Genomic DNA, 144,179 nt, shown 5'->3' on the forward strand with positions numbered 1-144,179 from the left:
AATGCATTTTAATGCTGATGGCAATGACTCAGCATCAACACTTGTTAGCATGCCAATTAGCATGCTACAAAGTTTGTTCAATTGAGCTGAAATTTGGAGGGTGGCCTCATGGGGGTGCTGCGATCACGGCGCACTAGCTAGTTAGCCGCCGCGCTAAGCTAATTGGCCTACCATCTCAGAATGTGACGTAACTCCAGATTCCAGGTCAGCCACACCTGGGAGGTAACTTCTGCGCTTTTCAGGCAAATCGCAGGTGTTAGCATCTCATGCTAACAAGTTTGTTCAAATGAGCTCAAATTTGGAGGGTGGACTCGTGCTGGTGCTGCGATCGAGAATCACTAGCTAATGACATGGTTTCCACTTACTTACATCGCTGGTGTTAGCATCGCATGCTAACAAGTTTGTTCAAATGAGCTGAAATTTGGAGGGTGGCCTCGTGGTGGCGCTGCGATCGAGAATTACTAGCTGACCACATGGTTTCCACGCACTTAAATCGCTGTTAGCTGTTAGCATCTCATGGTAATAAGTTTGTTCAAATGAGCTGAAATTTGGAGGGTGGCCTCGTCCTGGCGCTGCGATCGAGAATCACTAGCTAATGACATGGTTTCCACGTACTTATATCGCAGGTGTTAGCATCGCATGCTAACAAGTTTGTTCAAATGAGCTGAAATTTGGAGGGTGGCCTCGTGGTGGCGCTGCGATCGACAATTACTAGCTGACCACATGGTTTCCACGCACTTCAATCGGTGTTAGCTGTTAGCATCGCATGCTAAAAAGTTTGTTCAAATGAGCTGAAATTTAGAGTGTAGGCTCGTGCTGGCGCTGCGATCGAGAATCACTAGCTAATGACATGATTTCCACGTATTTTTCACACTACCTCGCTCGGCAGCAGGGGGCAGCAGGTGGCAGGCACAATAAAATTTCCGCGGGAATTTTCTAGTTATTATTATTATTGCCAGTGCCGAGAAGATCAAAGCGATTTCACAGCTTTGACAGCAAAGCGCGTTCAGCTACTGTTTCGCAGGCGTTGATTCTCGGCACGTTCTCGGTTGGTTTGAATGTCGGTCAGAGGTCAACAGAGTGAAACTCGGCCCACAACTGTTCTCTAGCTACTCTTATCAGTGTCACTCATCAGAGGATTACAGCCGTCGTATCCAGAGTACACCAGGTTGAACCTCGCCGCTCCCATCGGGGGCGTCGCTTCGGTTTTATTGTTCCGAGCACAGACGGCGCCGGTTCGTCTTCAGCGTCACCAAAAACGTTGCAGTCGCTGCGATAACAACCCAACTTGGTGAGACGTACGGCTACTCCCTGTATATATAGCAATGCCAATATTTTAGTTTTTCATACTTTCAGGATTACATTTCATGATGCTGTTCAGGAACTGAAGATTCGCTGGCGTTTTGTTTATAAAAAAAAAACAAAAAACAAACAAACATGTTTTATCATCTGGTAATCACTGATAATACCCATGCATTACATAAAACACTTCTGTTTAGTGAAATAGTGGTAATAACAATCCCTTTTATGATTTCCCAAGGCTAAACACAACTAGCAGTAAAAGGCTAGAAATAGCACAAGCGCCCAACGCCGGCTAGCTTTAGCGCGTTCCGTTCATCTGGGAGTTTAGTTTTGCTGCACAATGCTTGAAGGTACAGAAAGAGAAGATCGTTATGTTTTCAGTGATATAATCCAAAACACCAGTTTGAGTGTCAAATGTTGAAAATCAGAAGTGAAAAGCTGACGGTCGACGATTAATTAATTAGATTAATCTCACTAGCTTCAACTGAAAATACAAGATAGTTTCTATTCTCCTGGGACTTGGTAGTTTTATAGTATAACAATCCAACTTGGTTTGGACGTCCGGGTTCTCCCATTGTTAATGTTCATCGCATATTGTTCTCTGTGTCTTGGTTCCATGACGGAAGCAATCAACTGCATCAACTAGTGGCCTGGCAGGCGAACTGCGGCGCTTTCAACATGTTCAGAACTGCAGACGTCGAGGTTAAACCGGGACTCGATGTCCTCTGGGTGTGACGGTTCGCCTCGAAGGCCCCACAAGCCTGAGCTGGATGAACGAGTGGCGGATCGTTTGTGGACTCTTCTTTGTGTGTTTGGCTCGTCACACGGGTTCAGACGAGACAGGTGTCTCAGTATGTCACTGCAGTGTAATCCTATTCGTAATCCTCAGCCAAGCTCAGTGCTCAGTTTCTTAATCCCAACTCTAATAAACAAGTTAAAGCTGAATTTAATGTGTCCAGTAGGGGGGGGAAAGAAGAAAAAAAAGTGCAGCGTGTGTCCATCTGCCGCCGTCGTGTTTTTTTGTGCGATCGCTGGAAATCCAGCCAGACGTCCAGATCCGTCAGCACTGGAAGGTCCAGTCCGACATTCACGGGATTTCTTTTTTTTTTTTGTGTCAGCGAGTTAAAGATTATGTCTGCCAGTGAGGCTTGTTCTCTCTCTCTCTCTCTCTCTCTCTCTCTCTCTCTCTCTTGCTCTCTCGCTCCAGTAGCTGGCATGGGGTTTCAGTTAAGAAAAGGTTTGCGTGACACTCGAGCATTGTGGTTTTTGGGGAGATTTCCAAATCCCTCTGTAAAGTCTCGCACGGAGGGAAGAAATCATTGGAACTTGGCATCGGCCGCGCGTCGGGCACGGCCTTGTAATCTGACAAGTTATGTACTTCAGTGGCGCGCGGGTTTTTGTTTTTTTCTCTCTCTCTCGAAAACCTCGTACAAGACGTCGAGCATTTCACCGTGTGGGTCTGTGCTTCTGCAGCCCCGCCGCTGAAAGTCCTTTTGTTCGCTCATCCGTTGACAGAGCTTGGAAATAGAGCGCCATTGTTGGCGCACATTGTGAACGCGGTCCCGTTTCCGTTGTGATTCTATTTTAATTATTTCGTAGGGTTTCTCTCGTGAATGGTTTCCTTTATTGTGTTGGAGGCATTAGACTGACGTGTCACTTGTAATTCTGACAGCTGAAATGAAATAATTGCCCTTCCTCTGCTTGGTAACAGAAAGTGAGTGAGAAGGGGAGGAAAACGCAGCTCATCCAGTCAAGGGTGTACTTAAATAGAACATGTAAGATAGGGCTGTAATCCATCACTTCATTAATGGTAATTATTAACCTCAGTTGTGTTGAATTGCACTGGGATTCTGTCACAATCGCCGGTTTTAGTGGAACTAAATTGAGAATATAAAGACGAAAAAGCCTTCTGACGCTGAGGCTGCTTTTCAGGAACACAAAGGATTTAATTCACCTCTGCTCCAATACTAAAACATACAATGTGGATGTAATAATAATAAAAAATCAAACTTGTATTGTGCTATTTTGTTGATTTATTTTAGATGCACATTTAGGAAGAAATATTGCATTTTCTGCCAGTTTGATTGAATTTCTTTATAGAATAGTTTATTAATGCTGCTTTTGTGCATTAAAAAGACAGTGCTGCTAATGCTACAGGACTGGACAGGCTCTTCTGCTAACTTGTTTATCCACACTTGACAACACATAATCATCAGCATAATGTCATAGCTTTCACTCTTATCAGTTTGTGTTGAGCACTTTCGGTGGACTAAAACCAAACGACCTGACAATTTGGATTTAATTACGACTGGAGCACCTGTTCCATGGAGTGAAGGACGTAAACTCTCGGGTAATTATTAGCTCAGCTAACGGCGGAAAATCCAAATGGTCCATTTCTAAAACGTCAGCCGGTGCGTTGAGTGGGCGGAGCCGGCGTTGGACGAGGCCCGGCAGGAGCCTGTTTGCACCTGTCACTCCGCGGTGACGCCGTGTGTTGACAGGCCGGCTGATTACCTGTCCCGTCTCGCTCAGTCAGCCGGCCACGCCGCACGTCACAAAAGTGACACGCGGCGATTACGATGTCGTTAGCCCCCCGACTCTCCGCCGCGCTCGGCACACATTAATTCGCTCCTCCGCGAGGAGCGGCGGGGGGGAAACGGGGCTATCCACGCTCATTTCACTCCTCCGCAAAATATGAAGCTTCTGCGATGACAAGTGTGGAGCTAATATCAAATTTAATCAAGGGCCGATGTGTGGTTTTCAAAGCGCCGCGCTCATCTACCCGCTGATTGATGTGTCTCCGTCCGAGTGATTCAGGCTCTGTGTTTTTCAAGTGTAGCTCAAGCTGAAAAGAAACAGAAATGCTAATCTGTCTTCATGTTTATGCAACAGTTTGTGTATGTGGTGGCGGTTATGATGGGTCCAGAATGAATTCATTTAAAAAAAAGCTTGAAAAAATATTCTTAATCTGGCTGACATGAGGCATCCTGGTGGTTTTTATGTGGGTTACATTTGCCACGTGTAATGAAAGCAAACAGGTCTGTATATATAGCAATGCCAATATTTTTGTTTTTCATACTTGCAGGATTACATTTCATGATGCTGTTCAGGAACTGAAGATTCGCTGGTGTTTTTGTTTATAAAAAAACAAAAAAACAGAAGCATGTTTTATCATCTGGTAATCACTGATATTACCCATGCATTACATAAAACACTTCTGTTTAGTGAAATAGTGGTAATAACAATCCCTTTTATGATTTCCCAAGGCTAAACACAACTAGCAGTAAAAGGCTAGAAATAGCACAAGCGCCCAACGCCGGCTAGCTTTAGCGCGTTCCGTTCATCTGGGAGTTTAGTTTTGCTGATGCTGCACAATGCTTGAAGGTACAGAAAGAGAAGACCGTTATGTTTTCAGTGATATAATCCAAAACACCAGTTTAAGTGTCAAATGTTGAAAATCAGAAGTAAAAAGCTGACGGTAGACGATTAATTAATTAGATTAATCTCATTAGCTTCAACTGAAAATGCAGTGTTTTTGCATCTTCGTGTCAGAAAAGTTTCTGGAAGGAAGCGACCAGTCAGATCTGAAAGTAAACATCCAGATACTACCGCTGAATGTCGGGGCGGTTCCACTCCAGCCCTACGGCTTAACTCAAGCTCACGTCTCTGGAAGGAAACGGGATTGACGGGGAGAAATCGTTCAGGTAGAACATGCAAACTCCACGTGGAACGGATCCACAAATCCATATCCGTACAGAACGACGTTGGGGTACCGTGGAGTTTTCTCACATCGCGATGAGTCAATTGCAGTGGGCTGGTAATCCGGTGTGTCAATTGTTGTTTGGTCTTCTCAGTCTAATTGGACCCGGCGTTGGCAGCAGCTTCCTCCAGCACCGGGTGCTTTAGGCCCAATTAATAAATGTGCGGCGTTGGCCGCGGCGCCGCATTCCTCCTGCAGCTTCGGCGCTAATGATTTAGAGCGCTTTAATGTCGGCCGCCTTGAATAAAGAGCACTAAGCCTGGTGTCAACGTGGCCCTTAAATCACCGTCTGTCCCCGTCTCTTTCCCACCTCCACATCTCTCTCTTACCTTCATCCTCTCTCTCTCGTACTCTTCCCCATCACCCGCTCTCATCATCCGCCGCCTTCGCTGTCCTTTTCATTTTGTTTTTTTTTCCTGCTGGACCCGCCGCCTCTTCTTCGCCGCGACGGCGTGTCAGAACAGGTGGAATCAATTACTGACCCTCAGCAGCCACGCTCCCGCTGCACAACCAGCTCTTTAATTGAGGGAATTAATGAGTGATCAGTCTGCGAGATGATTTGATGTCATGGATCTTGCTCCGCAAGGTGCAAGGGAGGGAAGCTAACGTGGGAGATTGGCCGACGCCGCATAACTAATTCTGTCTTTTCTCGGAGGAAGTCGCAGTTTGCCTCTCTGGCCAGATAATAACCTCGTTACCACCGTTGCCACGAGAAATGTGCTAAAGTTTGTAGATTAACATTTCCACACAGAAGTACTTTGCATACGCCTTGTGGAGGTTTCGAGAACCTCGTATGAATTTCAAACTTGACACTTTGGTCAATGTCACCATGTACAGTCTCTGCAAGATATTTCTGGTACGTTAGAAATTACCTTGTTAAGTAAATACCTGCTAGATACCGTGAGAGACAATAACGGCTAAATACCACGTGAGACAATACCGGCGAGAGACAATACCTGCTAGATACCGCTAGAGACGATACCGCTAGAGACAATACCTGCTAGATACCGCTAGAGACAATACCGGCTAAATACCGCTAGAGACAATACTTGCTAGATACGGCTAGAGACGATACCGCTAGAGACAATACCCGCTAGATACTGCGAGAGACTATACCGGCTAAATACTGCGAGAGACAATACCTGCTAGATACCGCTAGAGACGATACCGCTAGAGACAATACCTGCTAGATACTGCGAGAGACTATACCGCTAGAGACAATACCTGTTACATACCGCTAGAGACGATACCGCTAGAGACAATACCGGCTAGATACCGCGAGAGACAATACCGGCTAGATACCGCGAGAGACAATACCGGCTAGATACCGCGAGAGACAATACCGGCTAGATACCGCGAGAGACAATACCGGCTAGATACCGCGAGAGACAATACCGGCTAGATACCGCGAGAGACAATACCGGCTAGATACCGCTAGAGACAATACCGGCTAGATACCGCTAGAGACAATACCGGCTAGATACCGCTAGAGACAATACCGGCTAGATATCGCGAGAGACAATACCGGCTAGATACCGCTAGAGACAATACCGGCTAGATACCGCTAGAGACAATACCGGCTAGATACCGCTAGAGACAATACCGGCTAGATATCGCTAGAGACAATACCGGCTAGATACCGCTAGAGACAATACCGGCTAGATACCGTGAGAGACAATACCAGCTAGATACTGCGAGAGACTATACCACTAGAGACAATACCCGCTAGAAACCGCGAGAGACAAAAACCATGTGGTAATCAGCATGGGACAACGTAACAATGGGATTTTCTGTGTTTGAAGAATGTTGCACCAAGTCCAGGTAAAACTTGACGCTTGTTGTGTTTGTGGCCCGAATGTTGACAGAACCTGTCGTCTGAACTCTTGGATCAGATCTTGTCTGGAGTTCACTCGCCTGTCACAAGATACTTTAACATTCACAAGATGAAATTACACATATTTGGCGTCGCTTCTGTAAACAGACGCAAATGTCAATTAAAAATAAGCGCCTGTAAATATGAAAAAACCATGCCTATAAATATAGAAATATCTCCGGTTACCACCTTCAACATAAAAACGCTAAAGTTCACTACTTGGAGTGAAATGATGTGATCTTATGATTGATGATTTAGCTTTTACTCTTTAACACGTTAGTTTATGTGGAATCTAAGGTGTGTTTATTTGATTTGTCTGCTTGTGAATTCGCTTTAATTACTGCGAGTGAGAGGATCCTTATTGCTAATAACAATAATAATAATAATGAGATACTTTATTGATCCCTCTGGGGAAATGAGCCCTCAGCTTTTAACCCTTCCTCTTTATCGTTAACCCAACTACATGTTAGGGCAGTGGACCGCTGCAGTGAAGGTCTCAGGGGACTGCTGGGGGTCAGGAGCTTCACTCAGGGATCCTCGGTGTTTAACCCTGCATCTCTTTAGGCTAAGATTAAAAAAAAAAAAAAAAAAGTGGGGAAATGAGGCGTGCTTTTCACCTGGGAGCTCAGTGGGTTCGTTGTGTGAGTCTAACGGATGTTTTAGAAACTCTGTGAAGCCAAACTTCACTTTTGGTTCGTGGAGATGTTGCCACACATTTATCTGCGACTGTTATGCAACACGTTCCAGAATCGTCGACCGATTAAATATGAAATCTCAGCAGCTGAGGCTGTTGGAGTTGTTGAAAACCAGACTACAGACAATAGATGTTCAAATATTGGGACGGACTGTGTCGGTTTATAAGAGTGTTGCAGTGCCGACGCGGGTGCGACTGGAGATTTGGTGAATTCCTTACTGATGATCACTTGGTTGCACGACGCCGAGTCCGGGGCTGGAGGCTGAGCGTCCACACGGCGTCTCTGAGGTCTCTGCCGTCCTCAAATACCAGCCTGTCCTCCATGCGTGCAACACTTTGCTCGCTTCCTCTGGTCCGCCTGAATCTCAACATCTGCTCTGTGTCTGTTTATACAGCCCATCTCAAGTGTTTCATCCACCTCTTCTTCTTCTTCTTCTCCCCCCATAGATGGAGTCTCCCGTCTCCACGCCGGCGCCGCCGCCCCTCCACCTCCTGGCCGCGGTGGGCAACAGCGAGATCGCCTCGCCGTGCGAGCAGATCATGGTCCGCACGCGCTCGGTGGCGGTCAACACGTCCGACGTGGCCCTGGCCACCGAGCCCGAGTGCCTGGGGCCCTGCGAGCCCGGGACCAGCGTCAACCTGGAGGGAATCGTGTGGCAGGAGACCGAAGACGGTGAGTCCAGCAGTTTGAAATGCAAACTGGGCGGAACACATGTCCTGACATTTAACACGAAAGTGAAGTCAATCTGGATTGTGCTGCTTTATCAAGCATGGACCTTATTGTCTGTGTTGATCCTTGAACGTTGTAGTGATCTCAGTTCACGTTGGAAGAAAAGTTCTTTGAAGTCTTTGAAGTGAAAAGAAAATAGAAGGCCTTTTTAAATGAAAGGAAAGGCATCGGGGAAGAGAAAGCGTCCTCTTGACCCTCCTCACACTGCGTTCACACGGCAATGATTTCAAGTGAAAATGGAAAAATTCAGTTTGGTTTTTTTTTTTGGGGGGGGGGGGTTGTTTCCATGACAACGGTGCTCAAAGCCAATGAAAATTGCCCCTCGGGGCGGCCAAAGGCTCCGGCAGTGTTGGGCTATTGATGCCAGGTTAGTGTGAATTGACACCGTTTTCAAAATAACGCTGTGTGAATGTGAAAACTGTTGTGAAACACGAAAAATGGTCCTGAGAAATGTGTGAACGGAGCCTGAATCTCTCCGTCGCCCCTCGATGGGCCACACTTTGTACGCCTCAGCCAAACTTTCTCCGGTTTACGACGCTCTTGAGCGACTCTCCTCCCCGTGAAACAAACGACTCCTGGAATTGTGGCACGAAAGCAAATAAGCAGGAAACACATGGCGGCGGCGGCTGGATCCCTTCATACTGTTGACTGGTTGTGCGGTTACATGAAGACATCAAAGAGCCTACTGGCTTCCCGAGGCCTTGCTGTCATTACCGTACATATTATTCTGGAGGAAACGTAACTGGATCTGCCGGAGGAAACGGTGGAGGGACTAATAGGAGCTTCAGCGGCTCGCGCGCCGGCGTGACTTCGCCAAGAAGAGCGGCGTTTGGAATGCAGCTCTTTGGTGGCCTCGATTTGTTGCGTTTCCTCTTGCAGACGAGAGTTTGTTGTACAGCGATATCTACTCCACAACAACACGCCTCAGAACACAAAGCACTTCTTTTTTCCGTTTGTTTTTTGGTGTTTTTTTTTCTTCTCTCTGCCAACATGGCAGTCGGGAACCAGACTGGCTCGTCTCCTGCAGAGCAGTCCGAGTCAAATCCAAGACACTGTGGGTTTTCTTATTTTTTATTTTTTTGGTTTCTTTTCTCTCCCTCTGCCCTTGATGGAAACTCACGTCGGGGTTATTTAATTTTGAGACGTATCAAGAAGCGCTATCGAGTTCTGCTGGGTCTGGAGACATTTTTTAAAAAATCCCCCCCCCACTACCCTTCATTCTGTTGTGCATGAGAAATAATGCAAACACCTAATCTTCAAAGCAGCTCGCGCTCAGGCGCTCCGCGGGCCTGCTGAGTACAAATCGCCCACACATCCACTGTGCTGCTCGCTGGTTCACTTGAAGGAGGAAGAAGGGAAGGGAAGGGGAGGAAAATAAAAAAAAAAGATCCCTGCCTCATCAACATTCCCAAACAGAGTCCTTTCTATTCAGTGCCCCCCCCCCCGCCTTTCTCCTGTGTCCCTCTCGCTCCGTCTCTTGATTCCTGCCCGGCCCTGGGCTCCGTCTGATTCACCCTGCCTCCCCGCTCCGTTGCAGCTCTTTTCTTGTTGCCGAGCATGCAGCCAGTCACCCCTTGACTCTGTTTCCAAGCAAACCGGGAGAGAGCGAGAGGGTTTGTAGGGGAAGGGGGGGGTTGGAGGGTGGGGGTGCAGCAGCAGCGGCAGCAGCAGCAAGCAGCAAGCACACAAGGCTACTTCTGTTGGTGACACAAACATGGCTCGGAGCCAACACCAGTACTATGTTTGTGCTCCCTCGCTCTCCGCCTCCCACAGAGTGATTGAGCCTCCACCGCACCCCCCCCCCCCACCCCCACCCTTTCTCCCTCCGACCAAGTCGCTCCTCCGCCTGCACTCGCTGCCTCAGAGCTGCTATTTTGCCCGAATTGAGGTGGTGGTTTGGCCTGATGGAGCTGCGGGGGGGGGGGGGGGGGGGTGTCCTGAGTGGCATTAAGAGAAGAGTGGGTGAGTGCCAGGAGGAGGGGGGGGGGGGGGGGCTCTGCAGGTGTAGGACGCAGGTTGTTTTGGCCATCAGAGCTCTCAATCCTCCAATCCACTTCACTCTCTGTGAAGCTTCTGTTGTTATTTCAGATTGTGTAAAAAAAAAAAGCAGCTGCAGTCATATGTTAGCAGGTAAAGTCAACGTGGAGATTAAAGAACGGAGCTGCATGCTTGATGACCAGGAAGAGGCCCTTTAATGTCAACTGCTTCCCTCCACATTAAGAGTGACTTCCACCCGGAGCTCGTGGCGACGTCACCGTTCGCCTCGCAGGAATCAGTGACTGACGTTTCCATGAGTTTCAGCAGATCGAGTTTCACTTCATTAGTTCAACATTACATCATCCCTGGTAGCAAAAGGTCTGAAATCTAAAACAAAGGCAAGGAAATCTTGTGGGGGGGGGAAAGAAAGAAGAAAATAGAAGTGGTTCAAATTGGGTCACGGAAGAGAAAGAATACTTTCATCAATAGATTCATATAAGAAATCGGGTGTTTCTCTATTTCAAGCCATCAGAATACTGGAAGTTATTATCACACGTCAAACTGATGAGTCTAATCTATTTGTCGATCAATGGACATGTTTATTTATCTATCATTTATGGAAGACATTGATCTTTACAGATGCATCCATGTATGTATGTATATATAATTCCATTTCTCTATATGGACATATCTCCCTGAGGACATTACTACCTACCATATAGATATGTAGAAATATAAACAGTGATCTTTAGGTAAACATATTGATTTCTTGACAAGTGTATGTATGTAGCCTCCGTCAACAAAGTGTGTAAATATTTAAGAATGCAGAGCAGCAGACGCTGTTAAAAACTGTTTTTCAACAAGAGATAATTGTCATTGGCGGAAATACAAGTCAACTAAAGTCTCGTCCCTCGTTTCTCATGTGGCCTTTTGGGACAATTATATTTGTCGTCGAAAACTTCAAGTCAACAAACGGAGACGGTAAAAAAATAAGTTCAAATGAGTTCAAAATAACCACCGAAGCAAACGTGCAGCTGTCAGCAGGATGAATGACACAACCAGTCATCTATTATTGCGGCTTCAGGGTGTGTGTGTGTGTGTGTGTGTGTGTGTGTGTGTGTGTGTGTGTGTGTGTGTGTGTGTGTGTGTGTGTGTGTGTGTGTGTGTGTGTGTGTGTGTGTGTGTGTGTGTGTGTGTGTGTGTGTGTGTGTGTGTGTGTGTGTGTGTGTGTGTGTGTGTGTTGCTTCCTTATGGTGCAGTAAATGCAGTGAAGTGCAGTTTCAGGGCCGAGTCTGCAGCCTGAGTCAGAGGAACCTCAGCAGCACAAACTGTCCACCAGCAGGTTTTACTGCCTTCACACTGAAACCACTCACCAACATTTACAAAATCCCGTCCAGTAAACGGGCCGGGATCGTCTTCTGGAACTGTTACGGTTCTGTTGCGGTTCTGTTGCTCCACCAGCTGTGGCTCATTGCAAAACCTTGTTACCAAACAAGTGTAGTTCAGTGACAAACGTCACATCAGACTCATGATCTGTCGTCAGTTTAAAAGCCGGCATGAAAGAATCCTTTATTTTGTGGCGTTGGCATGTGAGAAGAGACGGGTTTTTATTGTTTCTCTTCCAATTTTGACCGTTTTAATGCCGAAACAGGTTCCCGCTGTTCTAGTACATTATGTTTTTATTCCCACGTTGGTATTGTTTTCTGACTTTTACTGCGAAGCCGTGAGTCAGTGCTGCAGAGGAACAGGAACACCAGACAATCAGATGGCAGCATAAATACAACCAACATGAGTAAAACTGCCGGAGTGGTAAAGTGCACGGAAATGTAACTAAAGTCTTTTTACTGCTCACTTCAGCGAAAGCGGTGTACAGTGTTTGCATATTTCCGGTTGTTAGCGCTCATTCCTGTGGTGCTTTGTAGCCCGTTGACTGCTGACAAAACCGTTTATAGTTTAATCTTTTTAGTGATGTCTGCTGCTCCAGAATCTTTATTAGCTCTTTAACTGTCGGGCTGAAGCACCGTATAAAGTGTATAAACTGTGAGCCCAGCCGCTGTGAGCAGATCCGGGTCTGGGGAGGGAGGGAGGGAGGGAGGGAGGGAGGGAGGGAGGGAGGGAGGAAGGAAGGACGGAAGGAAGGAAGGATCCGGGTCTGGTGAGGGAGGGAGGAAGGAAGGATCCGGGTTTGGTGAGGAAGGAAGGAAGGAAGGAAGGAAGGATCCGGGTTTGGTGAGGAAGGAAGGAAGGAAGGATCCGGGTTTGGTGAGGAAGGAAGGAAGGAAGGATCCGGGTTTGTTAAGGAAGGAAGGAAGGAAGGATCCGGGTTTGGTGAGGAAGGAAGGAAGGAAGGATCCGGGTTTGTTAAGGAAGGAAGGAAGGAAGGATCCGGGTTTGGTGAGGAAGGAAGGAAGGAAGGAAGGATCCGGGTTTGGTGAGGAAGGAAGGATCCGGGTTTGTTAAGGAAGGAAGGATCCGGGTTTGGTGAGGAAGGAAGGAAGGAAGGATCCGGGTTTGGTGAGGAAGGAAGGAAGGAAGGATCCGGGTTTGGTGAGGAAGGAAGGAAGAAAGGATCCGGGTTTGGTGAGGAAGGAAGGAAGGAAGGAAGGATCCGGGTTTGGTGAGGAAGGAAGGAAGGAAGGAAGGAAGGAAGGATCCGGGTTTGGTGAGGAAGGAAGGAAGGAAGGAAGGATCCGGGTTTGGTGAGGAAGGAAGGAAGGAAGGAAGGATCCGGGTTTGGTGAGTAAGGAAGGAAGGAAGGAAGGAAGGATCCGGGTTTGGTGAGGAAGGAAGGAAGGAAGGATCCGGGTTTGGTGAGGAAGGAAGGAAGGAAGGAAGGAAGGATCCGGGTTTGGTGAGGAAGGAAGGAAGGAAGGATCCGGGTTTGGGAAGGAAGGAAGGAAGGAAGGACTCTCCATGTCGTCTTCCAGTCACGCGACATGACACAACACACAGGTGTGTTTTCCTTCTGCATCACTTCACCGTTCGGTTCCACAACGAGCCGCCGGCCGGTTCTAAAACCCAAACGGCGCCTGATGCCGTTTCTCCCCGAGAGGAGCGTGAACGTGTGGCGACGACACAAACGAGGAAGTGGAGCGACTCTCAGACAGGAGAGGCGGAGCAGAGGCCTCCTCACGACGAGCAGAGCCTCACCCCCTCCACCTCCTCCCTGCATGGCGAGCCTCACGACGAGCAGAGCCTCACCCCCTCCACCCCCCCACCTCCTCCCTGCATGGCGCTGAGCTGCTGAGGCTCGCGCTTTTCCTTTGGCATGCCGACCAGCAGCTGCTCCGTCACCTCCGCCTCTCGGCCTTGTGGGAGTCAATGAACAACAGGCTCCGGGGTAATTGTCTGTGCAGGAGGAGGCGAAACACGGAACACGGCGATCAGAGGAAACAACGCCGACCCGGGCGGCGGCGCGCTTCCCTGCAGTGCAGCCGGAGGAGGAATAGTCGTATTAGAAAAGTAAAGAGTGACGTTTCTGTGTTTCTGCCACACCAATCTGTATTTCTACGCCCAAATGATGCGAAGCAACAAGCGGCGCCTCCCCTCAGATTGTACAAAGAGAAAGTAGGACCCTCACGCAGGGTTTTGGGTGTCCGTGTGCACGGAAACACAACCGGCCTGGAAAAAAATGCCCAACGCCGTCGCCATGGATCCATGGTGGGAAACGCAACATTGCTGAAATGCTGCTGCAGAGCGTTACGCAACACGGTCGTAATCATCAGCTGTTCTGCACATGCTCAGTAGATGAACCCCTCCAGTCCACATTCTCTTGGGACTTGGTAGTTTTATTTTGACAGTCATCGTAAAAACAATCCAACGTGGTCGTCCGTCCATACGAATGTCGGTGTTCTTACGTTGTTAATGTTTACAGTCTGTTGTTCTCGGTGTGTGTGTGTGTGGGTGTGTGGGTGTGTGTGTGTGTGTGTGTGTGGTTTCACTGCAAAAATGACCCACAGCGCCCACTAGTGGTCTGCCATACAGACATGGTTTTTCAAATTGCAGTGTCAGCGCGACATTTCCTGAAAACAGAAGATTATGCGTTTTCACTCTAAACTCTGTCGTGTAATAATAAGAGCTTTAATTACATTTATTTTATCTTCGCTTCTGAAAAATACATCTTCCAATAAGATGAACGTCACGGCTAAAATCCATTTCTTCTTCAAAAAGGCTAAATACAACTCTCAACACTCGGACAGATTCAAGACTTTGTTGTATTAATTGAGTGTCGACTCAAAGTATCCCTGGATGCTTAATAGATCTTTTCACTTTGTTGTTTGGTTTTTTTTTGAGCTTTTAAGAAAATTGTTTGCCAGTAAAACTGAACAAACGTTTTTAAATTTGTCATTAGTTGACACACAAAGTATGTGATGGAACTATAACACTGATCCTTTAATTCAAGCTCGTCTGAATACTTCTTGGGTCGCGTGTGAATTTTGTGGCTTCCTCCTCGTTTTCTCTGCTTTATTTTGCCAAACGCGATCCGACCTGAATTGAAGTCGAGTACGTACGAAACGCGACGTTTCGACGCGGCCACAGTTTTCAGACAGAATGTGGATAAAGTCGGGGAGATTAAACTAAAGCGTCGTGGATTTCTCAATGAGCAAAAATAACAGAGCGGCGTTTAAGACGGCGCTTAACCTTTGCTGTATTTAGTGGTGCGTGGGAGCCAGAGGAGTGGATAATATGAGAAGGAGTCGGTGTGTGTCATGCTGTCAGTCTGGCGGGGAGTGAAGCGTGGGCTGAGGAGAAAGAAAAGGAGGGTGGGGGGGGTGGTGGTGGTGGTGGGGGGGTATTTTAAGGCCCGGCACTGACACAAATCCCCTCAGCACAGACCGGGCAGTGGCAGCTCCCAGGGTCGGGTCGGCAGAGCGACGGGCCAACACACAACACCCCCCCCCCCCCCAATAACCCTCCCCCTGGGGGGGGGCTCGGCGTGCTGATACCTCCAAATGCCATCTCCAAAACGCTGGAGAAGTTTATTGCTCTTGAAACGCCGCCCAGAAAACGCCTTGGCTCCTGCTCCCGGGGGCCGGAGGGAGCACAGAGGAGGTGGGGGGGTGGGGGGGCTCGGTGCCGGTGCCAGTCCCCCCCCGAACGCCCAGCGACCCTCCAGCTCCCTGATAGATAAACACTACAGGCTGTTGGTGATCAACGTTTGTCTGCTGGATTATCGATGCAGCGACACGTCATGCTTGGCATCTGTGTCCAGAAGAGGTCGACGTGAAACGGATATTCCTGTATAAACATTCAGGAGATGTCCTTTTTTTCCTCCTCCTCCTCCAGCCCTGTCGGAGAGTTTTTTTTTGGGGGGGGGGCAGGGGGGGTTTATTGGATGAAAAGAGTACTTGGCTCTGCAGCTCACTTGCCAGCTCTGCTTCCTCGCTCCTTTGAAGACCACCTGTCAGCGGCCTCATTGAAACCTTTTTTTTTTTTTTTTTTTGGTACAAAGGCGAGCGACGGCCGCTGCGCTACAGAAACCGTCCTTGAAATCAAGAGCGCCGGCGTTTGTCCGGCGGGGTCCCGCAGCCGTCGGGAGTGAAAAAAAAATCAATGACGCGAAGCCAACGTCTCTTTAAAAAGAACAAAACGTTAATGCTTCTCCCTCCAGCCTGAGCCTCACGTTCTTCAGCCTCATCAGCTTTTCCTCTGCGCCACAGTGGAAATGGACAATTTTCCAACACCTCTTCAAGTTTTTGTTGGTTTTTTTTTTTTTTTTCTTCCCCTCCATCAAATACGAAACGTGGAAATGACACACGGCGTGCGTCAGATAATGGCGCTCTGTTTTCTCCGGGAGGATTGTTCCAAAGTTCATCACAGATTCCCTCCCTGGGAGGCGTTTCCACGGCGACGGAAAATACCGAATGAGGCCCGAGTGTGTGTGTCACGCTGTCGTTCGGCGAAAGGGGGAAATATCCAAACAACGGAGCCCGATGTGGTCGCGGATAAACACAACAGACGTTTCTGTTTTCACTTGTACGACTATATTTGTTTGTGTCGGTCTCCATGTTGGGAAGAGAAAAACCCTGATCCAGTGTCAAATGAACCTCAGATTTACGTTTTTTTGGACTCAAGAATGGGAAGAACATGCAAACTGCACATCCCGAATGCGGTATGGAGGATTCCCCCCCCCACACTTCCTCCGTCACGGCCCAGACTCGCCCTGAAACCCCCCCCACTTCCTCCGTCACGGCCCAGACTCGCCCTGAACCCCCCCCCCACTTCCTGTTACGATTAAGACGAGCTATCCCACACCTGGATGGACGCTTTCACCAGGACTGACCGTCTCCCGTCTGCCCCGACTCTCTGAGTATCGTCCTTTAGAGACTTCCTGTTTTACTGGCTGACAGCTGCATTTTTCAACCTCCCCCCCCCACCTCCCCCCCTCCTTGCACAGTAAATCCAGTGCCTGGAGGAATCGTGGGCTTCGCCCGGGGTTGTCAGAAGACATCGTGTTCGCCCCGACACACGTCAAGGAGAGTTTGAGTAACGCGCCGTTGGCAGACTGGACTCTTAATCTCATCTCCTTTAAGGGAAAAAAAACCCACCAGAGGAGCCGTTTCAGTGGAGAGGAGGATGTTTAATGGGAACGGACAAATTATTTACAGTCACGAGTTCATATAAAGTTGCCGGAGATGTCAAATGTTTATTGTTCTGCTGTTACAAACTCGCCCTGCTGCTATTTTGTGATCCAGTCGGGTTGTAAGAGTAAACATAGGCTGTTTTTTTATTTATTTATGTTGTTCCTCTTGTGAGGGCGTCTGTGCTGCATGCAGCTGATAATGTGGGCCGGTGTGGAGAGCATACTAATGCCTGCCTTGCTCTGCTTCTCGGCGGCAGCGAGAGAATTGACCTTCTCGCTGGCTGTTGTTCTCGTCAACCGAGAGCAACTTCACGCTTTTACCTCCCGTCAACTCCAGAGCGCCGCCTGAACTTTCCAGAAAGAGCGGATTAAAAGTCGCCGAGCCAGTTTTTAAAACACGGAGGGACGTTCAGAAAACGCGTGTTCAAATCGGTTATTCTTAAAAAGTGGGCGTGGCAAATACAGTTTAGTTCAGTGGCTGGAAACCTGGGCTGCTGGAATTTTAAAACGAAACGATGTCAATAACCGGTGGTAATAATGCGCCATAAACTGGAATTAAATCCCCGATAGCGTCACACTCATGCAGAGCTAGCCGATTAGCATTAGCTTCATTCACATCCGAGCTAAATGACAGAACTGTTACCAAACACACATCTACTAGCCTATAAACTGAATATGAACACTTGTAGGCTTGATGACTATTAAAGACTTACTTCTTCACGAACACATTCATTATGTAACGAGGGGTTCACTACCGTCTTATTATTATCAGTAAAAACTCCGTTCACCCAGACGTAACACGAGGACCCCGTCACCTGACTGGGCTGTCCAAAATAATGCCCGACGAATAAAACCCCTATTCTAACAGAACACACAGTACACTTCACAGGGAATTTGTAACAATAATAATAATAATAATTGATTGCTCTGTAGTGCCGACTAGTGGTGGCAAGCTGCATTACAGATAAACACCTTCTGACGTGAAGATTCACTGATTTAATGGTGCTGATTTGCAAATGGGGCTAAAGTTTAATCTTTGTGTCTATGTACCAGGAGAAATTTACCAGTGAAATGTGTGATTAACGGGCAAATCAAAACTATTATATAGACGTTCCTGAATGTTGAAGGCTCCGTTGATTTCGATGCTATAAACACTATTAAGCAATTCAAATAAAGTCAATTCTCTATTCAACCTCCAACAACTAAACAGTCAAATTGAATGTAAATCAAACGCTGATAATTTATCTGTTTGAGGAACCGACGTTCTAGTTTGAGCAAAGTATTGTGTCTGAATCGCATCTAGTCTAAAGGTCGCTGGTTTTAAAGCTGGTTTAACGTGCAGGGTTGGGGGGTTGGGGGGGTTAGGAACACGCTTCATTCCTCATAGTTACTGTTATTGCTCATGGCAGCACCCGGCTCTCTCTCATCTTCTCCCCGTAATGAATCCTGACACCATTTCTCTCATTGTTCTCACTCTCTCTCTCTCTCTCGTCTCGACGAGCCGAGCGTTCGCCGCGGAAACGTCGCAAACGGGAGGCGAGAAACATTTGTTTGCGCGGCGCAGAGCGACTCCGTCAATAATTACATTCGCGTCTGACTCGAGTACGAAAGGTGATAATTGCAAGTGCTCGCCAGTATTATTTATTTATCCCTCTATTTTTGTAAAGGTTGGCCTTGTTTTTAATCACGAAACTCGTTTGCACATTTTCCACATTTAAGGGATTTAATTTGATATTTTGGGAGCGCCGCCGTCGTACGGCGTCACAGGCGTGAGCTCCCGTTTTTTTTGTTGTTTTAAAAAAAAAAAAAAAAAAAGCGGGTCAGTGAGTGAAAATGTCATTAACCCCGGTGGATTCCTGCAGAGTGGGGCGGGGTCAGAGGTCAGCCGGCGAACCCGGAGCCCTCCTCGCCGCCGCCACCGGCTAAAGGACCTGATATTGTGGCCGAGCCGCAGCCTAATGAAACGTGTTAAGTAGGGAGGAGGGGAGTTTTTCCAGGCAGGACGTGGCAGGCACCCATGCAGCAAGACGAGCTCCCCCCTCCCCCCCCTTTTTTTCTCATTACCCTCTTGTTGGGGGTAATCTTATACGACTCTGCGCTGCAGTTTGGCGCCTAAGTAGAGCCGCCATTTGTTGTCGAGCAGCGCTGAAAAGAATGGAGTGGTAAAATTACACACCAATTCCTCTCATTAATGCCGGCTTCACTCAGCTGTCCTGGGTGACCCTATTAAGGTCGACAGCGACGGGGGTTGGGGGGGTTTGCACTACATGCCCCCCTCCCCCGCCCCCCCCCCCTCCTCCCCGCGAGCAAACAAATCCCAAGTGAGCGGCAGTTCCAGAGAGCAAGTTTTATTTAGTGATCTTTGAACTGGCGGTCGGTTTCTCTCCCCCCCCCCCCCCCCCCCCCCAGAAGACAAATCCGGCGAGCAAAGCGACGGATCACAGCCACACAAACACAAACACACGCAACCTCCAGCGGGTAAACAAACGATGGCGCTCGGGAAGTCGTCCCGGCTCCTTGTGTAATTTGTTTTCCTGCCACGGGACAATTTGTTTGGAGGACTTTCCACGTTTTGACGGGCTTGACGTTGACGCCTCTCGTACCGAAGACGACCCGGGAGACGGGGAAGCGGACAGAGCCGGCGTGACGCGCTGCCCCCCCAGTGGCCGGCCGTCGCATTCCGTCAGTCTTACTTCAACCACCACGGTTTCGTGTCAGACCGTAGACGGTGATCGTCGTCACTGCCGTTAAGTCGCATTGTTTTCTCCCGGAATCAAGGATCAGTTCATGATTCTTTCATGATCTAAACCAGGGGTGGCCACACTTTTTCAGCCTGCGAGCTCCTTATAAAACCACCAAGTCAAAGTGATCTACCCACTACAAAGATGCAAAACATATATTTATTTTCAAATATATTGAGGATTCTTTATATGTGCAATGTATAATGATGTACCTTGCAAAACCGTGCGAGCCAATATTGTGCAACACGACATAATTAACTATGAACATTGTCTGTAATTACCTGAGTTTACTCTGACGACCCTTCTTTGGTATTGCGACGCTCGACTGGCAGACGAGACAAACGCACTTCGGAAATGACCTCGTGAAAAAAAAGTCCACCTCCCATTCCTCGTGAAATTTATACGTTTTCGTCTTCTTACTTGGTCTCATGTTTGACGACCAAAGCTTTCTCTAGTTTAAAAGAGAAAAAGCGAAGGCTTCAAATTTGCGCTAACTCGCTTGATTAGCTTGTTAGCTTTGCCACACTTAGCGGCGTCGTTTTGCACGTGTGCGGTGACCTGAAGGTCAGAAAAACTCAGCCGTCATCTGACGCTGCGTTCGATCGTACTCGTAGTTCGGAAAGGTAAATTAGTTTCATTACACCAGCGTCTATTTTTTTTCTAATGTCATGCGATCTACTATTACTACCTTTGCGATCGACCGGTAGATCGCGATCGACGCGTTGAGCACCCCTGGTCTAAACAATCAAGTGTCTCGCCGTCCGTCAGGCTGATATGTTAGAACTGTGTTATCTGGCGTGGTGAAACGCAAAAACAGAAAACGTTGGTCCATTTACACGACGGCGGGGCTCGGAGCCAGTGAAAACACTCCGTCTCCATGGAAACAGTGGGAAATGTAGTTTTGTGAACCTCGTGCTTTGTTCGCTCTGCCCACGAGGAAGAATTACTTATTCATCACAATGAACGTGTGTTGCACTGAACGGCATGTAGTAATAGTATATTTAGTAAAGTGAGCATGAGCACATCTGGATCACGTATCGAGACACAGTTTATTTCTTACGTACAAATACTGAGCGGAAACGACAATGAAAGACGATTTAAAAGGACCTTCAGTATTTACAACGTGCCGTACAGCATGTACATTCTGTGTAAATGGACTTCATCACTTGTTTCCCTAGCATAGCATGCTATTTAGCGTGCTTGCTAGTATCTACGTCACGGTGCGATATAATGATGTGAGTATCGTCTTACCATTAAGCGCAACTTAAATTCTCGCCGCCCAAAAAAATGTATGTGAATTTATTTCCACCGTTAATTTGTTATTCAACAGCGCAGTCAAAGTATATCATTATATCATCACACTGATCAGAACGAGTCTGTAGAACACACTGGATGGGATTCTGTCCCGAAGTGATCAATAAAGTTCCCTGTAATCTAATCTGCACTAATCTACAAACGTTGGATGAGCGCTTTTTCTGTAAAGGAGCGTTTTTGTTTTTTTTTCCTCCTTGGAGCCTCTCGTCGTTTTCAAACTAATGGCTCTTCTTATAAATGGATGTTCCATCAGCGCGTCTCCTCGTGGTTCATTAAGCCGTAAATTCAGCTCCCCGTTGAAGAGAGAACGTCGTCTATACAAAGTAGATTATTACGGAGACGGCGAGTCGCACTCGTGTCGAGGACTCGCCGCGTTCTGACGGGCGTCACTTTCCCGCAATTACAGTTTACTTCTAATCTCACTGCAGGATTACTTTGCTCACATTGATTCATATCCTCTATTTTCTTAATAATATAGAAACATCTCACCAGCAAAAGGGATTCACTCTGTTTATTCGGTTTCTTCTCTGCTTATTGCAGAAAGTGTGATGGACACGAGGTGCACTGCTGTGAATAAATACTCGCGTTGGCTGAAAAGGAAGTGAAACATTAGTTCTGGAAAACGATCAGTGTAATCACAAGGAAAAACTGAAAAGCGTGGCATTAGTGTAAAAAAGATTTTTTTTTGTTTTTTTAAAAAACATATCTGTCATCGCTGCTTTGGCTGCGTTCATGTTGGATTTTTTGTTTTGTTTTTTCTTTCCCCAGTCAGACTGTGAGGCGTTGAAAATGTGAATTTCCAAGCTCTGATGCAACTTCTAGCGTCGGTACTGAAGACTCTTCTCACTTTAGCCCACGACGAGCAGCGTGATGTAATAACCTGGCCTGTCATTTTCTGTCATGCTCACACCATCCCTTTTTCTTCTTTTTTTTTAAAAATTTCCTTTGCTTTTTCTTTTTCACATTCAAACCACCAAAACGTAAAGGTTTCCAACAATCGGAATAGTTTCCTTTACACTCTCATTTAGGAGCAAAATTGTCTTCCAATGTCCTTGCGTTGTTTTTTTTTTGCATCTCGTTGTTTCAGAAAGCTTTTTTTGGTCGTTTTTTTGAAAACGAATTCCGTTCACACGGAAGCGGCAGAAATGCTGAAGAACGACGTCCTTGCCTGTGGGGCTTCGGTAACTCCGCCTGTCACACTTACTGTCGTACCGAAGTGAAGTAATCCGCTCGGTACCGTAGTAATACACCTATAAGAAATCAAAGGAGTTCGTTGGAGTCGAGCAAATGGTGAGACTTTGAAGTCTTTGAAGTGGGTCATCGATTCAGTCAATCATAGGATTCATGAGGCGTTTGGTGGACATTTGATCCTCACAAGTCAGAGGTGGGTTTTTTTTTCATCTTTATTCAGTCTAAATGCTCAGTAAGACTGAGAACCGCTCGTCTTCCCGGCTGCTTTGTTTTCATAGTTTAGTGTTTGAGAACTGTTCTTCACCTGCAGACGCCGGAGAGCGACACCGTTCACTGAGATTCTTCAGGAAGACTGTTGAAAACACCCGCAGCCTGTCGCCTCGCAGAAACACTGTCCATCTGATCCTTATCGCTCAACCCGATACATCCTGGCCTTTTTTCTTTCTTTCTTTTTTTCTTTAAACGAGATCGAGAGAATTCCTGATAAGTGAACCGAGTCGTGATGGAAAAATGCTTGTAGTGGCTTGAAGATGGTTTCTCAGATTCTCACCTTGATTGAGCTTGTAGAAATCTGTGGAAGGAACTAGAGGAAATAAAAACCCTTTGACTCTTCTGGTCAAGTCAGCAGCTTCTCTGTGTTTCTCAAGATATGAGGTTTGAATCAGAAGCCGCTGGAACACATTATGTCCCAAACGCTTCCAATGTTTTGTATTAATTCTGAATATTTTGAAGCCGTAGCAAATATTTCAATAACTACGTCACTGTTTCTTCAATTTTGGGGGGATTTTTTACCATTACTATGTAGTTTTTTAGTTGAAAGAACTTGTTGAATTGAATATAAAGTGGCGATCACACCGACTCACTGCTGCCACCTAATGCACACGACTTTAACTTACGACACGTTTCAGTTTCATATATTTTAATTTCCAGATTTCCATCGTTTGCTCTGAACAGATTATGCTACAGAACACTTTTATTTTCTCCAGGATACTAATACTGTCACAAGACATGAAGACGGTTCGAGTTTTTTGCAGACTTTTCGTGAAATATACGCATTTGGACCTTTAATTGTATTTTTTTTTTTTTTTTTTTAACTATACATCAGGGGTGTCCAGCGTAAGGTCCGTGGGCCAGAACTGTCCGCAAGAGGCTCCAATGCAGCCGCCAAACCACCAAACGAATTGTGAAAGTAAAAAAAAAATTAAAAAGCAGAGATTTTTGTTGAAAGCTAATCTTTTGCGTCGTGGACACTGAAGAGCTGCTGTGAAAGATCCGTCTCAATACGATCAAACTGGCCTCAGAGCCATGCTGTCAGCGGGCGTTTGTTAAAATATCTGTAATGCATCAGCTGGAGGAGGTTTGTTAGTTTGTTTTACATTTAACTGTATTTTGTACCAGAAGGTTTCATCACAATTGGCTTTATGATGCGATCCTCGTCATTTTCTGTAGTAATTGTTTGGATTTGTGAAAATATCGGACTTTTTCTTCATTTACGCCACAACAAAGACAAACCTCAGATTATATTTAAAGCTTATTATGGCACGACTTCATAGATTATTTTTTTTTCTTTATCACATATAGATAACATGTATTGGGGTTTTTGTAAAAGTGGCTCTTGAAAGTGACAAAGAAATATGTCTTGATATATTCATGCTCAGCACCTGAGCGTCTCCACGTCTTTGTGCCGTACAAAAGGTTCTAAAAAAATCCTGAAAGAGCGCGGAACCACCCCCAGTGTGATGTGTGCGGCCTCTCAGGAGGACCCGGGGGAAGGCTGTATCCTCCACGTCGTGAAAGGCCGCTCATTCATTTGCCCCCGCCGTGATTTACACGCCGCCACCACCAGCTGCCAGAGCCATTTTGTGTTGGAGTGTTTGGAGAGCGGTGGGGGAGGGGAGAGCGCCGGTGAAGCCATTTTTTTTTTTTTAGAAGAAGAAGAAGAAGAAGGAGGAAGAAAAAAAAAAAAGGTCTGGCTTCTTTTAATGTGACAGAAATCTGAACTCCGGGACCTCTCCGGCTCCCCCTGAACACACACACACACACACACGCACACACACACACACACACACACACACGCACACACACACACACACACACACACACACACACACACACACACACTTGCAGTTGGACCCAGCCTTGACCGAGCGCCGGTGTTTTCAGGACACAGACTGAAGAAAGACACTCGTGGCCAAGTGTCAGCAGGTTCCTGTAAACATGTAGAAATGCCTCTTACACTCAGAAATATGAGCTCCGAACCCGTGTGTGTGTGTGTGTGTGTGTGAGAGGGGAAAAAGATTGTAAGCCAGGGATGGTTATACAATTGAAAAGAGGAAATGAGGGTGAGGGTGAAGGAGAGAGGGGAAAACGGGGCGAGCGAGCGAAGGTTTCCTCGGCTAATAAAATGCTGGGAGGGATGCGAGCTGCCAGCCAGCATTCCTGTGCCATTAGATAAGTTTGCTCACTGCAGCCTCCAGTTTCTCTGCAGTGCTGAAGTGGCAAGCTGAGGTCACCACCGGGGAGGGTGTGGGGGTGTGGGGGGGGGGGGGGCAATAAATCCACAGCGCTTTTGTGCACAGTTGCTCCTGCACCTCACGACGCCGCTTTTCCTCCCCCACTTCATGATTTACCCTTTTTGAATTTATGGAGAAATATTGCAAATGATCCTTCCTTGGGTCTATTTAAAACACCATTCAGTGGTGCTCAGTCTGCGCCCAGGTTCTTTTTATGAACCTGAAATGGTGTTTTCTGCACAATACGGGCTTTTCACTGCCGGGTTTATTCGCGCTGCCGATACGTTTGTAGCACGAGTTTATTTTCTATCGCTTTCCCCGAAAGCACCCGGTGGCATTGAGGAACCGAAAGGTATTGAAAGTTCACGGTATTTTGGAAAGCAGTCCTGTTCTGAGGCCTCGTTTACACGACAACGTTTCAAGTCGAAACACATAGTTGGTGGGATTTTTTTTTTTTGTTTGTTTTTTTGTTTTTTCTTTTCTTTTCTTTTGCTCAAAAACTCAAATAGTTCCTTTATTCTTTTTAGTAGGAACTCGTATTCCTTGAGCTGTTTCTGGCCTGTATTCCAAACAGTATTCCAAAATTCGTATTCCAAAACGATCTTTTTTTCTCCCCGAGTTTCTCAAAAAACATTCCGTCCACACGTCACTATGAACTCGACTCAACACGAGGCTTCAGGACGTGTAGTACACATGCCAGGCCTTTAGGGGGCGCTGTGACTCACCAAACACACTAAATATGCAGAAGAAGACGGGGCACATACAAATTTAGAAGTAGAGTCCTGCTCATAAAGCTCTATATAATTCTAGTTCTATAGGTCTATGGTCCTCCTGCTGCTAGCGTCAGTAGTTTCTGCAGCTCCACCGGAGCTTGTCGTCCCTGGTTGTTGTGGTTATTTGATGACATCACGGACCACGGTGGGGGGAGGGGGGGGGGGGGCGATTACATCATCTTTTTTCCACAGATGAGATCGTCTTTGAGCACGAGCCGGGGTTTTAGAATCTCCCCACTCTGGGACCCGTGTTAAAAAAACAAAAAAACATGTTTTCACGCTTCTAGAACCGCCTCATGAGGACGACGGGCCAGAAACGGCTCATTTAGCTTAAACCAGCGGCTCCTCCACCCGAGGCGAAAGCCCCTCTTGTGACGAGGTGCTAGAAACCACAGATCTAAAGGAACGGTCCGCCACCATTCTCACGGGCTATTTCTGTGGGTGGGGGGGGGGGGGGGGGTGTCGATGAAAAGTTCAGCAGTAATAAGACGGGGCCGAAGCGATGGTTGTACATAGAAAGCATGTGTGATCCTCTGGAACTAATTTTAGCGGTTGGACGTGAGCTCAGGTATCAGGAGTCGGCGCCGGGCGGATGGCGTGGCTCACGCCGAGCCCCCGCCACATTCACACCAGCCGCACGGCGACACGGAGGCTTCTAATTGTGACAGATCGCAGCAATACCGGCGAAGTCGGGAAGCTTTTCTTGCTCTTCTGTTTACAGCCTGTCAAACTGGAGTTTGTTGCTTGTTGTTTTTTTATGAAGCTGTTGTAGTAAATCCACCCCCCCCCCCCCCCCCCCCCCCGAGGTAGTAAATTTCTGGGCTGCGAAATGCGATAGAAAAAAAAAATATTTGCCTCCCAGTTACTCTCCTGCAGGGAAATCTCTCGCGCGGTAGCGATAGCTTATTTAAATGGAGAGGGTGTTCAGCGAGTATTCCCCTGTTAACCTCTGTGTGATCGCTCTTACTGAGACCTTCTGCCAGTTTCTTACACAGGTTTTTACAATACTGAGCGCAGTTGAGTCTGTTCCAAGTCGTTTAGAGGATATCAGTCTGCCGTGCCCCTACGGCTTTGCTGTGTGGAGAAGATTAAAAAAAAAAAGAGAAGAAGGGATCTCTGACTTGTATAACCGCCTTCCGTATGACGACGCCCTTTAGCAAAGATTAACGCATTGATGCAGCAGCCCAAATGTACCCGTCACTCCTCCTTTCAGTTCCACGTGGCTCCGGCAGCACAATGAGCTTTGTCGTGTTCCGTAAAGGAAGTGTCACCTTTCGCTGGAGCGTCTATGCGTGCCTCCATTTTTTTTTTTGTAACAGGAAGTCCCGTTCAGATAAAGATCTCTTTCAAAGTAGAAGTGGCCAAAGGTTGAAAATAGAACATGTATACAAGTGCATTATTTTCATTTCATTTCATTTTATTATTCATTTCATTCATTTAAAACAATGCAACAGCAGCATTTCATATGAATGAAAAGGAGCAGAAAGAAGTCAAACTTATATCGCCTGCCCCTTATCAACACTAAATCGTTTACAGTTCCAGTTCATTCACATGCAGCGTCTTTTTCCAAAACATCAAACACAAAATAAATAAATAAGGTTGATCTGCTGCTCCGCAGTGTCGTATTTCTGTAACATCGATAATTTAACAAGTTTCTTAAACACATCAATGGATTTAGAAGTTTTAATTTTACAATCAAGATGTTCCACAGACCGACTCCTTCCATTGAGGTGCATTTTTCCATTACGGCCGATTGAAACCTGGGTTTTGTAAAAACCTCAGTTCCTTTCAGTTCATATCTACTTTTGCAATTTGTTCGGTAAAATTTCCAGATGAGCTTTAAACCTGGTTTTTAGAAGGTTATACTCCACTAAATCTTTAACTTTCAGTGTTTGTAGTCGTCTAAATAAAGGTATGGTCTCTGTAAGCACTTCCACTAGCGACTCTGATCATCAGTCAAACACAGTGAGACATGAAAGACGCGCTTGAATTTATTGATAGCGTTTTCGAAAAAAGTATACCTTGGAATCCGTTCTCAAAAATTATATTTTTCGTTAGTTTGTCGTGTAATCGGACTACAAAAAAAAAAGTTTCACCGTCCCATTGGAAAAACACCCAGTGACACTGAAGAACTCCCAGACGCTGAAAGTTAAAGAAACAACGTTCACCCATTGCATCTTTTCCAAAGAATTCTCGAGCCATAAAACGAAAGTAATTTAGTCCCGTGTTGTTAAAAGAGGATTAAAGCAGCCGGCAGCTCTGAGCGAGAGAGAGAGAGAGAGAGAGAGAGGAAACAATTACTCTGCACTTGAGGCTGCAGTCATTTGTTTCAAATGATGGTCCATGTTAATGCAAACTAAATCACTGCTAATTCCTTCTTTATCGTCAGGCATGCTGGTGGTCAACGTAACCTGGAGGAACAAGACCTACGTGGGCACGCTGCTGGACTGCACACGGCACGACTGGGCTCCTCCTCGGTAAGCAGCTCCACGCTCTTCACTGCACTTCAACCGGGGGGGGGGGGCTTTGCACGCTATTAGATTCACTGTCAGGCACTGGGGGGGGGGGGGGTTGTAAATGTCAAGGTAAGGAAGGAGTTCGCAGACGCCAGGAACCACTGATGCGTCGGCTCCGGCCCATCTCTCTGGACCCGGGCGTCTTATCCTTCATAATTCTGCGCGCGATACGAATCTGCCGTCGCCGCGCCGGCTCAAGGATGGACGGCGCTGATGCACCACATTGCCAGCGCGTCACCGGACCGGCTGAGTACATGTTGGTCTTTATGTGGAGCCTGGAGGAGCCGGATTCATTGGCAAGCGGCTGAAGTCCCTGGAGGCGGCCGGGGAAATAGAAAGCTACTCTAACAAGCCAGATTGCAGAATCCAATTATTGGACTAATAGCTTTTTCTCAACACTGTAGAACATTCTCTATCACAGGCTGCAGTTTCTCAGATCAGTTGTTATGTGGGCAGCAAAAAGGTGTTTCTTTATTTTTTTTTTTTTTTGTCATTCCACCTTTTATTGTGCAAACTGCAAGGACGTGTACAAATACAAGCAGTTGCTTTGATTCCAAACACCTGCCCTGCTGCTGTATCTAAACGTAAATATAAATCTATATTTGAAATGCATGGTTAAGTGCAATCAAAAAAAAAAAAAAAAATCCAGATTAAAGCCGTGCTAATGGAAAACAAGGAGATGCTGCATTGCACTAATGTTTCACTGTATATCACCATAATGCTCGGTACGTGAGGTTTGCCGGGCCGCATTTGCGCAGAGATACTCTCCCAGTTTGCAGCATGACTACATTAGGGACACAGCATGAATAATTCAGAGAGCTTTCAATGGACTGAGAATAAACTTGGGCTTGTAATGAGCCTAAATTCCTGGACCACTGTCAGACTACGGATGCATTCACATCCCCTGCTGGGGCCGGAATAGTTTGGAGAGACTTTGTAGAGGAAGCTGTGAGTCATCGCGGCCCGGCGTCTGACTGCTAACCTTCACCGTCGCGCACACACGCATAATTACATTACTGTTATGGGGAGATAAGGCCCAACTGCTATTTTAAGTATTTCAACGGCTGCGCGTTTTGATTACTAAGCAGCCCCGCAACGCTCCCGGCCGTCCTCTCCAGGTGACGTCTTCAACGTCTTTCATTTGGCGTCATGTCCAGAGAACTCCCTCCCCATTCAAGTGTCCAAGTATCAGATCAGTAGGACGGAACAATAGCGGCTCTATTTTGATATCGCTGTCGTTGTTTACTGCAGCGTCGAGACTCAAAAGAATTCGAACTCCCCACTTTCCTTCTTGTTATTACCGAATTTCCTGTGAGACAATGTGGGATTGTGGCTCGCTACTTGGCAAATCAACATAGTAACTAGCCGAGGATCTGAGATTCCCTAAAAAAAAAACAATCTGAACAAAGCTTTCAGATAAACTTCAGATGAGCTTCTGGCCAAACGCTGAAGCGACTGAATAAATAGGCTGACGTGAAAGCGAAACTGTTGAAATGTGTCGCTCCGGGGCCTCCGGAGATCAACGCAGTTGCCAAAATTGACCTTTTTTTACCTCGAATATCAAACGTTTGGCTTCCGTGTGTTTCGCTAATAGAAAATAATGAGCGCAACTGGGATTTACTTTCCAGGTACGAGTGCATTTTGTCTGAGATCGATTGTCACGTCTCGATTACACGCAGGTGATTTGTGTTACACAAAAACAATCTGTGTGCCTCTGGTGAGACTCATTTGTCGTTTTCCATCAGAGAGTCAAAAAAGTCAATTATATTCACAGTGATTTAATCAGATAAAGCAACAAAAGTGGAATACTCCCCTTGGGGTATTTACAGGCGCAGGTCACAGAAATGTTAATTTATACATTTGTATCCGAGGCCCCGTTTACACAATGTCGTCAAGTGAAAACTTCAAACTATAGCTGCGTTTCAGCTGCTGAATTAACTGAGGACGCAACTTTTTTTTGGAAACCCTGCGACTCCGTCTCCATGTCGTCGGAGAAAAACACAATTTATTCTGAAATACTGCTACCAGTCATGAGCACCACGGCCGTAGCATATAGTTCTCTTGCACATGCGTGAGAAGATGGACAATAACAACAATATTTGTCTCCCATGACTCCCAGTCCAGATTCTCCTGGGACTTGGTAGTTTTGTAGTTGACGATCACCGTCATAACAATCTAACTTAGTCGACTGTCCGTACGAATGTCCGTGATCTCCCATTGTTGATTTTAATAGTGTAGTGTTCTCTGCACGCTTGTGTGTGTGGTTTTATTACAAAAACAAAAAATGGTCCTAACTCGTGGCCTGGCATGCTTCCGACATCTTTTTCAGTGTTTCTGACATTTTCCTATACGACGACTAACCAGTGTTTGCACCAATCTAATTAAAAGCTGTTGTACTGGAAGGCTAACTGTAACTGTCCACCTCTCCAGGTTTTGTGAATCTCCAACGAGTGATCTGGAGATGAGGAACGGTCGAGGTCGAGGGAAACGAATGAGACCGAACAATAACACCCCGATCAACGAGAACAGCAACTCGTCAGACAACAAAGGCACCACCAACAACAAGACACGCGCCGCTTCTAACAGCAAGGGTCGGCGGGGGAGCCAGACGCCGTCGGAGCGCCGCACTCCGCCCAACAGCAACGCAGAGGACATCAAGGCCAGTCCCTCGTCGGCTGGGAAACGCAAGGCCAAGCCAGCCTCGGACATGGAGCCCAACTCCAGCTCGGAGGACACCAAGGGCAACAAACGCATGCGGACGAACTCCAACAGCGGCGGCGTGGGACCAACGGGTCTCAATATCCCCTCAATAAAGACTGAGCCTCTTGCGCCTCCCCTCGATCGCAGCTGCCCCTCCCCCGTCCTCATTGACTGCCCACACCCCAACTGCAACAAGAAGTACAAGCACATCAACGGTCTCAAGTACCATCAAGCCCGCGCCCATAATGACGACGACATCAAGTTGGAATTAGACGGAGACAGTGAATATGGAGAGGACTCAACGCTCCACCCGGAGCCTGGGAACTGTAACGGAGCGTCTATCTCGCAGAAGGGTTGCTTATCTCCAGCGCGCTCGGTTACTCCGAAGGGGAGGAGCTTTGACGCTCAGAGTCCTTCCCCTTCTCCAGGCAAGTTTGGGTCGAAGCAGAGTAAAAAGAAAATGGCTGAGACGGACCCGGAAACGGGAGGCACGCCCATGGACGGGTGTGAGGATGGACCGTGCCTCACCGATGAGGCCAGTAACGACGGTATAGATGATAAGAGAGGATCTGACAAGTCAAAAAAAGGTAGCGCCGGCACAAAAGCAGATAAAATGGCTCAGAAAAACTTGAAGTCGCCACGGCCTGTTGGCCCTGGCGCCGCGGGAGCTCAGCAGATGTACTCTTTTCCTCCAGGAAACCCAAATTCTTCTCCAGGGCTCACCCCGATGATACAAGGGGTTCCCAAGAGCCCCCAAATGAAGGGCGCACAGCCTAAAGCCCCGGCGATTGGAGATCCTGCCTCGAGTAGCTCCAAAGACAAAAAGAAGAAGGACAAAAAGAAAAAAGATGGGGGGAAGGAAGCTGACAGCCCGAAGCCTGCAGGGAAGGGAGGAAAACTGGAGGAGGGAAAGCTTCCATACCCTGAACCTTGTGATCAGGCGAATAAAGGGGAGGGTCTCCTCAACGGATCCTCGGATCCCCATCAGAGTCGCCTGGCCAGTATCAAGGCTGAGGCAGATAAGATTTACAGCTTCTCTGACAACGCCCCGAGCCCATCCATTGGCGTCGCCAGCCGGATCGACGGCAGCGGGATGCCGCAGCCTCTCACGCCACTTCACGTCGTGAACCAGAACGGTGCTGACAACTCGTCTGTCAAAACGAATAGCCCTGCTTATTCAGACATTTCGGATGCGGGCGAGGATGGTGAGGGGAAACTAGAAGGTGTCAAAGTCAGGACTGAGGAGCAAGCCATCAGGGAAGGTGTTAAAAAAGCACTCTTTCCAAACCAGACACCCAGCAAAGAGTCCCCTTACTATGCTGGATATGACACCTATTACTCGCCCAATTATGTGAACCCCAGTCCTGGCGGGCCGAATCCAGGCACGCCAGTGGCTGAAGGTCAGGCCAAGATCAAAAGGGACGATGAGCAGGATCAAGTTGAGGAAAAAGTCAAGGTTGAGGTTCACGAAGACCGCAAACCTGACAGCAGTGTTCCTGTCCAGCCGCCGCCGCCACAGCAGCAGCAGCAGCAGCAGCAGCAGCAGCAGCAGCAGCCGCAGCCGCAGCCGCAGCAGCAGCAGCCCTCGGTCATCCAGCAGCGATCTAACATGTACATGCAGCCTCTTTACTACAACCAGTATGCCTACGTTCCTCCATATGCGTACCATCCCGACCAGGCCTACCATAACCACTTGTTGAACACCAATCCGGCCTACCGGCAGCAGTACGAGGAGCGGCAGCGGCAGATGGCCGAGCAGCATCGTGCTGCCGAGAAGAAGTCTGACGTGGTGATGAAAGAGCGTGAAGCCTCCATGAAGGAGGAGTGGAAGCAAAAGAGCCCGATGCCGCCGAGCCTCTCCAAAGCGCCAGGTCAGTCGGACATCGGAAAGACGCCGCAGCCGCCAAGCAAATCCAGGGACTCGCCCTCCGAGCCCTCCTCCAAATCCATGGGAGGCATGAAGGGGGAGGAGCCAAAGTCCCAGCAGGCCGAGGGGCTGAAGATAAAGCTGACGGAAGGCGGGCACCACGGAAAGGAAGAATCGAAGCAAGCTTTGGAGTCCAGAGGTCAGGTGGGGATGGAACAGGCCATGTGGTACCGACAGGTAAATACCAGCTTCCTCTTTTCCGTCTCTTTTCTTTTTTTTTGCCACCTTGCTTAACCAGGACTTTCTTTCTCCCCTTCAGCAGTATCCCGAGAGCCAAAAGCCCCAAGGAGAAGAAGAGCACCAGCAACAGCCGCCCCGGTGGAAAGATGAAAGGGACAGGGAGCGGGAACGAGACCGGAAATTAAAGGACGAGAGGTCCCGGCCCAAGGACAGTCAAAGTGGGCCCAAGGAGGACGGAAAAGACGGTAGTGATCCGAGAATCACCTCGGAGGAGCACCGGGCTTTGAGCAAAGACTCCCGTTCGAACCCCCACATGCAGTTCTCATCACCACTAGCACAGCACCAAGGATACATGCCCTACATGCACGGTTACCCCTATGGACAAGCCTATGACCCCAACCACCCGGGATATAGGAGCATGCCTTCAGTCATGATGCAGAATTACCCAGGTATGATGATTGATCTCTCCCATCATGGTATTGGTACATGGAATGGAATTGGTGAGTTTAATTGATCTTCGGAGTGCTACATGTTTCCTGTGGGTTTTTTCTTTTTTTTTTCTTTCTTTCTTTCTTTCTCTCTTTATTGGTAATGTCAAATACTGAGAAAGTCGACAACTTTCTAGGGTGCGTACAATAGAAATACTTCTTCAATTCTTTTACATTTTTGCCATTAAGCAAAACGTATGTACCTCCCAACTCTTTGTCGGTGACCATATTTGGCAGGTTGTGGTCGTTTTGGTCACTTTCGAGAAATAATTGCATGCAATAGATTTTTTTTTTTTTCATATTTTCAAAAACAGGTTAGATATTAAAGTTTCACGGGAATTAAAGGTGCTGTTTGAGTGATATCAGTTTTGTGTTAGCATAATGTTTGTTCAATTCCAGCGCTTTATAGTTTCGGTCGGAGTTTTGGACGGTTTGTTGTTTGTTTGTTTGTTTTTTGTTTCTTTGAGTAATAATATAGTTCGGGTTCCAGCCTATTTTGTTTTTACTACTTTACAAGACCGGAGGCGGCTGCTAGCAGGTTAGCATGCTACATAGGCGTGTCTAACCACATCCAACGCATTGTTTACTGTGTAAAGAAATTGTTTTCAAAGCTTTTCTGAAACGACAAGCAAATATGATGCATTTTCACTTGGGCCGTTGTGTTTACCGATTAAAATGTTTAAAAAAAACTACAAAAAAAAGAAAAAAAAAACATGTATGTTGACAGCTGCGGAGAAAGTCTTTAACCAACATTTACCCTGGCGCAGAAACGATCTCTGATCTCTCTGCAGGCCTGGGAAAGTCAAAAAGTCCGGATTCATGTGGTTTGCTGTGTTTTCAGTGCAACAATCGTCAAATAGGAAATACATGCCACATTTTAGAGGATGTGGGTTTTCAGGAGGCATCGTTGAAATTGACATCAAGCTGATGAGATGTTCATGTTTTCCTGTTCCTCTGTGCCCTGAAACGCTGTTGGAGTTGTGGTTGTGTGTAAATTATGATGCACTCCAGATCAGTTTGGACGTTTCGTGGCCACTGATCCAACGCGCGTTTGACACTGGCGCTTTGAGAATTAAAAACTTCTGTCCCTTTAAAGAGAAGCACCGTCCAAGTGGGCACATTCAAGACGCACTTTGGTTGTAATCCAGTTTCCTCCGCGAGGAGGAGGAGGAGGAGGATGATGTAAACAACAGCAGCTTTATACGTCGGGCCCGGTGTGGTGAACCTCATGGGCGTGTTTACAGCATGTGTTGTTTGTTCACGAGAGCAGAGACGCTTTGGGGACTGGACTGACGGGAGTCCGGGTGGATTAATGCCAACTTCTCCTCATCAGGTTCTTACCTACCCGGAGGTTACCCCTTCTCTCCGTACGGGGGGAAAATATCCGGCGGCGAGGACGCCGGCGACAAGTCGCGCGCCAGCCCCACCGTCAGCAAGACGGCGACGGACGCCAAAGCCCTGGACATCCTGCACCAGCACGCCAGCCAGTACAAGAGCAAGTCCCCCACGGTGGGCGACAAGCCGCCCCACGAGCGGGAGCGGGACCACGACCGGGGGGCGTCCGGCGACCGGGAGAGGGAGCGGGAGCGGGACGTGGACCGGCCGCGGTCCTCGCCGTCCCAGCGCATCATGCCCTCCCACCACCACCTGGCGTACCCCCTGCTGTCTGGGCAGTACGACCTGTCCTACGCCACAGGTCAGTCTCCTCCCCCCCCACTCCCCTGCCGCCCCTCCCCCGCAGCGCACAGCATGAACCGCAATGCTCTCGCGTTGGAAGTTTTCCCCCACGTGACCAGCTTTTAACGGTTGCCGTGGTAACCAGGGAAGCTACGCTCACACAGAGTGGTTCCAGTGGAGAAAAAAAGTGAAGCAGCCATTTCAAAGTAGAACGTCTGGATCACGACGGGCGTGTAACTCCGCTTGTTTTGATTCGGGCAAAACGACGCAATTTCATCACGAACGTGAAAAATGCAGATTTCTGACAGAATTCGATGAAGAAGATTCGGACCGACAGAAATGTTGATATCAAAGTGTCAGTTTAATAGAAATTAAATTAATTTTAGCTAAATTAATGGTCGTATGAATTGAATTTAGAAAAAATGTGTTTACAATATATTAAATAAGTGAAGTTAAAAGAAAGTAAATCTTTTTTGTGGATGGCTTTATATAACAAAATGGCCAAATGTAGTGTTATTAAGTTAGTAACACAGTAATTAATACATGAAATGATTGTGGGATGAAAGGATTACATGTATTTGCGTCACTATTGAAGTATTAGTATTTCACGGACGTTGCTTCACTCGTATTAAATGACTCAGACGTGGTCTTGCAGGCTGCAGCGCGACGCCTCTGAACGTCCTGCAGAAACAGAAAAAAATAAGTGTTCTAGTGGTTTTCTGTTCCTCCGGATCGTCTGCTGCCGCTGCAGCTTTCAGCCCCTCAGCTCATCCATCCTGAGCAGGTCCTCTGAGGACAAGAGGATCTTGTTTTGATAATAGAGACACAGGAGGAGCTGCAGACGCACCGTCGGCCTGCGCTGACATCTAGTGGCAGAAATCTGCTGTTACACTGTGGAATCATGGCTGAAATCAGTCTGATCTGACAACTCATGCAATTCAACCACCAAAAACTGAACACTTTCAATATGAAATTAACGTTTTTTTAACCTAAAAGTGTATATTAGATTTATCGGTTTGACCCTAATAACGTCATAAGAGCGTAAATATTCTGGAAAAGGAACAAAATGAACTGGATTTTCAGTGAAATGTACTTAAGAGGTAAAGAATAACTGTTTTGTTCACTTCAGTAAATTCTGTGTAAACCTGGATTAGTCCCTCTAATAAACCGGCGGCTACTTTTCCAGCGATATCAGTCCAGAGGTTTGTGCGTCACTCAATTATTCTTACATGGAAATATTGGCGAGTCGCGACGTTATCCACTTTATTACATTCAAAAGCACCAGAATTCAGATAATGTTGATTGGATCCATTCATTTCTTTAATTCTTTTTGGCCTTTTCAAGAGTTATTTTCGTTTTCATTAAATCCTTGTGTCTTCTCTCTCTCTCTCTTTCTCTCTCTCTCTTCCTGTCCTCCAGGGAAACCCGACCGTCACACCTCAACCCTGCAGAGATTCATGTGACTGGCTCACATGTGAGGCCGCCGCCCGGCCTTACCTTTAGACATCAGTTAAATGGTGTTCCTATCCACGCTTTTCTTTTTCTTCTTCTTTTGTTTTTTTTTTTAGTTCTTTCTGCCCCAAAACGAGGCAGACTCTTTTTTTTTCTTCTTTTTTTTCCTTCCCTCTTTTAAACAAACAAAATAACAACAAAAAAGCCCCTCCCCCCTCCACCCCAAAAAAAAAACAAGGAAAAAAATATAAAATTCAAAAAACAAACAAACCTTGGACTGTAAGAGAACTGCTTGTATCCAGGTTGAAAGCCATGACTCTGCCCCGGCACGCAGAGGAAACTGCCCCCCCCCCCCCCCTCCCCTATCTGCCCCCCAACCCCCAACCCCCAACCCCCACCCCCCCACCACCACCTAGTCTTTGCACTGTCAACAAACACAATGCAAAGAAGAGACGATCGGACTGAACAGCTCCTTTTTTTTTTTTTTTGTCACGCAGAGAGAATTTGGCCGTTGGGGGGGGGGGGGGGGTTTCAGGGAGGGGGGGGTACGGGAGCCAGGAGTCAAATAACCGGTGTGTAGAACGACGGGACGAGGAGGGAACAGCTGCGTTTCTTCAGAGACTCCAGAGCCTGAGACTCGTCCTTCATCCTCCTCACTTCTCTTTTCAGGGACGACTTGCTTTTTATTTGTTTTTCTTTAGCGAAGAGACCGCCAACGCCTAAAATAGACCCCCCCCACCTCACCTCACCCCCCCCTCACCTCACCTCACTCACCCCCCCCGTCCTGTTCTGCCTCATATTGTGTCGTTGTCTCACGGTGAAGCCACGTCAGCCCGCGATGCCTTCAGGGCCTCATTTCTTTCTTCGTTTCAACTGGACGCCGATGGGTTATTGTTTGTTTGTTTGTTTTGTTTTAACTGTATGATTGTGTTTCTTGTTTTGTTTTTTATTTGTTCTTAGTTCTAACTTCATGACAGCTTTTTTTTTTTATTTTCGTTTTAGTTTCCTGTGAACAATGTGAACCTTCACTCCAGGTGTGTGTTCTCCTGCTGTAATATAGACCTTTATCTTTCTTTCCTCCTGCGTAAATGTTCATATTTATCTCGGCACGCAGCTTGTTAATAGAAAAAAACTTTAAAAAAAAAAAGAACCTGTTAAAAAACCTCTGTTAGCCTCCACAGCGTCGCTGGATGTTCCTGTGTTTCTTCTTAATCACAGGTTATTATTATTTTTTTTTTTTTGATAAGGAGTTTGTGAACCGGACGATGAATCGCCGGCTCTCGTGGCTTCACCGTGTCGCCGTGCAGGACGACACCTTCATACACAACGTGTTTATTTGCTTTTTAAAAATTTTCTTTTAAAATGTTCCAGTCACATCTGAACAGTCGCCGGTTGCTGCAAAGTCTGGATGGATAATTCCTCTGTGCTGCATTCAGGAAACCTGGGGGGGGCGCCTTTTCAGAATAAATCTACACGGAAATTAATATTAATTAAATGCACTGAAGTGAAGTGTAATTTTTTTCAAAACATTGGAAAAAACATTACTAGATCAGCTGCTCACCTCTACAGAAAATTATATTAATAATTTTGAATGCAACACTTTGGCTTGAATTTATTTTAAGTTATGAAGGGGATGAAGTAAAAATCATATTTTAGATCATTTAGAACTTCTAACAACAAGAGTTCAGCTTTTTTATTGAATGAATCCCGACTATAGATCCTTAGTGTGAACAGTTGTCATAAAAATTCATGATGAATCACAAGCTCAAATTATTCTTATAATAAAAACACAATTAGACCTGAATTTTTAATAATTATAAAGTAGAACTAACTAGTGAATTTTAAATTCACGACTTTCCAACTAACAAACTTTACACTTTTAAAGTACCCAAGATGAATCATATTTGAAGATTTTATTGTTAAAAGATGATAAAACAAAAAAAAATGTTCAAAGCAAAAGTCGTCTCGTTTTCTTAAATTTAATGAATCGGACTTAGAATAAGTTCAAAGCTAAGTGTTTTAACAAAACCATTTTTTTTCATGATTTAAAAATAAATAAATAAAAGGTGTCCCCTGCACCCCCCCCCCCCCCCTCATTCTCCCCATGTGATGCTCAGCGGCGCCCCCCGGAGGGGAAAACCCTCCCATACATCTCCAAATCACATTTAATCTTGTGAATTCTTCAACCTTCACAGTTTATTATTTTTTTTCTCCTCTCCCCTTCATTGAAACTCCAAAATTAGCCGCTAGCCATTAGCCGCTAGCCGGTACGCGGCTCGTTCTTTTTCGAGGTTCTTGGACATTCCGAGTGAGGAAGTTTCCGGTTCCTTTAATGTTTCTCGACTTATTTAGGCATCTTGCAGAAGAGTGTCGGACTTTGTTGATCTGTGAGGGTGAAACTAGGCAGCTGTGACGTACGTCGTCCTTGAAGTCAGTGGTTTTAGGACCAGCAGGCTGCATTCAGTACCTTTTTTTTTTTTTTATTTTAATTTTAATTTTAATTTTTTTTTAAACTTTTTATCAGACGATGGTTGTGACAAGTGCATTTGTTCTCTCTCCGAGAGTAGTAATGTTATCTGAGTAGTACAGCGAAGCCCAGTGGAAATCATATATTCTAAAGTGTAAATGAAAAAGCCAGAAAAAGTCCTGTTTGCTATCGACATATTGGAAAAAGTGCTTGGCTCTTGTATTTGTTTCATGGTGAAGAGTATATTTATTGGCTTAGCGGTTTGTCTCGATCGGTGCCTCGTCGAACACGGAGACGCCGGCTCGTGAGCCCCCTCCCGACCCGCCCACTGTCGTACCGGACCCCCACCCCCCACCCCCGACCCCTCCCACTGTCGTACATGACACCCCCCCCCCCCCCCCCCCCCTCCTCCTCCTCCTCCCCCCATCCCAACCCGCCGGAGCTCGCCAGGATGTTTACAATGTTTTCTTTCTGTGTGAGAAGTTCACCGCTCCCTCCTTCCTCCTCTTCCTCCTCCTCCTCCTCTTCCTCCTCTCTCTCTCTCTCTCCTCTTCCTCCCTCCCTTCAGGAGTTTGTGTAAAGTGTACATTACCATGGTTCTTTTTTATACAATACTCTGTAACTTGCCTTTGTAAATTTGGGCTGGAAAAAATAAATCTTTTTATGAGACAATCTGTCCTGATGTGTGTGTGTGTGTGTGTGTGTGTGTGTGTGTGTGTGTGTGTGTGTGTGTGTGTGTGTGTGTGTGTGTGTGTGTGTGTGTGTGTGTGTGTGTGTGTGTGTGTGTGTGTGTGTGTGTGTGTGTGTGTGTGTGTGTGTGTGTGTGTGTAAGCAAATGACACTTTTCAGCTTCCGACACTGATTTTTCTGCTGACTCATCAGTTAACTGCTGACTCAGCATTTTTACTACTGACCCACCGCTTTACTGCTGACTCATCGGTTTACTAATTCATCAGTTCTCTGCTGACTCGTCATTTTACTGCTGACTCATCATTTTATTGCTGACTCATTGATGCACCTGAGAAAATATGTATTTTTTTTAACATTTCTAAAACAATTGAAAGGGGGACAATAATGTATTTTCTGAAAACGCTTGGCAGATTTTTTTTCTGTCATAAAATACACTTTTGATGAGAAAATAAATGTTAAATTAATGTAAAAGTAATGTTAAGCAGTATATTATTTAATTCTAAGGTAGAAACACAGTTTTAATGCTTTCTCAGACTGCTCATGGTGATTTTTAGTCAATTCTTGCTGGTTAAAACATTTAAAGATGTGATATGAAAAGGTAAGTAATGAATGCACTGGGGGGCCGTAGAAAGTAATTATCTCTCACTGCTCTTTAGAATTAAACTGCAAAGTATTTACACAATGGATATAAATGTTGAAAGATCCTTCAGCCAATAATGACAAAGCACAGTCTCTTATCCACTGTTGGATTATTTCATTAGTAAACTGAATTAAAGATACTGTATTCTTATTTTATGATGAAACAGTTATAAAAAAAAAAGTTATTCATGTGAGTTTGTTGTTTTTCGGTTAAATGCACCAAGAAATGACTATTGTATTTGTTACTACATAAATAAAGTTGAATTGAATGTGTAAAAAAGGTGAAGTATGCAAAATGTAAGTAATATCACTTTTGTCCACTGGGTGGCAGTATTGACATTCTGACTTCCACTGCTTCTTCTGTTCTGAGACTGAAGGAAGGTAAAGAGGTGAAATGACCTACTGCACCATCGTGTGGCAGTGAGTGGTATTGCAAGACTGAGCAGCCTGTGGCTTCCTGGTGAGCTTTTGTACATTTCTTGTAAAAAACATTTTCTGAATTGTTTCAGCTCTTATATTACTCTTTTTTTAATAGTTTTCACATATTTTTCTTCTTTTTTTTTTTTTTTTAAATAAACCATAAAATATGTAGCATTAGCTGTTAATTTCCTAACTACATAGGAGTCCCACCCAAAACGTGTGCAGTGGAAAATTAAATGACAATATAAGCTTTAGGAAAGGCACATTTGTTTGTAGAGCTCCATTCAAACACGGTGCTATAGATATAGTGATAAAAGAACAACCATTTTAGACTGTTGCAGACTGCATGTAAAAGGTTAAAGACATCAAATGAGCTTCTCTGCTGGTTTTTCAAATGAAAATGTAAAAAAAAAAAAATAGCATAAAAGCAGTGAAGCCACATAAAGAGCAGCGTCTGTTTGAGCCTCTCGTTCATCACTTGACCGTCAGACTCCATCTGCCCCGCCGCTTCCCGTATCAGGCAGCGGAGGTATTTTTAACTGCCCCTAATGCCCCCGAAGCGAGAGTCCCACCCACCCCCCCCAACCCCTCCTCCCCACCGCCGCCCCGGCCGGGTGCATTAGCATAATGCAACATCAGTGACGGGGAGTGATTACGCCGGGGATGATTTCGTTGAGTGTCGATGTGAAATCTGATTATCCTCCATGCTCTCCGCTCGACGGAGGGAGGGAGGGAGGAGGAGGAGGAGGGGGAGGAAGAGGAGGAGGAGGAGGGGGAGGCTGAAGGAGGGGTTGAGACACCAAAGTGCTGAGCCAATGGCTTTTCACACAGAGCAGCTGGCTGGCATCAGGACAGGACAGGCCGCGAGCAGAGAAGGAGACGTGGAGGACGAGCGCTGCAGGACGCCGAGGCCGACTTCCCGGAGGTGTTCATGGGATGCACTATCTACGCAGCCAGCCCTAAGGCCCTGCCCGCCGACGAGGCCCCCGGCCAGGACAGGTACTACCAGCTGCCCCGCTGCCGCCACCCTCATGGTAACTGCAGCCAGAGGATAGCCGCCAGCAGAGCCAGGTCAGTGAACGCCACACAGGAAGTGGACGGACGGTTGACGTCTCGCACGTCTTTGTTCCCAGAGTGGAGGCGGGGACACTTTCTGTCACTTGCTGGGTCTGAGCAAGGATTTTTTTTTTTTTAAATGAGTTTCCAGGAAGATATGAGACAGATTTTGTTCAGCTGGTGTATATCTCAGGAGAGTTTGTACTGGTGCCAGTGTGTATTATTTATATTTGCATTTCAAGGTATATCCGGGTTGGTTTCTGTGATTCGTAGGAAATATGAGGGAGAAGTCTTATCTTTCTTTGAGTTTTAGGGCATATCTGAGTCGATTTTGTCATATTTTAACAGGTTTCAAGGTGTATATATATATATATATATATATATATATAGTTTTCATATTTTTAAAGTGAGTTTCAAGGTAAATCTTTGGAAAGCAAGTTATTTCTCTGACTTCTCTCGCAGACTATATATATGTTGAGTTCATAATAGGTTCCAAGGTATATATATATATATATATATATATATATATATATATATATATATATATATATATATATATATATACATACATATGGATATATGGATAGTTTTCATATTTTTAAAGTGATTTTCAAGGTAAATCTTTGGAAAGCAAGTTATTTGTCTGAGTTCTCTCGCAGACTATATATATGTTGAGTTCATAATAGGTTTCAAGGTATAGATAGATAGATAGATAGATAGATAGATAGATGGGTAGTTTTCATATTTTTAAAGTGATTTTCAAGGTAAATCTTTGGAAAGCAAGTTATTTCTCTGAGTTCTCTCACAGACTATATGTTGAGTTCATAATAGGTTTCAAGGTATAGATAGATAGATAGATAGATAGATAGATAGATAGATGGGTAGTTTTCATATTTTTAAAGTGATTTTCAAGGTAAATCTTTGGAAAGCAAGTTATTTCTCTGAGTTCTCTCACAGACTATATGTTGAGTTCAGAATGAGTTTCAAGGTAAATCTGGCAGGTATTGTATTTTTCAATAGGTTGTAGTGTATATCTGTGCACATTTGAAAAAAAAAGATTTAATTGAATTTTTAAAGAATTGCAGTACATCCAGGTTAATATTCAGTCACAAAGTACAAAATGTGTTCATATTTTCACCACATGTAACATGTTCAGAGAAAACAGGGTGGAAAAAAAAGAAAAAAGGTTCTTATGGCCATTGTGTTTCCATGACAACCTGAAGTACAGAGTAGGATGCCTAAAAGCTGTACAGACAATGGAATGCAATACCCCTCCAGTCCAAACGGGGGCGATAAAGAACAAGTAAGAACAAAGTCATACAAGGAAAGATGAAAGAGAGAACGACATCCTGGTTTGATGGACTGTAACAGACGAGGTTAAACTTTTGCCATGTTTATTTTATTTTATTATTTTTTTAAATGGAGCTTTACTGCGTTATAAACGGTTTTATTGACATGAGGAGATGCGCTCTCGTAACAAAGTGGATCCAAAACGTCAGAAGTCCTCCAGACGAGGAAAACATGGCGGAGATAAAGGAAGAGAAATATTCAATACAGCTGCGGGTTTTTCTTTTTCTTTTACTGGATTTTAAAATATGATAAAGCAAGAAGTTCTACCTGTTCAGACTGCAGAAGTACTGGAGAGTTCCTACAACTTGTATAAAGTTGCTGTGATGCTCCTAGTAGCAATGGCAGACTTTCTAAAGAAACAACCCACATCATCTTTATAACTTTGGTGGGATTTTGTTTTTTTTGTAATTTTTTATTTCATTCAGAAGTAAAACTTAAATTAAAAATTTTTTAAAGTCTCTGTAGCAAAACTTCCAGTTCACATTTTGAAGAGAAAATGAGCAGTAAAGATTTACTCTTATGTCTGCCCTTCACAATGTTCAACATTCTAAATATATACATATTTACAGATATTTTTAAAGCATTCTATGTTATGGTATTTACAGTATACACAAAAAACAAAGAAAGATAACATTTTCATGTTTGCGCAAATCTAATATTATATATATATATATATATATATATATATATATATATATATATATATATATGGATAGTTTTCATATTTTAAAAATGATTTTCAAGGTACATCTTTGGAAAACAAGTTATTTCTCTGAGTTCTCTAACAGACTATATGTTGAGTTCAGAATAAGTTTCAAGGTATATCTGCAGGTATTGTATTTTGCAATAGGTTGTAGTGTATATCTGTGCACATTTGAAAAAAAATACATATATATATATATATATGGATTTAATTTGGTGCACTAGTGGGTGTTGTTGTTTATTTTTGCAGAAAGAACAAAATGCTCTAAACATTAACGATGGGAGAACGTTTGACCACATTAGGTTGTTGTTGTTGTTGTTGTTACAGTGACTGTCAAAATAAAAGTACCATTTTCATTTTCAAAAAGTTCCACATTTTCATAAAGTTCCACTTTGGAAACCGTTTTCAAAAGGTTGCCTGTCTATCTGCCGTCGTCAGATGCAACGGAAGTTGTACGTTTCCACTGACGTTCCCCCCGGAGCCCCTTCCTCGGGAACTTTCTAGTTCCGCCCCTGACTTTCTCACCTTTTCATAGTTTTTAAATATCGAGATGATTAAATAATTACCGTGAACTTAAACAAAAAACAACAACAAAAGGAGAATATCTGTTGGCAGTTCGATGGTTTTGCGGTGGTTTCGGTTTGTTCTCTGTTGTCGCGGTGGTGAAAATAGCTTGTTTAATCCGCGGGCTGTAAACCAGGCTCATTAGTAAGCTCGCTCACCTCCTCCTCTTCCTCCTCCTCCTCCTCCTCCTCTTCATCCTCCTCCTCCTCCTCCTCTCGGAGGGACTCGAGGCGGTGGTTTTCGCTGCGCGGCTCTCCGGTTTCTCTCCGCGTCTCTGTTGCGGCTCCACGGGCTTCGTCTCCCCGCCTCCAGGCTCTCCTCCCCGCGGACACACCGGACTCAGCGGGACATGCGGCCCGGAGCGGAGCCGCGTTCCGCCGCCGCACCGTGAACCGCCGCGGCCCGGGAAACAGGCGGCACGCGGACCTCCGCAGGTGCAGGTGGGAGTCAGAGCTCGAGACGGGTGGGGGTGGGGGAGGGGGGAGGGGGGGGGGTGGAGGAAAATACACCTACTATCATCCTGCATATGGAAATAATACTCATATTGCAGTAATATGTTACTTTCAAGCAGTGAAGACGACTTAAAATGTGCTTAAATACGTAATTAGTCCTACAAATAGAAGTACTCCAGACACTACTTACAGTAACGTCAGTATTTGTTTTGACTCCTTATTTGTGTGGATTCTCCAGTACAAGTACTTCAAATACTACACCACTTGCTAACAGTAATGTGAGTATTTTTGGCACTACTTTCACTTTTTGGCACTACTTTCAAAGTTGTATTTGAGTATTGTACCTGAGTACTATATAGATGTGAGTATTTTTAGTGCCTTATTTCCTTTTGAAGTAGTGAAGATCTAAATTATGCTAAAATACTCCCGAGTATGTTTATTAGCAAGTACCTGGAGACACTACTTGGTTACATTTAAGTGAGTATTTATTTTTTTAGCTCCATATTTGTGTTAATTGTTCTCCACTACAAGAACTTCAAATACTACAGTACTTGGTAACAGTAATGTGAGTATTTGTAGTTGCTACTTCCACTTTTATGCTTTATAAAGTAAATTGTACTTCAGTATTTTGTTTTTATCAGCAAATGTCTAAAAACATTACTTAGTTACATTGATGTGAGTATTTTTAGAGCCTTATTTCAGTTTTACTCCCAGTTTATATCCTCCCGGGACTTGGTACTTTTATTTTGACAGTCACCATGATAACAATCCAACTTGGCCGTCTGTCCATGCGAATGTTTGTGTACTCAAATTGTTGTTGTTTACAGTGTGTTTTCATTACAAAAATGAGCAACGGCATTAAATCATGGCCGAACATGTCAACTGCATCGTTTTCTGCTGTTTCCGTGGAAACGGACGTCATCTTCTAAAAGTTGTCGTATAAAACGTGAAACTGCAACAAGGCTGTGTTTGCACTTTAAACCGGGCCGCTAACGTACCTTGTTAGCAAATATCACAGTGAATAGAAAATAAAACATTTCAGGTAGAACTTGTTATTTTTGGTAAGTTTAATACTTTATAAGAGATTTTCTGATGTATAAAAATGCCACATTAGTTTGTCTACGCTAAGATGATTTGAAATCGATATATTTTAATTATTTCATTGAAAAGTAATAATTAAAAAAACACCCTTTATCTTAAAATCACTTTACATCCGTCTGTTATTTTACTAATGTCCAACTTTATAAATATTTGCACTTTTAGGGATATTTTTGTGCATTTTATGCACCCTACTTACAATATACAAACACAAAACCATCACATTCAAGTTTGTTCAACTCAGATATCCCACATTATTTATGTCCAAAGCTAATATTGGTCCAAGTTGAAGCAGGCAGCGGGTCGTTGAAGGGTTAAATGCTGACATCAGTCATCAAAGGCTGTTTTGAGGTTTCTTGCACAATGGACAAGTTATTTCAGGAGGTCTCAAGCCGAGCAGATAGAGTGTCCTACAGTCCAAAGGCTGCGCTCGTCTCGTCTCGTCTCGTCGCGTCTCGTCGCACACCGCGGAAAACTCCAAATGAATTCATGTGCAACACAAAAAGCAAAACAAGGAAAATCAAAGTGCCAGATCAAAAACAAAAAGAAGCTCTGAAAAGGGTTTGTGTGCAAGTTCAAAGGTTTGAACTCAAACAGACGAGCTTCTGTTTGAGTTTAAACGTTGAGGAAACCTGCAGCACAGCTCGTTTCAGCTCCGCTTCACAGCCTCAACAGGGTAGAAGTAATCCTTTCAGAGTATTTGTAGCTGTAATTTACTCGATGAGTCAAGGAACTACTCAACGGCTATAGTCAAGTATTCTTTTTTGGTAGTTTTTACTTTAAAAAGACGCCTCATTAAAGAAGCAGAGGTAACTAGTTACAGTGTAACAGAATACAATCAAAGTATTTCATTTACAGATACTCAGTTACTTTGGGGTACTTGTACTGTTAAGTACTTTTTAAGTGTGCAATTTTACTCATAATTAAGAAACATTTATGCCATGTACTCTTTGCTAATTTTACAATTAAATTGTCTCAAAGTAACAAATAAAAACGACTGTAATTAAGTGATGTTTTTGCGTTTTCGTTTCAGAAGGGTTTCACGTTTACACGGCAAAGTTTTGAAAACGATATGTGTTTCCACAGAAACGGCAGAAACACTGAAAAGGACATAGTTGCCATGTTTGGCCACTAGTGGGAGCTGTTGTGTGTTTTTGTAATGAAATCACAAATACGATTATCTACGGCCGTAGTGTGCAGGAGTAGCCTTTCAGAAAAGTTGCGTATTGTCGTTTCCGCTGAAGTGACGTGACGCTGACGCGACGTGATGCTGACGTGACGTGACGCTGACGTGACGCTGACGTGACGTGATGCGACGCTGACATGACGTGACATGACGTGACATGACGTGATACTGACGTGACGCTGACACGACGTGACATGACGTGATGCTGACGTGACGCTGACACGACGTGACGCTGACACGACACGACGTGACATGACGTGACGCTGACATGACGCGACACGACGTGACGCTGACATGACATGACGTGACGCTGACATGACGCGACACGACGTGACGCTGACATGACGCGACGTGACATGAAGTGACGCCGACGTGACGTGACTTGACATGACGTGACATGACGTGACACGACGTGACATGACGTGACGCTGACCTGACGCGACACGACGTGACACTGACATGACGCGACGTGACGCGACATGACGCGACGTGACATGAAGTGACGCCGACGTGACGTGACTTGACATGACGTGACATGACGCTGACATGACGTGATGCCGAATTGACGTGACGTGACGTGACGTGACGTGACGTGACATGAAGTGACGCCGACGTGACTTGACATGACGCGACATGACGCTGACATGACGTGATGCCGAATTGACGTGACGTGACGTGACGTGACGTGACGTGACGTGACTTGATGCTCACACGGATCCTGGACGATGAACGTGAGTCAGTTTCAGTCGTTTGCATTCAGAAAGGTGTTTGAGGCTTGGAGCTGCAGGGAAATCCTGCGTCCTCAGATCAGTGAGCGTTCAGGGACCAGCTAGCTTAACAGGATTAGACTTTATTGGATTGGAGGACGTCTTGTGACGATGTTTGTGTGCAGAGATGAGATGGGAAACCTGCAGCGGGAGGAGGAGGAGGAGGAGGAGGAGGAGGAGGAGGAGGAGGCAGCTCATTGTTTTCTTGTTTATTGTGCAGAGGAAAGAGCGGCACATTGTTGCAGACTAGGTCAGGCGTGTTCTGAAGTTTCATAAGCGCTGACATAATAAGCTGCTTCCTCCTCTGTTACCTAAACTGCAAATTCTGTCCTGCTTGTTTGTGGTGGATAATGTGAGGTTCCTCCTCCTGGTTCCTCCTCCTGGTTCCTCCTCCTGGTTCTTCCTCTTCCTGGTTCCTCGTCCTGGTTCCTCCTCCTGGTTCCTCTTCCTGGTTCCTCCTCCTGGTTCTTCCTCCTCCTGGTTCCTCTTCCTGGTTCCTCCTCCTGGTTCTTCCTCTTCCGGGTTCCTCCTCCTGGTTCTTCCTCCTCCTGGTTTTTCCTCATCCTGGTTCCTCCTGGTTCCACCTCATGGTTCCTCCTCCTGGTTACTCCTGGTTCCACCTCATGGTTCTTCCTCATAGTTCCTCCTCCTGGTTACTCATGGTTCTTCCTCCTGGTTCCTCCTGGTTCTTCCTCCTGGTTCCTCCTGGTTCTTCCTCTTGGTTCCTCCTCCTGGTTTTTCCTCCTGGTTCCTCCTGGTTTCTCCTCCTGGTTCCTCCTGGTTCTTCCTCTTGGTTCCTCCTCCTGGTTCCTCCTGGTTTCTCCTCCTGGTTCATCCTGGTTCTTCCTCTTGGTTTCTCCGCCTGGTTCCTCCTGGTTCTTCCTCTTGGTTCTTCCTCCTGGTTTCTCCTCCTGGTTCCTCCTGGTTCTTCCTCCTGGTTTCTCCTCCTGGTTCCTCCTGGTTCTTCCTCTTGGTTCCTCCTCCTGGTTCCTCCTGGTTTCTCCTCCTGGTTCATCCTGGTTCTTCCTCTTGGTTCCTCCTCTTGGTTCCTCCTGGTTCTTCCTCTTGGTTCCTCCTCCTGGTTCCTCCTCTTGATTCCTCCTGGTTCTTCCTCTTGGTTCCTCCTCTTGGTTCCTCCTCTTGGTTCTTCCTATTGGTTCCTCCTCCTGGTTCCTCCTCCTAGCCTCAAACAGCCACAGCAAACCGTCCCAGACCTCTAAAACCTGTGAATGATTAAGCTTCACTGTTTTAAGGACGTTATTGACCCGAGAAAAGACAAAACATCACAGGAATAATCTCATGTTATTGTCTGAAGAGGGACCAGAACCAGAATGAAGGCCGGGACTTTATTTCTACCAAGGCGGTCAAACATGAGGCTCGTCAGCTGAAACTGACTCCAGTCCGGCCGAGCCGCCGAGCCAAGAGGGCCAATTTAAAAGAAAACGATTTTTTTTTTTTATGTATTTATTTTTTTAAACAACTCTGCAGAGAACAATTGCGAACAATACTGAGCATGTGCAGTAGCCGTCAAAAGGTTTTCAGAAAGTTGAGTTCTACTGAGCATTTCCGCAAAATTCCACCTCCGGGGGGGGGGGCTGTTTTCAAAATGCGAGCGCCGTTGTCGTGTAAACAAGCGTCCAAAACGCTACAAATATTTTCATTTTTCACTTGAAAACACTGTCCTGTAAACGTGGCGGTGACTTGAAGAACATGTGGAGGATTATTAACGTTCATCTTCCCACCTTGAAGCCCTCCGTTGAAACAAAAGGCACATTTCCACAGTGTGCGCTTCAGGAAGTAGACCCGTATTTTCTTTGATGTGTCATGAAGCTTTAGATTTTCCAGGCTTTCTGTGAGCAATTTGTTTGTTGTTTGTTTTGTTTTTTTAGTTTTAGTTTTTTTTTCCTCCTCTCGCCATCCAAACACATGCAAATGCGTTGGTGTACCGGCCTTGTAAACAGTAGGTGTGGATGCCGGGATGTGGTTTCCTCTCTGTGCGTTTGCCCTGCGATGAACTGTTGACCTCTCCGGGGTTTAACCCCCAGACACCCTGGGGCCCGACTCATTAAGATCCTGCATGACTAGCTCTCTTCAATTACAGAGGAGCTTCAGCCTCTTCAAACTTCTCACCGAGCTGCTGGCAGACTGAATTGTTGATGATTAAAGAAGCGACGACCAAGTAGCGTCGAGAAGTAGTAGCGTCTGCTTATGAACCTTAAACAGGTTTCAACATTGTGCACAAAGAAAAGCCAAACTTAAATGGAGATAGTACACAGGGAGACGTGCTAATCTAGTCAGTCTACCAAAAAAAAAAAACTCCAACAATTACAGGTTGCAGTGTAGTTGAGGCAAAAGTCCTGTTTACTTTTTGATTTGTTTAATTCTAGTTATAAAAAAATTGAAAAAGTCCCAACCAGACTAAATAAAACCCATTTTTGAAACAAGCCCACAGCCAACCTTATAATGAGCGCGTTTATCGTGTGTGTGTGTGTGTGTGTGTGTGTGTGTGTGTGTGTGTGTGTGTGTGTGTGTGTGTGTGTGTGTGTGTGTGTGTGTGTGTGTGTGTGTGTGTGTGTGTGTGTGTGTGTGTGTGTGTGTGTGTGTGTGTGTGTGTGTGTGTGTGTGTGTGTCATAAGGTTTTTTTTCAGACGGCGAGCAAACAGTCTGTGTGCCAAAGTCTGTCCGTTCACACTGATTTCAAACTGGGTCAGTTAAGAAAAAAACAAAACAACAACAAAAAAAACCAACCCAGATGTCACGTGAAAGAAAGAAAAGAAGTTTTACTTTATATAAACTAAAACTTTGGTGACTGACTTATTATTTCACTCTTTAATCTCCTGTTGTATCGTGTTACTCTGTGGGAAGAACCGGCTGAGCCGCCGGACTGAAGATGCAAAACATGTCTGGCTACTGTTTTTACAACTTTACATCTTCATCGACACGAACTCTCCCTTCAATCTACGGAGAAATATATTGTTTGTCTTAATGCGATTTCAGACTGCGACTCATGGGGAAACGAGCAAATTGAACAAAAGCCAAAAAAGAAAAGGGTAATTTAATCAACGTTTCACAGAAATAAAACTCCCATCGGGACAGTGAGCGCTGCTGGGGTCGCGGTAATGATTAGCTAGCACACGTCAACATAGGCCTTTGTTTATCTCTGGATGTCATTAGCTTTTAATGTAGAAACACATTCAGTGTAGTGTCCAAAATATAAAGGAACACGAAAGAATCATAACCCCCCCCCCCACCAAAAAAAAACCTTGAAAACATTAGTTTTGACTGAATACTCCGATGAACCGCGATCTGTCGCTAACAAGGGATTTCTGGGTAGTAAACAAACAAAGCTAACCGTGCAAATCAGAAGAAGCAGACGAAGGCAAGAAAACATTGGAAAAGATCTCGCGGCCAGACGTGGAAGAAGTACTGAGGAAGACTCTCATTGGTCTGAAGTCTGAAGACGACGTATCGTGGTTGTCTGTTGCTAAACATTAGCCACAAGCTAACTCGCCCAGCCATAGATATAAAACACTAGATGTTTCACGGTGCCTCCAGCCTCACCCCCCAACCTCAAAGTGTGGAAGATACTTGTCGGTAATAGTGGATCGAAAAGAGATGACAAACAGGCCATGAGACTGATAAAGGGTCAGGAAGTAACAGATAACATGCCTTGACTAATGCACCTTCACAAGGCACTAATCGGGGGGGTCATCAAGATAATCCCAATCCCTGTTCCCATCATCCACCTTTGGAAAACTTCAAATAATCATTGGCAATCCTGGAACTGAGGTGGTTAAAGACTAAAACAGGTCACTGGAGCAACAATCGTCCTGAGAGTTGCTGATAACAGGATTGTTGATTGTAACATTGGGTCATTCAGTCACAAATCCACCCCTCTGTCCATCCATCTTCCACCCAGCTCTGTCCTGTCCAGGGTAGGACGAACCAGCTATGGGCGAGGGCAGAGTACATCTCCAGTACAAACACACAGAGAGACAGACAATCACACTCTCTCACAACCAAGCACAAACTGGACTGTGGGAGAAAAGTGCAGTACCTGGGGGACACCAGGACACGCACAGGGAAAACATACATCCAAACTCCAGACAGGAAGTCCTCCCCTGGTCAACCACCTCTGGAATCAATGAAAAGTTCACTGCACCTCCGTGTGGTCCGACGACAGTCAGTCAGATCGTCTCGAACCCGAAACCCAAAGTCGGTAATTCCTTGTCCGTTTCACGGTTTTCGACTCTCCAGACATGGCAGAAGGAGTCCGTGAGATAATCTCAGTCCTTCGGAGCGAGAAAACACAAGACCGACCGTCACGTTGGACAACAACTGAGACAATCTGAGTAGAGTTTTTAAAAGAGGGTGTCTGTTTACATGTCAGCTTTGTGAAAACCCTCCGACTCTGTTGTTGTGTTGACTGGTGAAAACGTCTCAACGTATCGCTGACGTCAGTGTTTCTGCCGCTTTCTTCAGAACGCTGCCGTGTGGACGTGAGATTTTTCTGAAACGAAAACGCAACAACGGGGCGTTCTGACATGAAACGTCACGTAAACGAGGGCCGTAGCTTCATTGCGTCAGTCCAACCTCTACCCCTCCGCTTTAACATTCATACTACGGAAATAAACGAAATGAACGTCAACGAACAACTTCAGAATCCCTTGATAGCCGTGTTCAGTTGAGAAAACCTCGCGAGCCCCGTCTTTGTCTGTTACAATGCAGCCCTTTCGCCTTCCCGTCCGGGTCACCGATAAGCAATCAGACGTTCAACCTCCGGCTCCAGAAAGCTCCTTTTGTTTGGAGCCGCTGGGCGACTGACGTAACGCTCCTGGACCATTAGAGATAATGTACTGGAAACTGCATGCAGGAGCTCATTTCCATCAGCACCTGTAATTAAGGCAGAGCAGGTGGTAACGACTTCCACTGTCCCAGAGGGCGGCGAGGTAACGGGCAGGCGTGTGTTTGTCTGTGCATGTGGGAAGGCCGGGGGGGTGGGGGAGGAGGGGGGGTGAGGGGGGGGGGGGGGGGGTGAGGGGGGGGGGGGGGGGTGAGAGACAAACGCTTAATGAATGAGTCGACACTTCCCAACATTCCCAAACCACTACACTCTTAAAAGACTGGATTTTTTTTTTCTCAAATTATTTAAAGGTTATCTGGAGATAATTAAAGAATGTAAATATTATTTATTTATTTATTTATTTATAGGCTCTTGTAACCTTACTGTCGCTTCACGTGGGGAACGGGGTGGAACGTTAGCTGTCAAAAGGTCTGTACTCTAATGCCGTCATTCTGTTTGCGGAAGTTTCAACTAATTTCAGATTACTTAGTTTTTTTGTTGTTGTGTTTTTTTATTTAAAAAAAAGACTTCTTTTTTTTTTTACTTTATTTTTATTTCTTTTTTAATAATAAACATGAACATGAGAAATCACGTTACAGAACCTTCCTCGACAGCAAGACAGCATATACATGACAGTGTAAGAAAAATAACAATAATAATACTATGACAACAGAACCGATATGAGACAAATGCATAAAAAGATGGGCAATTAAGACATTACCGTGTCGTGAAGGTGACCATTCAGTTCGACAGGTGTTTTTCTATAGGGAACCATTTTCTACTGTAGTTTTGCCGTTGAAGCCTCCATTCCATACGCCTCTCTCACTTTTTGTTTCCATTGTCCCGCTGCTGGTGGCTGAATTCCTCCACTTTATTGTCACCATTTTCCTTGCAGTCATCAATAGTATCTGTAGCAGGTGCTTATGATTTTTTTGTAAACTTGTTCTCGCGAGTCCAATCAAGAAGAAACTGGCCTGGCGTGTACGGTAAAAAAAAAAAGAAAATAAGAAGACATTTTTAAATACATTAGTCATTCCAATGTGCTTTTATAGAGAAAATAGAAAAGCCCAACATATCCACATGAGCAGGTAAGAATGCAAGAATGTCAATACTAAAGTGAGGCTAACCACGGTAATGAGGATGCCGCCACTTTCGTTTCATTGGTCTAATCGCACTGACGGCACTTCCGCCCACTTCAGGCAACAAACACACACGTCGCGTTCGAAAGCGAATTGAAAGCAGCTGGTCGGTGAGCAAACCCAGGATAATTTCCTCATGCGCTTATAATGAGGAAACAAATGGAGCTCAGCATACTGGATAACAGAAATGTTAGCTTAAAGCGAGAAAGCATGGGAGTTAAGTTAAAAAGCTAAAAAAAAAAAAAAAAAAAAAAGAATAAATCATCGGAACATGAATGATTCCTGATTGCCACACTGACAGTCGCATATTGATAATCATTAGTAGAAGCTATAACTTTATTTTCACCGAACGTTGACGTAAATATTTTTCAATTACATTAGAAACTTTAGTTAATAGTAAAAGTATTGCGTTTTTGGGCGTCGGTTTACACGACGACGACGCTCGTCAACTTTTTGAAAATGGCTCCAGAGGTGTGAACTTTTTGAAAATGCTCTGACACCGTCGCCATGGAAACGGAGAGGAAACCCAACTTTTCTGAATCGCTGCTTATTCTGCCGTAGTAAATAGTTCTACTGCACATGCTCAGTAGGTGGACAGTAACGACGTTTTACCTCCAGAGTGTCGTGACTCCCGTTTTATATTCTGCTGGGACTTGGTACTTTTATTTTGAAAGTCACTCTCATAACAATCCAACTGGGCCATATGTCCATATGAATATTTGTGTTTTCCTATTATTTATTTTTTTATAGCATATTGTTCTGTGTGCATGTTTGTGTTTCATTAAAAAAAAAAAAGTAAGCAACAGCGCTAACTTGTGGCCAGGTATGGTATCTACATCGTTTTCAGAGTTTCTGCTGATTCCCTGCAAACTGACGTTGCTTTCTGCGAGTGTGAAACTTTGAAAGAAAGATGCACGTTGACTGAGGCCTGACGATAAATATTTTTGATCTAAAAGAACATTATTAATCTTTTTCTTTTAACTACTCTGATATTTTAGATTTCATTTAGATTTTGTTTCCTTTTGAATCTCTGCACTTTCATTCACGTCAAGTAAAGCACGACGATTGCTGAAATGTCGTCCGATAAGCTTGCGACCACAAAAACGTGTGGCAGTTGCAGACTATATATGACGAAGTTTTATTTTAACGGATCCAACAGTTGTAGAAAATTATACCGTGTGACGATTCTGATGTGAATGGAGAGTTTTTCTCTTCCACAGTCGCTTCTACTTGTTCAGGGTGGAATCTTTCTCGGTCCAAGTGCTTTGAAATCGCGACGTTGTTTTGTGGCGCTTTTTAGATCGAATCGAATTGAGTTGAATGAGAAAACCGTGGGAAAGAGTTGGCCTCGGTAGTTGTGGAGGCCGGGCACTCGTCTCAAGCTGGAGAAACTTTGGAAAATGTCTGATCGTCATGCAGGTTGTGTTTCGCCCCCTCCCTCCTTCAAGCTTTCCATTTTTTTCCCCCGACTTCATGCAAAACTCTTGTCAACAAGTCGACAACTATCGCAGCGGAGGTGAAGCTGTGTTTTGTTTTCACCGTCCTCCCTTCCTTCGTTCTCTGAGCGCGGCTCACCTGACGCCGTCCTCCAGGAAGCAAGTTCCCCTGGAGGGACGTTTTTGCTGTATTTTTATTTTCCAAAAAAGTTGGAGTCAGCTTCCAGCAGTGCGTCAGGTCGGCCATCTGCACGACCCCCGAGGTGCCGCGCTTCTCCTGGACGTCTGGCCGGGAACAAGTGCAGGTTTTTGCTGGGTTTTTTTTGTTTTTTTTGGGGGGGGGGGGGGGGGGTTCGCCTGATTGTGGCGCAAAGCAGCTGAATCAGACTTTGCGATGTTGCATCACCGACGTGTTGACTCTGACAAGTGCACTCGTTTACCCCGTAAATGTTCGTCTTTGAAGCGCCGGACCCCCCAAGACAGAAACAAAAACAAAACAAACACGTACGTGGAGATGGGCGAGCGGCGATGTTGACATGGAGCCGTGTGTGTGTGTGTGTGTGTGTGTGTGTGCAGGGCCAGGAGCATGACCGAGCAGCAGGAGCCCAGCGAAGAAACAGGCCTGATCCCCGCACAGGACCTGGACCCCTCCAAGGACGAGGACACGCACGGCCACTTCAGGCAAACACGCACTCACACACACACACACACACACACACACACACACACACACACACACACACACACACACACACACACACACACACACACACACACACACACACACACACACACACACAGATCTGCAACACTTGCTATCTTTGCATGTTTGTTTTTTTTCTCCCTCTTCCCACCACACACCATCTGTATCCTGTGCATGGTCATGAGTTACGGCCCGAGGAGATTTATTTTCACAGCACTTATTTTGTGCTTTTATTTTAGCTGTATTTGATGTGAAACAATGGTCACACACACACACACAAACACACACAGAGACAGGCACACACACACACACGTGAAGATGCTGCACACAGGGCTTCACCAAGAACGCTTCATGTGCTTTTTTTTTTTTCCTCCCGTGAGGCCTGAGGAAAATCTGGAACTTGTTCTAAAAATCTATTAATCCTTTGCATGTCTGTCTGCAGACTGAATGTGTGTGTGTGTGTGTGTGTGTGTGTGTGTGTGTGTGTGTGTGTGTTATATAAGAGGGATTCGATGCGGGAGCGGCGTAATCCCGGCCAATCTGTCCTGCGTTGGGATTTAGTGCTGAAGCATGTTGCGTGGAGAGACTCGCCGAATCAGACGAACACGCGGCACAACGTCAGTCACTCGGTCGGCACTTCCTGTTTGTCTCTACAGACACTGGAAGTCACAGTGGTTCAGCTTCTGATTGGATTATTTTCCGGGGATCCACGGTATTCTTTTTGTAAAGTTATAAGACTACAGTAGCATGTAAAATAGTATTTCAAGCTTCTCTTCATCAAACATTAACCAGAGGCGTCCGTTTCTATGTACGGATGACCAAGTTGAATTGTTAATACCGCTTGCCGCGTAAAACACAGCAAAGGTTTTCCATTTTTATTTTAAAACTTTGTCGTGTAAACGGAGCATAAGGTGTCTGATACAGTAATTTTAAAATTCACCTCCTCCTCTTGGTCTCGTTGGTCCAGAAACCTCGAATTCAAAGTTTCCAGCTCCTCCTTCATTTTCCCTCCATTAGAATATTGGATCCGAGGAGCTACATTCAGAATCTGCTGTGTCTGTGTGAGCTGGACTGGCTCCGCCCACACACGCCCATCTATGGGGAAGATGGAGGAAGTACTTCCTCTCGTGGCGCCATGTGCCAGAGCAGAGCTGCCTGATTGTGGGAGGAGTCAAAGGGGGGGGGGGGGGGGGGCTACCTTGATTGTGATTGGCTAAACCCCTGATGACACTATATAGGGTTTGATTTCTGATTGGCTGCTTGGAGGAACACACTTTTTAAAACCTGGAACCAGCCGGGGAGAGAGAGGACGCACTTTCTTTACTTCTGGAGCATCGGTCCAGGTGTGGAGACGGTTAGAAAACATTTAGAAAGTGGATTTTGCACAATATAACACCTTCAAAACATGTAAACACAAAAGAAACATTAAAAAAAAAGAAAAGAAAGTTCTGGTGAAACTTAGTTAATGAAAAACAAACATGAAATAATACACGTCTTCACTTCTGGAGCATCGTTCCAGGTATGGAGACGAGTAGTAAAGCTGGAAAACCTTTAGGAAGTGGATTTTGCACAATATGACACCTTTAAAACATGTAAACATAAAAGAAACATAAAAAAAAAAAAAGAAAATAAAGTTCTGGTGAAACTTTTAATAAGTTAATGAAAAACACACATGAAACGATAGTTATAATAATGAACAGAATTTATTGTAAACTAAATAATCGTATTAACGGGACGTGTTGTGCTTCTTGATTTGGATGTCAACAATAATTTCTCATTAAAAAACATTAAAAGTCCTTCATTCAAACTGAGATGTGGGTGGCTTTGCGAGGCGGACCCTGATCCCTCCCACACTTTTGAAATCTCGTCATGTTGACTGGGGACGGTGGAGACGCCGGTTTCGTCTCCTGCAGCTGAAGCGCGGCTGCAGCCGGTGGGAGGCGTCCGCCTTCTAATTCAGGATTCAATTTAGGAACCTCTGAGCTGGTAATTAGCTTCGCCGCCTCCTCGCGAGCCGAGGGCTCTGGGAATCGTGTGCGTGCGCAGACTGGCAAGTTTGGGTTTCGCTTCCCAGCCACGGCTCCGAACAATGGGGATGGGGGGGGTATGGGGGGGACTGGGGACGGCTGTTTTGTCCCAGTGTGTGGGGATCCAGGTTATTAAGCCTCATTACGGCACATGTGCCAGAATCTGATCGCCTTCACTGCATTACGTCCCTCAGACCCATGAAAACCCACTGATAGAAGCCGGCTCCTTCTGATTTAAAAAAAAAAAAAAAAAAACAGCCCTCAGAATAAAGTCTGAAATAAACTGGAAGTTCTACCGAATGTCTCCCTGTCGTCCCGACATCGGAGCGGTGGGAATTACCCCGGGCACTTCTCTCTCTCTCTCTCTGTCTCTCTCTCTGTCTCTCTCTCTCTCTCTCGCTCTGTCTCTCTGTCTCTCTCTCTCTCTCTCTCTCTCTCTCTGTCTCTCTCTCTGTCTCTCTCTGTCTCTCTCTCTCTCTCTCTCTCTGTCTCTAACTCTCTCTATTGCTCTCTCTATCTCTATCTCTCTCCCTCTCTAACTCTCTCTCTATCTCTCTGTCTCTGTCTCTCCCTAACTCTCTCTCTAACTCTCTCTCTCTCCAACTCTCTATCTCTCTGTCTCTCCCTAACTCTCTCTCTAACTCTCTCTCTCTCCCTCTCTAACTCTCTCTCTCTCTCCCTCTCTAACTCTCTCTCTCTAACTCTCTCTCTATTGCTCTCTCTCTAACTCTCTCTCTCTCTCTGTCTCTCTCTCCCGAACTCTCTCTCTAACTCTCTCTCTGTCTCTCCCTAACTCACTCTCTCTCTCTGCCTTCCCTCTCTCTGTCTCTGTCTGTCTCTCTCTGTCTCTGTCTGTCTGTCTCTCTCTCCCTAACTCTCTCTGTCTCTCCCTAACTCTCTCTGTCGCTCTCTCTCTCTCTCTCTTTCTCTCTCCCTCTCTCTCTGTCTCTCTCTCTCTCTCTCTGTCTCTCCCCAACTCTCTCTCTAACTCTCGCTCTCTCCCTCTCTCTCTCTCTCTGTCTCTCTCTATTATCTCTATCTCTCTCCCTCTCTCTCTGTCTCTATCTCTCTCTCTCTGTCTCTCCCTAACTCTGTCTCTCTCTCTCTCTCTCTCTCTCTCTCTCTCTCTCTCTCTCTCTCTCTCTCTCTCTCTCTCTCTCTCTCCCTAACTCTCTCTCTCCCCCCCTCACACTGGCAGCATTGATTAAGACCTGGCTGTAGCGCCTGGCTGGTCCCCACAGGGCTGGTTTGTGTTTTTTAATAATCACTCCTCTCTGCACCTGAGAGTGCACGGCGTCTCCACAGCCTATTTATAGAGGGAAGCCAGCAGGCAGCACACTTACACTGTTGTTCATAACAGGGTCACAGGACGAGGGGGGGGGGCACCACCACTATGGAGGTATCATTGGTGAAATACAAGCAATTTTCGCCCCTTTCCACACAGTCTATTATAAGTACATGGAAAATTAATGTTGTTTTAGTGACTGTTGTTTTTTTTAGTTTTTTGATTTATTTATTTGTTCATGTTATGTCATGCCATTTCACAATATATATATTTGTCATCCATACATGAGCAAAAAGGAACAGAGAGAAGATTAATCTTGTGTTATCTGTTCCTATTAGCAACTTAACAAAATCAAATCAATCAGTCAGTATTTTAGAGATGCAAAAGCATTTCAAAACTGTTAAAAATACCAAAAATAGGAACATAAATTCGCAGTTACTGGATAATGATCAATTTCAGGGAAGAGCGATCGTCACTGGGTATGTTAAACATCTATAATACAGACAAGATGTACATTTAAAATCCATTAAACGTCACAATAAATGATCTTTAAAAATATATCAAAACGTCCTCAATTTCTCACTTGATTTTGTGTCAAACTAAATTAATATGTTTTTGGAGTGTGGGGGAACAGAAAGAGGACCTCCAGTGGGACTAAAGCCAGGGAACTTGTCACAGCGTGGCAGGAGCACTAAGCACCACGACCAAACTTTGAAACGCAGCCGAGGTTTTGGTGAAAGTTCAATTCATGTAAACTCGTTGTCATTCAGACGCCTCCTCTCGCCACCTCAATAAAACGCTAAAAAAAAGCGTCATAGGGAATGACGACGGCCACTGTTAGATATGTTAACAGCGGATTTATGGCCCGTGGCAGTAAAGACGGCGGCGGCCATGTTGCTTGTTTGTTATTGCCATGTGAACGCTTATAAACAGGGAACTTCTCATCTATTAAATGTCACAATCTCTCACTGTGTGAATGCTGAATTATGTTCACATAAAGTCGCCCCTCCCAAAGTACATAGTTGGTGGTTAAATACAGTAAAGTGCTTAACTTTTTTTTTTTTACTTTTTTAAAAAAAAAAAGAAGAAGAATGATCTGGATGAAGCTTTAAAATGTATAAAAGTTGTATTTACACGTTTAAATTAAACATATTACTCTGGAATAAACACCAGAAATATGAATAATATGATCAATTATAGTAATAACAAAGTAGTAATAGTACTAGTAGCATTATAATAATAGGATATGCATACTAATGGGAAATATAAGTGTAATTGTTGGTGTTGCATAAACGGTATATATACTTGTACAGCTATACTATGACGTGTATACATGTGCATTTATAATATATTGTGTATACTTGTAAAAAAGAAGCTCAGTTCAGAGTCTGATGTCTTGCTACATCTTGTATTTAGATTTTTTAATAGGGTTTAGGCGAAAAATTGATCTTGCTTATTTAATTTTGTTGAACACTGACAGAAGAAATAATAATACAACTAAAGGATGACTGTAATATGGATAGGCAAACAAGGACTTCATATTGGATGATCTGTCAGTTTATTTTCACTGTAAAAAAACATAAAACATAACGTACACCATCCATTCCGTGTCAGACCAGCAATTATAGAAAATAAAAGGAATCCCGTTAAAATGAGTGAACAGAACAAAACGATATAACCCCCCCAAAAAAAGTGTTTCAGCATTTAATTTCACCAAAAAAAAAGCAAGAGGAAGAAATAAATACATTAATGTCACTATTTAAGGGGCCCCAAAACCGAGCCTTGTGGAATCCCACAGTTCACTTTCTGTATAAAAGAAGATCTTCCAGAATTATATGAAATTAAGTTGAATCATTCTATATATGCCAATATCCTCTGTTTAAGATGATCTCATAAATCTTTAAGTGGTTATTTTAGTATTTTACGTCAATTAGAAAATGTTAAAACAATATGTTATTACAGCCTTTACATCTCACCTCTTTTTAGTACTTTAGATCTTCTTCTCTCTGAAAAATGAATCCTCAGAGTGCCAAAATGTGCTCTCTAGCGCCACCTACAAAAAGGACAACGGCCGTAGGAATGTCGTAGGGAGATGAAAGGAAAACTGCGTTGTTCGTCTCATCAAGACCTACGAATCACGTGCCGAGACCCTGGACCTATCTTTGATTTTGCTGCTTTCCTAACAGCCGTCGTCTCTCCTGCGTTTACGCGTACGCCGATGATTCAACTCTTTACCTGGCGGAAGATTTTCCTTCGTCGAGCGTCGTAACACCACGTCTCACACCAAACCTTGTTGTTCTGCCGTTGACGCTCTCCTTCAGCTGACGATACGATGTGCATTCAGACGTTCTCACAAAGACAATCCAAGCTTCTTTTTTTTTTTAAATTTCAATGCAGAGTGATTTACATTTTTGTTCTTTATCTTCCTTTGTTACAGGTTCATTGAAGACTTGTCTTATGAAGACGTGAAAAAATGTTACAGGGGCTCGGTGAGTTTCTCTTTTCTACCTTAAATGTGTCCGTTTGGTTTTGTCGTGGTGCTTAGTGCTCCTGCCACGCTGTGACTCTTTCCCTGGCTTTAGTCCCACTGGAGGTCCTCTTTCTGTGCAGTTTGCATGAGATTTCTCTGGGTACTCTCTGTTCCCCCATACTCCAAATAACACATTTAATTTAGTTTTACACAAAATCTAGTGAGAAATTGAGGAAGTTTTGATATATTTTTAAACAAAAAATTGTAAATGATGGTTGTTGTTTTTTTTATCAGTTTACATTTTTCACATTGGATTTCATATAAGAAATACATACTGTTAATACATTCAGAAATTTTAAATATATTTCAGTAATAAGCAGTAGGTTTCAGATTCACACAGCAATATTTTGAACATAATGTCCATTTACACGGAAATGGCAGGAATGCAAGGCTACGGGTTGGAATTGTTGTTTGTTTTTTGTGATGAAACACACAACAATACGCTGTGAACATTAACAATGTGAGTAGACGGACATTCATATGGGCAGACGGGTTGGATTGTTATTATGGCGACTGTCAAAATAAAAGTACCAAGTCCCAGGAGAATGTGGACTCGGAGTCATGACACTGGAGGAAAACATAGTTAATATTATCAATCTACTGATCATGTGCAGAACAACTATTTACTACGGTCATGATGTGCAGGTACAGTACAATTTCAGAATTTCAGAAAAGTTGTGTTTTCCCCGTTTCCATGGAGACGTTTTCAAAAAGTTGCATTTTCAGTCGTGTGCCCAAAACGCAACAAAAGTCCAATTTCACTGGAAAACGTTGAATATATCACCCAACATTCATTCAAAATAAGAGAATAGAGAATATCGGCAACAGAAAAGAAGAAGAATTTAAATACAGAATGAAATGTGGAATATACAATGTAGCGAGATTCACGTATAAACCGAATTGCCTCACATTTTGATACATATACAAGGTATACATTTCAAGTTTGTTTTGGTCTTGGGTTTAAACTTAAACGTACATTTTCTGTTATAAAAAATTTATATTATTGCAGAGATTACGAAGTCGCAAAAATATTAGAAAATCAAATTTATATATATATAGCAAATTTAATTTGTGAGTCAAGTATTGTAATGACTATCCAATAAAGAGTTAAAGACTTTGCACATTCAAACATACATACAATGCTTCTTCTTTTAAGTTCCTTTCGTTTCACCAGTGTTCCTTCATACATTCATACAGAGGAAGTGAACCGGTGACTAGTTTCACCTGCTGGTAACGGAGCCGCGGCGCGTTACTGTAACACTGAACTGAGCGCCGCCATCCCGAGGACATGGAGCCGCTCCAACAGCGGCTATAAATAGAAAGACAAAAACAGGAGCGTCGCACACAACCACAACAACAAACAAACAACAAACCGAGTCGATGGCAAGATGGATGTGACAGAGAGCGGGACGGAGGAGAGAAAGGGGGGAGGACGACGACGTGGCGGGGAGGAGAGGACGAGGGGGAAACAAGTGGGGAAAGAAGAAAAAACAAAAAAACGAGTGAAAGCTCTTGGGTGTAAAATGGATTATTCTCTCTGAAATCCTGGCGAAACTAATTGACAGACAGCGGGAGGGGGAGAGGACGGAGCAGGAGTACCTGTGTGAGAGCCAGAGTGGCTCTCTTTTTTAGCTCAGGAAGGATGATGGAGGGTGTGTGTGTGTGTGTGTGTGTGTAGAATCGGAGAGCCGGAGAGGGAGGGTGTCAGCTGGGTTGCTGCAAAAAGCGGAGAGTCACCGGAGGTGTGTGTGTGTGTGTGTGTGAGGCAGAGAAAGAGAGCCTTGTAGTTGGTGAGAGAGCTCAGTGGCTGTAAACTGAAGCAGCGTTGTTGTTGTGAGTGTGTAGGTGTAGGTGTCCACGGTAGCTCTAGCTCTGTGTGTGTGTGTGTGTGTGTGTGTGTGTGTGTGTGTGTGTGTGTGTGTAGAGAAGAGGCAGAACCTTGCAGCACTGACCGGCGGCAGGGGGAACAGTGTGTGTCTTGCAGCAGCTTGCTCCAGGCCTTGGACGTTCGCGAGTGTGTGTGTGAGTACGGCGCCAACGTGCTGAGCCTGGTGCAGAGCTCGCGTCCTCTGAGGGAGCGCGTGGTGTCGGCGCCGAGCGGAGCCGGGGCGCCCTGCGGCGGCGGCGGCGGTGGAGGAGGAGGTGGTGGCGGAGGAGGAGGTGGAGGAGGAGGAGGAGGTGGCGGCGTGGTCGGTGGTGCTGTGCAGGCAGGCCGGACCGCCAAGGAGCTGCTCATGACTCTGCCCTGTCCCTCTGCACAGACTGTCAGCAAGTACAACTCGCAGTACCACAAACTGTTCCCGTGCGTGCCCAAGGATGAGATCCTCATGAAAGGTAACGGCCGCTCCGTCCACACATAACTTCTAGGGCACGCGTTTGTTTTGATTCGCTGCATCCAGCTTCAGAGAGATTTAACATGAATAACAATGTATGTATGAAAATGCATGCGTGTATATTTAGATTTTTCCTTGTCACTGCACGATGAATATCGGCAGTTCAAAGTCAATTAAAGTGACTTTGGACTTTAATCAAAAAAGACTTTGCGGCATAGACTTGCTGCCTTTCAATTACAACATGTACGTCCTCAATGTGCCTCGTTCTGTATCCGTGTGGGAAACATGTGTTTGGGGTCTGGGACTTAGAATTGCTTTTAAATTCATTTTAGAACCTTTTATTGAGGGGATTTCAATTCGGTCCCAATAATGTTCATGGTCCCTGAAATGTGATTGTGTAAACAAGTTGAGGTCTCCACAATGATAACATTACCGACTTGTATTTATTTAGTAACGTCAGATTAAAAAAATTATATAGATAGATAGATAGACATTTCAGAATACAGATATACGTCCTCAATGTGCCTCGTTCTGTATCCGTGTGGGAAACATGTGTTTGGGGTCTGTGACTTCACACACATGCTTAGAATGGCTTTTAAATTCATTTTAGAACCTTTTATTGAGAGGATTTCAATTCGGTCCCAATAATCTTCATGGTCCCCGAAATGTGATTGTGTAAACAAGTTGAGGTCTCCACAATGATAACATTACCGACTTGTATGTATTTAGTAACCTCAGATACTATAGATAGATCGATAGATATTTCAGAATACAGATACATCCAAGAAAGCAGTTCTGGATATTCTCCATCAGTCATCAATGGATTATTAAATTATCCTGTTTCACCTCCTGTCACAGTTTAAAAAAAAGATTAGTGGGATTAACAAGGGTTTCTATCAATGGTTTTCAAGGGGTGAAAACATCAACTTGCATTTGGTTGAAAAATCCCACCTCTGACCCAAAGATATCGTTCTGCCGCCGCCCCTCCCCCACCCAACAATCTGTAACAAGTATATTAAAAAATCACTGAAACGATGCATTAAGAAAAATCTTCTCAGCTGTGAGGTTATTCTCTCATGTCGACGCGATGCCTCCTGCAGGACGCGTCGGTACTTTAAAAGCGCGGTACCGGTGCGTCCCTCCTCATCGCGAAGCCGAGTTCCTGCTTTTCTTGCTCGTCTGTGTCCGGCCTGCGTTCGCTGAGCGTGTCTCTCTGTCTCCTCCCTCCTCAGTGTACTCCTGTGCTCTCCTCAGAGACATCCTTCTCCAAGGCCGGCTCTACATTTCCAGAAACTGGCTCTGTTTCTATGCCAACCTCTTCGGCAAGGACATCAAGGTGCGGGTGACTGACGGCGGCGTTAATGAACTCGAAACCGTTGGGAGAGGGAGACTCCCGGTCCACGATCTTGACGAGTCATTTTGACTGGAAGTCAGTCAGGATTACTTACCGACACGAGGCTTTGCGGCTTTAATTATGTTAAACCAATTTGTCCGTATGTTAGTAGAATGAGAATTATGAACCTGCTGCAGGTTTTTTTTTTTAACGCTTCTTGATGTTACGCATTGCACATCCTCCTTCCTCCCCCCCGAAACCAAACCTCTCCCGACGTCTCATTGACAATAAGCTTCTTATTCAGGCTGCATTCTTCACATTCTGACTGAAATCAGACACCTCTCATGTCCACCACTGATTTCCTCCGGGGTGGAGGTCCTTTCTCCCGCACCCTCACCTGACTCCTGATTCCCCCCCCCCCCGCCTGAAACCTGAGCGCTGGTTTTTCTTTGACGTGTCTGCAGGTGGCCATCCCCGTGGTTTCCGTGCGACTGGTGAAGAAGCACAAGACGGCCGGCCTGGTGCCCAACGGCTTGGCCATCACCACGGACACCGGCCAGAAGGTAAACACTTCTTATCGCCGCAAATTGAAATAGTTTTGTGCTGATTAGTGCAGCGTGGCAGCACTTTCCAGCTAAAGGTGGGGGGGGGGGGGGGGCTGTGATGGAAAGAACAACACCGCGCTATAGATAGAAGCAGAGCGGCGTCGCAGCCTGACGTGGCTGCAGAGGAGAGGAGAGGTTTTTTTTTTTTTTTGTTGTTTTTTTTCCACCATTGCAGCAACGCTCACAAGCTCCTGTTAAATCAGTCACATAAGACCACTGACCTGCGGTCCGGGGAGGCACGATTAAAAAAAGAAAATTTCTTTTAAAGATTCATTTTCAGTATGACTCTACACATTTTTGACATTTTATTAAGTAGAAATCGCCGAGTTTCAGTATTTGCCGATGAAATCCAGGCAGCCTCATGTCTGACTGGTCCGATCCAACCTGGGTCACATGACCTTTCTGTTCCTCAGCATATCGACAATATGAACTTTACAGAAATATGTGTTACACAGCAGGACTAATTCTCTACCGCCTGTGTCACGGCTTTAATGAAACTTCCTGCTGATCGAGCTGCAGAAGTGCCGAGAAAATACAGCAAGTGAGGCAGGCAGTACTCTGCCTCACCTCTAGGGGGCGGAACTGAACTGAACTTTGGCCATTGAGACAGAGTTTTTGTTTGTTTTTTTTTTAAATAAGATGGGAGTAAGTAGAAAAACATTCAAGCATGTGATCACTAAACGTTTGGCCTAAAATAATTTCTTTCTTATCATTTTGATAGACGACCTTTATTAAAATCGATTAACGCACCAGAATTTAAAGTTTGAAAAATAACCGAAGTTTTTACTTAAAAAACGTATATTTTAATTAATTTACAGTAAATATACATTGCTTGGAGACAAGAAGGGAGCTCCATCCATCGCTTTAAAAGAAACTTGTTCCTATGTTTATGTTTACGTTTGTGTTGGTGTGACTGAAAGAGGAATGCTGATGGGCTGTGAAGCTTTACCGGTTGATGCTGTTGGATGAAGAGCGAACTAGGAAGCTCTTTTCAGTTCTTACAATCGTGAATCCAGAGGAGCCGGTGCCTCACCATAAGACCCCCACCTCTGATCGGGTGGCGCTTCCCAAGAACAATCTGTACCTTTCAGCGTTCGTCCCAGCGGCAGCTCGTGAATGATGGCGGCCGGCCAGCAGCCGTAGCAGTTCAGTGAAATCTGGTGCTTTTATCTTCAGCTTCCAATTAAGCCCCCGAAACAAAGTGAAACACCCGGAGTGGCTGGAAATAATGTTTGACTGGATCGTTTCCTTCAAATCAATTTATTTGTGTGCTTCTGGTAGGGAATGAGCAGGGAAATGAAGTCATTTGAAAACGGGATTTTGCTAAATGGAGGGGATAATGTGACGGCACCGAGGCACACAGGTGAGGGATTTTGGAGACGCAATTCCGACAACTTCCTCCCTGCAGATCGGTGGGGGGGGTTTAAGGTGACGGATCACCCCCGGTAGTGATTTATGTTTCCACCGCCTGATGTTTTTCACGTCGTGAGAGGTAATCATCAAGAGCTGTTATCATCTCTAGGCTATAAAATGCTGAACTCTCCTCCTGCTGGTAATTCGAATGATCTCGTTGACCTTCATGTCTAGTCTGCAGCGGTCAGGACAGTTCGGTTCAATTTCATTTCTGTGGCACCGATTATCAAAACAAAACAACAAAATTTAATTTCAAGGCTTTCATAGAGAAAAAAAAACCCCAAGAATTCTCTTTGAACAAGCAGAGGAGGAAAAACTCTGTGTTTACAGGGAGAAACCTTCAGAACCAGTCTCACACCAGACTTCCACTCATGATTTTTGCTTATAAGATATTTTGAAAACTTTTGTAATTGGCTTAAAAAAAAGAAAAAAATCTCTCCGATTGTTGTAAAAGCTCATACCATCATCGTGTGCACGCACAGATATGTATTAATACAATACACACATTAGAAGGACTTAAAGGTTGAAAGCCCATTATTGACATTATGCATACTTCTGTATCAGTGACATTTTCATGCTAATCCCAAATAATTCAGTCTCCCGTCTTCGTCTCTCCGCTCCCGAGGGCCTCCATTGAAAAGCAGACAATGCGTTGCATAATATTCTTTCTATTTGCGGCAGGCACATTTCAGGCTCCTCCGTCCGGCTGCCAGAGCATGTGCACAATGGAGCGGGGCCGCTCGGCGCGATGAAGACTCGCAGCGCTCAGAAATAGCACACTGGTCTAAAAAGACCCTCGTGGATGGGCAGGCAGGGAGCACGAGGCTCCGTCTGCTGCGAGCCGGGCCGGAATTAGAATCGCACATGTCAAGGAAAAACACAACGAGACACTTTCTAGGATCCAGAGGAGACGTTTGGAAACCGGTGTTTGTCTTCGCTGTGCCGTCGGGCGGTCGCTAAGTTGAGATAAAGCTCGTGATTTTGCACATTTATTCATAATGTGTTAATACGAGGGCAGGGCGGGCCACACTTTTTCAGCCTGCGAGCTCCTTATAAAACGACCAAGTCAAAGTGATCCACCCACTACAAAAATGCAAAACATGTTTATTTTCAAATATATTGAGGATTCTTTATATGTACAATGTATAATGATGTACCTTGCAAAACCGTATGAGCCAATATTGTTCAACACAACATAATTAACTATGAACATTCTTTGTAATTGCCTGAGTTTACTCTGACGAGCCTTCTTTGGTATTGCGACGGTCGACTGGCAGACGAGACAAACGCACTTCGAAAATGACATCGTGAAAAAAAAGTCCACCTCCCATTCCTCGTGAAATTTATACGTCTTCGTCTTCTCACTTGGTCCAGCCCCCCCACTCATGTTTGACCAAAGCTTTCTCTAGTTTAAAAGAAAAAAGCGAGGGCTTCAAATTTGCGCTAACTCGCTTGACTAGCTTGCTAGCTTTGCCACACTTAGCGTCATCGTTTGCACGTGTGCGGTGACCTAAAGGTCAGAAAAACTCAGCCGTCATCTGACGCTGCGTTCGATCGTACTCGTAATTCAGAAAGGTAAATTAGTTTCATTACACCAGCGTCTATTTTTTTCCTAATGTCATGCGATCTACTATTGCTACCTTCGCGATTGACTGGTAGATCGCGATCGACGTATTGAGCACCCCTGCACTAGGGTAAAAACGAGACTGCAAAATTTCACACAATGTATCCTCGGGCCCTCAAAAAGGTTTTTGTTCAGGATGGGGGGAAAACATTCTAATAATAATTCAAGGAAATCCAATATTTCTCCTGCAATTTCATTGTTTGGACCCTAAAAAAAACAAGAGACGGATCAACAAAAGGGAAAAAAACAAAAATGTCCACATGAAGTAGGAATAAATCCAAACTACCAGGTCAGTTAACTATTTCACAATAAAAGCTCAGATATAACTTGACGTCGGCCCTCGTTTAGGCGTCAAGTGAAAACAGAAAACATAACTAATAGTTCTTCTGCACATGCTCACTAGATGCACTTAGACTTAGTAGTTTTATTTTGACAGTCACCGTAATAACAGTCCAACTTGGTCATCTGTCCACTAGAACGTTTGCCGTTGTTAATGTCTATAGCGTATTGTTCTGTTCACGCGTGTGGTTTTATAACAAATACAACAGCACCTACTTGTGGCCTGTCGTGCGAACTACATCGTTTTTCCGTGTTTATGCTGTTTGCGTAAAGCTGGACTTAGGCTTTCTTGAATCTTGCGATGCTCATCATTAAGGGTCCTCAAACCAGATGTTTCTGACCTGTCGTCTTCATGAGGCAGTTTTAGAAGCGCTTTTTTTGAACATGGGTCTCAGAGTGGGGAAATTGTAAAACCCCGGCTCGTGCCGTGTCTTCTACCCTGAAGCCTCGTGTTTAGCCGTGTTCACAGTGACTTCTTTTAGGAAAAGGTCGGGGAGAAAAAAGATTTTCGTCATCTGGATGTCCCCTAAATTAGATCTCGCGTCTCTTTTACATTACCCTCAAAGCTCCGCCCAGCGGTAATTGTTGAAACACCCTGAAGGTGCTCTCAGCTGGATGACCTCAGAGGTGAAATACGACGCAGCACGTCTCAGCCAAACGAACAAAGTGCAACTCAGCCTTTCTGAAGGTTAATTAGGGCGAGACATTGAGCGTATGACTCGTACGTCTCATAACAAGGAGGAACATGCCTCCCGTCACTGTTGTGTAATGCGCGTTACGTAACGTCACTCCCGTGCATGTACGCTCTGGTGTGTTTGATGAGGGTGAAGGTTCACGTCTGCTGTCCTTCACTGTTCAGACTGGAGTGTTTTGTCAGATGAGACTGAGGGAATCCGAGAAGTGACACTGGGAATCATCCAGGTCAGGGCGAGAGGCGGATCGACCCTCCGACCCGTCAGGAAAACAATAACATGGAACACAAACGTGATTTTAAAAAACTAAACAAACTGTTGTTCTCCAGATTAAAACTTCTGTGTGGTGGAAGTGTTGCACTCCCAAATCATCATTTTAGAAAGATTTACTTCTCTCTTTCTAAATGTCTCCACCTCTTGAGTTTGGTTTTGCAGAAAGTCTCCTCCTCCGCCATGTTTGGCTCGGCAGGTTTTGTTGTTGTTGTTTCTTTCCATCATCTCCTCTTCTTGCTCATGTGGGATTGTTGGTTTTTCGGCGTCAAAGTGTCTTGAAATCACTGTGTTGTATTTGAATTAAATTACATTTTCAATTAATTTAAATTAAACTATTTAATTGTAATTTTAATTGTAATTTACTTTTAATTTTAATAAAATTTTAATTTTAATTTTAATTTTAATTTTAATTTTAATTTTAATTTTAATTTAATTGTAAATTGTAGTTTGTAATTAAATTAAATTAAATTTACATTTTGTCTTTAAATTTAAAAATTGTTTTATTGAAATTTTTTTTTAATAATTTAAATTTACATTTACATTTTAACTTAAATGTTAACTTTAATTTTCATTTTAACTTTTACTTTTATTTAATTACATTTTTATTTTTAATTTTGATTTTGATTTAATGAGAATACAATAAAATTTAATTGAATTAAATTAATGAAGAAAGTAAAAAATCCTTACAAAAAAATTAACCCTCAAATCCAATTTGTAAAGAATCTTCTAACTTCTAACTATCAAGTATCAACCTTGTCAATCATTTCAATGCGAACTTTCATCAGGAGTATAATTTAAGGATTTAAGGACATAATGTGTTTTTATGTGCGTTTCTCTCTTGTGCTTCCTCAGTATGTGTTTGTGTCGCTGCTGTCGCGGGACAGCGTGTACGACGTGCTGCGCAGGATCTGCACACACCTGCAGGTCAGAGGTCGCGCACCCACATGCAGCCCTGTTGCCGCGGCCACACGTCCGATAACGAGGTCGTCTCCCTCCGCAGGTCAACGGGAAGAGCCTGAGCCTGAAGCAGTTCATGGAGGAGCCCACTCTGTCGCTGGTCAGTCCCTCCTGCTTTGTTACGTTTTCACAATTCTGCAAGTCGTGCAAAAACATGAAGCGGAAGGCCGAGAGGGCCAGAGCCACGAGAGACGAATCTCAACCCCGGCTGCAGTGTCTGTTTCTGCTTCTCAACCGCAGAAAAGCTCGTGTGGCTTTTGTTTTAAGGAATAATTAGCTTCTGTCCTTGATCGCGCTCTAATCTGGACTGATAGCGTGACGGGGGAGGGGGGGGGGGGGGGGGGAAAGAAACGGCGCGTGTCATGATAAAGATTTCACACAGCTTTGCAAACGCCTGACAAAGAAATCTGACGCAGAGTCTGAATTGCGTTTCAGTTGAGACGACCGTACGGTGACAAAGTGTACTTATTTTCTTAGAATGATATATAGATATATGATATACTTCAGACATTCTGAGGAGGAAAAAAAGAGAACAAGTGGATACGATACTGATATTTGTGTTATTTAATGCCACATTTTATATCATGATTCAACAAAACCATAACAGGTCCGACAGGCGCGGTGCTGTAGATAAAGACAAGCAGGCTCACTGGAGCCCTTTACCTTCACATGATGTTTTGGTTTTTCGTTTTCAGGACGGAGCGTTTTAATAACAACGTCTAGAAACGGCAGAAATCAACGTAGTTAGCATGCCAGGCTATGAGTTGATGCTGTTGGTTGTTTATGTTATAAAACTACAAACACATACGTGCGTGGAGAGATCAATGCAATATAAATATTAACAATGGCAGAACACAATGCATATGGACAGACGAACCAAGATTGACTGTCAAAATAAAACTAACAAGTCCCAGGAGAACGTGGACTGACAGTCATGCTGCATAATCGCTGTTGATTTCCAAGAGGAGGTTATACAAAGACACCTGGAAATGCTTGTTTGTTTGTTGTTTTTTAGTGTTTATACCTCCATCCCTCCATGTTTACCTCGACAGAGAAACCAAGCTTCACATGCTCTACATGCTTCAGGATAGGAATCTAAATTGATTTGCTTCTTACAGGGTTTTGGGGTGTTTTTGAGCTTCGAGTGGCTCGTGACACACTGGAAATAATTACTTTGGTACATGGAGTACCAACAGTTACATCAGCTCTCTCTCTCTCTCTTTCTCTCTCTCTCTCTCTCTCCATCCCAAGACGTGTTCAAATTAGTGGTTAATAGCACTCAATACAGCATTCGTCATCCAGAAGCGGTCCCTGTTTTTAGTTTCAATTTGAGCCTAATTGCACGCTGGCAGCACACGCTTTCCATTTGGAACGTTATCAGTTGCAGTTGGATCCGTGTCTTTGCTTCCTCTCGCACTTTTCTGTCCCAGTAGGGCTTCACACTGTGTATAACGGGACAGAAACCCACTCAAAAAGAGAAATATGCGACTTATTTCTGTCCCATAGCCACCTATCCTTCATCTGTCACACTCCGTGAAAGAGCGTCCTGCTTGTTTTGTGACATAATCCAAGTTAAACATTCAGATAATGAGATATTCTTTCAAATTTGAAATGTTCAATGTTCCTCATAAATACAAGAAGCCCAGGATTCTCTTCAGCGCTATAGCCAGGCCGACAACAAGGCCCAGCTCTGTCCAACCTCATATCTTATAACCTTGAGCAGGAGTGACCTTGTCAACTTCTTCAGCCACAACATTCTAACTATTTGACATAAAACTGAAGTGATACTCCCCAACTCGGTCAATGGGTCTATCGACAGTATCTTCATCAGATTTGTGAGTAGAAGCTAATTTACAGTTATCCAGCCGCCGTCCTACAGAGCTCTCTGGGTGACTGTCGGCTGTAGCGTCATCTAAATCAGTGTTTTTCAACCTTTTTAAACCAAGGAACACTTTTTTCTTTGGAAAAATCTGGAGGCACACCACCACCTGAAAATGTTAAGATTTTAAACTCTGTAGCCTCTATTAACAATATAAAGTCATTCTCATCAAAGTTTTATCAACAGGAATCAAATAAATACAGAAAAAAAGTATTTCCCAATTTCTTTTATTTTAAATTTTACTCCCTCAGTGTGAAACCTGGACCTGATGGATGAAGAGCTGAGATCCTGGTTCACAGTCTTCCTTTTCAAAAACTTCTCCATCACTGTCACTGACACAGTACTTTGATACAAGATGGTAGCAGGAGGTGGAGATTAACCACACTGATGTCTGTCAGTTTCCATTTCACCTGCAAAGTTCTGTGCCGCCATCTAGTGGCGAAGAGTATTTATACTCTGATGTCAAATGATTTTTGTAAAAAAATGTGAAATTGGATAATTTCCCACGGCACACCCTACTAGATCTCGCGGAAACACCAGTGTGCCGCGGCACAGTGGTTGAAAAACACTGATCTAAACCAACGTGTCTGTTCGATCCAATCCCCCTGATAACCGATCAATACTAGATCAGATCAACTTATCCTGATCCAGGTGTTTAAACAAGCCAACATTCAAATCTTTCGAAAATCCTGGAAAATCCTGGAAAAGTTAGATTTTTTTTACACAAATGGTCTATTTATCACCGATGTTCTCTTTGAGTCATGAAAGCCCAGAGTGACTCTGGTCACAGTTCCTAATGATCGTCTCCTGGCCTCAGACAATCGACTGGTCTCTGTTCTTGTCTTTGTTCCGTCTCAGTGCCGCATTTGATACTATTGATCAGAGCGTAAGGCGGCATCGGGCTTAAAGGGACAGCGCTCAAGAATAACCCTCTCACATTTATAAAGTATTATCCAAACCATTTTCGATCATGTTCATCAGACAGATTCCACTTTGTTCACATTCATTCTCGACACAGACTGGGGTTCCACAGGGCTCCAGTTTAGGCCCGACACCTTTCACGTTCCACGTGCTTCCTGTAGATAATATTATCAGGAAACACTCCATTAACTTTTACAAACCTATTTATCTATGAAACCAGATGATAGTGATCAACATGTCATACCCGGAGCTTGTCTTAAAGATATAAAAGCCCGGCTGAGCTGTAATTTTCTGCTCGTACGAGTGGAGATAATGAGATTCTGATATTAATTCCTCTGTGCTATAAATGAGTAGAAGCACCGTTTCTGATCCAGAAATCGTCGTTTCAAGCCAAAAAGCTAGACTCTGTGTGTGTTCCTCCCCCCGCCGCAGGACGAGTTCCCGGCTCCAGACGAGTTCCCGGTGGTGGACGAATTCCCGTCAGTGTTAAAGTGGAGGAGGAAACCCTCGGTGGTGTCGGTGTCCTCCTCCCTCCCGGACCTCCTGGGGAACTCCACCGGCAGCCTGGGCGCCGCCGACGCGCCCTTCAAGTCGGAGCAGCCGCTGGAAGGTGATAAAACTCCGCGCAGACGTGACAGCACTGACAAAGTCCAAGGCTAAACCCCCAAGGCCACGCTCTTTGTTCCAGCTTTATTTTGAAGGGAGGTCACTCTGAGGGCCCGTCTACACCAGGAAACCGGCTCACCTAAAACCACGTGTTTCTGGCCTGTCGTCCACATGAGGCGGTTTTAGAAACGTGAAAACGGGTTTTTTTTTTTAACACGGGTCCCAGAGTGGGGAAATTGTAAAACCCCGGCTTGTGCCATCCAACCCCCCCCCCCCCCCCCAGGGGTGTGGATTATATAGCGGTTTACGAGCAGGAATCTACTTCTAAAGTTCTATGTGCTCTTTCTTCTTCTGCATTTTTGGTGTGTTTGGTGAGTCACAGCGCCCCTAAAGGCCTGGCATGTGTACTACATGACCTGAAGCCTCGTGTTGAAGACGGAATTTTTTGGGGGGGGAGAATGCTGGTGAGAAAAAATAGTTTTTCATCGTGTGGGTGTACCCCGAGATTTACATTTCTTTTGCAAAGATGATGTAGCCAAGTTTCTCGATACTACATCATGAGAGAGAGAGAGAGAGATGCGTACTTATCGGGTACAACTAATATTTAATGCCGTTTAGCACCAAAAACCTTGTGTTATGTTACGTGTAAACAGACATTGTTTTCAAACCAAACAACAAAAAATAAGACAAAAACGTCACGTTTTCACTTGTCGTGTGGACGGACCTTAGTTTCATTGGAGTTTATTTTCTCGTTGCCGCCCTACAGATTGTAGATGTTTACCCACAGAGTGTTCGGCTGCAGCAGGTCGACACTTCCTACAAGAATTAACACGAAACACTCAAAGGAACACATCATTCTGAAGAGTCTGGTCGAAATGAAAACTTTTCTTTACTTTATCAATAACATGATAATTCTGGCCTTTTTTAATGTATTAAAGCCAGTAATTTAATAGTTTCAGCATTTTTCATATTGTATTAATGCCAATGACGTGATTTTGGCTTTTTTTATGTATTAAAGCCATTCATTTCATAATTTCAGCCTTTTTTTAATCTATTAAAGCCAATAATTTAATATTTTCAGCCTTTTTTTAAGCTAGTCAAGCCAATAATGGGATCATTTTGACCTGTTTCAATGTAATAAAGGCAATAATGTGATAATTCTGGCCTTATTTAATGTATTAGAGCCAGTAATTTAATAGTTTCAGCCTTTTTCATATTGTATTAATGCTAATAACGTGATAATTTTGGCTTTTTTCATTTATTAAAGCCATTAATTTCATAATTTCAGCCTTTTTTTAATCTATTAAAGCCAATAATTTAATATTTTCAGCCTTTTTTTAAGCTAGTCAAGCCAATAATGGGATCATTTTGACCTGTTTCAATGTAATAAAGGCAATAATGTGATAATTCTGGCCTTATTTAATGTAGCCAGTAATTTAATAGTTTCAGCTTTTTTCATATTTTATTAATGCTAATAACGTTAAAATTTTGGCTTTTTTATGTATTAGAGCCAGTAATTTAATAGTTTCAGCCTTTTTCATATTGTATTAATGCTAATAACGTGATAATTTTGGCTTTTTTCATTTATTAAAGCCATTAATTTCATAATTTCAGCCTTTTTTTAATCTATTAAAGCCAATAATTTAATATTTTCAGCCTTTTTTTAAGCTAGTCAAGCCAATAATGGGATCATTTTGACCTGTTTCAATGTAATAAAGGCAATAATGTGATAATTCTGGCCTTATTTAATGTATTAAAGCCAGTAATTTAATAGTTTCAGCTTTTTTCATATTTTATTAATGCTAATAACGTTAAAATTTTGGCTTTTTTATGTATTAGAGCCAGTAATTTAATAGTTTCAGCCTTTTTCATATTGTATTAATGCTAATAACGTGATAATTTTGGCTTTTTTCATGTATTAAAGCCATTAATTTCATAATTTCAGCCTTTTTTTAATCATTCTGAAGAGTCTGGTCGAAATGAAAACTTTTCTTTGGTTCAGTCTGGTTCTAACGCAGCGTCCGTGTGCTTCTGTCAGTCTGATCTGAAAGTCCCTGCAGTTTTCGCAATAAAGTCGAGGAAAACAAACCAACATCCAGGGTTATATTTATTGTTGCCTGTTCCGAAACGGAGCGGTCGGTATCGACGGTGTCGTCCACCCTGCTGCTTCAAGTATTGCACAGGGCTGCAGTACGGACAAAGAAAACGTCGAGGCAGCAGCTCACTGGATGTGTGGAATAATGAGAGTCTGCATGATGAGCGTTAAGAGACGGCGAGGGACGCCGGGGTTTCAGGAGGGCTGCCAAGTGAGGAGGCGGGGAGTTTTACAAGCAAGTCGTATGTGTTTAGTGAGGCTCGCGTCCTGTGGGAGGCGCCAGAGAGCCACAGCAGGGGGAAGAAGGCGGGTCGGGGGAGGGGCTTTTCCAAGTCGCCATGAAAAGAAATAGCTTTTTTATTTATTTCAAAATGAGTGCAATGGAGGAAAGTTAAAATTCCGAGGTGAACTTCAGTGTGACGGTTGCAGAATATGTTTCCACATTGAGCAGAAAATTCAAATTAAAGGTCTTAAAGTGGCACGACAAGACTTCTGCCTTTTATTAATTGTGGATCTTATCGATACTGATAACCGAGGCCGCGGTTACACCACAACGCTTTCCACGGAAAAGTTGACGTCATCGTCTTCGTACGGATTGAGGGAATATTGCAACTTTTTCTGCGTTCCTGCCGTTTCCATGGAAACGGACATGCTTTTGAAAACGCTGCTGCGTAAACACAAAACGTCGCGTAAAAAGGCGGCGAGAGGTAAATGTGTGTCAATCTTGGCGAAGAAATAACAGAAATGCATTAAAACAAAGCAAATAAGAATCTTAAACTCGAGCAATTAAACTTTTGAACATTATAACAAAGCGATTTAAAAAGGGCGTAAATGTGTGAAAAACGTCAAAACAAAAAAACTTGGCTATTTAGCATGTGTGAGGGGAAAAAAAGTACAATTTAAACTATATTAACACAAATTTGTCAAACCAGTTGTATTTGATATATAAGAGACGTAAAGACTGGACTCATGAGCTTAAAAACAATTGAACAATTTAAACCCACAGAGAGGCAAAGTATTTTTGCTTTTTTGAAATTTACTGTATATCGCAGAACACTGATGTCGTCACAAAAGATTTCATTGTTAGTTGAGCGAGAGAGAGAATGAATGAGTAATTGCTTCTGGATGACAACGTTTCTGTTGCGTAACGACACGTTAAGCCCCAAATGGAGAGGAAATCGCGCGGCGGCGGCTCGTATTAAAAAGCTCCAAGCGGATGCAGATTAAATCCAGATTATCACCGAGTGTCAACTGTCAAAGTTTGTGTGGGGACGCTTCTCTTTCTTTTTTTTTTTTCTTTTTTTAACGGCACAGACGGCTTCAGGTCTTCTCTTGACACACACAAACACTGATTGATTGTGTGTGTGTGTGTGTGTGTGTGTGTGTGTGTGTGTGTGTGTGTGTGTGTGTGTGTGTGTGTGTGTGTGTGTGTGTGTGTGTGTGTGTGTGTGTGTGTGTGTGTGTGTGTGTGTGTGTGTGTGTTATCACTACTAGAAACATAAATCAAACACTTGGCAATGATGTCATAATTTGGGATTTTTTAATGTATTAAAGTCAATAACATGCTAATTCTGTCCTTTTTTTTAATGTATTAAAGCCAGTAATTTAATAGTTTCAGCCTTTTTTTAAGCTAGTCAAGCCAATAATGGGATCATTTTGACCTGTTTCAGTGTAATAAAGCCAATAATGTGATAATTCTGGCCTTATTCAATGTATTAAAGCCAGTAATTTAATAGTTTCAGCCTTTTTATATTGTATTAATGCCAATGATGTGATAATTTTGGCTTTTTCATGTATTAAAGCCATTAATTTCATAATTTCAGCCTTTTTTTAATCTAATAAAGCCAATAAGTTAATAGTTTCAGCCTTTTATTAAGCGAGTCAAGCCATTTTGACCTGTTTCAATGTAATAAAGCCAATAACGTGATCATTTTGGCTTTTTTTAAATGTAATAAAGCCATTAATTTAATAATTTCAACCTTTTTCAATGCCTGTCGCAGAGCCTTATTAACCACCGTGGCTCATTTTCCTCACTTCCTGTCAACAGGTGGGGCCTGCAGGCTTCCTCACACACACACACACACACACACACACACACACACACACACACACACACACAGAGCGATGTTAATGGTTGACTGTGTGTTCCAGAGCGATCGCTGCAGACGGACAGAGGTCTTTTATCGGAGCCGGTGGCCGAGCTGGGCCAGATGGAGTACCAGCTGCTCAAGTTCTTCACCCTGCTGTGAGTTACTGACACACACCGCAACACCTCCACCTCCTCACACACACACACACACACACACACACACACACACACACACACACACACACACACTCACAATCAGTTAAGTGTATCGTCCTTCACCCGCAGCAGCTCTGCTGACGTGTCCCGGGCCGTTCTTAGATTACAGCCCCGCCACAATATCACTCAAAGTTGGTGTGAAGTGTGAGCAGGGTGCAGTTTGTGGCCGAACCACAGGAGGGCGCAGTTTTATTCCCCCACTGTTTTACAACAGAGGAACCTTTTATGACCCAAAGGAATGAAAGAAATTGAACCGGGAGACACAAAACCCTTTCAAAATAAGGCTGACGCAGCTTCTGGAAGTTTCAAATATTATTTTAATGTTTGTATGAAAACTTTATCTTATGTTTCAAATCTTACATTTTAATCATAATTGATTGGTTTTAGTATCTGATTTTAACGGTTTCACTCATCTAATACCTGATTTTGTTATATTTTACAAATTCTAGTCGCGAGCTTTCTTTTTTAGAGCTTTTCAATCTTCTTTTCACCATTTCTTGTGGTTGTCGCTTGTTTTTCCCCATTTTAATAGTTGTGCCTTTTATTAATGCTCATTTTGCTACGATATAAGACTTTTTCTTTAACTATTATTATTATAACCTCTATTAGTGACAGAAAAAAATTATATTTTTGATCTATTACTACATTGTGTATTCTAATTTTAAGTTCTCAGAATCATGAAGAATAAAACACAAAAACAATTCAGATAGCTCAGTTTATGTGTAATAAATGTGAAAAATATTCAGGTTTTTACCTTTTTTTAATGACATTATGGTTCAAAGTTCACTCATTGGCGGGAATATTTAATATTTGAATTAAGAAAATAGTGACTAATTCATCAGATTGTATTAGATATTTTTAGAATTCACTATTTCAGTTACAGTTTGGGAGAAATTAACTGTTTTATATGTATTTCTTCGGATAAATATTCAATTCGTCAATAAATACAACCCCAATCCCAAAAGTGATTCAATAATACAGACCAGGTTTATTTTGAGCGACTTGAAGAGACGTTTCATTATTAGGAAGCTAATTTACATTTAATTCAACTTGATTTGATAAAATTTAGAGGAGGGGGGAGATCAGTCGCTCCTAACAACACATTAAAATCCAATTTCTTTTCACTTTGAATGGATTTAAGAAGTGAGTGTTGTGACATGAAGACAAATGCTGCCTCCCAGTGGTCAGGAAGAGACATTACAAGCTGAGGATCAAGTTTCATATTCATAACCTAGAAGGAAAACAGTTTTTCATTTAATATTTCAATTGATTCTTCCTAATATTTAATTCCAACGTGGATATTTTGGGGATATTTCACATAATCACCGAATGTCAGACCTGCTGCTGCAGAGTAACCGAGAACAAATGTCACTGCAGCTGAACCCTACAGGAATATTATTTAATATTATTTAATATTATTATTCTATTCTATATTGTAAATACTCACTACCTCCTGCCACTCGTCATTATTTGCACTACTTACCCACTGCACTGTTATCCATTATCCTATTAGCTCCTGTATATATATTAGTCTGTAATTACTGTTTATATTCATATTTTTGTTTATTGTTAATATTTAACGTTACACCTGCATCGAAAGTTCCTACCAAGGTCAAATTCCTAATAACATACCTCGCAGTAAAACTGATTCTGATTTATTTTATCTTCATTCCAGAAGTTCAGGGTCACGATAGTCGAGTATCAAATACCATTTACCTGTAGTACTGGACAGGACAAACGCAGTAAAATACATAACCACGCTCAGGGGCAATTTAGGGGTCGCCAGTTAACCCCATGCATGTTTTTCACGTCATGCAGCCCCGAAATGACTCCCCCCCCCCCCCCCCCCCCCCGTGTCTCATCTCTGTTTGTCTCCTCGCAGCATCATCCTCCTCATCCTGTCGTCCTGCTACTTGGCCTTTCGCGTCTGCAGCCTGGAGCAGCAGCTGTCGTTCCTCGGAAACCCAAACCTGCCGCTGAGAGAGAGGTAACGGCCGCTGGAAGGCAAGAAACCAGAGGGTTACGCACTCTTTCTTTTTTTTTCTTTTTTTTCTCCATGTGTATTTAGCACTGTTTTGACAGTTGCAGGCTTCATATAAAGACTTGAGAGATGCTTTTAAAAAATTAAAGTAAAAAAAAAAAAAAAAAAAAAGTTCAACGCTGTTCTCAAACTTCAGTGGCTCCGAGCACCAACATATTACCAAAGTTTGTTGTGTTTTTGTTTGTTTTTTGTTTTCTGAGCCCTGCTATTCTGGTAAATACGGTAATAATCCTCCCGCCTGCTGTTCTGCTCCGCAGGTAACCTCCGGGTTCCTCCTGCCGTCCGTGGAACTCGTGGCTGTTTTCTGAAGCTGCAGGACCGCCGTCAACCAGCTGGGGGGAGGGGGGGGTGGGGTATGGGGGGGGGGGACTTGCATCCGAGGAACCAGTGATCACTTCCAAACTATGCAAACAGACTTTGTCTATTTATTTCTGACGAGAAAGTAGATTTTACTTTAGATTCTGATCGTCTTTCCACAATTCTCGCCTTCTAATACTTAATTAATTAATTAACCACGGAACCTGAAATGGGAGGGGGGGGGGTGGAAGAGAGATAACTCACTACTAGAAAAGTAGATGACTACTTGAAAAGGGAGTGGCGATATTACCACTGTATTTGTAGCAGAAGTGACTTCACCCATTTAACGTCCGACTGAATCCGTTTATTTTCCTTTTGACATTTCTCCGCTTAAAACTCGCCAAGAAAATGCACTTTTTAAATCACCCTGTAGGTCCACTCTATTTCACATGTACAGAACTGTTTTGTTTTTTTGTTTTTTTGTTTAGTTGTTGTTGTTTTTGCTTGATGAGCGGTACTCACTTGTCATTTCAGAAGGTATTTATGGAGGAAAATCGTTGTGAGGACAAGAGCAGGGGTGCGATTTGTGGGGCTTTTGTCTTTTCAGAGACAAAAAAAAAAAGCATAAATGGACTTTAAGACTGATATTTATTTATTTAAAACATTCTAAGGAGTGGAAATAATGAAGATAAATTAGAAATAGGGACCATAAAATGTAACAGATGAAATCAGTTACGGGGGATTTGGATGAAGACTCGTTTTACGTGTCGTTTCGGGGGGGAAAACAAAACAATATTTTTTTAAATCGACGTCCACAAATCGCACCCCCGTTTCTTAAATCTTAAAAAAGTGAACCGATAATGTGAATGAGAGCAGTGTGTTTCTTTTCCCTACGTTTAGCATGAAGTCATGAAGTGAGCGAAATGTCGCCCTGTTTTTTTTTTGTTTTTTTTTTAATCCCCGTGAATTAAAGTGGCAAGAATGTGTAGATTCAAGTCAACGCAGTTTGTTTTGTCTTCTGGTCTGTGTTTCCGGGTTCTTCTTCATGTCCTCCCGGCATGTTTGAGGTGTCAGGAGGCCGGGGTTCTAACAAAAATGTAATCAAATTTAATTTTCCGTCTCAGAATACGTTGATGGAAGTACATCTCTGACATGTACTGAGGTTTGAAAAGTATTTGATAAATCTAATAATGTCCATTTTTTTGCCCTTTAATTTCCCTCCGCAGTGTAAAAACAGACGTGTGAGTTTAGTTAGTGACTCTAAAAGATCAAATATCTTCCAACATGAAAGGCACTGCCCCCTGCTGGACGTATTGATGAACAACCACGCTAACTGGAGCCTCTGTTTACATTTTCAAGTGAAAAATGCAAGAGTTTTTGTTGCTCTTTGGGTGTCGTTTTAAACGAGTCGCTGGAAAAACTGCCTTTGGAAACGGAGGGGAAAAACTGAATTGTTTTCTTCTTTACTGGTCAGTCACACCAGTTGTTCTGCTCCGGAGATGGACGATCTATTTTCCCAGAGTGTCACGACTCCCAGTTAAAATTCTCCTGGAACTTGGCACTTTTATTTTGACAGTCACCGTAATAACAGTCCAACTTGGTCGTCTGTCTACTCTGATGTCCTGTTAATGTTTATAGCGTTTTGTTCTCTGTGTACGTGTGTTTTTGGTTTCATTACAAACAAAAAACAAAAAACCCAACAGCGCCCACTAGTGGCCTGGCATGCTAAATACGTCGTTCTCAGCGTTTCTATCATTTCCAACAGAAACTGGGAATCGTCTATCTCGGGGGAAAAAACACTGTCATCTAACTGGGAATTGTCTATCTGGGAAAAAAACAGTGTTGTCTAACGGAGAATCGTCTATCTGGGGGGGAAAAACACTGTCAGCTACTTGGAATCGTCTGTCAGGGAATCGTCCATGTAGGAAAAAACACTGTCGTCTAACTGGAAATTGTCTATCTGGGGGGAAAAACACTGTCAGCTAACTGGGAATCGTCTGTCTGGGGGGGAAAACACTCGTCTAAATGGGAATCGTCTAACTGGGAATTGTCTATGTAGGAAAAAACACTGTTGTCTAACTGGGAATCGTCTATCTGGGGAAAAACACTGTCGTCTAACTGGGAATCGTCTATCTGGAGGGAAAACACTGTCGTCTAACTGGGAATCGTCTATTTGGAAAAAACACTGTCGTCTAACTGGGAATCGTCTATCTGGGGGAAGAAACACTGTTGTCTAACTGGGAATCGTCTATCTGGGGGAAGAAACACTGTTGTCTAACTGGGAATCGTCTATCTCAGAAAAAACACTGTTGTCTAACTGGGAATCGTCTATCTGGGGGGGGAAACACTGTTGTCTAACGGAGAATCATCTATCTGGGTGGAAAACACTGTCAGCTAACTGGGAATCGTCTGTCTGGGGGGGAAAACACTCGTCTAAATGGGAATCGTCTAACTGGGAATTGTCTATGTAGGAAAAAACACTGTTGTCTAACTGGGAATCGTCTATCTGGGGAAAAACACTGTCGTCTAACTGGGAATCGTCTATCTGGAGGGAAAACACTGTCGTCTAACTGGGAATCGTCTATTTGGAAAAAACACTGTCGTCTAACTGGGAATCGTCTATCTGGGGGAAGAAACACTGTTGTCTAACTGGGAATCGTCTATCTGGGGGAAGAAACACTGTTGTCTAACTGGGAATCGTCTATCTGGGGGAAGAAACACTGTTGTCTAACTGGGAATCGTCTATCTCAGAAAAAACACTGTTGTCTAACTGGGAATCGTCTATCTGGGGGGGGAAACACTGTTGTCTAACGGAGAATCATCTATCTGGGTGGAAAACACTGTCAGCTAACTGGGAATCGTCTGTCTGGGGGGGAAAACACTCGTCTAAATGGGAATCGTCTAACTGGGAATTGTCTATGTAGGAAAAAACACTGTTGTCTAACTGGGAATCGTCTATCTGGGGAAAAACACTGTCGTCTAACTGGGAATCGTCTATCTGGAGGGAAAACACTGTCGTCTAACTGGGAATCGTCTATTTGGAAAAAACACTGTCGTCTAACTGGGAATCGTCTATCTGGGGGAAGAAACACTGTTGTCTAACTGGGAATCGTCTATCTGGGGGAAGAAACACTGTTGTCTAACTGGGAATCGTCTATCTGGGGGAAGAAACACTGTTGTCTAACTGGGAATCGTCTATCTCAGAAAAAACACTGTTGTCTAACTGGGAATCGTCTATCTCAGAAAAAACACTGTTGTCTAACTGGGAATCGTCTATCTGGGGGGGGGAAACACTGTTGTCTAACGGAGAATCATCTATCTGGGTGGAAAACACTGTCAGCTAACTTGGAATCGTCTGTCAGGGAATCGTCCTTGTAGGAAAAAACACTGTCGTCTAACTGGGAATCGTCTGTTTGGGGGGAAAAACACTCGTCTCACTGGGAATCGTCTAACTGGGATGACACCCATGCAGTGTCATTCACTGTATCAGCCTGGAAACCTTCTGCTGACCTGATGGAGCCCAGAGGTCAAAGGTCAACGACTGCAGTGTGTGTGTGTGTGTGTGTGTGTGTAGGGGGGAGGTCTGCAGCAGATGGCCAGACGAGCTGCTTCCCCGTCCAAACCTCCGGGGAGCCGAGGCGTCTGTCCTGGTATGTTCTGTCTTCAGGACCTTTGACCTGCAGTGTGAAGCAGAATGCTGACTGTATCTTCACGGTGACACACACACACACACACACACACACACACATATATAATCATTTAAAAGAAAAAAAGCCGCCCACAAACCATGTTTGAGCTCACTCTGGGTTCAACCGTAGTTTTATTACATAAAGAGGTTCAGCAGTGGAAAAAGGAAAAACCCCTTGATTAAATGTTCCACTTATCTCCTGCCAGAAGACATCAAAGGCCCAGAATGCATTGCAGCGCCACATGCGAGTCCACGTTGTGATCAGCGGAGTTTGGCCGTGACCACAGACGCACCTCGCAAACATCCAAGACACGTTCAGCGTCAGATCTGTTTCTTGTGAGGCTTTCAAAAAGCGTTTAATGAACAAGGAGCCTGGAAAAGCCTGAAAATCTTCAGAATAAGAGCTTCAAACTTGGGAAATTGTGTTTAAGGCTCCGCTTACAAGTGGAAAAACGCCGCGTTTTTGTTCCGGAAGCGTTTTGTTTTGCACGGCAACGCTTGAAAATGTGTTTCCATGGCAACAGCTGTTGCCTAACGCTAACCCAAAATTTTTAATATTTCTTGATGACTTCTAAAACAAACTGATCTAATTTTTTTTTTTTTTTTAAAGACAAGCAAACAAACGTTTTTTTTTTCCATTTTGCCATCAAAAAATGTGTTTTATTCAATCAACCAGCGGGTTTTGATGGTTTGTGACGACGTGACGTACATTCCACTTCGATATGTTCTTCACTCGACGTCGTACCGCAAAACCTCGGAGGCGAGAACCTGTAAGTGTCTCCTCACCTTGACTTCCAAGTGAAAGTATTCAATTTGTGCTTTCTCCCTCAGTTTGGACTCGCAGGCTGAAGTTTATCAGGTTAAAGGTCCAATGCTGCTAATTAGTGAAGGAAAATGAAAAGTAGTGAACCTGTGAGTCGACACTGAGGGAGAAGGAAACCCGTAGGGAACGAACTTCAATTCTAAAGCAGGGAAACACATTTACAGAGCGACAGACACACACCTCCTCGCTTCAGACGTGACGTGAGGTCGGAGGCAGAGATCAAGACGCACATTCTTATTGTCAATTTAGTTCATTTTTTAAAAAAATGACCCTGAGCAATAATCTATGTAAACATTTCTACATTCGCTCCAAACTCATAAAATGAAGACAAAGAAGAAGAAAAAAAAAAAGAGTCTGTGCCTTCCTTGTTCTAGATTCATCCTCTCTGAATTCGTACGGGAAGTAAAGGTTTGTTTCTCGGCATGCTGGTGTTCTGGGACTGAAACACGACACCACCTGTCCCCCGTTAAAGGTACAGTACGTCACTTTTTTTTTTTTTTTTTTTTAGAAAAGTAAAATCAGGCCCCGTTTCAACGTTTTAAGTGAAAATGCGCCTTTTTTTTTTAGTATTACTTTCAGAAAAGTTACAATTTGAATGTTTGTTTCCTTGGAAATGCTGAAAACGATGACGTTACCATGTTGGGCCACCAGTGGGCGCCGTTTGTTTGAATTTTGATGAAACCACATGGAGATTGGAGTCCGATTGCGTTCAGAAAAGTTGCGTTTTCCGTCCGGAATGTGTTGTCGGTCGTTGTCGTGCAGACGGACACCGACAACGCTACGAAGGTTTTGCGTTTTCAATTGAAGTCGCGTGAACGGGGCCAAAGTTAGAAAAAAAATGTTATGCCGTCGGCTAACCAGCTAGCAGCACGTCCAGTTACCGAAGTGACTCACTACTGCCACCCGATGCACGGACCTGGAATTGCTTCAAAAAGCGCGTACTGCACCTTTAAGGCTCTGTAGCATTGCTTTATATGGGAGTAGGTTGGACTGTAGGATAAACATGTGGTTGTATATATATATTCAGCGGCGGCGGCCGGCGTGCTAAGGCAGCGAGCAGCAGCGGTCGTTCTGGGCGAGGCTCCGGATCAGCCGGCTCCACTCCGCCCTCTTCCGCGTGATGTGGGCGGGCGTGATGGCATGGCCGGGGAGGCGCGGCGAGCCCCCCTCCGCCCCGGCGCTCTCGCACAGCGCCTCGGCGATGCAGATGACGTACATGCCGCAGTCGTAGCTGTTCTGCTGCGGCGGGCACGGCTCCTCCACGAAGCGCGGCGGCGGCCGGCCGGCGCCCAGGAAGGGCTCCAGCTTGGCGGCGATGCGCCGCGCGTGCGGCGAGTTGGAGGCGTTCTGCGAGTCGTAGTGGGCGAAGCGGTTGGCGCCGCGGTGGTAGAGCAGGAGGCTCCAGTGGGAGCCGCCCGCCGCCGTCTGGTCCGAGTTGTCGTTGACGGCCAGGAAGACCCAACGGCGGGACGCCAGGCCCAGCGGCGCCAGGAAGAGCGCCAGCTCGTCGGGGCACGAGGCGCACTTGATGAACTGCGTGACCTCGGGGCTGACGAAGGCCAGCGCCTCCCGCAGGACGCCGGAGCGCTCGGCGGCGAGGTACTCGAAGGCGAAGCCGATCACCTGGTCGTTGAGCCAGCAGGGCCCGTCCAGCAGGGAGACGTCGGAGCGCCGCAGCAGGCTGTCCTGGAAGCTCAGCACCACGGGGTCCATCGTCCTGCAACACACACACACACACACACACACACACACACACACACACACACACACACACACACACACACACACACACACACACACACACACACACACACACACACACACACACACACACACACACACACACACACACACACACACACACACACACACACGACCAGCCACAACATTAAGACCGCCGAGTTCAGGCGACAGGATGCTGAGACTCAAAAAATGTTCTTTGTTGTCGCGCCGAGTTAATTTTTTTTCTAAGTGATATAGATTATTTTGAAATGCCTCTTTACATTTCGTCCTGTTTTGAATTATGATTTTCTGAGCAAAGGCCAGATATTTAAGATACAATATTTAAAAGGAATATCAAGCCTTGGAATAAATGAGAAACTAGTATTTTGTGGGAATTTTATTATATGAATTTGTTTCTATCATTCGTGTTTTTTCACATCATTACATTCCAGGCTGTCCTGGAAGCTCAGCACCACGGGGTCCATCGTCCTGCAACACACACACACACGACCAGCCACAACATTAAGACCACCAAGTTCAGGCGACGGGATGCTGAGACTCAAAAAATGTTCTTTGTTGTGGTATATGTTGTTGTTTTTCTCAGTGACATAGATTATTTTTAAATCTTTACATTCTGACCTGTTTTGAATTATGATTTTCTGAGCAAAGGCCAGAATTACAATATTTAAAAGGAATATCAAGCCTTGGAATAAATGAGAAACTAGTATTTTGTGGAATTTTATTATATGAATTTGTTTCTATCATTTGTGCTTTTTCACATCATTACTATGTTTTTTTTTTTTAACTACATGTGAAAATGGTGATTGTGATGCATACAATTTATTAGTATTACGACTGTAAGGGATTTTTTTAAACCATATAAATAACATTCCATTATTACTAGTATCGCTTTGACAAATACTATGCATATAACTTAATAATATCAGTCAATTTAATCTTTTGATGCAACGGCAAGTTATTATTGTGATGCTTTTACGTGGATTGGATCCTGCAATTGTCCATTTTTAGCCTCTTTCATCGTCATCTTGCATATGAAGGATTTAAATGTATGAAAGGAGATTTTAATTTGAACTAAGAGCAGAAATAACTGACAAAACTATGAACTTCTCAGTGATAATTATTTTCAGATGACTGTATAGTCTTTAGTTGTATTTTGTCTTATGAGTTCTATAGTTCTGTCACAAATACATTTATTACAACTGAGGCCAAAACTACTTGAAATAAATATCTAGTATTGGAATAAATTATGTATATTTTGTATATATGCACTAGTTTCATTCTTAAATTGTGTGGATTTCTTTTTATCATTAGTACCCGACTTGTTCTAGGTCTATCAATGAAATATGTTCTATGATTAATATGATATATTTGATAAATAGGACATAACAGGATTCTTTTATTGCATTTTAACATAGATTTGTATGCAACTCCTAGCCAATACAATTATATTGGACGATTTAATTGTCCATTTCTATTTATATGAATTGAAACAGCATCTATGAAGTATTTCAATGTGTTAAAGTAGTTTTACTGTGATTAATAAACACTGAAACTGTCAAAGTTTACAGCAGCCGACACGAGCCGATCCAACTAAACGTATGACGTATTTCACTAACTGGCACAAATAGCGGAAACAGCGATGTTGTGACATATATAGACGTGTTTTTAAATCGGTTTTAAATCCATAAATCCACTGCGGAGTTTCTCATCACTGCAATGCGTTCACTCGCTCCAGCCCGGCTAGCGGCTAACGGCTAACACACACAAACTGCCACCAACGGAGCTGAAATAACTCACTCAAACAGCGCGGTCAGTCCGCACAACACGGACGGCAGGCCGGGGGAATCAAAACGCGAGATTTCGCTCCACGTCCATACCTGAAAGCGACACTTTTAAATCAAAAACACCACGAAAACTGCGATGTTGTCCCCCATCGCGGTGTCCGACGTCATCGCTCCGCGACGACGTGGGCGGAGTCAAGCTCGCAACCTGATTGGCTGCTTTCATCCGGGACTTCGCTGTCAAGCTGAACAGGCGGCCTGACGCGCCCCTTCGCGACGTGCAAGCGCATTGAAGTGATTATAATACACGTATCGCCACCGTGTAGGAGAAAAAACCGCGCGTGCACGTGGAGACGTGTGGTATTCGTGTCACGACAGAAGCTGCTGCCGTTCCACGTGAAGACAGAGCTGAGTCTGCTGCGAAGTTTAAAAAGGGCGGTGTAATGAGCGGCGAGCGTCGCCGTGCTGCCTGGTGCCCCGCCCGGGCGGGTGTCGCGCCGCGGCTCCTCCTCCGCGTGTTTATTATCCCCCCGCCTCCGCGTGCACGCGCAGAGCGGCCGCACTGATTAACAAGAGGAGTTTCCATCCAGCGAGGAGCCGCGAGCGGAGCTCTGCCTTTTAATTTACACTCAAACAACGCGAAACGCAGCGAAATGTGCACGTTTCCGGCACGTATCTGAACTGTGCGGAGTTTGTTTCCTCGCACTTGAAGGGAAGAAGAAGAGGATTTTCCAGGTGCGGGAATGCAGGGAATTAAACGCGGACTGAGTTAATTGTGCGTGTTTTTGTTTTTTTGTTTTTGTTTTTTTTTTCTTTGCGGAGATCTGCGGTTCAGTCCTGAAGAGAAGAGGACAAACTTCGAAGTTACCTTCAGCGCACGTCTGGAGGTAAGACCGACGTTTCGCTGGAGTGTTTTTGGTGGTTTGGAGGGTCAGCGAGTCTATAAATCACTCCTGAGTCTCTGTGGCAAACTTGTTTCCTCTGATCTGATTTTTATTTGCAAGCTTCCCTTTGCATCTTTAAGGTGTGTGTGATATTTTACAAAAAATAATAATAATAAAAAAGACACGGCTGCTTTCGCAGCCTAGACGGTGATTAAAACAGAAATACCATTCATAATTTAAATCACATGAAAAAAACAATCCCCCTCCTCTCTCAATGCACAGTAACTTGAAATAATCTGCAGCCTGTCAGATTATTTCAAGTTTGCATTTGCATCTGTGAGCTTGAAAAAAAACTTCACACTTTAATTAATAAAAAACTCTAACTCAAATTTCATGAAAATGGAACAAGATCTCCTTAATTTTTTGATTTGCTTTAACGCACAATAACTTGCATTATTTGTTTCCATAATGCAGAATCCCCCCCCCCCCCCCCTGCAGCCTGTCACTTTATTCCCAGCAGTGTTTGCAGCGCAGATGTAAGAAACAAAAGTCTCTACGAGTGTGTTGTTTTGTTTAGTTTTTTTTTGTTTGTTTTCTTTTTAGGAAATATGAGGGAGGAGTGTTTGCGTGGCTTCATTACAGGGCGGGGTGAATCATGTTTACATGTATTATTTAGTGGAGGTCACACGGTCCTGCTCGTTAATGCAGAGGAAGCAGAAAACAGGGAAGGTCTGATGGGGTGAAGAAGCTGCTGAATCATGGGTGTTCAGTCTGTCTGTCAGCGGGCAGGAGGGTCCACTTCACACACTACAACACCAGACTTCCTGGCTCTCTCTGTGTGTGTGTGTGTGTGTGTGTGTGTGTGTGTGTGTGTGTGTGTGTGTGTGTGTGTGTGTGTGTGTGTGTGTGTGTGTGTGTGTGTGTGTGTGTGTGTGTGTGTGTGTGTGTGTGTGTGTGTGTGTGTGTGTGTGTGTGTGTGTGTGTGTGTGTGTGTGTGTGTGTGTGTGTGTGTGTGTGTGTGTGTGTCTCCAGTGCACCTGGATGACTCCATCTTTCATGAGGCTATTTCAGGACGTCTTGTTGAGGCTTCAGCTTCTATATGACGTCATTTAAAGATATTTTGGTTCATTCATTTCAACTCTGCAGCCTCATGCGGCCCAATATGAGCTGGAATTGTCCGTCCTCAAGACAAAATAGCACGATAACCGATATATATATATATATATACAAAGAGCTGCGACGAAATCGTGAAGAAAAATTGCAATTTCATTCATTATTCTTTCGCAAAACCTTTAACGGGTTGACATTTCTTTTTAAAAAGTAAATGCACATTCAGCAGTATGACGTTTACGAATCGTGCATCTTGCTGTAAAAGTCCAGTGAAATGTCCAAATGTGTGTTAACTCGACGCCTGTATTCTGTCTTTGCATTGCATCACATGCTAAAATACAACAAATGACCCAAGCTACTGTTGTATTTGAGGAAAACTTGGTTTCATGTTGCCATAGTAACAACTTCCCGTAGTAACTGTTTGATTGTGTGGAAAAATGGATTTGTTTTCATTGCGTGCACTTTGTGCCACCACAAAAAAAACAACTTTAAAGTTTGAATTTAAAGGTCATCGTGCCACTATTTTAGCGTTTCGGGCCACTGGAGATGGAATTGGGCTGCATTTCAGAGAACTTGAAAAGACGAACATAAGTTCTTGTTACCGAGGTTTTAACTACACTTCCTTTGCTCCACTGAAACAGACATGATGGTTTTTAACTTTAAAGCTGTAAAGCTTAACGGCTTTGTCTTGCAACTGTGCAGAAATGTAGCGTGAAAACAAAATATGCGTCTCGAGCGTCATTTCGCCGTCGTCGTTGACGTTGAGCCTCTGGGCTCTGATGCTTCTCATCGCCATCTTTTACACCGGTGGCGGTTACACCAGTGTTTTTCAACCTTTTTGAGCCAAGGCATTTTTTCTTTGGAAAAATCTGGAGGCACACCACCACCACCCGAAAATGTTAACATTTTAAACTCTGTAGCCTCTATTAACAATATAAAGTCATTCTCATCAAAGTTTTATCAACAGGAATCAAATAAATACAGAAAAAAAGTATTTCCCAATTTCTTTTTTTTTTAATAGTGACTCCCTCAGTGTGAAACCTGGACCTGATGGATGAAGAGCTGAGATCCTGGTTCACATTCTTCCTTTTCAAAAACTTCTCCATCACTGTCACTGACACAGTACTTTGATACAAGATGGTAGCAGGAGGTGGAGATTAACCACACTGACGTCTGTCAGTTTCGCTTTCAACGGCAAAGTTCTGTGCTGCCATCTAGTGGTGAAGAGTATTTATGCATGATTACTCTGCAACACACTGCTCTCACAGCTGACAACGGCTGTGAGAGCAAATGTTTTTTTGGAAAAAATGTGAAATTGGATAATTTCCCGCGGCACACCTGACGAGATCTCACGGAAACACCAGTGTGCCGCGGCACAGTGGCTGAAAAACACTGGGTTACACAACGCGCGTATTAAACTGAAAATCTGGATTATTCCGATAAGTGCCCCCAAATGCTCTTTTCATTCGGTTAAAAAAAAAAAAAAAAAATAGAAACACGGTTTCGTAACTGCAGAAAAGCGAAGGGAAAGCAGCGGCGAGAGCCGGCGCTGACCTGGGATCTGCACAGGTTTACTGGGGGGGGGGGGGCGAGGCGGCAGGAATGTGACGTCTGAGAAGATGCAGCTGCTGCTGCAGCAGCGTGAGACGGAGGCCCGGCCCGGACCCCGACACCAACTGGCCCGCCAGGACATCCGACACCCCGCAGGCCCTCCGCCTGCCGTCCTCGAAGGACGAGCCTCGGGCCGCGACGGAGTGACGTCACCGACGCCACCTGAACGAGCCGAGATGCAGATTTTTCAGATCAGTTTGAAGACAAAAACGATAAAAACGTCACGAAAGCTTCCACACATTCATAGTATGTTTACATGCAAGAATGTAAAAGTGATCCACGTTTTTCCACTTGTGATCCCGATACTGTGAATGTGGATATCTACCGATACCAGTCCGATACCAGAGCTCATGTTTTTTTTTTTTTGGCAAACATTTCTGAATATTGTTACGATATTCATGGAACTGAGGGGAGTTGAGAAACAGTTTAAAGCTTTAAATAGCCTCATTAGAGCAACACTGGTACCGTTGGTATTGAGGGATTGTGAGCGCTTAATAACATCATAATTACATTTCTTGCCTTCGTGCGCAAACTCAGAACTTCCATTGTTCAAAATGTTGCCGTGTAAATGTGAAATTAGTGTTTTCACATGAAACTGAGTCTTTTTTTTTTTTCTCTTGAATTTCTTGAGAAAAAAATCGTATCTAACTAAAAATAGCTGGAGGCTAAAGCTGCAAATTGTTTCATGAATAGATTCCTGACGACGTAGCGTTCTCGCAGTGTGAGTCGGGGGGCCTGACGCGGCGGCGATGGCGGGTTTCCGTGTCGCTCGGCTGCGACCGGAGCTGCCGGCCCCCCGCAGCCTCGCGGCGCTGACCGGACAGGCCTCGCCGTTAATCCCCAGGCATGTGCTGTTGTGTAACGGCGCACAATGCTGCTCACTTGGAGCAGCGCGGCCTGAAAACCACTTAGAACCTCGGCCCAAAGTGTGATTGGTGCTGCGACTTGGATTTAGACACGTTCTTGGTCGGCCTGCGCCGCCTTGGATGACGGGGGTTTGGGTGTTTGGGTGTTTATTATTTATTATTACAATTATTTATTTATAAAAAAAATTTTTAGTAATTATTTGTATTGATTTATTGATTTATTATTTTTATTTAATTTTTTCATATTTTATTTATCATTATTATTATTATTTTTATTTATTTATTTATCTATTTATTTATTTTAAGAAAAACAAGTTTCAAATCGATTTTTGATTTTTTTTCTCAATCCACTTAAAAATGACTAATTGAATTGACTAATTTAGCCTAAAAACAATTAATTATTTTATTTATTTATGTTTTAATTAATTAATTAAAAAATTTATTAATTTTTTCTTTTTTATAATTTTTTTCTTTTTTCTTTCTTTATTTTAAGAAAAATTGGAGTTTCAATTCGATTTTTGATTTATTTATTTTTTTCCCCTCAATCTACTTTAAAAATGACTACAGTCGTCTGTTATATTGTCAAAAGTGCAACTTTATTGTTGCGATGGTCCTCGGAGTTGAAATGCATATAAACAATCCCAGAATAAAAAGTAAACAAGTCTCCGTCGTTCAACAAATTCAAGCTTTAACAAAGTTTAAGTAAAAGTGCGACTGCAACTACGGAAACCCACAAGGAGCGGCGGAACGTGAACAATAAATAAACGTGAAAAATAAACTGCAAAATAATCTTTTTCCTTGGCTACAAATTTGATTAACCAATTAAATAGATTTTTTTTGGCCCAGCCCTCATCTGCTTTTATTTTGTTAATCAGAAAATGCATATGAATTCTTGGAAACTGGTTCAGTCAGTAAATATATATTTCCTGATTTCCACGTCGAGGCATTTAAAGGTAGATTGCGATCAATTTTGTTGCACGTTATTGATGAATGACTTCAGAATTTTACACACAAACTGAAGAGGAGCATTTATTTTCCTAGAAAGCCAGCAGACGGACGTGTTTTAAGGTGAAAGGTTCACCGCTTGTCCTCCCATCCGTCTCCCTTCATCCTGCATTTCCTTTTACCGAAGCTAAACAAGACGTCGCATCGCATCAGGAAAGCAGAGACGTTTCGTAATAAGAAATATCGGCATGCTGAAAAAATCCCCTCCTTAAAAAAAAAAAAGCAAAAGTCTTTGGTGTTTCTGAGATGAAGACGAAGAGACGGAGTCTCTCTTATCGGAGAGGAGCTCTGGCAGTTTACAGTCGTCTGTTCACTGTCGGGATGAATCGGGAGGCGAGACGTTTGCGGAGTTGACGACAAACAGACGCGGGACGAGACGAGACGAGCCCCCGCTAACAGCCGGAACATTCCACCCCCCCACAAAAAATCTATAGCGCGGCTGATAGGAAAAGGAAACCTTCAGATTCTGACTTAATCCTGCCGTCAGTGGAGGGAATCTGTGTGGATCTGGACTCGATCATTGCAGGAAATGTGTGAATGTTGAATGTGTTCAGGTGTTTCCCTGCTTTTAAATGAGGAAATCTTTAACGAATAGTGTCATGGGCTTGTGATACTTCAGCCTGCAGTGGAACTGAAGAATTGATAATACTCAGTTTACGGTAATTAAGTCATTTATTTTATTGAAGTGTGTCATTTTACTCTAAATTACATACAATTTGCGACGTTTAAAACTCTAAATGACTCCAGAGTCCGTCCACGGGTTTGCAGACGGAATGTTTTTACATCAAACAGGAAATTCAGGCTGTTTATTTCCTTCCGTGGACAATAATATCATCCTGTGATCCTGATATATTCAAGATAAATGTGCTTTCAGAGAAGATTTTTGTTTATTTATTTATTTTATACAGATTAATTGGGTCAAATGCCTTGTATTGACGGTGTTAAAGAAAGAATTGTACTTTAATTTGAATATTTCTGCTCGAATGTGACCAACTGTTTAATTTCCATTTGCAACAGAGAAGTTTTAAATCATAAGAAATAACTGTTTGTTTAAAGAACAAATAGCCTTCGTGTCATTTGTCCATATTGATGATGAGACTAAACGCTGCTTGTTCGTCCTTCAAGGTGTCGTATTATCCAGATTTTCAACTATTTCACATCATCTCATTGGTCCCAAATCCAGCTCGTCCTTGATTTTCCCTCCATTAGAATATTAGATCCTAGGAGCTGCATTCAGAATCTGCTGTGTCTGTGTGAGCTGGACTGGCTCCGCCCACACACACGCCCATCTATGGGGAAGATGGAGGAAGTACTTCCTCTCGTGGTGCCATGTGCCAGAGCAGAGCTGCCTGATTGTGGGAGGAGTCAAAAGGGGGAGGAGCCTACCTTGTGATTGGCTAAATCCCCTGATGATACTACATAGGGTTTGATTTCTGATTGGCTGCTTGGAGCAACACACTTTTTAAAACCTGGAACAAGCCAGGGAGAGAGAGGACACACTTTCTTCACTTCTGGGGCGTCGTTCCAGGTGTGGAGACGGTTAGTAAAGCTGGAAAACCTTTGGAAAGTTAATTTTGAATAATATGACCCTTCAACAAACAACGACTCTGGTTAAAATGCTTCACCGACCCAGAACACACTGAAGACCATTAGTTGGTCCTCGTTTCCTTCGTAAATGTCTGAGTCGTTCGTCCAGAACCCGGGGAAACGACTCCAACCGTGACGCCGTCACAGATTAGTGAAAACATTTCATGGCGGCGGAGCTCTGAAGAGGCACTCCGATACCTGCTGGCCTCATCCTGGAGAGTCTGGAGCAGGAATGAACTGGGTGGGAGAGCAGCTGGAGGGTCGGGCGGTCCCGACCTCTTCAGCACTGAAGTGCTCTTCACAGGCTGCACGAGGAATAAAAGCTGTTTTTAAAGGCAATTCTCTGCTGTGTTTTTAGCCACAATGTGAATTTTAACACTTTTATTGGTCGGAGCGTTGCATTTATTATTGACGCTGCAGCTGCGGGATTGTGGGGAAATAAAATGTATTGAGTGAATTTTACAAGATGACTTCAAGCTTCAAAGCGTGGCGATTTTTACATATTACTCTGTTTTACCAGTGTGTGACGCACCGGTGCCACCAGACACCAATATAGCTATTTGTCTGCTTTTCTAGTTCTTATTTTCTAGTTAACATGAATGTTATGATGGTGATACACGGACATGTCACATCTTAATAATAATTTATTAATTTATCAACTAATAAACAAGGTTCCAGGTGGTAATTTCTACATAATGCAGAATAGAAATTAAACCCTCACGAGCTTCTTTGATTTGTCGAGTGACAAACTATTGAGGTATTCAGATGAAGTCGGTGCTCATTTATGAACGTTTAGACCCCCGTTTCCCCGGCAACATTTTCAAGTGAAAATGACGAACTTGTGCACATCCACAGGAACCAAAACGATTTTTTTTTCTCCCCAAAAAAACCTCCGTCCACACGTGACTATGAACTCGACTCAACACGAGGCTTCAGGGTGTGTAGTACACCTGCCAGGCCTTTAGGGGCGCTGTGACTCAACAGACACACCAAAAACGCAGAAGATGATGAAGCACATAGAAATATAGAAGTCAACTCCTGCTCATAAACATATGATAGTAGATAGATGCTTCTTCCCTGTGGGAAAGTCATATATATATATATATATAGGAGCATAGAGTTACAGAACTAGATATATCTAGTTCTATAACTCTATGCTCCTGCTCCAAAAACAGTTTGTGGGCTTCTAAAACAGCGCCTCCTGTGGATGATCGGCTAAAAGCGGCTCGTCTACGAGAACCGGCATTCTGGTAATGACGGCCCCTAAAACAAGCAACAGCTCCCCCTCGTGGCTTGGTGAGGTCACAACATCGTTTTCAGGGTGTTTGTTTTTTTTTGCTTGATTTGCTTCACGTTAGATAATTTCCAGCTCGTATAGAAAAAAGCACAACAGTTTGCCACAAACGGATAATGTTGTGAAAGAAAACTATAATGGGAATTAAAGACACTCAAAGATTTGTATTAATGTTATTGATGGGAACAATGAGGCGGAACGTAAAGTCATTAACTACTTATTCTCTCCATCGTCCTTTATTTTGGAGACGCGCTACGAACTGGAGGTTGAGGGTTGAAGTGTGGAGATTCTTACTTCATTCCCCCTCCGCCCTGCGCTGCAGGTGAAACGTTCACGGCGGCTCGTCTCGGTCACGCTTCACTTTTCGCTCTCGTTGCTGCTCCAACAAAACAAACCCGGCAAAGTCAAACAAGACCGTGCATGTTTTTGTAAACCGGAGAGCGTCTGAAAGGCTTGCTGGGGGGGGGGGGGGTCTGGGTCAGCGGGTTGTCTTCCGATCCCTGAGGTTGGTGGTTTGATCCCCCCCCCCCCCCCCTGCATCTCATCCTGTCCAGGTGTTGAAGGACCTTTGAGCAAGATGCTGAACCGAACTGTGTAAAACGTAGAATTTCCCATTTTAGAAGTCAGTTTCTACACAGATTCTCTCTTAATTTACGTCTGGAGTTGGAGCTTTTCCTTTCACTGCCCCCCACCCCCCACCCCCCACCCCCCTCCCTGGACATTTTCATCTTCCGTCATCTATTTGAAGCCAGAAACAGAAGTTGGGTTATCGTCCCGCTGCTGCTCCGACTGGCCGGCCGGCTCACATTTCAAAAAAGCCTGCGGTCTGCTCAAGGCAGAAAGAACCTCACCCCCCCCCCCCAAAAAAAAAAAAAACTACCACGACTCCCCTTCATCCTGGGAGAAGACAGTGAGAGCCTCTGTGACGCTGCCCTGTAATTACAGGTCATGTTTTTTTCCTAATACGCTAAACAGATGTTGCTCGAAATAATGCGTAACATTGCAGACGCAGGGTTCCACGTGAGTCCTGTCATTAACCGTCAGCTGGAGGAGAAGCGCTCGTCTGCCGTTTGGCCCGGCAATTTAAATATTAAATATTAAATCACAGCTTTAAACTCTAAAAATAGACATTACAATGAGGTACACATTCCTTTTCGTGTAGTTATATCACACAATACAGCCTTAAAGTGCACTTTTAACTCTGTACTTTCAATCTAACAATACATCAAAGTGTATTTTGTAAAAAAAAAGTACACATTTTTGTTTCTTTCGCCCTCGGGAACAAAAAATAAATAAACAAACAAAGCTAAACAAAACTCGCTAAATTCAGTACAAGTACAATAACAAATGTATATTATATTTATATACACATTTGGTGAATACATACTGCAGATGCAAAACAAAAAATAATAGATGATGAAAATAAAATAAACAGTCGCGGTATTTTAGCAGTAAATTGGCGGGTACCAGCGCTCCGCTAGCTCGCTAGCTCTCGCCATCCCTCGGCGGCTCCCCGCCACGCTGGCCCCTCCCCCTCCTGCTCCTCATCCCGCTCTCCGGGATGCATTCACTGACTCCTCGAACAGTCGGAATTCAGAAACATCGAGAACACTTCACTACGTGAACACCCGCGCACTTGAACTGTTACGCTAACGACGGGCGCCGCCATTTTGGATTATGACGTCATTTGTGAATTCTAGTCAGATAAGTTGTTTACTGCTAAAGTATTTAGCATTTATTGTTGTGAATTTTTTGTTCTTTTTTCCACTTTACGTTGCCGGTTTGTGACTGTTTTAATAACCTTTATATTAGCACAAACCTGTCTTATAGTTTTGCAACTAAACAATAACTTGGAGTCGTGGTTAGATATTTTGATCAAACTTTACTCGGCTCCTGTTAAAAAGTGGACTGTTGTAGAAAGAAGTGTGGCTGCAGGTGTTGTTTTCCCCCCGAGGGAGGAATCCTCCATGTGTCTCTCCTGGAAAAAGAAACTTCATAAAAGAAACTCTTGACAGGCGACGAGAATTAATTCACCATGAAGGTGATTCTTCTGGCAGAACCTGAACTTAATGCTACTCTCTGTGTGTGTGTGTGTGTGTGTGTGTGTGTGTGTGTGTGTGTGTGTGTGTGTGTGTGTGTGTGTGTGTGTGTGTGTGTGTGTGTGTGTGTGTGTGTGTGTGTGTGTGTGTGTGTGTGTGTGTGTGTGTGTGTGTGTGTGTGTGTGTGTGTGTGTGTGTGTGTGTGTGTGTGTGTGTGTGTGAATGCTTGACTAGATTTCAGGTATCTGCATTAGGAAACAGTGTTGATCTCAGTGAGGTTGGAGGCGTCTTGGCACGAAGCTCGGTGAGCAGCTACAGTCGTTATGTCTCGTCTCCACTGGGCTGTGAAAGACGAGAGAGAGAGTTAGAGAGAGAGAGAGAGAGAGAGTTAGAGAGAGCTCGATCGATTGATAGATAGAGAGATCATGAATATGCATTTATGAGATAAGCAGCAATATGTTGGTCGTGTACAAGATCCAGCAATTTATTCATTTATATATTATGAGAGTGTGTGTGTATACACACACACACACACTCTCATAGAGCAGTATGAGTTAACACTAACTCATACTTTCATGAATATTTTTTTCCTTTAGAATATTTTCTTTTTACTTGTAATTGAGTACATTGTAACAGTAATTGTATTGGAAGTTAATTTTACAGTACTCTGGCAGAAACACATTACAAATACTAATATTACTCGAACTTTTAGGAATACTTTTAAAATGTTACCGTTTTAATTTTACTTTTTTTGTATCACAATGTATGTTTTTTTTTTTTCCTTGCCGTTCCTGATGGGGGAAGTGGAGTGTGAACGACACCTCCTGGTCCCTCCTGGTCCCACGCCATCTTCTTCCTCCTCCTCTTCCTCCTCCTCTTCTTCACCTTTCTGCTCTTTAAAGCCTCACGTACAACCTTTTGATCACTTCTGTTTACTGTTGCAAAGCATCAGTGAATAACTCAGGCCTCCTGCACACGACAATGTTTTTAAAAGTTTTGAAAACGATGCAGTTGGCATGCCGGGCCACTAGTTGGCACTGTTGGTTGTTTTTGTCATGAAACTACACACACAGACGGAGAGAACAATAACAATGGGAGAACGCAGACATTCTAGTGGACAAACGACCAAGTTGGATTGTTAGTACGGTGACTGTCAAAATAAAAGTACCAATTCTCAGGCGAATCTGGAGGAAACTTCGTTGTCCCTCTACTGAGCATGTGCAGAAGAGTTTTTTTTTATTGTCGGTAGAAAAGAAACTATATAATAAAGTGAAGATGACAAAATGAATATAATTCAGCAGAAGACACATTTTGAAAAAAAAATGTCCCCCCTCATTTCCACGGAGACGAAGCATTTTCAAATAAAAAAAATCGGTGACTTGAAGCACCGTCGACTCTCAAAATGCAGCTAAATTTTCCGTTTTCATTTGAAAAATTTGCCGGGGAGTCAAACTTAGTTAATTCATTTTGTGAACAATGTATTAATATAGGAGTGATTTTCTTTTGAAATGTGCAGCGCGACAGGTTTTATTTCAAATTATGCACACATTTGTTAATTATTATTATTAAAAGTCGTAAAAGCACATGACACGGTGTAAATTACACTTAAATACAAGTAAAATGAGCATAATCCAAAAATGACCCAGTAATGCTCCTCAAATACAGTCATGTGATTTTATGTATTTTATTATTTCTCTTCCTAGAACTTTTTCCCCCCAGTTCTTCTGTTGCACCAGTTGTTTCCGTGCTCTTTAAGCGAGGCGGCTGTTTGTATTTAGTTCCTCTCCCCCCTGGACTCTTTCCACGCAGCCCAGTTTCACACTCGTGTGTCGCGGCGTCGTGTCCGTTTGGTATTTAGGCGGGATCCGGATTTAGCTCGCAGCTTTTGAGTGTCGACGTCCACAGGCCTCGTTTCCCTTCATCCCCAAAAAAACCTGCTCTTAATACTTTTTCATTACGTTTCGGAGACTAAAATTCAACACGCGGATTTCTTTGATGTTCTTTGATGTGAATTCCAGGAAAAGCTATCAGACAACAGCTGCTTGCTTGACTCGTCTGCTTTACTGCGGGGCGGCGGACTTTTCCGACTCGGCCGGCCAAACGCCGACTGTGCAGGATTGATATTTCCACAGTGAAAATAGAGTCTGAAAGGAAAAAAACAAACAAAAAAAAACATTTTTCCAACTCTCTGAAACAATGAAATACAAGCGGGGAGCGAGAGGCTTGTTTCAGGTTTTCAGTTCTGCCCTCACAGCCGAGCTCCGTTTCAGAAAAGTTTCACGTTCACATGGCGGCGTTTTGAAAATGATCGCCATTTCCGTAGAAAACGACAAACGAAGTAGCGCCATCCGACTTGTTTGGGCGGATTTTACGCTCAAAACGCCGCAAAGTAGCGACGTGAATGTTTGTGAAGGCGTTTGTACAGCGAGGCGGACGCTCCGCGTAAAATCAACAATAATAATAATATTAAAGCAAACACAACTCTGGTATCGGGATAATATCGGTATCGGCACATACACAAATTTGGGATCGGAGGTCAAAACGCCTGGCTCGGCGCTTCTCTACTTGTATTGTAGCTAACCTTTGAAAACAAGCGCTAATTCTCTAATCGTCGCCATTGATCAGGAGCTTTTTCTTCATCGGGTGTGTTTCGTGGAATAAGACGGGTTTTATCGTGCAGTGATTTTCCACATCGAGGCCTTTTTCTTAGAAAATCCCCCCCAAAAAACAATTCGCCTCACAAATGTTTCCCGATGGCAACAAACCGCGTCTATTGACTTTCGCGATATCACGGCCTGATTGCGCGCCAGATGTTTCGCTTCGATAAGACGCGAGAAGAATCGCAAGAATGGCTAAACAAAGTCCTCCTGCCTGCGACTGGCAGGCGGTCGGGAGGACGAACGGAAGACGGCGGGTGAAGAGTCGGCGCGGGACGCAGACGGGAGGCTGATCCAGGATCAGCCGACGTGTCGTCTGCTGCGGGTGGAAACGGGGGAGAAGCCGTCCAACATGAGTCACTGAGGAGGGAGAAATAACAGATTCTTAGAGAAACGGTACAAGTTTTCACATCTGGCTTCTTGGCGATGCAGTTAGAATTTCTGGTATTACTTTTTAAAATGTTCTTTTTTTTTTTTACCCTATTCGACGATATTCATTAACCAATGCTGACACATGTCTACACATTAAAAGTTGATCTTTAATATTTCATTAAAGACCTACTTTTAATGTGATACGATGGGTCAACTTTGCAAATTTTACAAAGTGAATGTTCCCGAGCTTTCAAAAGTTCATAACTTTGCATTAAATGTAGTTTTCTTCACACTCTTTTTTTGAAATTGGTGAAAATCCATCGGACGATCTCGATTTTTTTCTCACTTTTCCAGTTTTTCAACGACCCGTTGGAATGTTTGAGGGACTTTCTGAGGACGGCTTGTCGGAGTAACTAGTTAAAAAAAAAAAAAAATCTGTTTCTTTTCTTGGTTTATGGAATAACCAGACTTCGTTCATTGTGTCAGCCAGACTTGTCCAGACCGAGTTGCTGATTGGATGCAGTACGTCGATATCACCGCAATTTTTTTTACAATTGCTTTTTGTCATAGCCAACTTCACGAAAACAATTAATCAAACTTTCCCTTCAAAGCCTTTGACTTCTGGCCTCTTGCCACCAGTTTGAATGTAAAAATGACTGAAATGGAGTGAAATATGATCCTCCGGTCATATAGTCCTGCTCAGTCGTCATGGAAACGGGATGTTCCACCGTGCATCGTACAAACACCGATTGACTTTAGCTCGTTTGGGACGGAGGTAAAAAGTTGTTTTTAAAATATGACCTGTATCGTCTGAAGCCTGTCGTTTCTTCTAAATACTGGCTTCGGTCACTTCCAACACTTTGGGCCTCGATTCAACCGGTTTTGGGAACGAACGCGAAAAAAGATCTGAAATCAATCACCGACACATTTGTGTGTGGCGGTGAGGTCATTGTTTGGAGGAAACGCTTCACATTCAAACAACTTTGAGAGAGAAACTCTTTTGTTTTGCGGTTGTGTATCAGATCGACTTTATCAACCATGAATCCATTTTTTAAAAATCAAACCAAAAACAATTCAGACGACCCCAAAAATAATCCCTTTTCCAGCGACACGCAGTGTTTTGGTCGCGGCTGCAGAGGTTTTCGGTCGCTCCATTTCCCGTCTCACCCAAAGCTGCTGTCATTGTGCAGGGAGTGGACACAGGAAGGGGAATTCTTCATGGCGACAGCAGAGGAGTGGTGCTGTTTACTCCCCAACTGTTTGGAACCCGCATTTATAGAAACACCCCCCCCACATCCCCCCCGTCCCCCCCATTGCTTTATTTAATAGCCGGTGTAACAAAGGTCAGTTTATGGGCTCCAATTTTTTAAAAGAATGGCAAAAACAAACACCGGCTCACGAGAGGCTCCAATCCGGCGGATTCCAACAAGCGAGATTAAAATTATAAATAAATGTCATTGTATTTTGCAACAAGGTTTCATTAAAATTGGTTCGTGTTGAGATTGTAGTCGTTTTTGTTTGGTTTTTCTGAAAATAGACATTTTCCTCATGTATACTCGGCAACAAAAGAAGCTTTTGACGTTTAAATATAAAGGTTATTGGGCATTATTTTACCGTTAGATGACTTTTTTGTTGTTTTTTTGACATTTCATTCAATTTTGCACCAGAAAATATCATTAAAATTAGTTTCTATGGTGAAATTGTTCGAACTTCCAAATATACACTGGACGCATCAACAAAGAAAGCTCTAATGTAAAGAATAAAAATGTAAACTTTATTGTGGGATTATGATGTAAACTATAAAACTACTAAGTCCAGGGAGAATATGAACCATGACTCTGGAAGCAAATGTTTTGTGCAGAAGAACAATCGTGCAGCGCCTGCGCTGTAGTACCATTGCGGAAAAGTTGTGTTTTCCCTTGTTTCCACGGTGATGGAGCATTTTCAAAAAGTTCCAGTTCTCAATAAGTTGCGTTTTCACTGGCTGGCAGAACCATTGTCATAAACAGACCCCCAAAACTACAAGAATGTTTTCTGTTTTTACGGTAAAATGTGTAAACGGAGCCTTGAATTAAAAACTGTGCAAAGTCTTGGAGCTTCCAAGAAGCAGCACACTTTAGTTTTTTTGTGTTTTTTGTATTTTAACCTCACCTTTTATTCACATTTACACTAAAACCTGCAGGACTTTCTGCAAACTCCTCGTCTGTGATTGTCCATCGGCGCAGCAGCACTTTTTCTTTCTCTGGACAATGTTGTCCTTGGGACTCCCGCTGCACTCCAGATTAATTTCCTTCCTCTGCCCCCCCCCCCTCCCCCCCTGCACTCCCGCTCCAGTCAACAACAACAATAATAATAGCCCCGGCACGGCTCCCAGTATAGCAGACACGCATGCTACTTCCTGCGGTGTCACGTTTGCACGCCGGCGGTGTCACCTGTTGGTGTTCGGCCGGAGGAATGTGGAGGGAGTGAGAGTGAGCGTCGCCCCCATTCAGGCTGACCGGCCACACTCCTCCTCCACCGACGGGCCTTCAGTCGTTTTTAATTACGGCGCGGAGGCCGACTCCAGCGTGGGCTTGTTCCAGCCCGTCGTCCTGGACTCGCGTGTCTTTGTGGAACTGAAGTACCTGCAGCAGGACGGGAAGCACGCCGTGGTTTATTAGTCCTTCAACTGAGTTTAACGTCCCCCTATTAAATATACACTGCTCTGCATGTTCTCATTCAGGGGCGTCAAACTCATTTCAGTTGAGGGGCCACATCAACCTGATCTGACCTCTGGAGGCCCAACAAGTCCAACGTAACATATTAAACTGCAGATCTGGACAAATGTTAAAGTCTTTCCTTCTTTTGATTCTTTTGTAACTGCAAGAATTTGCCAGTCTATTCTGAAATTTACATATTAAAATTAATCAGATATTATATTTGCAAAAAAAACACAATATCTGGATATCGTATTCAGGATTAAAACAATTTGTCATCATCTGGAAATATTTTTTGAGTTTACGTGTCTAAAGTATCACTTCACATAAATTGGACACCTTTATTGTGAAAGGCGTTGCGTTATGTGACCTCCACAGATGCATTAATTAATTCTGACCAAGGGCGGTTTTGAATGTCATTTTTGCCAATCTAGTGTTTTTACATCAGCCTGTCAGTTTTCATATTTATATAAAAAAAATTAATAAAAAAAAATCACATGGCGGGCCGGATTAGATCCTCTGGCAGGCCGGTTCTGGCCCCCGGGCCGCATGTTTGACACCCCTGTTCTCATTTCTCCATCATGTAATACTGGCAGGAAGTCTTCTAATCAATGAAAAGAAAAACTTCAAACGGGGCTTTAGGAGTTTGTGTTGACGTATTAAAGTATCATTAACGTCACAAAGGATTTAATTTCTAAAAAAAACTGCATGCCAGCAACTGCAAAATACAATCAGTTGCTCTGATTTTGTCTCCATGGAAACGGGGGGGGGGGGTATTTCTGAAGCGCTGCTGCTGCTCATGCATCACGACTGTAGTAAATAGTTTCCCTGCACAAGCTTGAGTGGAAGAACAATCATGACAACAACACTATGTGAAACGCTGAACAGGCAGCGTCTCCATGGCAACGGACGCTGATCTCCTGCATGATCTGCCTCTCTCATCCGCTTTGTACGGGAAATTCTTTCGCCGTTTTTTTGAGAATAATTCGGAAACGGTTGGTCGTCCAAGTCTCAAAATCTAAAGGAAGTGTCCTTGGATGAGGACAAATCATCCCTGAAGATTTCATGCAATTTGGATAAGTTTGTTTTTTTACTTTTTTTTTTTTTAATATAGTCAAATACATACATACAAGCCTGAAGTAATAAATCAGTAACATACACAACAGAGCAATGAGCCATACAGTAGCTCTCTTTCACAGCAGCATCTCCAATTTCTCAGCTGGACTCGGAAAACTGTGAAACATTTGACGCAGTAAAACTTTGGGAAAACTGGAAATGCAAATCAAGCAACATCAAACCATTCATAGATTTAAGCTGTTATATAAACATCAGATCTGGTCACAATGTATAAAGAGAGGGTCTTAATTTAGAATCAATACTCTGTCTATAAGTGTTTATGTGCCTTTTGAGTCCATAGTTTATGGAAAAATAGAAGTTGTACCAGTAATGCTCATGATAGAGCATTCATTGAAGATGGGGATGGAATTATATACGTTTTCTTTTTCTCAACGCTTCTCAGGCAAAATTGGAGCTCCTGTTTCTGTTTCTCTGCAGGAGTTGCTGTGTGTTTGCTGCCCGGAGGTTTGAGAGTTTCACAATAAGGTGAATCTCCATGTGGAAGTGCAGAAAGGACGTGTTGTGTTTCCTGGATTAGTGGAATCAGCTGCCTGTCCGGCTCCTTGTGTCGGTAATGTGGTGCCATTACGTTAATGTGGTGCCATGCTGCAGCCGGGCTGCTCCCGCTCTCATTCCTCTCGCTTTCCCACAGCTCAGATTTCAGGAAACCAACATCCTCCTCCTCCTCCTCTTCTGTCTGCCTCTCTCTCTCTCCCTCTCTCTCTCTCTCTCTCTCGTCCCGGCCGGTTCTGACTTCAGCCTGAGCTCCACTTTCACCGCCGTCACTCGGTGAAAACACGTCTTTCATCCGAGACCAGTTTCAGTTCGGCGTGGATCCCGTTCACATCCACTCCCTCATTCCTCTCCGTTGCTTCATCGCGCTGATGAATCAAGCTTGACGAGATATTAAGGCCTTATTAACGATCCCACTCGCAGGCGGCGCCGCTCTTCATGTCTCACTGCCTCGTCTTTCTGTTCGCTCATAATGTCAAAGGGAGTTTCCGAGTTTAGTGTCCACAAGGCAAGAAGAGACAAACAAGCTCATGATTGCATAAATCAACCAAGGAGGGAATGAAATTCAGTTTTATTTCTGTGGTCGTTTCTCCTTCCTTTTCGTCGTCCACACATGCAGAAGGATTACAGACCGGGATTGTTCGATTGACTATTGAGCGCACGTGGATATAAGCCACACCTGTCGGATTTAAAAAGAAAAAACAACAAAGGTTGGAGTTACGTGAGGCACCTGAACGCGTCGCCCACGTATTGCTGGCATGAAGCTACTCGGTGTAGGTTTACACTCTGCCCCCGTTTGCCCGAAACGTAGTGCACCGTGAGATTTTTGGGGGAAATTCTGAGGAAGGTCTGGCAAGTTTTTCACGTTCGGTCAAGGCTACGGATGAAATGTGGAAGTTTGAAGCACGTTTCTGCCCCAAAAGGACAACCGGAAGTGAAGGTAACCATTGTATCCTGAGACTTTCCCTGGGTACGTACCGTACCTCTTGATTTCCTCTTCAGTGGCAGAGCTTGTAGAAGGTGTTCCATCGTTGATTGACGGGAATGAAACTCCCCTGCCGACCCAGCTCCTCCCAGACGGTGGCGCCGTGGCAGACCGGATTAGAACGCCACAAACCACAAACCGTCACACGCCGGGACAAGCCACGATTGAACGTGATGAAACGGCGACCGTACAGCGTAGCTTTGCCGTGAGAACCCGCGACGAACGTCACTTCCTGTTTGGCTTCCCGTCTCACTACGGACCGCATCCAAGTTGTCCCACGTCCATCACGTTTTGTCCGCGGTGGCCTGAAACGGGGCCGCCGTACCGTTAACCTACCTTTTAACCCGTAAAAACTCCATAAATTAGCTGCGTCTCTATTTAAGCCGCAGGATTCACAGCTGGTCTGGATATTACGGTATTTTAAAAGCAGTCAAAAGAAGAATGATTTAAGGTGAGAAACATGTCACTCATTGAATCATCAGCTTTCATACAACCACCTTCTGAAGAACAAACCAAAAAACAAAAACCTACTTGGACTGTGTTTGTGTGTCGACGTGTTCAGTTGTACTTCAAAGCCATGTAACCTTCAGGATGTGTCGCAGCCCATGTATGGTTTTCAAATCATGTGCTTGGGTAACTTCAGAGAGCTTTTAGGATACATTTACCCTGGAGACTCGATGGTGAAGTGGAGGAAACGTCACCGACTCGACAGGGAAAGAGTCCTTTTATCTTCTTTGATGCCGCCGTCGTCCTCTGAACACGATGCCTCGGTTCTGCAGGAGTTGCTTGCATGTATTAACTGTGATTTTTAAACCCCGGTTGCAGATGCTGACGACGGGGTTTGCGTCCCGCATTCCTCGTCTTCCATTGACCCCAAATTGGCACCAAACATGGTGGAGTTAAGTACAGGGCGAAGCTGCAGTAGACCGCCGTGCCATATCCTCACGTTACAGTCAATTTACCACACAGTCTAGGAAAACCTGACCCTCCGTCAGCCGGTCGCGTCTTGGCAGCCTCGCTGGAATGACCCCCCCCCCCCCCCCCCCCCCCCCCAAAAAAAAAGAATAAAATAAAAAAAGGGTTTTCCATAGGAAACGGTGTAGAAAGCTCGATGTCAGCTGTGTGCGAGCTGGTTCTGCAGCTGACATGGACACGCCGCCTCGGAGCTTCCTGATGATTTTAAGGCTGCAAAGAACCATCAGGGCTAATCTTGTTCTCACTCTTGATTGTTTGATTGTTTCTCTACAATTCACATTGTTTTGTTAGATCTGCTCCATATATCTTAACTTCAGTGATATTGCCACTTATTTCAGTTTCGTCAGGCTGAATGCTGCAGACGTGGCTCCTGTTTACACAACGTTTTCAAATGAAAACAGAAAAGTTGTACCTTGACATGGAATCGAAGGAGTTTTCCGCAGCAGTGTCGATGAGATGCAGTATTTTGCTGAGGCAGCTTTCCCAAGGACTTCTCTCTTTAGACCAAACTTTGCACAACCCCCCCCACAGGGGTCTGTGATGTCATCAAATAACCACAACAATCAGGGACAACAAGCTGCAGAAGCTACTGACGCTAGCAGCAGGAAGACCGTAGACCTATAGAACTAGAATTATATAGAGCTTTATGAGCAGGATTCTACTTCTAAATTTCTATGTGCTCTGTCTTATTCTGCATTTTTGGTGTGTTTGGTGAGCCACAGCGCCCCCTAAAGGCCTGGCAGGTGTACTACATGACCTGAAGCCTCGTGTTGAGTCGAGTTCATAGTGACGGAGGTTTTTTTAGAGAAGGCTGGGGGGAAAAAATATTGTTTTTTTTCCGTCGTGCGGATGTGGCCTCAGTCGACCTGAATGTGATCAGTGACATTAAACTAGGATTAATTGTACTTTTACTCCATTTAATATCGTGAGCCTTCAAAGGTTTGGACGTCCTCCTTGATAAATTCTTCACTCGCCAAACATCTGGACGATGCGTTTGCTTCCACTCGGCCAGTGAAGTAATAATTTCGACTGGTCGGAAAGCTGTCGTGTCTTTAATAGTGCTGGAGTCCCAACCTCTCTGGGGGATTAGAGCTCCGGCCGACCGAGCGACGCTGCCGCCTCCGGGGCCGAAGGGGAACTATGGCCGCGGTGGCAGAGTCGTCGTGTTCCACATCGGTGCACTGGGATTGAGGGAACGGTGGCCTATGATGACGCGTCCGTCCCGACATGTTGCTGCCTGTATGGCAGCAACATGTTGGGACGGACATCAAACTCTGTCTCCTTGATCCACTGGAGTTCATTTAAATTGCTTTATATTTAAAGTTGCTTGCGCCTTTTAAATGTTCACCGCGGCCGTCGTCCATAGCCGTTCTGCACATGCTCAGTAGAGACGATAAGAACAGTGTTGTCCTGTGACTCCACATTCTCCTGGAAGTTGGTCGTTTTATTCTAACAGTCACCGTAATAACAATCCAAATTGTTCATCTTCCTATATGAATGTCTGTGTACGGCCAGCAGCACCACCTGCTGGTGTGGCATGAAAGCTACATGGTTTTTCCAGCGTTTGTGTCATTTCCTCGTAAATGGACTTTGTTTCTAAAACTTTGCTGTGTAAACCTGAAGGTTTTCTGAAGCGAAAAACGTACAATTTTACTCAAAACGTTGCGTAAATGGAACCTTATGGCTCAAATAAGGTCGCGACGTCCGGCTGTTTGAGACAAAAGATAGGTTGAACCAGGAATCGTCTTATTGTGACGATAAAGTCGCCCCCGATAGGACTCCTCACCTCCTCTTTGTAGTTTTTTTTCTACCAGCCGCTGAGGCTCATCCCTTTTCTTTACAGTTCCTTTTATGACACGTTTTGTTTGTGTTTTATGTGCAATTCCCCCCGCCTGTCGGAGCGAGGGGGTTGGGCCCGCTTCAGTGCAGCCACTATTAAAAGCAGGGAAATGAGTTTGTGTGTGGCATGCGAGCTGCGTAACGTTCAGTCTGGCTCCCCGGGCCTCATCGGCCGATAAATCTCTGCCGTAATTAGTGTCGTCTGACACGAGCGCGAAGCAGGTAGACGGGACGAGACATTCCAATCTAATGTAAGCTCTGCTTTTTGGGGCACTTTCTCTGTTTTTCTTCCCTCATAATGACGTCTTCACAGTAAGACGACGCTACAGAATGAGGCGGTTTGCGCGCCTTCTGCTCATACGGGTTGTTTTAACATCGGACCAGAATATGTTTAGCAAAACACGACTTGTGTTAAAACCTTCAGGGGAAAAATACAAACTCACTTCGTCGTGCTTTTGAGATGAGCTCTTCCACATAACTGCGTGTTTGTTCCCTTCCACATAATTTACAACAGCTTGAACTGGACCGTGTTTTTATCAGATTTGGTGAATTGGATATCATTTCAGTTCTTAAAAAAATTCTTGTCATTATGAATTTGCTCAAGTTAGATGCATGATAGAACATTAAAACATATGTTGTTGCTGTTCATTCAGTCTTTTGTCAATTGTCCATTTTGCATTATATTGTTCAGTTTAAATTTAGCCATAATTTCAAAGTAAAACAGACCTGCTTGTTCATTAAGCGTGACTCACCTTACAATTTTCTATCACACTGTCATTTTGGCTGAATGTTGAACTTCCTGTATTTCTATAATAAGGTTTTATTTGTGAATGGCTGTTGGGGATTTGTAGAGATTGTGGGCAAAAAACAAAACAAAACAACCAAATAGTGTAATGTCTGGTTTGTCTTCATATTAAGCCCTAAAACCGTTGGACTTGTTAAACCTGTGGGTTTGGACCAGAGCTCATTATGTAACGTAATACGTCTGTGACATTCAGCTCGGAAATATGTGTTTTCATGAACCAGATTATCAGATTGGAACGGCTCTTTTGATGTTTTTGATTAGAATTAGTTTTCACACACTCTATATGCATGCTGGGTAAAAGTCACCCCCCCCATCGTCTGGTTTACTCATAAAAACACGGATCTGAATTCAGTGTGTGTTGAAGGATTTTAGTGCCACAGTTGAAAACTCAAAAGCAAAATTACATAATGATGTCAAAACAATTAGAGAAGGGGGAAAAAAAAAGCACTGTTTTATGTTTACGTTGCATCAGAAAGGTCATTGCAGGTTGTGTTTGGAGCTCTTTGGTCGATGTTTTATTCAGGCTTCAAATGTTATTGAAAACACCTCACAAGTGCTTTGAAAGCTGCTTTAAAACCTTTCAGTGAAGCCAAACACTCACTCTGTGGTCAGAGTGATGTCAAAAACTGGAGCTTGAAACGTGAAAACAGTTCAACAGATCTGCTGGAGAGTCGACGACGACACTTTTCAAGTGAAAACAAAGTGCAACTTAAACTTTAGTTGCACTTTGGGCGTCGGTTTACATAATGGCGGAACTGAAAATGCGACTTTTTAAAAAAAACTTGTCGAAAATGCTCACACCCCATCAACATGCAAGCAGGGAAAACACAACTTTTTGAAAACACACTGACTCCATGTAAATATAAGGACTAACACAGCTTTTTGAACACTGACCCCATTTCCACGGAGACCCAAGTCATTTTCAAAAAGTTCCACCGTGGGAGCAAACAAATGCTGCAGTGCATGTGCAGGCTGCAGTAGCTGGTTCTTCTGCACATGCTCAGTAGATGAACAATTACAATGTTTTCCTCCGGGGTGCATTCCAATAGTCGCTCCTCTCTGCTTTCCTATCCACTTTTCCTTAAACCCCTGGATGACATTACACGGTTAAGGAAAGGTGTTAGGAGGCTTCCTGAAGAAGTTGGGAAAGGCGATCAAGTTGTTGTGACAGTCAGACCACTTCCACTGGGTGACGAGGTGATAATCCTACGGCGGCGAAGGTTAGTGGAAAAAAGCGAACTTCCAAAAATGGACGACGAAAAGTGCCTTTAATAACACTCTCCCCTGCAGCTCTAACCACTGGTATGACCTCAAATATTGCAAAAGTTTGAATGCAAATCAAAGGAAAAGTGGAACTAAAGGCAAACAAACGGCTGCCGGGTGTGTTTGTCACCCGGTAATGAACCAGCGACATCGTGGAGGGTGTGACTCGTCTTTGTCGGCAGGGATCAGCTCCGGCCCTGAAGACGGGCGGATCAGCGTTACCTTAAAATGTTAAATATGTAACCGTCTGGCAATATCGAAGAACGCCCCGGGGCTGAACGTTTACGACTCTTGCGGCGAGCGTCCGCTCCACGGCCAAGGGTGTGTTCACACGGCGTGACGTTCGCCCTGGTTCCAGCCAACACTGGGAGGGTTTGGACACTGCTGTGGCTCCATTGTTGGACTGAATCTGGAAACGAGTTCTCCTGATGTCTCAATGGCGTCTGACGGAAACGGAACGGACCGACGAGTCCAAATGCATGACGTGACGAACGTTCATCCGGCGGCTGATCTAGACGACGACGTATACATTAGCAGTGGCGCTCGCCTGGAAGTTCTGTGTCAAGGTCGTATGAACCACAAAGTGTCGCGAAACTGCGTGACCACTCATCACAAGTGCTTATTATCTGGTCACGGTGAGCAATTTGACTCATTTCAGCTGCAGCCTAGCCTGTAGCGATTAGCTAGCCTGTAGCGATAAGCTAGCCTGTAACGATAAGCTAGCCTGTAGCGATAAGCTAGCTTGTAACGATAAGCTAGCCTGTAGCGATAAGCTGCAGGCTAGCATCCTGATCGTAGTGCTAAGCAGAGGTTGCGTATGATAACACATACCTTCCATGTATCGCTGGCACAGGGAGCAACATGTGGCTCAATAACAAAGACATTTCTACCCGTGGTCTGTATCATCTGTGCATTTGATAGTAAAACCGGTTAAGAATCAATCTCAAACATGCAAACATTCCGCCAGGCGGTCGATTTCAGCTCCGAGCTGTCGGGCGGATTCACGCCAAAGGTAACAAACTTGTGGTGGATATGAATATTTGAGCAGAACTGCACTCTGCAGGCGGCTTCGCCTCGCTGGAGGTTCCCTCCGATAGGAAACTGAGGAGCGGTTCAACCATGTGAGTCACTCGTCAATGGTTGTCATTGTTGCAGAGAAGTGAAGGATCAAGTTTGGTCGGCTTTCTACGACGTGAAGTCATCCGTGTGTGTGTGTGTGTGTGTGTCATCAGTGCTGAGCTCTTGTACTGAAAGCTCGTAAACTTGCGGAGCCTCTTTATTGTCCCCGCGGTCGCTGGGGATTTGTACGCGTTGCACTGAGGTGTGTGACTTGGCACCGGACCGCGAACCTCCACGACTCGCCTGCAGGTTCTGCAAGGTTCATTTACTCAATCTGACGACTTCATGAGATTTTTTAATCTTTTTTTCTCCCCATCCGTCTCCAAAAACACTCCGTCCACACGTCACTATGAATTCGGCTCAACACGAGGCTTCAGGACGTGTAGTACACCTGCCAGGCCTTTAGGGGCGCTGTGACTCAACAGACACATCAAAAACGCAGAAGACCGAACACATAGAAATTCAGAAGTAGTATCTTGCTATCAACCTCTATATATTTCTAGTTCTATAGGTCTATGATCTTCCTGCTGCTAGCGTCAGTAGCTTCTTCAGCTCCACCGCAGCTTGATGAGCGATTACGTTGCCGACTTTGCCGTCCACACCCCGGGGGGTTGGATGCCACGAGCCGGGGTTTTAGAATTTCCCCACTCTGGGACCCGTGTTAAAAAAAAAACGGTTTTCACGCTTCTAAACCCGCCTCGTGGGGACGACGGGCCAGAAACATCTGGTTCAGGTGAACCAGGTTCCTGAATTCAGCAGCTGTTTATTTGCTGTATATTTTCAAACGGTGGGTCCGGACCCCCGAAATGCGACAGACGTTTCCTGTTTTCACTTGAAAACGTCATTTAAATGGGTCACAAAACGCCCCGCCTTGTTGGAATTTCATAAAAACTTCTGAAGTATGCTCAAACGCAGACCTCAATATTAGTCACAACTGTTCTTTGATCGTTATTAACTTAATCAACAGGAAGTAGAAATACAGGCGCGACCAAATACGGTCAGTTGCCCAGCAACAAGATGGTTTCACTTTATTTTGAAAGTGAACAGAGGCTGTCTTCTGTGTCTGAACATTTGTTTTGAAATTTTAAAGACATTTTGACGTGTCACGATTAGATCTTAACGAAACAATCCATCATTTTTGTCATTTTTTTAATGCAAAGGTCAGAAATATGGATAAAATACAGTGAAAAAAGACAATTTTATATAAACTTTCCAGCATGAACAGTGTCACCAGAGTTCATTTGTTGTTTTAAACTTGACAAGTGAACTCGCCTTGAGATGGAATTGTTATTTTGTTGTTTATGAATGAGAAAAAAACCCCAAATGTGTTTCCTCTTTCTTCTCATGCTTGAGGTATCCTTCAGTACTTGATCCAAGTCTGATCGTTTCCAGGTCTGTGTGCAAAGTTGAACTTCGACAAAAGCTCAAAGGAGGAACTCTCGTATTTTCTGTTTTCCAAACTTAAACGTCCCGTGTGAATTCCAGCTTTGCTCCCTGCCAGTCGATTAGATCGGCCCCCGATCTGCAGCGCCTCAGAGAGAAAATCCCCTCGTACTGGTTCCAGGTCAGATTACGCGACTCCTCATCCCCGACCATTCATGTCGTTCACCCAGATCCGTTTTCTGGCTCTGTAACTGGAGGAGAGCGGAGACGAGAGGCCACTCGCGGGTCTTATCCAGCTGTGCTGCATCTGCTTTGTCACTTCCTCCAGGCCTCCGACTTCAAACCCCTTTAAGTGACTGTGCAGACGCTCAGGTGGAATCACTTCACACCGCGGACATTCCTTCTTCATTCACTCACTGTGTTTTCCTATATGGGGACGTTCTGACTAAAAAAAAACATTTTAGCCCAAAGCCTCTTTTGAACAAAGTTCGAGATCTGGTGATGGCTTTATTTCCCGGGACTGGGCAGGATTACAGCGTCTCTGGGTGAATGATGTCAAATGTGTAGCAGCAGTTGTTCCATGCAGGTTGACATCATCGAAAGCGTTTGAGTTAAATGTGCATTGCTCTCGTAAAGTTTTTTTTATTATACGGGGCTTTCCCTTTTTCGAAATGCCAACGTTTCCATTGCCCCCTGGTGTGGATAGACTTTATCTGGTGGCCTTGCTAATGAATAAACCTCTCAGTGGTTTTACTAATGGTGAAATGTCAAAAACAACTTTTTTTCCTCAACAATCTTTGCTGCTTCTTCGTCTTTCTTTTTGTTTTGCTCAGCTACTTTAAGATTGGTTGGACGACAAGCCTCTTTGCTGGTTAAGGTTCATCAGATGGTAACTCATGTTCTTCCAGACAAGTTGATTGTGATGCCAGTTGATTAAATCTGCTTATACTCTTGCAATTTGTCTCAAAAAGACCCTGTAATTTAAAGGTAGTTTGAAGGCGTAGAATTGAATTCCATGATGACGACTTTTAGTCTCGTTGCCCGTAATGCCCGTGATTCCCTACGCGGCGGTGGAGACGCCCGGCGAGACCGATCGGTGCAGATCGGCCGCCGTTTCCCCCCCCGGAGGAGACGTCCATTAGCTTATTGCCCCGGTGTGATGGTGTAGAGAGAGAGAGAGAGAGAGAGAGGCAGACCTAATTCCCTCCTCCCTATCCTTTAAGCAGGCAGCTGACCATCTGTTCAAGACACCGCGGCTCAAAACGCACACAATATCCAGCGACACAAGCAGGGAAACGCACGGCAACCGGCCTGCAGACGGGTTGTGCAAAATCGTTTTTTGCAGATCGGGTTCTAGAGAGATGCTGGGCGTGTTTTTACAGGACGACCATGGGTGTGTTTGTTTGTCTCTGTGGTCGAATCAGAGCTTCTGAGGTGACCCACGGCAGGTTGGACGTCAGGAAACGGGTGGGTGGGTGGTGGGAGGGGGGAGGGGGGAGGGGGGGAGGGGGGGGCTGGACCACTTCCCCAGCTGGAGTCCTGTGGAACTCGTCTCTTTGCACCGACGTTTCCTGTTTTCGCTTTTACTGGAAGAGAGATCCGTTGTTTTATTGCCTGAAGCTGAATGAACACTGGAAGATAGAGTGTGTGTGTGTGTGTGTGTGTGTGTGTGTGTGTGTGTGTGTGTGTGTGTGTGTGTGTGTGTGTGTGTGTGTGTGTGTGTGTGTGTGTGTGTGTGTGTGTGTGTGTGTGTGTGTGTGTGTGTGTGTGTGTGTGTGTGTGTGTGTGTGTGTGTGTGTGTGTGTGTGTGTGTGCGTGCGTGCGTGCGTGCGTGCGTGCGTGCGTGCGTGCGTGCGTGCGTGCGTGCGTGCGTGCGTGCGTGCGTGCGTGCGTGTGCGCGCGCGGGCACACTGTTTCTTCAGCTCATGACTGTATTTTCAAATCTCAGGCATTTTTATTTCATTTTTTTTAGATTTTTTTTTTAATTCTGCACACCAGCTCACCAAACATATTTCGCCACACAAACATGTCATTACAGAAGAACAATATACTCAGAAATTGTGCCCATAAAGGAGTGGGAAGAAGTATAACTTCATAAATCCCACTCCTTCTCCATAATTATATAATTTTATATAATTTAGCAGCGTCGTGGTTGAAGCCCCGGGGTTCAAAGCGTTGGAAAAAAGTCGTGGCTTATAGTCCAGAAAATACGGTATCTGATGAAAAGCTGTCAATAAATTGCTTTGATTTTTAAATATTTATATGTCATATAGAAAAAATTATGATGTTTTTTGACCATATCCAATTATACATATAGACAATTTATATGCGTAGAAATGTATTCACACATAAACCCACGTTAGAAAATTTCTGATCGCTATCACGCCGGCTTTTGTATGAAATATTAGCTAGTTGCCCTTGTAATTGCTGCATTTTGACGCTTCATTGGCTTTATTGATGATCTCTGTGTGTCGCTTCTGTTCCGTCGACGCGACAATGATTTGAAGTTGAAAACACAAAACCTCCGTTTACATTGAAAACCGAGACTATTTGAGAAACGACTCACGAGGTGGAACTTCACAAAAAAAAGTTCAGAAACAATGCTGTTTGAAGTAGTTCGCAGCATTTCTGTGTTTTCAAAACACTGTTGTGTGAAAGTAAAACTTTTCTGTGGGGGGGGTCAAACGATTAGACACGTGGGACAAAACCGGAAAGCAAGAAATGAGAAATCAAATTGTAAAAGCCCAAAAGAAACAAAAATAAGAAACACTGATTTTTTTATTTACGTATTTATTTTTGAAACAAATGTGAACCTGAAAGCCATGCTGTTGATGTCAGTTTGTAAAAACTCCCAGAATGCAACGGCTATAGAAGTTGTTTAATATTTCACTGTATTTTTCGGCAGAAGGTTTCATTAAAATTGGCTTTATGTTGAGATTGTAGTCATTTCCTGTGGTAACTAGACATTTCCATCACGTCTACTCTGCACCACAACAAAGAAAACCTTTAAATTTAACATTTTTATGTTGTTACGGCACTATTTGATTAATCCGAGCCACACCAGATGAAATTGGTCCGTGTCCTCAGCTAACATGTGTTTTGACGGGTCTGATTTACTTTACAAACGACGTCAACAGAGGCTATAAATGTAAAGATAAACTCGCTTTCCAGCCCCGCGGGGCCACAAAACTCTCTTTTTCATCTTGTGCCTCGAAGATGTGAAAAGTTTCCAGCCAGCTGAACATCTGAGCTTTGAAAATGAACACGTGGCGTCGAAGATGAAAGGCGACGTGACGCAGGTCCGACGCCGCTTCGCATAAAAACTGATTATATGAAGTGATGAAACGCCCGTCGACTGACGACTCGCTCGTCTTTACATGTGGTTGTGACTGCGATTATATTGAGGACACTTTGATTTTACGAAATGAGCGCGAGCTTCTGCCTCTTTTTACAAGATAACTACTTTTTTTTTTTTTTTATCTGGTCTGTGATTGGACGGTCGGACTGCAGAAGTCCTGCTGTAATGACTTTAAATTGATTTTCTACGGCCACGTTCACCCACATGGAAAGAACCTATATAAACATACATGTTTTGATATAGGTTTTGAATATATGTGACATATATAAAATTGGCCATTTTCCTATATTTTATGTACATATATGAACATGTATGCACATGTATGTACATATATGTGCATGCATGTACATATATGCAGCATATATGTGCATATATGCAGCATATATCCTCATATAGGTTCTTTCCATGTGTGCGGGTAACAAAGTAGTGTTTTTGGTGCTCATTTTACTTTATTTTACTTTATTTATATGGCAGCACGAGCAACACAGTCATTTCTTGCTGCTTTTGACAGAGAAACCCTTTAAAGTTTACATTTTAAAGTCTATTATGGCACTATTTTACCGGTCCAGTCCACTCGGGATGAAATTCCGGCCGATGAAATGAGTTTTCTGCTGCTTGTAGAAGATGTGCCGCGGTGCAGCAGCACCTCAAAGCTGGTTGATTTATCTGAATCCAGTTGAAGAGGAGCGACACAGTGGTGACTCTCTCTCCCTCCTCGGTCTCTCTCTGGATGGGAAGTCTCTCCGCTGTGTATTAAACGGCCAACTTGTGAATGGTGTGATTGTGCGGCGAGGACGGCAGCTGCTCTGGGAGCTTACGCCTGCACCCGCCACCAGTGTGTGTTCGTGTGTGTGTGTGTGTGTGTGTGTGTGTGTGAGTGTGTTAATGATAATCCCGTGGATCCACATGACTTACCCGCTATCCTTTATGAGTGTGCATGTAGCGGGCTCCGGCCACATCGTTCGGCCGTTTGGCAGATTACATAACAGCACATGAGGTCCCCCGTGTCATAATCTGACGAATTTCGTAATCTGGCAGATTGCAGGAAAGGGGGGGGGGGGGGGGGGGGGGGGCTGCTGTGATGAGATGACTGGTGTCGGATCAGTGGAAGACGTGCTGGAAGTTTCATTTTCATTCTCTGGTGTAGATCAGTGACTGCAGAGCTGGAAGTCCATCAATAGACGATCCGTAGATGAAGTGTTTGGACCGGAGGACAGGATTCTGAGGGCCGATTGGACCAAACGGGTTATTTGGTAGATTATGATGTACCAGAAATATTTACGCATTACATCCATTTTTTTCCCTGTTTTTCCTTTAAAAAAAAAAAAAAAAAGAAGAAGTTTTCTCCATAAATTGTTGCAGTAAAGTGTTCTTCTAATTGTTTCACAAATCTTTCCGGCTGCCTCAAGGCTTCAAGCTTCAACCTGTCGTCGTTACTCTGGAGCAAAAAAGTAATTATAGACCTGTCTCGTTTTGCTCGGTGATTTGAGCGTAACCTGAGGGCAGTTTCACCGAGGACCTGGCAGCGACTCGGTGTTTATGTGGGACTCAGAAGTCGTTTTCAAACCTTTTTGCGATGATCCACACGTGGAGCTCTGCCGTAATCCTGTTGAGCCGGAAAACACAAAATCTTCCATTGCCTTTTGGGAGGAGGAAGCGGAAATGCAACTTTTTTTGGAAGCTGCTCTCAAGGAGGAACTTTACGAAAATGCTCTGATTCGGTCTCACTGGAAACGCAACCACAGCCTTTGTAGATTGCCAGATATGTCATTTCAGACGAACCCTACAACTTTTTGATTTCTCGAGTGTTGCTCGTTTATCCTGACGCCTCTTTGTTTTCCCGTTTCAGTGGCGATGTCTTGACTCGGCGGCGCCCCCTGCCCAGTGAAGGTCGTGCCAGTGCCGCGCTTCTGCTCATGGGAACTCCCTCTGCGCCATGAGTACTCGAGATGCCGTTGGCGGCGTCGGGGGTCTGGGCTCCCTGGGCCGGCGGCAGCGCTTCGAGAACTCCGAGTTCACCGTGCGCATCTACCCGGGCGCCCTGGCCGAGGGCACCATCTACTGCCCCATCAGCGCCCGCAAGACCACCACCGCCGCCGACGCCATCGAGCGCGTCATCGAGCGGCTGCGTCTGGACCGCACCAAGTGCTACGTCCTGGCGGAGGTGAAGGAGTTCGGCGGCGAGGAGTGGATCCTGAACCCCAGCGACTGCCCCGTGCAGAGGATGATGCTCTGGCCCCGCGTGGCGCTGGAGCACCGGCCGCTGTCGGGCGGCGAGGATTACCGCTTCCTGCTGAGGCAGAAGAACCTGGACGGCTCCATCCACTACGGCGGCAGCCTGCAGATGTGGCTGCAGGTGACCGAGGAGCGCCGGCGGATGATGGAGCGCGGCCTGCTGCCGCAGCCGCAGACCCGCGGCGACCACGCCGACCTGTGCTGCCTGCCGGAGCTCAACGAGCGCTCGCTGCTGGACAACCTGCGCTCGCGCTTCCGCCAGGAGAAGATCTACACCTACGTGGGGAGCATCCTCATCGTCATCAACCCCTTCAAGTTCCTGCCCATCTACAACCCCAAGTTCGTGAAGATGTACGACAACCACACCCTGGGGGGCCTGGAGCCGCACATCTACGCCGTGGCGGACGTGGCGTACCACGCCATGCTGCAGCGGCAGAGCAACCAGTGCATCGTCATCTCCGGGGAGAGCGGCTCGGGGAAGACGCAGAGCACCAACTTCCTCATCCACCACCTGACGGCCCTCAGCCAGAAGGGCTTCGCCAGCGGCGTGGAGCAGATCATACTGGGGGCGGGGCCAGTGTTGGAGGTAAGGCAACCGGCGTCCGCCGCGGTCCAACTCTGTACGTTTGGCTGTTTGGTGAGCTGCTCCCGCTGCAGCTTGCACAGTTTCAAACTTTCACTACAAAACATGAATCGGCACTAATTTCGCAGATTGACTCAAGGAATGTTTTTATCATTCTTCTTGCCAGATCAGCTTTGTCTTCAGACAGATGTGCCGCCATTTTTTCCTCCCACTGCTTACATGAATTATACACTAAACTTAGTTCTATTTTTACATAAATAAATTAGACGCCGACTCACCATTTTTACATGAATTCTTCTATATTCTCCTTGTACACAGGCCTCAGTTGGAGGACATGAGAAAATTCTGAGACGCTGAATATTTTTATTTTATTTATTTATTTAGTTATTTATTCGACCATGTTCACATTTTACTTAACAGGGTCATACTTTAATGTGAACATGGTGAAAAGGAGCACGATGAAGACATCGTCTTATTGTTCATGCCCCTTTGAATATGTACAGAAAAATCGATGACCATAAACGGCGGTGATCCATTCAACAAAATTGTAAAACACTTTACTGTGTTTAAAAATCAACCATTTGAACAATTTAGAAAACAAAACAAATGTCCCCATTGCAACATGCAAGTTACATTTGAAGCTGCCTCAGCATCAAGGCCATGTTATGAGGCTGAGTTTGTGCGTCTTTGCTCTAAAACCGAGTGGAACATCATGGAATTGTGGGTATTTACGGGTTAATGCGCTGTTATTTTTAGTGTATTGACACTAAACTGAACTTTTTGCGACCCTCTTGACCACAATGAGTTTGACGCCGCTCCTGTAGGGTCTATTCTTCGCCACACGACTCCGCCGTGAATGAGTTTTGTGTGACTTCTGACTTCAGTTACACAACAGTGTTTATCCACAACTGTCTGCGGTTGGCTCGGAGCTGTTTCTGCCCCCATCCAGAGGTTTACTGCACTTGTAGTCCAGCTGCGAGGGGATTATCCAGCCCACAGAGCTGCTCTGTCCGTGCGGCCGATCAGTGCTCCAGCTGGAGATTCTTGCTTTGTGAGATCGTTCTCTTTTTGTGCAAACTGGAAAGATTGTCTCAAGGTAGACGTTGCGGAGGCCCAGGCCGAGGCTGCGAGGGGAAACTGGTTGGTTTCATATCAGCCAAGACATTCCACTCATACTCTGTTTCTTTTCCTGGGACCTGTCACTGTAATACACACCTGTCAATAGTATTTGTCAAGAGCACAGCCGCTCATTGTTTTGCCGTTTGTCAATGTTCACCGAATTCCTGAACGTTTCACAACACTCTCCAAGCCGCACAGTGCCGGAGGATTGGACGGTGAATTCTGGTCGTATGTTGTCAGGAGTCTTACTGTTATCTTAACAACAAACAAACCTGTGCATCTCTACTGGTATTTCCTCATCTGGGTTCAACCTGGAATCGCTGTATAAAAGTGCATTTATGATGAGGCGTCCGCTCGGCAGTGGCAGACGGGGGTCTGGTCTGATGGATCACATAGTTTTGTCTTGTGAGTCGTTCACCTGGAGAACAGGATGTGACATGAGACGCTGTTGGAGCCGCGTGATTTACTGTCCACAGAGGTGTTATCTCCAGGCCGAGGACCGTCCTAACTCGTGTTCACGCTTTCAAGGAAACCGCGTTTCCCGATGTCCTCTTGCCGTCGCTCGGTTGGTCGAGCACTTTGTCTTCCGATGGCATAGATCAATACGCCTGTCAATGTCAACGCCGGGTCTGAACGGGCACTTTTGAGCAAGAAAACTGAACCCCGGATTGTTTTCAATGGCGATGAAACGCCATGGCGGCCGCCATCATTGGTGCTTGTGAATGTGGATAACGGTGTAAAGCACGTTGAATCCTAAACGGTGAAAAAGTTACAGCCTGGACTCGAAGCAAAACTGATCCACGAGTAGCTTGAGGAACCCTGCAGCCAGCTTTCGGAGTCGAAAATGTCTTTCACATCCCACACATTGCAATCACACCAACAACTGGGCTCCATGGAGGCTCCACCTCAAATCCTCCAAGGCTTAACTCCTCTGATGATACCATCTTGGTGCCAAGGACCATTGGAAACCTTGAGAGTTCCTGCCTTTATGCAGAAGGTTGATCTATTATATGTATATAACAGTAGGCAGGTGTTTGTACAGTCATGGTGTAAGATCGAAAAAAAAAAAAAAAAAACCTTGCAATCAGTAGGTCTACTTTGCATTTTATTGCTCGCGGTTGAGCAAACGCAGCTCTCAGGAATGCCATTCATTTGTGCGCGGCCGGGGTTAATGTGTAAGCACGGCGAGTTAATCCTCGCCGCGGCAACACGAGTGAGTAGCTTCAAGTGCAGAGGAGCAGCCCGTAATTGTTTGCATAGCGAGATTGCTTATCTGCCCGTCGGTGATTGATGCCAAAACCAGGGCTGCCGTGCTACTACTGCAGAGAGGAAGATGGATGGGCGGAGGCGAGGGACAGCGGCCAACATTACATCACAGGAATAATTCACCCTCATTTATTTTAGGCTTTTTTTTTTCTTTTTTTTTTCTCTCAGGAAAGTGGGCGTACGCCGTGAGGGCGCGTCGCCACTGGAATTGCCTTCACTGGCACATTTAGTTGGTTTCCTTTTCCCTTGCGTCCTCGTCTCTGCCAGAAGTTTATCATTGACCCGAGGTCCAGTTTCAGTATTACAGGTGGAGCGATTGTTCCATCGCCGTAACGTAAAGAGCGCTAAAACCTCACCTGTAACTGAACTCGGGCCGCCGGTTCCAACAAGCGTCACTCGCCTCTCATTTTACACCTCAGGGTCTGTTTGATCATCTTCGAGCGAGATGCAGGATTAGAATAAAGTAGAAATACTCGAAATTCTTGATTCAACCTGCGTGTTGGAGGCCAGATTTAATTTTTTTTAACTTCTGTGGCCATTTTTAGAGATTTTTCCTCTGTTTTTTTATGGATTTTCTCACTTTAGCAACTTCAGGTACTGTGTGAGTTTGAGCTATACCATCACTCTTTAGTTAATCTGTTCTTTTTGAAAAAAAAAATGTCTTTTCTAATAAACTTGTGTTGCCAATGTTTCTTTTTGGTACATGGTTGTGTTGCATACCGTTCATGCTCCCAGGAATAACATGGAGTTCACTCATCTATGCCAAAGTTGTAAGTCTCTAGTTGTGGTTTATTTTTTCATAAAAAGCGCCCCCCCCCCCCCCCCGTGTATAAATCAGCGAGGGGGTCTAATAAATCTAAATAACTTCAAGACAATAATTCCAGATTCTGGCAGACAGACTGTCTAACCAACATACCAAAATAAAGTATTCAGCAGTTTCCAAGATCTCAGCGAGATTCTTGAGAATGACTTATTATGGGTTCCTTTGACATGTCCCCCCCCCCCTGTGATCTTGGCGCCAATTCTAAATAGGGGGGGGTGTCAGACCTCAGGTTGGGAACTGCTGGTTTAGAAGTCTTTCGTCGCTGCTTCGTTCAGACTTTAATCACACTTCGTTGGAACTCCACCTCGGCTTGTGTTGAAGCTCTGAAAACAGGTCATCAACTCGATATCCCTCAGAATTATATTGGTAATATTTCACACTTCCACAAAAGGATCCGTGCACAAGCCAACAAATGGATGCCGAGTTTCACATCCAAGCCCGATTTATCGTGAATTGATATTTGGACAAATATTAAAGCTTTGAAAAACAAGGATCGTTCCTCAAATAGAAGGGTTCGCAAATTCTTTGGAATTTTCCATTGAGCAGCCTTGTGCTGTTTCAATATTGTGACTTCATACTCATGCATCTTTTCGCAATCTGGCTTCAGTGTTGTCGGTTCATGTTGAGATTTTCTGGGATGGTTGAGAGGAAATAACCTGCAGCCTACTATGTACATATCCCACAGCACGCTGACTATTCATGCCTCTAAGCATTTTAAGATTTGAATTGATCCGACAGCTCTGGTAACTTCAAAAGCTGTAAAACTACGACGTCAACAAAGATGTTAACATCATCTGCATAAGTGTTTATCATCCAATCTGGTCCTTATGATACTCTACTTGGAAGATCTTGCAGTAAAGCTTATACAGGCGATATCTCAGTCCCCTTTTCGTCCTCGTGTCAAAGTGTCCTTGTGCAGAACGCTGAACCTTTAACTGCTCCCAGTGGTGGACGGAGCTCCTGGCGTGTCATCGCAGTGTGAATGGGTGAATGTGACTCAGAGTTCTTTGTGGGCTGATGAATCAGTGCAAATGCTCCATTTAAGTGTCATTCAAGTCTCCGAAGGGGGCTTCTTTTTAAATGAGTAAAAGTGAAGGAAGTGGTTGACGTTGTTTTGTGGAGAGCGATGAACCGACGTAGTTTAACAATCATTTAACAATCAGAGGTTTGAAGTGAGTTTGGCGTTTTACTTCCAGGTAGACTTTAGCCTCTGAGCCACACTTTTCCTCCTACAGCACTGACATCCAGTCTAATTTTCAACAAAGGAGGAAAAATACAGTCTTCTTACTCCAGTGGTGGTTTTTTTGCGCGGTCGTCATTCATTCAGACATGATTGATATGAAAGACCAGGACGGCGTTGAGGCGACTGCACCACACTAAAACCACACGTTTTCTACTGGCTGTTAGTCGAAGGGCAAACCGCCCGAGGCCTGAGGTGCACACAGGGACTTTTTTTTTTTTTTTTTTTTCTCCACTCGCTGCAGAAGATATCACTTACAAAGGGGGTTTGGTCTGGAAACCAGCCAACAGCAGCAGTTATGTGTTAAGACCCCGACAAGCGCCGTCACCGAGGTGTTTCAATTAATGGAACTCGGTCGGAGATGAGAACCGACCCGGCGAGACGCTGTTATGCTGCTTAGATAAACACCGCGAGTCCCAGTGTTTTTGCTTGAACGTGGTTATTATTCCAAATGACGGCAATTAGAAGTGTGACAGGCCTCAATTTTGGGGTTGGAGGTCCGAGAGGAAAATAAGCTTTGGACTTGACTTGACCCTGCGGACTGAAAAATGAATGCAATCGTACAAGAATATGACAAATACTTCACCTGCTGTTGGTTTAGCTGTTATCTGCTGTCTGTCATTCCTGAAGTTGTTTAACTTCTTGTGCCAGATACGACTGAATTGACCTACAAGCTTCCACAGTGGAATTTAATGTTTGAGACTCTTTGGGTTGTGTTCATGACTTTTTTTTTTTTTTTTTTTTTTGTAAATTTCTAATTGTGCTTTCAAGCACAGCAGGGCTCAGTTTCTCAACAACAACAATGTTGTCGGGGGTTTTCATGACGGCCAAGAAGCAGTTGGCATCGACACACTTGCACTTTAAGCTTATTTTACGAGTATAAAGATAAACTGCGAGTTAAAATCATGCGAACACTTTGATCTGGTCAGATTGGCTCGATCCAATTGGAATCATAATCTGACTGGAAGTGGTAAAATAATAAAATGGGAAATGGAAACTGTGAGCCGATCCCAAAGTGCCTAACATCGTTAATCACATTCACCCATAAGCACCACTGGAGGCCGTGTTTATGATCCAATAGGAGACCATATAAACGGAACTGTTGAAGGTTTGTAGTTGGGCGGCACAATATTGTCTGAATTTAACATTATTGCGCTATATTACGCACTAAACATCGCAAATGACTTGACTTAACTACAGTAAATAGTGTTAAATAGTGTTCATGCTATGACGCAGAACAGAACTTACAAATATTTTTTTTAAAAAGTATATAATTTCAGTTATTTCACAAATATTGATGGATTAACCAAAAAAAAAATGCAATGATTTTATATCTGGTTTCAAGAACAGGTTCAAAGTCAAAATCACAAAGAAAAAAAAGTTCCGCAAAACAATAAAAAGACAAGAGGGGCACTTTTTACAATATTCACATCAGCTACTAAAGTATTTATCGCCTGTTTCGTCACATTCCATCGCATGTTTAGCAGATATGGTTGTAGCACTTTTAAGATTCCAGAGCTCAGTGAGCTGCAGGAGCTCCTGCTGTGCTCCTTCCAGCTCTCTGCGACAGAAATACCCCCGGTGTGAGTCATCCCAGGTCAGCAGTTTCACCGCTCAGCATCTCCTCCGCCGCTACCTCAACACACTCGCACAGTTAATACAACCTCCACAGAGTACCCCCCCCCCCTCTCAGATTCACTGTACCCAGATTGTGTTGTTTTCTTCCGACTGGTGCATAAAAAACAAGAAGGACGAGCAGAACAGGGAAGGATTTTACCACGTTCATGTGAAGGACGGGTGTAAAGTTCCAGCGCTCGTGTGTTTTATTGAGGTTAAAGTCGTGTAAAGTGTGTGTGACAGTGGGACATGTCGGTGTTTGCTCAGTGGGCTTGGCCGCTACCTTAAATGAGTGATGTGCAAAGGTGTGAGTCTCAAGTGCCGCCTTATCTGCCCTCACTGGAATGTGACAGGTGAGATGTTTGCTTGGATCAAGTGTTCTCCATGAAGTTACGGTCGGCAGCGTGACACGGCGCCGTCTCCATGTAAACGGAGAAAAATGCGAGTTTTCTGAAACACTGCTCCTGTGTGTGCACCGCCGTTGTCGTAAATAGTTCCTCTGCCAGTAGACTGAGAACAATCCCAGGTTTCTCTTCGGCGCTATAGCCAGGCAGACAAAAAGTCACAGCTCCGTCCAACCTCATATCCTTTCACTTTTGAGGATTAATGACTTTATAAACTTATTTAATGACAAAATTCGATCTATTTGAGGTCAAAATGAAGTCATACTCCCAATCTTTAATGGCAGATTATGTACTGGAGGCCTTTCAGCTGTTATTAAACCTCTTCTTAAATAAAACTCACCCTTGATCCAGGTGTTTAAATAAGTTAAAGGCCAATATCCAACCTTTTTATTAGTTCTATAAAATTCTACAAAAGTGAAATTTTTTGAAAACACTCAGACTCCTGGGCCTGAGAGTCACCCATAATAACAATCCATGTGTGTCTGTCCATACCATTGTCCGTGGACTTTCGTTGGTAATGTTTATAGCGTATTGTTCTCTGTGTGGATGTGCGTTTCCATTACAAAAACAAACGACACACAACTAGTGGCCCAACATGCTCACTGTGTCGTTTTGGCTGTTTCTGTGTAAACGGACATCATTTCCATAATTTCGCCATGTAAAAGCGAAACTTTTCTAAAACGCCAAAACAAAAAACACATTTCACTCTAAACATTAGCGCGTAAACGGGGCCAAAGTGATGTCGATCAACACTTTACCATTTTAATTTTCTGACCACTGTGTCTGTTGTGTCTCTAAACTCGTGTTTAATTGCTTCAAGGTCAATAAGGTTATTTGTTTCCAGGCACCGGTCCTCTTTAGCATGCGTCATCGTAGTTTAGCTGAGTCACTGCTATCCCCAAAGGGTGGTTTCTTTTTTAATGTTGAGTTTTGTGTTTCTGGTTTAAACAGATCTGAGAACTTTATTGTACTGTATTGGTACAACCCTCGTGGTTACTTTTTGCTGTTTCCATGTGTTCTCGTAAACCCAACTATAACCTTGGATTACTGATAAATGCTCCTCTAACTTCACTCAGCAAGTGCATTGAGGTTTGTAAGCAGAAGCTCTGTGAGGTGGCCTCTGGTGTATTCCTGTGTTATCTTGTTTTCCGTGACTCTTTTTGAAAGCATAACATCCTAAAGGTCATCAGATTACCTGAACTGATTGACGGGATGTGCTTCTTATCTCTCTCAGATGATCGTGTCCTTCCTCTGCTCTTTATGAGGTTTGAAATTATTGTTAGTCAGAGTCATAAAAGCATATCTGAGGAAATGAATCGCTTTGATCTTTACTCGTCCGACATGGCCGAAGGAAGGAGTGGAAGAAAGAGTGATGGCTTTCACGAGTGGTTTTAAGGGTTTTTTTATGACGGGGAAATTTGCATTTCTGGACTGTTTATGTGGGAATATGCCTTCGTGATCACAAATTAGACTTATTTGGGTTCTTTTGCGAATTGTGACGTGAAATAGGAGTAACATTGTGACGATGACCGATCTGGTCTCTTTCTTTTGGCTGGTGTGACGCTCCGATTATTCCCTGAAACCGTCGACAAGAGGACTCGTTGTGGCGGCGGAACAGGAGAACTCTGTTCGTCCGCCCGTCGGCACTGAAAATGCGCCGAGAGGACGACGGCCTGCCGTTTTTCACCCCTTCACTTCATTTCAGGTCACAAAATGAGTCAAACGTTCTGGCATCATCCAGATATTTAGTCATTAGAGGTAAATGCAGGTTTTGGTTACGACCCTCTGAAGTGAAACCCGACGCCACACCTGGTCGCCGTCTTTGATGTTCGACTTTGAGAAAAGCGGATTCACGGGCCGTTGCTCAGGCCACGCCCCTTTCTCCCTCTCCCAATTGGTGCAGGACAAATTCTTGTTTCCCCAACATTTAAAGTGAAAACGCATCTTTTTTTGGTGTGTTTTTGTTTCATTAAAGTTTCATATTTAAAGCATCCAAAAGCTGCTTTAGTCTTACGTTTGCTTTATTGCATATTTATATTGCGAAATACAATATTTCCCTCTGTCGGTTTTACCATTAAGCATTGTATTTTTCCATATTTATAATTTTTATTTTGTTAGATTTTTAGACTATCATATCTGTTCAAACTGCACTTCATTGCATTTGGAAACGTATGAAAAGTTCAAAATGTTGACGGTTGTCCTGAAGCCAGACAGGATGACAAACGCTGATATAAAAGAGCACGGACAGCCCCAACAATCAAATATTTTAAAATGCAATAATCAAACACAATATGCAAATATTTATTTTAGTCAAACTTTAAAAAGAATTTCATTTTGTTTGGGTTTTTTTGTTTCTCAGTTGACCTGCTGGTATTTCTCTCACTGTTGTCTGAATATGGACCAGTTATGACGTGGTAGTTAATTATTCAGACCCGGCAGACCTGCAGTGTTGCAGTATTTCTTTGGCGGTCCGTGTTTTCAGTCGCTGGACTGACGTTTGAAGCCTCCCGGCAGCTCCAGATGTGAGCAGCAGCCTCACAATGTGCCTGTTTGTGTGCTTGTGTGGCACATAGCCTCTTTATGCTGCAGGTGCTTCATCTCACTCACTCACACACACACACACACACACACACACACACACACACACACCTGCGTCACACGGAGATAAAAAGGACAGAAAAGACTCTATTTTCTATTCAAGGTCAAATAATCTGTTTTAAACTAGTTATAAGCGGATTATTGCCGTTAATGTCTGCAAACTCAACAATCTGGCATTTAAATAAACTAACACGCTACTGTACTCCGAGCACAGCAGCTTTTGTCCGAAGTGAGTCAGCAGGCTGGATACTGCAGCAATACTGCAGTAATACATGTTTACATGCAATAACATGTCGTGTTTATGCAATATGCTGATGACTGTATTCTATTAGCGCAGTGACTGCTGATCCGTAATCCTTTATACATTTATGAACACTGTGAGAGCTGAAGTGTGTGAACTGGATAACGTCGATCAATTTCTTCTTACTTTGTTGTACTTTCACTATCAGAGAAATCCTAATCTTTATTTTGAAATTCAAATAAACTTCAATCAGCTTTGTACCTTTTATGAGGCATGAAAATCAATCTGTCAAAATGTTAAAATAACTCATAGGAACACATTAAGTTGGCTATTTAGTTTTATTTTTGCACGATTGTTCAGGAAGAACTCTCTCGCTCTCTCTCTCTCTCTCTCCCCCCCCCCCCCCGTTTGGAGCATTTTGATCTCCCTGACATCCAGATGTTTCTCCATATCGTTCCTCCTCACGGGGGAACAAATCTCAGGATTTGTTTCCAAAAGCCCTCCGTTGATGCTCCGTCTCCTCGTACGCTTTCAGGAATCGTTCACTGTCACTTTATATAATCTGACGGATGTTTTAGATCAGGGGCGTCGAACACGAGGCCAAAACCGGAGTAATTGAGTTTGTAAAAATGCCCACAATGCATCTGATAGACGTTTTTTTGGGACATTCCACTGTATTTTGTACAAAAAAATAAACATTAGAATTAGAATTATGGTGCAATTGTTTGGTTTTACTGGGGGGGGGGGGGGGGTGAGAAACCTTTTATTCTGCATGTTTTCGACCTCTGATTCTATAAAATATCGTCCGTCAAAGTGTGCGAGGCGTGCGCACATCTGGGCCGAGGCAGGTTGAGCGTTGAGAAGACGTGTCCTCCCCGTGTCTGTCCCCAGATGACGACGCGTCTCCCGACTAATCTCCTCCGGCTCGTGTCAGAAAGTGAGAAAAGATAGGAGGTTTGTGTTTGTGACACCATATCGTCGCAGGAAATATGGAGCGATTATCAAACACTGTTATCTTAATTGTTTCCTGGACGTTTTTTTGTCCCGTTCCTGCAGAAACTGGCCTTTGAAGATCCACTAAAGCAGGATTACTGATTTACATTAATCACATTATATTATATTTAATGAACTAAGGGAACTAAGGATAACAAAGGAAATTCATCATGTCAGTCAATATGACGTATTTATGCAGTAAATCTACCGTTGGTGTAGAACTGGGAGGCAGAAAGTGTCGGTCGTTGCCCCGGTGGAACACATCTGTGTGTGTGGAGGGGCAAGAAGCTCTGCTGGATCTCGCTGAAGGACTGATGTTTGTGTGTCCGGTCTAATTGGATTGGCCTCCTTTGTGGCGGCACCACGTGTCTGAGCTTTACGGTCGTGACCGAGCCGCCGCCCTCACCTGGCCGCCTTGCCTTGCCCTACAAAGACGGAAAGACGGAGAAGACCACCTGTTCTGACTTTGCCCCCGACCCGCGACCTGGGTGTTGGCTAATGGCGGAGAGGTCAGCGCGCACATGCTGGAGGCCACCGCACACACACACACACACACACACACACACACACACACACACACACACACACACACACACACACACACACACACACACACACACACACACACACACACACACACACACACACACACACACACACACACACAGTAACATTATTTTATTTTGATCAAACTACAATCTCTGTGAAGTGCCTGTCTAAAACAGGTCACTTTGTTCTTTGCCTTAGTTTTTGAAATGATTCCATCCACCTCCCCCCCAAAAAAGTTTTTGAAAATGTTCCATTTTGCAAAAAAGTTTTTGAAAATGTTCCATTTGCCCTCAAAAGTTTTTAAAAATGTTCCATTTTGCAAAAAGATTTTGAAAATGTTCCATTTCGCAAAAAAGTTTTTGATAATGTTCCATTTCGCAAAAAAGTTTTTGATAATGTTCCATTTTGCAAAAAAGTTTTTGAAAATGTTCCATTTTGCAAAAAAGTTTTTGAAAATGTTCCATTTCCCCTCAAAAGTTTTTGAAAATGTTCCGTTTTGCAAAACATTTTTTTGAAAATGTTCCATTTCTGTCTCCATGGAAATTGTTGGGAAACACAACTTTTGAATTGAAACTCTAAAGTCTGTGATAGATGGATGAAAACGCAACTTTTCTGACACACACACACACACACACACACACACACACACACACACACACACACACACACACACACACACACACACACACACACACACACACACACACACACACACACACACACACACACACACACACACACACACACACACACCATGCTCAGCAGATGTACAACAACAACAATGTTTTCCTCCAGAGTGCCATGACTCCCCGTCCAGATTGTCCTGGGACTTGGTACTTTTATTTTGACAGTCACCGTAATAACAATCCGACTTGGTCGTCTTTCCACTAGAATGTCGTTGTTCTCTCATTGTTAATGTTTATAACGTATTGTTGTGTACTGTGTGGTTTCTTTATTAAAAACAAACGGCACAGCTCCAACTTGTGGATTAGAATTAAATTGAAAGGTTATTATGGCACTATTTTACCGGGGAATTGCACTTCTAACGTGTTTTCCTTAACCAAGAGTGTCTCTGGATGGGAAAACGACGACTGTGTGTAAATGGTGCACGGTCGTCCCATAAAGCAGCCGCCACCCGCCACTTTGGCAGGATAAGACCCGTCGTCCACAATATCCACAATACCATCAAAACATCAAAAACGAAGAGGAATTCCCCTGAAACGTTTGTTCCAGAAACCGAATAATTCAATAAGGATGTGGCCTATTTTCCATAAGGCACACTTAATATAATCACGATGATGTAATTATAGGTCCTCCCAGCTGTTATGTTGACGGACTCGAAAAGTTTGAAGTGAAAGGAAAGAGAGAAAAAAAAAGAGAGGTTTTGACCTGAATTGAAGTCTTTTGTTCTCGGTCGCACACACTGGGTGCAGTTTGAGGTCGAACAGCTATTTGTGTCTTTTACTTCATTTTCAGACTTTCGTCCAACTTTTTTGAAACGCGATGGGAGGCTGTGACGTGACGGTAGCAGCACATCTGGAACCACAAGTTTGACTATATCGTCTATATCGCCTCCTCCTCCCCCTCCATCATTAGAAGCTCCCTCGTCTTTGACTTTTTGGTCAAAAGTGTAATAACATACTTACTTAAATATCACGTCAAGGCTCCATTCACACCAGTGAAAACACGTTGATTTTGCATTTATGTTTCAGAAAAGCTTTTGGGTTTACTGTGGAGGACTAAATGTGCCAAAATAAATACACACACACACACACACACTCCATGAAATAATTAATTAATTAAAATTGAAATTAAATATAGAAATGTGTTGTTAAATGTGTCATTAATTCCTTAAAATGCCGATTTGTGTAAAGACGCATATTATTATTTCTATTTAGTTCATTATTTCACGCGGCGGTGTTGCACTGCTTCAGGAATTCATTTTTCCCTGTCAAGCTTTATTAAACGGCTTATTTATTTCATTATTTCATTATTTCCATGGTTCACATGGTAACGTTCTGAAAACGATGTCTGTTTCTACAGTAAACACTGAAAACGATGTTGTTTACAGGCGAGGCCACACACACACACACACACACACACGCACACGCACGCACACACACCCATGACACCCAAAACACGACTCGAGTTTTCTGTTTCCACGTCAAGACGTTGCCGTGGAAACGAGGTAAAGCTGTGCCTTTTGTGTTTCGTAAAACTGCCCCGAAAAGGACTTTTATGTCCAAACTTGAGTTCTTTCTCTGAATTCCTCCTGATCGCAGGTCGAAAGCGTTGACTAACGTTTTCAAAAGCAGAAAGAACCTTTGATATTAATATTCATCACGCGAGGAATCGACCGGGGAAACACAGTTTGCCCTTCACAATAAAATCAAACTATAGAAGCAGTTTTATCATTTCCAGCTTCGGCGAGCGACGGGTTTACTGGAGATGAACGGTTTTGCTGGAGGAGAGGAAGCTGGGAGATCTTTACTCTTTTTTGTTTTGTGTTTGTTTCTCTGGAGTTGGGGACGTGCCTCCATGTCTTCCAGGCCGCCGTGCCCCCCGGCCGCTCCTCCCCCTCGCCGGTACATTCCACTTCACTATGGAACGGCCAGATTTGGGCAGCTCCTCTCCTGCGTCTTGCCGCATTTCCTGCTCATGTCTGGACCGTCGGCGTCTCCCGGGCTTTAATGGAAACTTCATGGGAAGTGAATTATACGGTCCAACTTGCTGCTCCTGCGATTTATGAAGGCGGACGTGCTTCACGTCGCCTCCGTTCGCTCTCTGCTGACGTGTTTTGATGACGGAGCAAGAAAACAGCGGCAATTCGGAGCAACTGAAAATGCTATTTTTCAAAGAGGCTCTGACTCTGTTTCCACGGAAACGGCAACTTTCGGAAAAGATTCTGTGATGCCGCCACGGTAGATAGTTGTTCTGCACGCGCTCAGTAGACGGACGGTAAAGAGTTAACAGACTAATAACAATACTCCCATTGTTATTGTTTACTGTGTGTGAAATTCAAATAAACTTCAATCAATCCCATCTTCAGCTCTGTGCCTTTATGAGGCATGAAAATCCATCCTGTCAAAATGTTGAAATAACTCAGAGGAACACATTAAGTTGACTATTTAGTTTTATTTCTGCACGATTGTTCAGGAAGAAGATACTTTCTCTCTCTCTCTCCCTCCCTCTAACTCTCTATCTATCTCTCTCTAACTCTCTCTCTCTCTAGCTCTCTCTCTAACTCTCTATCTATCTCTGTCTAACTCTCTCTCTCACACTCTCTCTAACTCTCTCTAACTCTCTGTCTATCTCTGTCCAACTCTCTAACTCTCTCTCTCTCTAACTCTCTCTCTCTCTAACTCTCTGTCTATCTCTGTCTAACTCTCTCTCTCTCTCTCTCTAACTCTCTGTCTCTCTAACTCTCTATCTGTCTCTCTCTAACTCTCTCTCTCTCTCTTTCTCACTCCCTCCCTCTCTCTCTAACTCTCTCTCTCTCTATCTAACTCTCTGTCTCTCTAACTCTCTATCTGTCTCTCTCTAGCTCTCTCTCTCTGTCTCTCTCTCTCGCTCTCTCCCTCTCCATCTCTATCTCTATTTCTCTCTAACTCTCTCTCTCTCTTTCTCTCCATCTCTAACTCTCTCTCTCTCGCTCTCTCTCTCTCTCTCTCTCTCTCTCTCTCTCTCTCTCTGTCTCTCTAACGCTCTCTCTCTTCCCCAACAAGAGCAGGTAGATCTTCAAAACAAACTGTGCGATGACAGGAAAGCACGACGACGCATCGGTCCTTCAAAGTAAAATCCAGACTATTCCCGGCGTCCCACCTTCCCTCCACTGAAGCCGTCACGACTCTCCCTCCTCGGCTCTCCGCCGGCGCTGATAAATCTGGTATTGACCCGGGCTGCTGGCGTGAAGCGGGATCAGTGTTTGCTCTAGACGATAGGCCTGTTTTCCTAACGGCTGAGCACATTTACTCAGCGCTTGTCAAACACATCCTATACAGGCGGGCAAATTGACTCTGGGGTCACTCAACCCTCCGTCACCGCCGAAGCTCGGCGCCGGCTGGAAAACCTCCACGTGCGCCGCTCCGGGTTTTCCTCCAGCTGACGGTTCTCAGAACAAGGCGTGTAAAGTAGTGACATCATAACCTTTGAATTTAAACGTTAAAGTTTTTCTTAGCGTATCCGTGACGGTGATGTTTATATTTTCACACAGAACCAAGCAATGAGTCCCAGTTTTTAAGAGTCTGTGTGGTGGAAATGATGAAAACTGACATTTTTGTTTTGGCAAAACTTAAAGCATCACTTCAGGAAATGACTACGTTTGCAAAATAAATTGGATATTTAGAGAAACCTTCTGGTGAAAAACACAGTGAATTGTGAAAAATAAGAATAAAATTCTCATATAACTGTTTTAAATGGATTTAAAATAAAACCTTCTGGTGAAAAACACAGTGAATTGTGAAAAATAATCATAAAATTCTCATATAACTGGTTTAAATGGATTTAAAATAAAACCTTCTGGTGAAAAACGCAGTGAATTGTGAAAAATAATAATAAAATTCTCATATAACTGGTTTAAATTGATTTAAAATAAAACCTTCTGGTGAAAAACACAGTGAATTGTGAAAAATAATAATAAAATTCTCATATAACTGTTTTAAATTGATTTAAAATAAAACCTTCTGGTGAAAAACACAGTGAATTGTGAAAAATAATAATAAAATTCTCATATAACTGTTTTAAATTGATTTAAAATCACTGATTTCTTGATGAGATCTTTACATTTTGCTTGGTGGTTTGTCGGTTTGGAGCAGTTTGGGCCCGAAACGTCTGAAAGTGTCTGAAACTCCAATAATCTTGACGGCCAGTACAGAATGTAGTCGTAGAAATACTCAGGGGACATTTCCATATCATAAAGGTGGGAAATTCTGAGTTAATGATGATAAAAGTGGGAACCTTTAAATTGTGATTTTTCTTTTTGTGTTGGAATGAACCACAGCAGAGGAACTGAGGGGGAGGAACCATTGAGCTGCACATTTGTTTCCATGTTCAAGCCTTTCAGTGGGACCACACCCAGGGCTGCAGTGCTGCAGTGTGCTGGCACAGAGCCAAGGTGTGTGAGTGTGTGTGTGTGTGTGTGTGTGTAGATCGATACCACTCATACTGTCCAGTGTGTTCCACTCAGCCCTTCTTTATTTTAACCCCCCCCAGGTAACGTCTGCTTTAACATTCCAACGCTTCGTGACACAGAAGCGTCAAGGTGATGAATACTAAACACCTTTTTGCATTTTTCATATCTTTTGATTTCAAAAACTAACTAAATTCTTTGTTCTGTTTTTTTTCCCCTGTGGAGGAACTGATTCATTTTGCTGCCAAATGCCTTTGAACACCGAAACTGCAGATTAATTTCCAACAAGAAAAGCCAACATAGTTCACAACCCTCAAATATGTGATTTATGGCATTTTATACCAAGGAAAATAAAATACATCCTGCAAGTTCAAAGATGAGCTCCAGTACATGTTAATTGTTTTTGTATTAAAACTCCCAGAAAACCTTGATGGGGGATGGAAACAACTAATCACAACGTTGTTTTTTTGGGGTGAAACTGGAGCGTTTAAACGACTAAAGCGAGACCCGGGGTCGTCTTATTGTGAAGGGAAAGAGCTCAGACCAGCTGTGTGTCACAATGTTATTCAGTTTTTGTCGGTGGTTCCTCACCAAGTTAAATTGAAGTAAACTTAATTAAATGCAAACAGTTTCTTTCCTCCGTGCTGCGAGACATTGGGCAATTTTTGCAACGACTGAACGCTTGAATTTCATGTGAACCAAGCAGACTTTAGTCACTCGGCCCATAAAAGGCCATTTAAAAAAAACAAACAAAAAAACCCCAAAACATCGAATCTGGCGAAGTCACGTAGCTTGTTTTGTCTAACAGCCCAGACGACCAGTGTGTTTGAATCCTGCAACAGTTTTCACGTCTTTTTATGGCCGATAATTGCAGTGGGAGCAGCGGTCAGTCTGATATTTGACTCAACAATCAGGTCTTGTTGCTCCAAATGTTGGGTGGAGTGAGTCACGGCCCCGGGCCGAGGCCGTGGGCCGGCTGGAAGGAATGACAGCATCTCGTGGCAGCGGTTCCTCCTGATGTTCTCAGTTCAGCCCAACGCTGCAGACTGATAGATTGATAGATTATTACACAGAAAACTGAATTGATAAGCTGTAAATTTGGCACACACAAAAAAAAAGCATTAAAATTAAGTCATATTGCTTCATATTGTAGGCGGCTGAGAGTGAATTGTACTTGCTTCTGTTGTTACCGTATTTCCCAGACTATAAGACACACTTTTTTTGTAGTTTATCTCTTCATATGCAGCTTGATGTCTCCCATAGAAAAATATACCTGTGTATACCATGTCAGACCACTAGATGTCAGTGTATGACAGCAGAAAGCTGCTACAACACAGAAAAACCTTCATTAATACTATATTTAACATGACGGAGCAAGAAAACGAGCCTCAAAAGTAAAATCTACATGAGATTTACTGTAAAACCAATAAAATGTGCTGCAATAAATAGAAAAACAGAATCAGAAAGAGTTCAGAATGTGTGAGAAACTTGTTTGGCACTAGAGAAAAACAGAAACTGAAAACAAAGAAAGCTATGAAGAAAATATATACCGTATTTTACCGTTTTTCAGTTGTTCGGCTGGTCATGGAACTTGTAGTGAGAAGTCACTGGTATAATAAAAACTACCAATGCTTAAACGGTGTGACAACAGAACGCTGCTTCAGTCCCACAGCAAAAAACCTCAATTATTACCATATTTCACTTTCAGAGCAAACAGAATGTTAGTATAATAATAATAATAATTAAAAAAAAAAGATACACAGCAAATTGTGAACTTGTTATATGTGCAGAAAGACGAAAAGCCAAGAAACTTAAATTGATGAAGAAAAAATTATTTAAAAAAAAATGGAATTATAGTCTGAAAAGTACAGTAATTCAAAGTTACTGAGTAATACAAAGGGCTACTCGGTTACCGTATTGTCTAGAATACAGATCACCCTCTTTTTTTTATTTTTTTTTAATGATCTTACAACTAATATTAGGACGCAAACTGGATATCAAAATAAAGAGATACAAACCATTTCGGACACACAGGAGATGAAAAATGTCGTTCCACCTGAACATGGAGAAAAAATGAGTCCTATTCATAATTTTTTATTTTTTTTTAAAGGGAATTATAGTCTGAAAAATACGGTAATTCAAAGTTACTGAGTAATGCAAAGGGCTACTCGGTTACCGTATTGTCTAGAATACAGGTCTCACCATCTTCTTTTTTTTTAATGATCTTACAACTAATATTAGGAAGCAAACTGACTGGATATCAAAATACAAACCATTTCGGACACACAGGAAATGAAAAATGCTCCAAACTATTGGAGCAAACGAACTGGAAAGATCTTTTAACTTCTCTTTAGATCTTTCTGTCCCCCCCCCTCCTCAATCCCTTTGGGTGCCTCTCGTTTGCCTCGTCTCATTACCACCAGGAAACACTGCACTATTGTTTACACGGCCCAACGTCTCAGTGAAGTCGAAGCTTTTTTTGTATTTTTTTTTTCATCTGCTCTTTGTGCCGCTTCAACTCGGAGGAAATTGGCTTGTGCGTCCACATTAACCCCCTTTTTTTTTTTTTTTTTTCTCCCCTCCCCTAACACTTAAGAAATCCGAGCGCTCTTGTGTAACGCCGGGTCAGAAGTTCACTCGGGGAAAAGTTTTTTTTTTTTGTTTAGGGTTTTTTTTTTTTTTTTTTTTTCCTCTTTGTAATTGTCACATGGCAGAAGGAGCAGGAATAATGAGTGAAGAACAGAGCAGACTCTGTGTTGCCAGTGTGAGAAATGACATTGCGTCAAAGGCATCTTGACAATGTTTGAAATAAATCCCGGCGAGGGCAGCTGCCGCTTCACGCAGGAGGGGGGGGGGGGGGGGGGGGGGAGGCCTCGGACACAAACGGTTGGGCAAAGCGGCGTAACTGGAGTCGGGACGCGACGGCCGACCAGAATGTGGTTGAGCTGCTTCACGGAAGGAATGCAGGTCGACCTGCAGGAGGCGGGAGTTCAACACCTCTTCTGCCCGTTTTCAGCCTAAAAGAGTTCAGAGCAGAGCTGCAGGTGGAAAAAACAGATTGTTTACGTTTTCACGGCGGGGGGGAGGAGGAGACGTTCTGTTTGAGTCGAGCTTTTCTGTGTCCAACTCTGAAATATGTGCATAACTTCCGTCACTACTTTGTCTAATTTAGCCTGAATTCATCTATTTCAGCTGAAATACAGTGGTCCCTCGCTGTAACGCGGTTCACCTTTCGCTGTTAAGCGGATTTTTTTTTTTTTTTTGGGTGCAATTTAGCTTTTTTTTCTCGGGATCTCGCAAAAGCATTTTCCTTTGGCTAGGCACTGCTTGAATGTCTTTATATTTTAGGCCGATTTCAAAATAAAACTCTAGTACGAGTGGGTGTCCTCCATTCGCTTTAGCTTCTCTCAACAACAGTGGGGGGGTACGGTGTCTCTGAAAGGACAAACTTAGTCGATCGACACGATGCACATATATAACAATATAGTTTTGCGAGATCCCGAGATTTTTTTTTTTTTTCCCTCTTCTTCTTTTTTTTTCTCTCTCCATGTCCCTTCAGGGGCTCCGTAGCGTATGAACAGTGTTCTGCGTCCTGATTGGCTCAGGGAGAATCTGACATTGAATTGTGTCCTGATTCTGTCTCTCTTGTTCGCGAATGCATTCGACTTGTATATACATATACATATTACATATTACATATTACATTTACATATACATATTGGATTTACATATACATGACATTTGCATATACAACATATGGCATTTACATATACATGTTACATATACATAATACATATTACATATACATCAATGTCTCATCGGTGGCAGTGAGACTCTGTAGCGCTGAATGTTTGCAAGTTTTGTTCCTGACAAACTCACAACGTCGCCAAAACGTTCTGCACTGTAAGTGTATAAAGTGTGTGGTGAGGGGCTTTACAGCCTTTAAACATATATAATACTTGTATAAAAAAGAGTTAACTACTTCACGGATTTTCCTTATTGCTGGTTATTTTTAGAAATTAAACGAGGGACCACTGTATAGTGAATTATCGGCTCATGTACTCTCCATGACGCTCTCCCCACATTTGACTTCATTCAGTTTTTTTTCCCCAAAACATTTCAAACATGAAGATGTTATAATTCAACAATGCCTGTAGTTTTGGACTGTGGTAGTTTGGGTAGTTTGGCGACGGCTCACACGGTGAGATCATCCCTGGTTTGAGTCCAGGTCGGCCCTCCTACCCTACGATGGATAAAGTGGTTTAAAATAACTATTACTATTACTACTGCAACGACACGTCATCAGCAGGGTAAAAACTCGCCTGTCTGCATCTGTGGATGTTTGCTAGTTTCATTAAAAGTTGCACTTTTCTACTTGCAGTTGTGCTCATATGACGTGTTCTTCTATTATGTGTATTACGGTTTTAAACGTGCGGTTGAGATTTGGGCTGGTTTTATTTACGCCGGCGGTTTTTATATTGTGTTTTGAGTTGGAAACACTGAGTCAGACGTGGAAACCCTGATCTCTCAATTTGTCTGCGTGGACGTTCCTAGAAAGTTCTTTCTTCTGTTCCCAGCTTTGTTTTTTGGGGGGTTTTTTTCTCTCTGCTGCTTTTCGCGTTACGCTTCCACTGACAGCAGTTCCTCCCCGAGTGTAAACATCGTCTCTTTGGGGGCAAGTCGGGGATCAGATGAGCTCCATACCTTCCAGATGACGATCAGTAAACATGGGAAATTGATCCTTCCAGATACTGTAGATCCTGCACTTTAGCGGTTTGTTTGTCATTTCTGGACCCCCCCACCCCCACCCCCCCAACAATTTCCTGGATAACGTGGTCCTACTTGTTGAAGGCGGAGGAGCGACGAGGCCCGAGGACACACACTCCATCCTGTTCCAGGGTTTCATCCGCAGCTCAGCTGTTGGGAAATGAATGGCTAATTTGGAGTTGAGGTTTGTCTGAGGGGCCTTTTTGGTTTTTTTGTTTTTTAATTTAAGAATGCAGCTATTTTTCCACTGGGAGTTGTCTCGGATGGCAGATGTCCCATTATTTTTCTATATTACGCCCGACTTTCATCTCCACGTCTGTGACCGGCGGTCACTTCCTTCTCACCACCACAGACCGAGGTTCTCTTCTATTGTCCGTCGTCTTTGTCTTTATGTAGCGCTCTTTGATCTTACGAATGCTGTATTTATTCCGTATACCAGAAAGGCAAAGCCCCACTGACCGTTTCCCCTCATGATGTCACTAAGAGAAAATCTCTGATTCGCCTGTTGGGAGCACACGTTCGCTAAAAAAAGAGTCACATGACTGACTTTGTTCTTCACACAGAGGCGATTGGGACACGCATTACTGCTAGAAAAACCATTATAACATGAATTTTGCACAATATGGGACCTTTTAAACTCACAAAGTTTATAAACTAACGTTAGATGTTCATCAGCGTAGAGATATTATTCCAGAATGTTTTTACCTCACAGCTAATTTAGTCACAATAACTGACCACAAGCCAAAGTAAACCCCCATTTCTTCTTTTTCTAAACTGTCAAACCTCTGTTGGCGTCGTTATTATAGAATACACCACCTCTGCGTTTCAAATCTGTTTTTCCGAGAAAAAATAAACAACCGGCGGCTCCCGTTGAAAAGTTCCACAAGCGTACGACTCCTCAGGTTTTAATGGAGAACCTCAACATAATCAGCGTGGAGAGTTTACTCTCACCAGATTCGCCGTATAAACGGACGGAACCGCAGTTTCTTCGGCGAAAGTTTCTCTGCGCACAACATTTGTCATAAATCTTAAACAAACAAGCGGCTTTTCTGGCCCAGAGTTTATGTAACATGTCAAACTGCAAAACCTCCTCTGATCAGAACCTTCACTTCTACTGCCGCGATAATTTGTTGTCATTTCCTTTGATCATATCCTGAGTTATGTCATAAAGGGTTGTTTTGTCTTTATTTCTATTCGTTAATCTTCTGGTATACATGTACAAAATAGAAAAGTCATCAAACTGACAAACATTTAGCTCACATGTGAAATCTCTTCAACCAGACTCCTCTGACATCGTGCCTCCTTATCTCTTTATTCATCTATTTACTATTGTATCGTCAACACAATATATATTGTTTGAACTGTCCTATTCTATGCGACTCCAGTGTATTCTTTACTTATGTTTCTGCGTCGATCGGACCTCCAGTACAGGATTTCCTACACGTAACAGTGTCCCGTTCTGACATTTAAGAATTCTTGAAATAAACGATACACTTTCATTGCTTAAAACGCAGTAGTTTTGCGACGTCAAAATGCTGACTCGGCTATTTTTTATTTTTTTATTTTTTTTAAAGAGGCAGCCGATGCGTGCAGGTTGAATTCTCGCCCTCAGAAGCATCTCGCGAGCCGCGCTTGTTTAGACAGA

At 44.0% G+C, this 144,179-nt stretch overlaps 4 protein-coding genes across 5 annotated transcripts in view; 3 read left to right on the forward strand and 1 right to left on the reverse strand.

Moving 5' to 3' along the window:
- Nucleotides 1-8,076: 8,076 nt before the first annotated feature.
- LOC308149410 (zinc finger protein 609-like) lies at nucleotides 8,077-36,712 on the forward strand (the record flags this gene model as incomplete). The annotated part of the gene is made up of 6 exons (XM_080521138.1): nucleotides 8,077-8,302; nucleotides 27,841-27,928; nucleotides 30,398-32,771; nucleotides 32,854-33,223; nucleotides 34,596-34,958; nucleotides 36,359-36,712. The coding sequence occupies 6 exons, from the start codon at nucleotides 8,077-8,079 to the stop codon at nucleotides 36,400-36,402; spliced, it is 3,465 nt and encodes a 1,154-aa protein (XP_080377264.1). The 3' UTR covers nucleotides 36,403-36,712.
- Nucleotides 36,713-41,481: 4,769 nt separating this feature from the next.
- Nucleotides 41,482-81,112, forward strand: gramd2aa (GRAM domain containing 2Aa; the record flags this gene model as incomplete). The annotated part of the gene is made up of 11 exons (XM_080507329.1): nucleotides 41,482-41,678; nucleotides 55,778-55,882; nucleotides 61,654-61,705; nucleotides 64,008-64,080; nucleotides 65,312-65,415; nucleotides 65,877-65,975; nucleotides 71,211-71,282; nucleotides 71,359-71,415; nucleotides 74,548-74,725; nucleotides 78,968-79,061; nucleotides 81,004-81,112. The coding sequence occupies exons 1-11, from the start codon at nucleotides 41,539-41,541 to the stop codon at nucleotides 81,110-81,112; spliced, it is 1,083 nt and encodes a 360-aa protein (XP_080363455.1). The 5' UTR covers nucleotides 41,482-41,538.
- A 4,148-nt stretch (nucleotides 81,113-85,260) lies between these two features.
- senp8 (SUMO peptidase family member, NEDD8 specific) lies at nucleotides 85,261-89,669 on the reverse strand. 2 transcript variants are annotated; one of them, XM_080501127.1, is made up of 2 exons: nucleotides 89,591-89,669; nucleotides 85,261-87,687 (listed from the first exon to the last, which is right to left on the reverse strand). In XM_080501127.1, exon 2 carries the CDS (start codon nucleotides 87,681-87,683, stop codon nucleotides 87,015-87,017), a length of 669 nt encoding a protein of 222 aa, XP_080357253.1. In that variant the 5' UTR covers nucleotides 87,684-87,687; nucleotides 89,591-89,669; the 3' UTR covers nucleotides 85,261-87,014. The 2 variants fall into 2 exon arrangements, with proteins under 2 accessions (XP_080357253.1, XP_080357252.1); XM_080501126.1 differs by having other exon boundaries at nucleotides 89,511-89,662.
- Nucleotides 89,670-90,088: 419 nt separating this feature from the next.
- Nucleotides 90,089-144,179, forward strand: part of myo9aa (myosin IXAa) — a 106,503-nt gene continuing 52,412 nt past the window's right edge. The window contains 2 exon segments of the mRNA XM_080496322.1: nucleotides 90,089-90,381; nucleotides 120,821-121,792. Of these exon segments, the coding sequence (XP_080352448.1) occupies nucleotides 120,908-121,792 (885 nt within the window). The 5' untranslated portion in view covers nucleotides 90,089-90,381; nucleotides 120,821-120,907.

This window comes from Blennius ocellaris (assembly GCF_963422515.1).
Source record: "Blennius ocellaris genome assembly, chromosome: 1".
Classification (NCBI taxonomy): domain Eukaryota; kingdom Metazoa; phylum Chordata; class Actinopteri; order Blenniiformes; family Blenniidae; genus Blennius; species Blennius ocellaris.

Bases quoted from the DNA above. Each gene is read 5' to 3' on its own strand.
- senp8 (XM_080501127.1), bottom strand. From the start codon at position 87,683: ATGGACCCCGTGGTGCTGAGCTTCCAGGACAGCCTGCTGCGGCGCTCC.